The 144,179-nt window shown below is 42.0% G+C and overlaps 3 protein-coding genes and 1 long non-coding RNA gene across 4 annotated transcripts in view; all 4 read right to left on the reverse strand.

Annotated features, from left to right (window-relative positions):
- Positions 1–18,878: 18,878 nt before the first annotated feature.
- On the reverse strand, positions 18,879–34,948 carry pdia3 (protein disulfide isomerase family A, member 3). Its single transcript, XM_034175797.1, has 13 exons — positions 34,696–34,948; positions 32,447–32,525; positions 32,219–32,336; positions 32,017–32,124; positions 31,730–31,859; positions 31,441–31,557; positions 25,085–25,210; positions 24,770–24,952; positions 20,193–20,301; positions 19,891–20,019; positions 19,575–19,654; positions 19,294–19,351; positions 18,879–19,220 (listed from the first exon to the last, which is right to left on the reverse strand). Exons 1-13 carry the CDS (start codon positions 34,827–34,829, stop codon positions 19,110–19,112), a joined length of 1,482 nt encoding a protein of 493 aa, XP_034031688.1. The 5' UTR covers positions 34,830–34,948; the 3' UTR covers positions 18,879–19,109.
- Positions 34,949–58,059: 23,111 nt separating this feature from the next.
- LOC117515038 lies at positions 58,060–65,106 on the reverse strand. Its single transcript, XR_004562009.1, has 3 exons — positions 64,855–65,106; positions 60,982–60,983; positions 58,060–58,070 (listed from the first exon to the last, which is right to left on the reverse strand). It is a non-coding gene; the product is annotated as an uncharacterized LOC117515038 (long non-coding RNA).
- Positions 65,107–65,223: 117 nt separating this feature from the next.
- On the reverse strand, positions 65,224–113,920 carry LOC117515304 (creatine kinase U-type, mitochondrial-like). Its single transcript, XM_034175798.1, has 9 exons — positions 113,714–113,920; positions 99,862–100,060; positions 97,123–97,218; positions 96,002–96,223; positions 93,069–93,154; positions 92,241–92,364; positions 79,240–79,374; positions 78,868–78,993; positions 65,224–65,569 (listed from the first exon to the last, which is right to left on the reverse strand). The coding sequence occupies exons 1-9, from the start codon at positions 113,860–113,862 to the stop codon at positions 65,456–65,458; spliced, it is 1,251 nt and encodes a 416-aa protein (XP_034031689.1). The 5' UTR covers positions 113,863–113,920; the 3' UTR covers positions 65,224–65,455.
- Positions 113,921–127,754: 13,834 nt separating this feature from the next.
- The window catches only part of ticrr (TopBP1-interacting, checkpoint, and replication regulator), a 78,673-nt gene continuing 62,248 nt past the window's right edge, over positions 127,755–144,179 (reverse strand). The window contains 3 exon segments of the mRNA XM_034175799.1: positions 127,755–128,070; positions 138,369–138,497; positions 138,695–140,876. Coding sequence (XP_034031690.1) covers positions 127,961–128,070; positions 138,369–138,497; positions 138,695–140,876 — 2,421 coding nt within the window. The 3' untranslated portion in view covers positions 127,755–127,960.

The raw sequence follows: 144,179 nt of genomic DNA on the forward strand, positions 1-144,179 counted from the left end.
TAATATCAGAGTGTATTTTGTGTGAGAATAGATTTAGATTTAGAAGAGATTTAGAATATTTGAAAAAGTAAACATTCAGTCCCCCCCGTGGATCTGACCCCAAACACAACTTATTTCAATGTTTCACCCACAGCAAAGATAAGATTTTATTCAGCTGAACTACTTAATGAAACTTGATGCAAATTGTGAATTGTTTCTGCTGGTCATTTTTAGAAAAAGAACTGATTTTAGCTAATGTTTCTTTCATTGTTGTCAAGTTAGACTCAGTCTCATTGAATGACACTGTGACTTTCACAGTAAAAGTTGTTTATCTACTTTTTGCATTCACACATTTATTGTGAAATGTTGTTGGAAACATGAACAATCTGAGATCCTCTTTAACGTCGCTAACAGTAACGTCAGTGACCGAACCTTCGAGCTGTAAAAAACAAACATAGAAACAACACGTTTAACTACTGCGGTCCTCAAAACTCACCCTTATGGAGTTCTTATTTTTATTTTGTTGATTTATATATATATATATATATTGTGTGTGTGTGTGTGTGTGTGTGTGTGTTTGTTGGCCTCAAGCATAGTTTCACTTTGTCTCAGCATCAAAGTTGTTGTCATTAAGTTTCTGTACATTTGCTAAAATTTGTGGTCTTTAATTACGGGGCTGAAGACAACGTACACAGTGTGCGTAAAAGGAGATCTGACTTTGCTGCTCAGTTGTTTTTAGAGATTTTACTTATCAGGTGGATCTGAGGGTGTTTAATCTCATAACATCTGAATTTTGCACAGTGAAGTAGTTTTGAAATAATCCTTCAGAGCCTCGACAAAGTGAATTGCCCCATAAATCAGTCATTTCAGAACAAAATTAACAGATAAATTGATTTCAAGTGCTGTGATGTTTCCAAGACAAATTTAAAAATCTTCTATTTTATGGAATACTGAGATGCTATATGCTCTACACAGCTCTTCTATACTGCCGTGGTAATGATGTTGTGATCCAATAGATCAACAGTATTTACCCTGATGGTGGTTATTGATTACTATCAGGGTACGCGGGTGTGGGATCTCATAGAGATTTGTGATTTCTTTACCTCCGATAGTCCAGTTTGTAGATCAAAGGTTCATAGTTTTGACAACTACATGTATTGTGTGACATCTGTGTGTGTGTGTGTGTGTGTGTGTGTGTGTGTGTGTGTGTGTGTGTGTGTGTGTGTGTGTGTGTGTGTGTGTGTGGTGGTGGGGGGGGGGTGTCACTTTGATCAAAGTGCAGATTTTTCATGTTGCATTTAATGTTAAAAATGCTTAAGAGGTTTTTGAGAATTTGATAAAAATGTTTTAAAAAAACCAGAACACACAGTGTTAAAGTTTAAAAAAAAATCAGACTCATTCTAGAGGTCTGCAGTTTTATTTAATTAAAAAAAACATTTAACAGGGTTGAAAATGTTTCCTGAATGGTGTCGATGAAACCAATGTCAGATATCTAACTGTACTGTTCTCCACTGTTCAATTGTTCTCAATTTTCACAGGAGATCATCTTGCAAAAATGATGACCAGCACCGGCAGTTTCCTGTCCAAACTTTCACACCTCGAGGATGTAATTGGGAGAACCTCCACAATGGACAACGACCAGAGTTCTGACTGTTTTTATGACATGTCAAATCTGAGCCTCCTGGAGGTGAGCACACGAACACATCTACATCCTCCAACACACGCAGAGGTCCAGGCAGGGTTGGACACTGTGATCAGGAGGAGATGGATTTGTAACAGATGAACATTTAAATTTGTTTTCAGATGAACCTTAGTGGCTGAAACTGTAATTTACTGAATGTACGTGAACAGACTGCACAGGTACATGAGATGAAGCATGAAGCTAATCTGATTAATGAACATTATTTATCACCCAACCACAGTTCCAAGTAGACATGAGACATGAATAGACAATATTTGAAAGAAATAGGTCTTTTGTGTATGTAGAAAATGTTTTAGATCTTTGAGTTCAGCTCATGAAAAAATGGGAGCAAAAACAAAAGTGTTACATTTATATTTTTGTTCAGTGTAGTTTGTCAATATATCAGCTAGTCAGTGTAACTAATGATAAAAATGACAAGCAACAATATCAATACATCATACAAATACATTGTTGTATTTGCAAATGTTTTCTAGCATCCTCAAGTGTCTTTGATCAAAACGTCAGTGAAGAGTCTCATTCATGCGGGTAAATGATATTTAACAGAGGAGTTCGTTGGTGTAGAAAGAACCTCCTCCAACACAGGCACAGGTACAGACAGGGACGAAAACTATGATAGAATGTAGAGAAGACACCCATCAGAAGACCATGATCAACCATACAAGGTCTATTAGAAAAGTATCCGACCTTATTATTTTTTTCAAAAACCATATGGATTTGAATCACGTGTGATTGCGTCAGACAAGCTTGAACCCTCATGCACATGCGTGAGTTTTTCCACGCCTGTCGGTTGCGTCATTCACTTGTGAGCAGGCTTTGAGTGAGGAGTGATCCACCCCTCGGCGGATTTTCATTGTCAGGAAATGGCTGGCAGCTGGAAACCATTAGAAAATTTATCTGGCTTTCGGTGAAAATGTTACGGGCTTGGTAGAGAATAAGGAGTGTTACTGTCGCTTTAAGGACGGCCCCCAGCGGCTGTGGGGTGCACCGCGCTCCGAAGCCGCCATCGACAGGCTGAGCGACCATTTCATTTCTAAATGGATGGCTGTCTGGATCCGTGACCATCGTGTGCCATTTCTCTGGTTATCACAAGAGCTGGACATCAACCATTTTCCGGCAGATTTCACTTTTAACAAGAGATTTTGTCATGGAAAGCCGAGCGGAGGCTTCGCGCGTCACGATGGATTCGCTACTGGAGCGAGACAAAACCACCTCCATTTTGGTCTCACAGGACGGCTTTGAGATGGCGTTCAGACAGCTGTCGGTGGTTTTTCCATCGAGTGATTATCCGAGAAATTGTGGATGTGCCTGGATATGCCAGAACATGTCCCGTGAGGCTTCATCATGGCGTTGCTGTGCGCCATGCGGCACCGCCGCGATGCGCAGAATTCCTCCGCACGTCTGTCTCCATGTGCAGAAAAAGTGCTGATGTCCACGTCTTTTCACAATTCCTGTGCTAGTCAGACAACGTCCCGGATAAAACACAGCGTCCAGTTTGGAAATGAACGGCACATTACACTGTTACAGGAGTTTTTGTCACGGAAAGAGGAGCGGAGGCTTCGCGCATCGCGGCGGTGCCACATGGCGCACAGCAACGCCATAATGAAGCCTCACGGGACATGTTCTGGCATGTCCAGGCACATCCACAATTTCTCGGATAATCACTCGATGGAAAAACCACCGACAGCTGTCTGAACACCATCTCAAAGCCGTCCTGTGAGACCAAAACGGAGGTGTTCCTTTGTCTCGCTCCATCAGCAAATCGGTCGTGACGCGCGAAGCCTCCGCTCAGCTTTCCATGACAAAATCTCTTGTTTAAAGTGAAATCTGCTGGAAAATGGTTGATGTCCAGCTCTTGTGATAACCAGAGAAAGTGCACATGACGGTCTCGGATCCACAGAGCCATCCGTTTAGAAATGATCCGGTGGTTTGTGGCTCTCGATGGCGGCATGGAGCGCGGCGCGCCGAGCGTCCTTAAAGCCGTCCTTAAAGCTGTAGTAACAGTCCTTATTCTCTGTGAAGCCCGTAAACTTTTCACCAAAAGCCAGATAAAGTTTTCGAATGGTTTCCAGCTGCCAGTCTCTAACAGTTTCTGAAAAAATTCTGATGGAAAAAAAGCCCAAATCATTCCGCCATTTCCTGACAATGAAAATCCGCCGAGGGGGTGGACCACTCCTCACTCAAAGCCTGCTCACAGGCGAATGACGCAACCGACAGGCGTGGAAAAACTCATGCATGCGCACGAGGGTTCAAGCTTGTCTGACGCAATCACACGTGATTCAAATCCATATGGTTTTTGAAAAATATAATAAGGTCGGATACTTTTCTACTAGACCTCGTAGAATAGTTTTAAAGTGGTATTCAGGAGGAGATGGACGACCAATATTTAAACCTGCATTTGAGACGACTTTCAGCCACTTCAACTTATCAGCTGCAACTGTAATTTCCTGAATGTTGATAATCACACTGTGTTCAATGTAAAACACCAGTTTGATAGATGAATGTTTCTTTATTTCCCACTCATCAGCAGGACGACTTCACGCTGCAGATATCTTCCAAACCTGACCCAAAACAAGCCTTGACACAGAGGGAGGAGGAATTTCTATTACTGCTTCCAAACCTTGATGATGTGTACCACCTGAGTCAGGTTAGTCTGTTTGCAACTAGAGGACACACACTGGTATCACTGAGTCTTTGTGGAAAAAGTGAAATGTGACAATGTTTAAACCTGCATTTGAGACGACTTTCAGTCACTTCAACTTATCGGCTGCAACTGTAATTTCTTGAATGTTGATAATCACACTGTGTTCAATGTAAAACACCAGTTTGATTGATGAATGTTTCTTTATTGTCACAGGCGGAGAAGGAATTTCTGTCCCTGCTTCCAGACCTTGATGATGTGTACCATCTGAGCCAGGTTAGTCTGTTTGCAAGTCGAGGACACACACTGGTATCACTGAGACTTTACTGCCCACATTGAACACATAAAACTTGTGACGTGTTAATTTTGGTAAGAACCTGTGAATGACAAATATCAATCATTGGAATTTGGGACAAAGCCACAAAACATTTCCACTTTAGAGAATTTTTCAGTTTTTTTTTCAAAAATGTTTTGTGGAAAAAGTGAAATGTGACAATGTTTAAACCTGCATTTAAGACGACTTTCAGCCACTTCAACTTATCGGCTGCAACTGTAATTTCTTGAATGTTGATAATCACAGTGTTCAATGTAAAACACCAGTTTGATTGATGAATGTTTCTTTACTGACACAGGCGGAGAAGGAATTTCTGTCCCTGCTTCCAGACCTTGATGATGTGTACCATCTGGACCAGGTTAGTCTGTTTGCACGTAGAGGACACACACTGGTATCACTGAGACTTTACTGCCCACATTGAACACATAAAACTTACTAATATCATCTCAGCTACAGTCACTAACTATAACAATCAAGTCTAGTCAGGTCTGGGAGCATGTGCCATCTTAGGTCCTGGATGGCAACCACCTGTGCAGACAACCGGTTCATTCCCACACCTTGAAAATAGCCGTCTATCTGTAGTGTTATGACTGAATTTAGAGCAGTAACACGTTACAGACAAATGTAATGTGATTACAGCAACATGTTACTAATTAATACGTTGCACCTCAGACTAAAAAAAGTAAAGTAAGTCCCTTCGGCTGCTCCCTTGTTTGCACTTGGGGTCGCCACAGCAAATCCAAGGTGGATCTGCATGTTGAATTGGCACAGGTTTTACGCCGGATGCCCTTCCTGACGCAACTCCACATTACATGGAGAAATGTGGCAGGGGTGGGATTTGAACCCAGAGCCTTCTGAACTGAAACCAAGTGCATTAACCACTTGGCCACCTCAGACTGTCGGTGGTGAAACACACAACTCCTGCCCCAACACACCACAACAGGAGCTCAATGAGGCATCGCAGCTGAGAGCGACACAACGAGAACACACAGCAAGCAACTTCAGTTGACCAAACAGTAGGAAGACTAAATGAAGACCGACTGAGAGTCACAAAATGTGACAATACTATTTTATTTATTTATTTTAATAGTTATTCACGGAGCTGGGTTCAATTGGGCAGCGCAGTCTCGTTTGACGGCGGGCGCTAAAGGGGTAATTTCTCTCCAGCGGAAAAAAAACAAAGTATTTTCTGAGTTTTTGAGGAAATTACATGCAAACAAAGTGAAAATGCAAAGAAAAAGTGACGATGTGGTGAGAAAGTACAAGGTCTGTCCATAAATTAACGGTCCTTTTTTAAAAAAAAAAAACTATATGGATTTCATTCATATGTTTTTACATCAGACATGCTTGAACCCTCGTGCGCATGCGTGAGTTTTTCCACGCCTGTCAGTGACGTCATTCACCTGTGAGCACGCCTTGTGGAAGGAGTGGTCCCGCCCCCTCGTCGGATTTTCATTGTCTGGAAATGGCGGAATGAAAAGGACTTTTTTTCCATCAGAATTTTTTCAGAAGCTGTTAGAGACTGGCACCTGGAAACCATTCGAAAAATTTATCTGGCTTTCAGTGAAAATTTTACAGGCTTCACAGAGAATAAGGACTTTAACTACAGGTTTAAGGACCCCTTTAAGGACGGTCGGTGCGCCGCGCTGCGAGCTGCGACGATGCGGCACAAACCACTGGATCATTTCTAAGCTGACGGCTCTGTGGATACGAGACCGTCGTGTGCTCTTTCTCTGGTTATCACAAGACCTGAACATCAGCCATTTTCCGGCAGATTTCACTTTTAACAAGAGATTTTGTCATGGAAAGCCTCGCGGAGGCTTCGCGCGTCACGACCGATTTGCTGATGAAGCGAGACAAAGGAACACCTCCGTTTCGGAGTGTTAGAGGACAAGTTGGGACATGTCTATCTCGGCTTTCAGTGCTTACCAGTCGAGTGAGTATAAAAGAACTTGTGGAGAGCTGGACTCACGCATGCGCACGAGGGTTCAAGCATGTCTGACGTAAAAACATATGAATGAAATCCATATAGTTTTTGAAAAAAATAAAAAGGTACGATATTTTATGGACAGACCTCGTAGATGTGCTGAGGTTTGTTTATGACCCGGAGCACAAACATGTCAACATTTTTGCAGGCGAGAGAACGTAGCTACTCTGATGAGGGCCCTGTCCCACTGGCGTTTAGGAGGATTTGCGGATGGAATGCGCACAAAAGTGGCCCACATCCGCCAAACAACCGCAATAACCGTGTAACATTCCTGTATGAGTCGGCCGCCATCCGAACACATCCGTGATCATCCGCAGAGGCCCGCATGTCCCCAGCCAGGATTTTTGAGCGGCTCAAAACTCCTGCTGAGGATGAAGACATACGCAGGACATACACAACCAACGCGCCGCATATCTCGTCATCCGCTGACATCCACAAGCGACGGGTTGGCACGGCTTGGCGGCGGACCAGAACAGCGTGCAAAACAGATATGACGCATGCCCAGCACGGCCACATCACGGTCGCAAATGGTATGTCGCGCATGCAGACAGAGTGGGCACGGATGAAGCGAGTGCATCACGGCCGCTGTGCCCCTTATGGGGGCACCTCCGCGGTCGCCTTCGCTTTTCTTCCTCATGTATTTGCTGATCCACCCCAGGACATTTGTCATTTCCACCCACCTTTGTTGCGGATGCTCAGCTTTTGTCTCCTCATTTCATGCGCAAATCCTCCTAAACGCCAGTGGGACAGGGCCATTAGCTGTGTAGGCTAGCACTTACTGACACGACGCGTCCCATTCGCCTCATCTTCTCTTCCTCCACTGGGAACCGAAAAGAAACTTTTCGCGTCTACTTCTGTGATTGCAGCCAAAAACAAAACAGCACCATGTGAAGTTCTGCTGTGTATATATTGCACAACGGGGCCGGCGCTCCACGTAAGTGGTCAAATCCCGCGATATCACACAGGGTTCAAATGAGACTGCGGTGCACTATACCTGACTGGAGACTGTCAGCATTCAAAGGGGCAGAGATCATGACTGTCAGTATATTTACCATCTCCAACTCTTTTCCCAAAAGATATGAAATAATAAAAGTAATAATAAAATGGACTATTTTAAACCAAAAAAAGGAATATTAAGATGAACTTTGTCAAGCCTAAATAATCAGTAACATCCATGTTCTACATGCGCGTGTTAATTTTGGTAAGAATCTGTGAAGGACAAAATATCAATCATTGAAATTTGGTACAAAACCAGAAAACATTTCCACTTTAAGGATTTTTCAGATGTTTTCTCAAAATGTTCTTTGTGGAAAAAGTGAAACGTGATACTGACGATCCACTGGACACGACGTCACAGTGGAACCAGAGCCTGTGTTCCAGACTGGACTCGGCCAACCCACAACACCATGTTCCAGACCGGTGTAGGCTGCCGCCGGAAGACGACTACAAAGACATGCATCCACGCACAAGTCCATCCTCCCAGCTTTATGACAAACATGACTTTCTGAAAGTTATTCTGACTAAGTGAGGGGGATTAATGTCACCTGGTTGATAAGCAGCACCGTGGCAGCTGGTAATCATTTACTGTATGTGTGTTTTTCCAGGTTTGTGATGTGCCAGCGGAGCAGCCCACCAAGACGACCCACCTGCAGGCACCAATCAGACCAACAGTGACACCGTATGTCAACTACCGCCAACTCTGACAAATCCATACTTTTATTTTTATAGGATTGGTTTGTATTCTTGGTTTGTCGCCTCCACGTGTTCATTCTAAAGATTCAGTCAGACTTCTGTCCTGACAGCTCGTCATTTCACATTATAATAACTTCTATTTTTAAAAAGCAGACAGAAAAGCCAAAGAGCAGTTTGTAGTATTAAAGCTCTCTTGCTTTTACTCTCCAGTACACAGTAGCCACAATATACATATGCATACAAAATAAATAATAGACAAAATTTTATAACAGCATGAAGAATATGAATATATATTCAGGTGGAATCAAAGTTTTGTATCTAAAGGATTAGATTAATAAAATCAGTTACAGTTTCATAAATAAATAAATAGTGACTCGTTTTGTGAGGATAAATGTCTTAGATTATTTAGTGTATTTGTTTATTTCTGCAACACTCCCTTTTTTGTCATCATGTTGCACAATTGTAAAATGTATTCTGTGTTTCTTCCTGTGTAGAAAACACAAACCCCAGACTAAAGAAAAGCCGTACGTGAAGAAACCACAATCTGCGTTCATGCTGTTTGTGACGGAGCAGACAGAAATCATCATGAACGAGCAGAAGATGTCTCGTGCTGCGGTGCTGAAGATTCTGCCAGAGAAAGTAAGTGTACAGCAGCGACACACTCAGTGTTACACAATGTACAGAACTCATTCCTGCTGCTCAGTGTACATACATGTGCATGTGTGTGTTCATACTAACAGACAGTGTGTTATTTGTCCACAGTGGAAAAAAATGTCAGCGGCGGAAAAAGCCAAATATCAGGAGGAGGAAAACCAACTGAAATGTCTCCACTCAAAGTTATATTCAACCGACTCATTCAAAGACGATCACGTGAGTATTCAACTCACACGTTACATACTAATATTTATACAACAGAATTGAAGGAAAAAAATTTCTTTGCTGACACCACACAGAAATTGTAATGTGTTTGTTTTTTGGTGCAGGTTGCAAAGAGGCAGAGGCACACACACACAGTCTGGAACAGCATCATGCACAGATCTTCCACTAAGATCAAAGGTGAGTGAGTTTTATTGTCAATGACAAAACATTTTTATGTAAAATTTAACATATTATCAGGGTCAGCGAGGGGAGAAAAACATGATAATGCATTTGAAAAACCTGTTGTGTTGTCTGAGTGAACCCAAACTTTGTAAAAGAAGACTTCTGAGCTCAGGCCTTCACAAATCCACTACCCAAGTAACCAACATCTGGACCCAGATCTGAATCGGGTCAGGTCCAGATTTTATTTTGTTGAACTGGGGCACATTTCATTTTATTACTGCTGGATTTTGGTGGTCAGTAGGAAAAGCCAAGTGGATCCAACAGATTTGACTGTCAGCTGTGATCAGATAGAGCCTGATACCAGTATGTTTTGTTTTTTTTTAAGAACAGATGTTTTTGTAATTCTTACTGCTGCCATAGTTTGTAATATAACGAAGGCAAAGCGTTGGACCAAACATCAACATAGGCTGATGTAAATATATTGTGTCGATTGCATGTGACAGCATAGTTCAAAATTGTTTGGGTGTATGAAGGTCTTGAGATGAAGGTACTTTAAACAGACTGACACTATTTGTTAATGATAAACTATTGTAGGCTTTAATGGTACAAACGTGTGGGTTTATTAAAGGTACTCATTAAAATATCATTGCTCAATAGAATATCAAGAACAGAAACGTCTGTATTCTCGAGATCGATAGCTTTATTCAATGATCAGTTTAATTTACAACAGTAAATATTATGTTTATGTTGCTGACATTAATGAGTGAAGCTCCTCATCATGTCATTTAGGTCCTTCAGACTTTTGAACTAAAACCCTTCAGTTTCTGTATTGGAATGGGAGGGGACACCGGCAGGTTTGCCTTTGAAAAAGTAACCAATTAATGATTACTCCTTGAAAAACTAACTTAAGTTACTTTACTGATTACTCAGTTATAAAAGTAACTAAGTCAGATTACTAGTTACTTCATTAGTTACTTTCAGCAGCTGCCAACTCGACATGAAAATAACCCGTTTTACCAGGACTCACTTTATAGTCACCTTTTCTTGACTTCAATGAACATAAACACTTGTTTTATAAAAAATAAAGTCAGTTTTTCTTGAGCTTATATTTAACTGTTGACAGCACTGTGATGGTAAAACGTGGTTCCTGTACTGAGTTTACATGTTGTTCCTGAGACTGCATGGATTTGATCAAATGAAGCATGTTTTGTTTATGACTCTCCAATTCTGAAGACATTCACACAGTTTGAAACCGCATTAGTCAGTGTGGCGCTAAGGTGTCCTGTGGCCACATGCAGCTAACCCAACATGAAGTCGAATGATCAAATCAAGCTGATTGATTGACACGTCTGTTCATGTTGCAGCACCTCAGACTGTGAGCTCTGGAGTTCTGCCCAGACACCAAAGTTTGAAAAGGCAGAGAGCAGCACAGCACATCCGACTTGACTGAGGACAGAAGAGACACGTTCACACTCTTCAGTCACCGTGCACGCTTCACTCCAGGGACGGATTCCTCCGAGGACGATCAGTGGAAACAGGATCCAAAACTTTTAACTTCATGGCAAAAGCTGAATAATGGATGTTTTTTCTTTTAAATAAATTTGCAAAAATCTAAAAAAAAAACAAACAAAAAACTTTTTTCACCTTGTGATGATGTATTGTGTGTAGAAAAAATAAAACAGATAAGATAAAACAGACTGTGGTTCCTACAGACCAGTATCACTTTTAATCATCAAATACAGAATATCTGCAACAGTATTAACTAGAAGGTTTGAATTTCTAATTCCAGAATTGACTGATATACAGTGAGGAAAATAAGTATTTGACCCCCTGTCCGTTTGCAGGTTTTCCCACCTACAAAGAATGGAGAGGTCTGTCATTTTTATCGTAGGTACACTTCAACTGAGAGAGACAGAATCTTAAAAAAAAATCCAGTAAATCACACTGTATGATTTTTAAATAATGACTTTGCATTTTATTGCATAAAATAAGTATTTGATCCCCTAGAAAAACAGAGCTTAACAATTGGTACAGAAACATTTACATTTGTCTGCCATTACAGAGGTCAGACGTTTCCTGTAGTTCTTGATCAAGTTTGCACACACTGCAGGAGGGCTATTGGTCCACTCCTCCATACAGATCTTGGGAAGGAGGTTGTCTCGGCAAACAACCTCCTTCCCTCAGTAAGAGCATTGAAGATGGGTCATGGCTGGGTCTTCCAGCATGACAATGACCCCAAACACACAGCTGGGCTCGACAATAGCACTGGTCCGATGGCCCGGTGGCCTTTTTTTTACATGTTCCGGGCCACCACGGGCCAGTGAAGTTCATATTTCACTGGCCCGTATGGGCCAGTAAGAATTAAAATCGCTTTGGGCAGATTTATTAGTCTAATGCCGCGTTCACACCGGGCGCGATCAGATGCTACAAATTCGCGGGGGTCGCGTGGCAACGGACGCACCTCCTTCGCCCGGTGTGTCGCTCTGCTTTTGCTGCGAAAATTCGCCCCGGTGCGTCATCAAATAGGAGGAGCTTCCATTCAGCTCGCCGGCTCCGGTTGTCAGTCAAGTTAACATGACGGACCATGATCACACGGAGCGAGTTATTGTGGAAAGCTGACAAACATCATGAGACGTTCCCAATTCAGGCAGTATCGTTATTTGCTGCAGGAGCTGCGTCTGGATGACGGCTGCTTTCAGCGGTCCTTCTGCCTCTGCAGGACCCAACTTGAGGACCAACTGTCCCGTTCACGCGCGCACATGTAAACAATTTAAAAAAAAAAAGAAAAAAAAAAGAAAAAGAAACTCCGCTCCCGCTGCTGTGGGGCTGCTGCTCCTCCAAAAACTCTTGTCATAGTTGTGAAATAAAGGACAAAAGAGACATACGTCCTGCTCACAGGCTGCTACCAGAGACAGGACATGTTGCACCACTTCGGTGCAGACAAACTTCGTCTGCAGACGCATCTTCTGATGTGGCGCAAATTTCGCTTCAACATCGACGCGTCATTTTCGCTTAAGCAAGATCGAGCGCAGTGAATATTATGAATTTCTTGAAACCTCCTGCCCCTGGACAGAAACCAGGAAAGCAAAGGAAAGAACAGCTATCACCCTCAAAACAAGCACAGAAGAGGAAGGCTGCTGATGCTGAATATGAGAAGAAAAGGGTGAGGAAAACTTGGCAAACTTCCTGGAAGAAAAGACTGCCATGGCTGGAGCGTGATGAGGAGAGTGAGGTTGTCTTCTGTGGAACTTGTAGGGCCATGCCAGAATATGCTAACAAGTAAGTATAAATATACCAAGTCCTGGTACACAATGTGGTATGATTTCATACGCCAGTTTAAAAGTCTAATCAGTATGCCCTTGTGGAAACCCCACGGTGACAACATTAGCAAGGGAACTTGGTTTATGAAATTTAACATTAATTTTGTAAATGATCAAGAAATAAATTTATTTTTGTATTAATGTCTGAGTGTTGAAAAAATTCCTATCAGTTACCTACCGACATTTTTTTCAAAGTTTACTCACTTTAAGGTTTTTATCATGTAGTATAAGAATTTTGTGTTTGTTTTCAAGTGTTTTTACATTAAGGAAACCCAATTCTAATGTCTGAGTGTTGATTTAAAAAATTCTTATCAGTTACCCCCCCGGTTCGGCACAGGCGTGAAAGTATGGGCCTGTGATATTTTCATCCGGGCCAGTAACTTTCAGATTCTACTGGCCCTGTGGGCCAGTGCATAAATTGCCTTATTGTCAAGCCCTGCACAGCCAGGGCAACTAAGGAGGGGCTCCGTAAGAAGCATTTCAAGGTTCTGGAGTGGCCTGGCCAGTCTCCAGAGCTGAACTCAATAGAAAATCTTTGGAGGGAGCTGAAACTCCAAACCTGAAAGATCTGGAGAAGATCTATATGGAGGAGTGGACCAAAATCCCTCCTGCAGTGTGTGCAAACCTGGTGAAAAACTACAGGAAACATTTGACCTCTGTAATTGCAAACAAAGGCTACTGTACCAAATATTAACACTGATTTTCACAGATGTTCAAATACGTATTTGCAGCAGTAACATACAAAGAAATAATTATAAAATCATATTGTAATTTCTGGATTTTTTTTTTTTTTTAGATTATGTGTCTCACAGTGGACATGCACCTAAGATGAAAATTTCAGACCCCTCCATGATTTGTAAGTGGGAGAACTTGCGAAATCGCAGGGTGTTCAAATACTTCTTTTCCTCACTGTATGTGGCACTGTGCGCGCATCAGAGGCTCAGTGCAGCACCACAACACAGCTGAATGGGATGTCACCACTGTAATGCACGAATTATTACACGTTCACCTCCTAAGTCTGTAGCAGGTATGATGTGGAAATGTTTGTCCAGCACATGACAAACATGTAACTCACCACCCGGTACCTCGCATTGCACAGCGCAGCACAGACAGCTGGTCAAGTCCCGTTCACCTGGCTGCGCTGTGTGCTGGCAACATCCGATAAATGCATAATTCACTTCTTTTATAAATCCCATTTGCGCTCTCTGGATGGACAGCTCCTGTGCTCACAGAGTGGCTGGTACAGTGTTTATGAACACTTATTCATGCAGCTGAGCGAACATTTCAGCCACACACTCGCGCACTGCTTTGATCACCTGTTTTACACACGGAGGCAGACGTGGCTCGTTCAGCCATTGTGAACACACGCATACAGCTGAGTGGACACACTCATCACTCGGATCACCTGTTCTATGTATGTACATGCACACACTCAGTCGTGAGATACACTCTGATGAGAGATCAGTTTAACAGTGGGAATGTGAAGACAAGCGGAGATTTGATTGCGTATCCTCCAGGAGTTAGAATGGAGCAGAGCGTGGCTGTGATCTTATCTCTACACTAGAATCAACCCTGGTTACTTGCTTTGGAGGCCGGGAAAAATGTCACCTCAAACATGAACTCGTGCTTTAATGTTTCTGTTGTATAACAGAGGAAATGCATGCATGTGAACTCGTTCTGTGGAACCTAAAGACTATTGTACGTGTATTTATGGGGCCGGTGTCACAGACTGAACGGTCCCCGCTACAAATTGGTCCGCCCTGCCTTCCCTGTGCATGAGTCATTTAGAACGACAGCAGCACATCTGAGACTGAAGGCCCTCCGACACTTGCACGACTTTGATGTACACATTGTGTCATGCAGGAGAGTAAACTTGTCATTAACGGGTGTAGACTGAACGTGAGGGGCGCCAGAGCGTGCAAATGCGAAGAGAATTTTGAAATGTTCAAAAAAAAAAAAAAAAAAAACATCTCACGCATAAATGGCATGCAACAAATGTGAAGTGGTAGTGAATGTTGCGCGTCTACTCGCTAACATTACGTGCAGCCCGTCAAGAAGTGAAGTGTGATTACATCAGCGCACCACATCAAAACAACTATAACAAGATGTTAAATCTATCAAACATACTTTTACAGCTGCACACAAGAAGAAAAACACATGCAACTATTTTTTTTCAAGCCATGACAATGTAAACATGACAAATACCTTTTTAGACTGCTCCAAATGCGTTCTCCCCCTCGTTTAGCCCATGCGAGAAATGCAGCGGCTGGAGCGCTCCTGTGATTCAGGAAGCGATTTGAGCAGTTTTCAACAGCCAACTCAAAGAGAAAATTATTAATCCGCTATAAAGTTATTTTACAGACGCAACGTCCAGTGCGTGGCAGCCAGTGGGATCGCCACGACGATGTGTGTGCAAGTGCGCGGATCAAAGTCATGCAAGTGTCATGGCACCTCGACTCTACATCCAAAGCGATCAAAGGGAATCAATTTTATTTATATAGCGCCAAATCACAACAGTTGCCCCAAGGCACTTTATATTGTAAGGCAAAGCCATACAATAATTACGTAAAAACCCCAACGGTCAAAACGACCCCCTGTGAGCAAGCACTTGGCGACAGTGGGAAGGAATGTGTTAACCATCAGATGACAAAGTAAAACCTTAAATCATTCTAAAGTCAGTTTTACCAGAAATGAGGCAAATTATGTAAAAAAAAACATGGTTTACCAACTTTTCCTCAAATTTGCTGCTAGAACTCTTTTGTGAAAGTTGTACTAGTCTATTAAATCGCTACCGACGCAGCTGTAGCCCTCTGACCGCCGTCCTTTATTCCAAAATAATGTTGAATTTATGTGGAAATGATTGTTGTACAAAAGCTTCAGATATCTCGCTGAGATGGATGATGACTGGAGCGCAGTTTTAAGCAGAAACGATGTGATAATCAATGAATTGTTGGTGCCGCTCAGAAATGAGTCTGTTGTACAATGCTCACAGTGGCTCAGCAGGTGTTTCTCACAAAGCAAGCAAAGGTCCACATGTGGACTTTGAGCTTTGCCACAAAAGTCTAAAACAAATCATTTCAGGTCTAAGTTCGCTTTTAGCAGATATTTCCACGTGCACATCTTGGGACTGAGGATGTCTGACATGAAATCACAATTCACAGCTGATAAAATAATTATAGTGGGCGATTTTAACATCCACACAGATGCTGAGAATGACAGCCTCAACACTGCATTTAATCTATTATTAGACTCTATCGGCTTTGCTCAAAAAGTAAATGAGTCCACCCACCACTTTAATCATATTTTAGATCTTGTTCTGACTTATGTTATGGAAATAGAAGACTTAACAGTATTCCCTGAAAACTCCCTTCTGTCTGATCATTTTTTAATAACATTTACATTTACCCTGATGGACTACCCTGCAGTGGGGAATAAGTTTCATTACACTAGAAGTCTTTCAGAAAGCGCTGTAACTAGGTTTAAGGATATGATTCCTTCTTTATGTTCTCTACTGTCACATACCAATACAGAGCAGAGTAGCTACCTAAACTCTGTAAGGGAGCTAGAGTATCTCGTCAATAGTTTTACATCCTCATTGAAGACAACTTTCATTGTTACGCGATGATACCCAGCTTTATCTATCCATGAAGCCAGAGGATACACACCAATTAGCTAAACTGCAGGATTGTCTTACAGACATAAAGACATGGATGACCTCTAATTTCCTGCTTTTAAACTCAGATAAAACTGAAGTTATTGTACTTGGCCCCACAAATCTTGGAAGCATGGTGTCTAACCAGATCGTTACTCTGGATGGCATTTCCCTGATCTCTGGTAATACTGTGAGAAATCTTGGAGATATTTTTGATCAGGATATGTCATTCAAAGCGCATATTAAACAAATATGTAGGACTGCCTTTTTTCATTTACGCAATATCTCTAAAATCAGAAAGGTCTTGTCTCAGAGTGATGCTGAAAAACTAATTCATGCATTTATTTCCTCTAGGCTGGACTATTGTAATTCATTATTATCAGGTTGTCCTAAAAGTTCCCTAAAAAGCCTTCAGTTGGTTCAGAATGCTGCAGCTAGAGTACTGACGGGGACTAGCAGGAGAGAGCATATCTCACCCGTGTTGGCCTCTCTTCATTGGCTTCCTGTTAATTCTAGAATAGAATTTAAAATTCTTCTTCTTACTTATAAGGTTTTGAATAATCAGGTCCCATCTTATCTTAGGGACCTCGTAGTACCATATTACCCCATTAGAGCGCTTCGCTCAGACTGCGGGCTTACTTGTAGTTCCTAGGGTTTGTAAGAGTAGAATGGGAGGCAGAGCCTTCAGCTTTCAGGCTCCTCTCCTGTGGAACCAGCTCCCAATTCAGATCAGGGAGACAGATACCCTCTCTACTTTTAAGATTAGGCTTAAAACTTTCCTTTTCGCTAAGGCTTATAGTTAGGGCTGGATCGGGTGACCCTGGACCATCCCTTGGTTATGTTGCTTTAGACGTAGACTGTGGGGGGGTTCCCATGATGCACTGTTTCTTTCTTTTTTTGCTCCGTATGCATCACTCTGCATTTAATCATTAGTGATCGATCTCTGCCCCCCTTCTCGGCATGTCTTTTTCCTGGTTCTTTCCCTCAGCCCCAACCAGTCTCACCAGAAGACTGCCCCTCCCTGAGCCTGGTTCTGCTGGAGGTTTCTTCCTGTTAAAAGGGAGTTTTTCCTTCCCACTGTGGCCAAGTGCTTGCTCATAGGGGGTCGTTTTGACCGTTGGGGTTTTTCATGGTTATTGTATGGCCTTGCCTTGCAATATGGAGCGCCTTGGGGCAACTGTTGTGATTTGGCGCTATATAAGAAAAAAGTTGATTGATTGATAAAAGTAAACCAGCACCTATTTTGCATAATGTTTTAAATACTAGTTTCCTTTATTTTAATTATACACAAAATAGCAATAGTGTTATGGCTGTAAGATACAAATCTTAGTGCTGCAGGGAAGCAGCAGTTCCTCTGCCACAGAATATACAGTGCAATTTCCCAAGCAACATATTTTCTTCTCAGTAACAGACAAGTGTATATTTGTGGTAGTCACAGCAGCTGCTGCTAAAGTTGTGCAGTATAGCTTATTGATTTTTCAGCCCAATCCCAATATTTCTTACTAATTCAAAAAGTCTACTTGCATCCAAAACGGTGCATAACATTAAAATATCTTCAGTGTGGCTATCAAATATGTAACCTTTGAATAAGTCTGTATGAAGTGCCACCGTGCTGCTCTGTGCACACCTGAGCTCAGACATTTGGGGTGTAACGATGCATCTTGAGTTGTGATAATCCTATTAAGTCTGTATTAAATGTTTTTCCCAAAAATTACTATTCTGATACCTTGAAAAATCAACTGCAGCACAGGACAAATAAGACTCTTGCAGAAGAATCATAAATAGCTTAAATATGAAACAAATCAAGGATTGTAATTTATACTTCAAAATAACTTGATTCTTTAAAGTTAAGCCATTCACCACAGATTACTTTCTACATACTGTACTTGGTGTAAATAGTGATGCCAGTATGTATCTCCATGTGAACCTCACAGGTGTAATTAAGTAAGAACTCCAGTCAACTAGCACAACCTGTTAATGCCAAGTTTTTCAAAATTATACATCTTTATGGCTTCTGGTGTGGTTTGAACACTAATTTTGTGCACAGAAGAAATTTTACATCTTTTACTTGGGGGGTTGGTTTATATTAGTCATGTATTAGATGTCCTTTTTGCCACAAATTCAGGTCATTTACAGCATTGTTCTGGCTTCAATTTTGGAGTGTTTCAAACATGCATTTTTAAAACTGAAGTCACACTGTCGATAAACACCAGAAACCACCTCAGTTTGTGGCAAAAGGAGGACATCTGGCCACCCTAACTCCAACATGTACAGCACTGTCACAACTTTCTTCCAGTAAAAGGAAATAACATATTTGGTGTTGTGGGACTTTTATTTCATAATCCTTCCAAATGTACAAAACAGTTTAAAAAAAAAAGTCATCTTATCCAAAACCCCTCAGTTGAAAACAAATCCAGAGAAATAAGTGACCGCTATCAAACCAAAGTGCACCAGCCTGAGGTGTAGTAGACAGAGCATGAAGAAGAAAGAGGGAAAAAAAAAAACAAAAAAAAAAACCCCACCCTCAAACTGTCCCCTCTTCCCGATAAATCTGATTTCAAAAGTAAGACAAGTCCTGGCCGCTACCCCTCCACATTATTCCCAGAGCAGCAAAGGACCTATAGGAGGGCCACGTCTATTAGACTTAGCCTCAGAGCATTCGGTAGTTCACTTAACGAGTGGAAGATAATTTAGTTCTTTCTCTGCGTGGATCGACTAATCCTCCTCCTGATGTGGCGAGAAGTCAAGTCCCAGCTTGGAGCTTTTATAGGTCTATCTTAACATTCTTTTTCTTCTTGGGTTCTTCCTGCATTACCAGTGTGTTGGTGGCCTCCTTCTTCAGGTAAGAGATGAAGTCACTGACCTCACGACCGCCCTGAAACGACAGCAGTGATGTGGTTTCAGCAGCAGCCACAAGACAGTCACAGTTTGACAGAGTCCAGTCTCACCTCGTATTTCTTTGGGCTCATCTTCTGTCCCGCTGGTGAAAAGTAGATTGTGGGGAAGCTAGACAAGAACAAGATTAGAAACAAGTTGAACAATGCAGAATCAGGCAGCCTTTATACAAGTCAAAAATAAAATTCTGCAGAGCACCGATGCTCCCCAAGTGACAGCAGATTAACATGAGGCAGAGAGTGTCTGAATGATCCGGAGTCCTAAACCCTGCTCGATAATCAGGACAGGCTTTAGAACAAAATCGATTGTGCTAAACTGTTGTTCAAGGACTCACCCGCTGACTTCATATGGTGATGGAACATCGTTGGCTGTGGCATCCATCTTTGCAACAACAACGTTGGGGTCACTGGACAACTTTGGGAACAAAACATTAAAGACTGTTAGCTTGAAAGTCATCTTGGCAAAGCCCCATATTTAAGAACAAAAAAGTTGTATCCCAACTGTTGTAACAGTTTAAATACATTTTCTGTACACAGCTAACAGTAAAACTTTGAGCCAATCTTAAATTTACTGCAGTACTTCTCAGAGTGAAGGTGTAAAAGAGTGTGCTGTAAACGGTCTGTGTGAAGACTAGACATCTGTTCCCTTACCTTCTCTCCCAACTCTTTGTATTTGGGCTCCAAGTTCTTGCAGTGACCACACCATGGAGCATAGAACTCGATCAATACATCTTTGGTTTCATCATTGACAACAGAGTCAAAGTTCTCAGCCACAACCACCTGAAGGGAGAGGAGACATGTCACATTTACAGATGTGCAGTACTCATTTTAAAAGCAGTCTACAGAAACCATGCCATGGCAGCAGTAAAGCCCTAAACACGTTTAGTTAACAGCTACTGAATGGACCAATGCCTGCAACTAGGGTGAGTACAGGGTCTTAACAGGTTTCTCACCTTTACAGGTCCAGTGTTGTCCTCTGGGATGGGCTCAGATTTAAGGTATCGCTTCAACTTGCCATCAAAGTAGTCCTGCAGAAAACGCTCCAGGGCCTTTCCATCACGGCTGTTGGAATTATGAGGAAAGAACAGGCAAATTAGGTTTTAGGCTTTAAGCTTCTGGGGTCCAAGGGTTTTTTCTCAGTTTTACCATGCTTTCCATAATTTTTTAGTGTAATGCTCATGTGTTACACATCAAAGTATTTAGAACAAACTTAGTGAATCCATTCACATACATGATTTAGCTTTAAATGTGAAAGTGCGTTTTTAGGAGTTCTTCAAAAGTGTTAGTGAATATACATTTTTATTCATGTGTCTGAACTGTTAAGGTTAGAAATGGGTTGACCAAAGTCTTGAGGTCACAAAAAGCAGTGTAAATAAGAAAAAGTATTTTAAAGATGAGAATTTGTAGTTTCCGGAAGTGGTCAAAATTGTCCCTGTGATGTTCTGTTGCCAATCTATTAATATAAACATGATAAAAAGTAGATTCACTGGTGTGTTCATGGATCCCAGTGGGTTAATGTGCAGTGTGTTTTAAGTCAGCGCCAACAGAAATTAAAGTGAGTAACCCGCATACAGGACATGTTGACCTGTTTTGATGGACAGCAACTAGTTGGCTTTCAAATTGAAATGGACACAAAGAATCATGAGTGCTGATTTTTGATTAGTCCAAAGTAAAATGCCATCTCTGCAAAACTGAGGACTAGCAAGTCTGTGCACCACTGTTCACTGGGTTTATGAAAGACATTTCCTCTGTCCAGAGACCAACACTGTAGTGATATTAGTCTGCATTAAGTGTCAGTCATACTAGAAGGAAAAGTGGACACCAAGGTCCTTGTGATGAGAGAGAAACAGGTCACTACAATGAATAGTGTTATCTCTGGCAACAGATTTGTCAGGAATAGCAATGACCAAGTGCGACTGTAACCAGATTGCCTGGTGGGAGGTGAGGAAGAATTTAATGTTTTGTTTCCAGTGTAGTGAAAGTGAATCCTCCAGAGGGAGGAAGGAAAGCGACTGAGGTGGGGGTGGGCACATTCATCTTCACAGAACACAGCCCACTTTATCCTGCATCCTTCAATGTCTCGGTTAGTTTACGTCTTTTTAAATCTACAAAATGTTTTGTCTATCCCTTTTCTCACAGCAAATGGCCACGACAAATAAAATGTATTATGAACAATATTACTTGCTTGATAAGCCAAAAGAGAAACAGTGTTCCGAGAACCCAATATTCCCCGCCACTGGTAAATGCTGCTTTGGTACATTCGGATAACATTTCAAGGCATGTGATAGTTATTTTAAAACACAGACACAAAGTCATGGAACTGGCAGATTTGCAGTCTAGATTTGCTATTCAAGGGCTGTAACTCTAGGAAATGGGCCCAACTTGAACAATATACCCATTACAAGAAATTGTATCAAGTTTCCTGAAATTCCTCCTAAAAAAAAAAAAAAGTGAGTTTATTTCAGAATGCAGACACCCACTCATGAAACTGAGTCTAGATTTGTTAATCAAGGCCCATAACTCTGGTAAAATGGGCCCAACTCAATGATGTGAGAATATGCATTATCAGCCTCTAACAAGAAATTGTACCAAGTTTCCCAAAATTTCTCCTAAAAGTGTGAGGAGTTGATTTCAGAAAGCTTGTGCCATTTTTTGGACAGATGGAAATTGCCACAACATTATCCCCCTTCAGCCACCGGGGGATAATGAGTCTTGTTAGCTTTTTGTTATAATTTATTTGACCAGTGTCAGCATGATGACCCTCTGAAGCAAAGTAGTTAATATGACCCTTCCAAATAATGAAGCTTTTGTGGCTTGTACACCAAACAAATCTTGAGTTTTAATATCAGAGCCAACATTTTAGTTTGGCCAATTTTAAACATAAGATAATGTGTCATGGTGAGCTATCCCTGATTCAGCACCAACAAAGCAGTGCTTCATAAGAGTCAAAATCTGCAAAATCTCTTCAAGTGTGATTGTACAGATTTCAGGCTACAGCAGAAGCTTCCTGTATGATACTGACCAGGATTGGGGGTGGAGGGGGTACATTTTAAGAATTTAATAGACTTACTAAAGTATTGGTTCTTGTGACATCCTTAGTCAAAACACTGAAGCCTTGGCTTCCAACCACTTGTTATAACAACTTAAAACCTTGACTTGCATCCATATGCACCCTTCTATCCAGCAAAGGAATGGGTCACTTCTGCTTTGGAAGTCCAAGTGCAAGGTTCTCCCCAGACAATGGAACAACGGCGCTGCGCCGTCATACTGCCATCTAGTGCAGTTATAGTGTAGTGTTATGATATTTTAGCGGGAGACTTGGTTGGAATCTAACAGCACACAAACCCGCTTTTGCGGTAAATTTCACATAAACAGCTTCTTTATTTTATGCCGTTTACATCCAGATGACAAAATATGAAAACAATCCTTACACAGAGCCAGATCTCTGCATTTTTTGTTTCATCTTGGTGGGGGCGCAGCGATCGGCGGCACCAAGCGTCACGGAGGCAGGTGCACAGCTGACTCGATCAGCGCTGTCTGCTGCGGGATCGATCAGAGGCTAAGAATGATGATGCAGCCTCTGCGACAGTGAAAAGGGAGGCTTGAAGGAAACGGCAGAATGGAATTCAAATGATTCGGGTACAGAGACACAGAATATACAGCTACAGCAGCATAGCTACATGCATTATTTCCATTCTTTGTTTTCAAAGCACATGTCGCACTGAAATCAGAACATTTCCGAGTGTTTCCAACAGCATTTCTTAGAGGAAACCGCGCACTTGAATGCTGCCAACGTTAACAGAACCACATTAATTACAAAGTTTATCTAAATGTGCTGTGATTTGATGACCAAGTTATAAATGTTCATTTTGATGCAGTCACGGTAAAAGGAGCCGCTTTCCACTGTGCAAAAACTTACTGTGTGCACACTGTGCAAGTGTGGTGCGTGCTGCTCTGTTACAAAACAGTCTCACATGAAAACAGACACCCGAAGTAAAATAAAAATAAACCCTACCAGCTCCACTGAGAAGAAAAACCTGAACAGTCATCCACTCATTTCCAAAGTCTCCTCCAAAGGAGTTCCCACACGGATCGCCAGCCGGTTTTGTGGAGCTCCTCACAAAGTTCTTACGTTAGAGACCCATTATCTTCTGAAAACATTGACTTTTCCCCAATGTAAAAAAAATAAAATAAAAATCTGCATGTTCAGCCTGTAAAGAAACCACGTCATGAAGACATTCCGTGTGCGCGCTCACGGTGGGACTAAAATAGCATCCAGCGACAAACGGCAGTGTCACCACACGTTAGAATCCAAAATATGACAGACTGAAGAAAAGAAAAAAAAAAAAAAAAAAATTAAGAGTTTTTGGGGTAAAGTGTGTCACCTCCTGTCTCTAAATCAGAACCTTTACTTTTGAATGAAAGCTCACAACCTTTGTTATCGGATGAAGTAGTGTTCGTTTCTTCACTGTGTCAGCCTGATGTTTCTGCTTTTCCTAAAATGTACATCACATGCTGAGAATGCCAACAAAATGCAAAGTAAAGATGTTTTCCAGAAATGCACCTGCTGACTCGGGGAGGAAAGCTGGACCTTTTGTTTTTCTATTTTTATTTTTTGACAATATAGAGAAGTGTCAAAATCTGAATCACAAGGACAAGGTGAGATTTTCACACTCTGAAGTGTATGCCCCCAGCCTGGTGAAATTCTGACTTGGGAATTCAAGGTTTTCAAATTGAAAACTATGCAGGGGAAAAGTGTAAAAAAGTCTGGAATTGCCCACATTTTAAATAGTCTTTCTGTACATTTTTTTCTTTCAAATAAGTTAATTGCACATTTGTTACATACATTGTGTCAACAAAAACATTTTAGATTAATTTAACTAAATCAACAATTCAGCACAGAATCAGACCAGAAACCATACTAAAAGATTTTCATTTTTGTCTTTGGGCTTCAGGACACAAGGTCGGATAGGGCGCTGAGTAGAAGCGTTTTGCGCGGTGATAGTTCCCAACAGCACCGCTATAGTAAAAATTTCTGGGGAGAACCCTGAAGTGAGTCCTTACAGGAAAACACTAACCCATTTATGTTCAGTCCTGCTAGCGAGTCTCTTTCCTCTTCCACATCTACAAAAACTTTTCACAGCACACATCACTTTACCCTGCATCCTTCAATGTCTCTTGCGCAGTTTTCTTCAGATACTAATGTTTTCCTGTTCATTTTCTTATACCGAATGGCCAGAAGTCACCATGTGACTGGTACAGCAACGTCTGTGGAATTTGTGCACATGGGTTGAGGAGCACAATTTAAAAGGGGTGACAAGATCGAACATGTGAAGTGTCACAAAATGTGGCCAAGTGCCATTCATGTTAAAACCATGATTTGTGCCATTACACCTTCATAATAAACACCAGACATTACTTTAGAGCAATCTATGGAGGGTATGAGCTAACCAGGGGCACAAAAAGCCATATTATAATTTGTGTAGTGCCAAGTGCACACAGAGCATTGAGAAAATGTGTCTTTACTCACGAGAACTCCTCAGTCATGACATATTTTTCTCCCTTGGTGGTGCGGATAGCCACTAAAGGTAGCTCCCCTGACCCATGATCCATGCCAAACTCAGAAATTTCATGGCCAAACATATTCTTGTTAGCAACAGCAAAGCTCAGCTTCTCGCCCTGGTCCAGAAATCCTTTGGCAACCTTCATCACCCTGTAAAATGAATGACAGTTATTGGGGGGGGAGACCACACATAACCCAAAGATTAACTGCTTCACTGTCCTGAGTATTCAAGATATCAAGCAAAATGTGATCATTGTTCATATGACAGAAGAGACCTCCTACCTGTTCCTCCAGTAGTTTGAACCCTTTGGATTTTTCTCATAGTCAACATCATAGTAAGCCACCAGCAGGTCCTTCCCCTTTATCTGGTCTTTGTTGTCATCTGTCATATGAGGGCAGATTCCAAAACTGAGGGGGTGGGGGGGAAGAGGTTCAAAAACACTAACCAACAATCCTGTTTCAGCTGTTCACATGGACAAAAAAAAAAAAAAGACATTCAAATTTGTTTAAAGGATCATGGCTGCCCACAGGCAGGCAAGAAGGTGTTCTTGAGCCACATGTACATTAACCATCCAAGACCACCCAATCCCCAAGCCTTCAGCAGGTTTCAGTTTGAAATTAAGGAGTGTCACTGACACAGGAGCCTTAATTTTCACTATCAGGGAGACACAAAGGACTCAAGTGTATGTCACTATCTTTTTTGTAAACTGTACAAATGCATCTCAGAAAGTAACAAAATGGTATCTTTAGTGTTTTCCTTCACTTACTCCAGAAAGAAATTTCTAGACTCATTACAGAAAGTAAAATGTTTCATACATTTTTAATAATTACAATTGACAACTAAAACCAAGAAAAAAAAAAAATCTCAAAATACTACAACATTTCATATCAAGTTTGAGTATCGTGATAGTCTGGTTCAGTACACACAACCAACAGTCATGGGGAAGAGACTTCGGGTATGACATCACAGAGGAGCAGCGCCTGAGAGCTCATGATGAATCTTTCCTAACTTTAAAGTTTTAAGATTAAAACTGGTTGCCATCTGATATACAAGAAGTCGCTGTGATTATATAGACATGTCCAGCAGAAAAGGAGCGGAGAGTACTAAAAGGAGGCCCCCCAAAGAACCATCTGAAACCAAGCTAGCACTGAAGCTACCATTGCAGCTAACGAGGAAGGCACCAAGGAAGCTAGCCAAGCTAATCCGGGCTATCCTTTCGCTATTTCGGCTTTAACAGCAGACAAGGACAGTTGTTGCTGTCGTGGAATGGGGGGGCAATTATCACTAACAAACTGGATACAATCCATTGGATGGCCATACAAGATGATTTGGGGAGGCTGAAAACTGCATTTCTGATGCAGAGGACACAATCGCTAATATGGAGATACGAATGATTGAAGCGGAGAGTCAGCTGGCTGAGCTTACAAAACATATGAATGAACAAGAATCAGATGCAGAGGGATCACATCAGAATCTTCGGGGTAAAAGAAGAGATGGAAGGAAAGGATGCAGTCTCTTATTTTGAAACCTGGTTTCCGAGACAACTCAACATGGAAACCAAGATCCAGCTGGACCGCTGCCACAGAAGTTTGGGTCAGGCGAGACCTGGAGTACCAAGGGCCATCATCATGAAGCCTCATTACACAATGAAAGGATGATGGCTCTCAGCAGGAAGGCAAAATTACTTTTTGAAGGAACATCTATTACCTTTCACCAAGATTTGCCACAAAAGGTGCATCAACAGCGAAAGAAGTTCAACCCTGTATGCCAGAAATTGATGACCAAAGGCATCTGGTTCAGAATGCTCTACCCAGCTACACTCCATTTCTCACACAATAAAAATAATTTTATTACTAAAGTTATTTTTTGTTCCCATTATGTTTGTCTGAGCAAATCTGAGTGTTGTCTATTATGCAATTTTCTTTCATTTAATGTGCCTTTACCTGTTCCACTGTACAAAATGATCTACCATAATAACTAAATATACAACTTTGATTTTGTAATGAGTACAAGTATATTTCTTTGAATGCTAAAGGAATAAATAAAGCAGTTAAATGTAAAAAAAAACTAACATGGATTAAGAAGGAGAACATAGCCCTTTTACAAGAAACTTACCTTATTGATGAGTAGCACAAAAAGCTTGAGAGTGGGTTGGACATGTGGACTATTCGTTTTCATCTAGCAAGAGGTGTGGCAATAATTAAAAAAATACTGTTTACTTAGGCCATTTGTAGGGGGAAAGTATTTTGATTGGTTGTATTTATGCTCCAAATATAAAAAAAAAGACTTCTAAGCTTCTCCCTTAATTCTTTAACATGACCAAATTTAGTATTCTGGCAGACAACGTTAATTGTACCATGGATCCTGAGATAGACCAACAACCTCCAGCTAAAAACATCTTCTAGAAGGAGAGAGGCAACTAAAATTATGTTCTGATCTACAATTGCTTAATATAAGAGCTATTCATGTGCTTGAGAAAGATATGATTTATTAAAATTCACACTGCAGTTTCACAAATTTATTAGTTTGTTGCTTCTACATCTGTGCTGGATAGACTGCAAACATGTTGCAATGGCATGCAGGTACTATCTGATCACACAGATGTACATATGCAGGTGATGCTGCCTCAACCATAATTTACACCAGAGGTCTCAAACCGGTTCCAGAAAGGGCCGAGAGGGTGCAGGTTTTCTGTGCAACCACCCACTCCAGCAGGTGATTTCACTGATTAACTGATTTCACCTGCTCAAAGAGATGTTAAATCAGTGAAATCACCTGCTGGAGTGGGTGGTTGCACAGAAAACCTGCACCCTCTCGGCCCTTTCTGGAACCGGTTTGAGACCTCTGATTTACACACAAATCGGCGACTTAATCGATTTTTAAACAGCACTTTGCCACTTACTTTGGTCTTATCAAAGACCAAATTGAACTGTATGTTAACTAATGATAATACAAATCCATCTATTCTTTTGGAGGCACTAAAAGCCTTTTTAAGGGGGTCCATAATATCTTACAGCACAGCTAGGAAAAGAAGGACAACAGAGTTAGAAACCAATTATTAACCCAGAAAGCAGAGGATAGTGTTCTCTATGCTAGACAGACTGTCTGAAATGGGAAACAAACCAGGCCAACTGCTGGCACGGCTAGCAGCTGGTCGACAAGATACTCATGCCATATCTACACTAAGATGAAAAGGGCCACAACCATTACAAAAGCAGAAAGTAACCGTTACTGACTGCCACAATCTTTTTTTTTTTCTTGATTTCTTAAAGCCAGAAAGTTGCCATTTTGAAATGACTTTAGTTTTGTGTCATGTCTGTGATCTGCTTTTTTTTTTTCTACAAAATTAAACTGAATGAACATCCTCCGAGGCCGGTGATTCCATAATTTTTGCCAGGGGTTGTATTAGTTTGCGGTTATGGAGAAGTTTGGTCTTGGCAAAGGCTTTATTGATATGATCTAACTGCTCACCTAAAGCAAGTGTAATGGTGAATGGCATTAGATCACCAGAGTGTAGGCTTGGAAGACCGACACGTCAAAGCGATCCAATTTCCCCACAAATTTTTGCTTTGGTATTTGAGCCACTGGCTGAGGCTATTCGAAGTCACAATTGTATTTCTGGATGTAAAATGGGAGGGCTCGAGCGTTTTAAAATTGACTGAAAAAAACACCATGCAAGAGTAAAAACTTCACTGAGTTTTCAAAATGTGTGTTTCTAATAAGCGAATCTTCAAGTCGCCACTTCAAATTGTGTAATTTGGATAATAGAAACCCTCCTGGTGCTGAGGATCCCGGAAACTGAAACAAGCAGAGGACACACCCATGTTGTATGGTTACTTTGGAAACGGCCCAGTGGTCTGTCTGGGTGGTTGCAGCAGTGTGTGGCATCAGTTCATGCTCACAAACCTGACCACTGAAGCTTTGTCTCCCATATAAAACCATTCTGTCAGAATCATCATGCAAGCCTGCTTAAACACCAGAAGATTTTGAACTGATTTTGAGTAGTAGAGAGCCGACTGTGTCAAAGGGTTTTTACAGGCCGACTCAGAAAATGAAGTCTACTTTACTGTTACCACTTAAAAATGAAATGTAGCAATAGCATATAATTTACATCAAATCAATTTTATTTATATAGCGCCAAATCACAACAACAGTTGCCCCAAGGCGCTTTATATTGCAAGCCAAAAGCCATACAATAATTACCGAAAAACTCCAATGGTCAAAACGACCCCCTATGAGCAAGCACTTGGCGACAGTGGGAAGGATCTCAAAGTTTAAATAGTTCCCTTTTTTTGAGTGAATTTGTGAACTGAGGCACAAAAATGTTGCCTCACAGCAAGGTCGTGGAATCACATGTTCTTCCTGTGTCTGCGTGGGTTTCCTCCCGTCATCAGAAACATGCTTAGTTATGAATATGTATGAATGAAGGCGGTGATCGGAGGGGCCATAGGTGCAGAATGGCAGCTGCACTTCCAGTCTGTCCCAGGGCAGCTGAGGCTACACTATGTGTGATTGTGCAAGTGAATGAATAATAATGCAACTTGTAAACTCTTTGGGTATCTTAGCAATAAGGTACTCTATAAATCCAAGTCTATTACACAACAATAATATAAACACATTGGCATTGTGCTGTGTGATAAAACTGCACCTTTCAGAGTGGCCTTTTATTGTGGGCAGTCTTAAGGCACACCTGTGCACTAATCATGGTGTCTAATCAGCATCTTGATATGGCACACCTGTGAGGTGGGATGGATTATCTCAGCAAAGGAGAAGTGCTCACTATCACAGATTTAGATTGGTTTGTGAACAATATTTGAGGGAAATGGTGATATTGTGTATGTGGAAAAAGTTTTAGATCTTTGAGTTCATCTCATACAAAATGGGAGCAAGACCAAAAGTGTTGCGTTTATATTTTTGTTGAGTGTATTATTAAAGGCCCTATTACACCTTGACAATTTAGCCTGCGTATGCCGTATTAAAAACTCCGGCATATGTATGCTTCCTGATCAGGTCATCACAAACCTGAATAATGAAACGCTGGGATGATTTAAACTTTTAAAGTGCCAGTCGACCACGATCAGGTGTGACCTGAATGATGTGCCGTTTGATCTGTTGTGGTGATCGGCGACAGCCACTCCACTTTAAATGTTGAAACAGAGCATTAATCAGATGTGATCACCCTGATTGATCAACCGATCAGGTCATATGATGATCACACCACAGTGAGGGCTTTAAAAGTTTAATCATCACAGTGCTTCTGTGTGTTCAGAGCGCAGCACCGATTGAGAAACGCACCTGCAGCGGGGGGGGAGTGTCTTCCTTTAAAACGCTGCATTTTCAGCCACGAATTAAGCCATTCATGTCCATCTGTGATGGTGAACTGGACTGAAATGAACAGGTCAGTATTTCTGTATGTGAATGAAAGTTGCTCTGCATACGAAGCACAGCTTTCAGCCAATCAGTGGCCAGCATTAATGGACGGATAAGTTACAATAAAACATCTACCAACAATCACAGAATTTACCTACAACTTCTGTCCAGCATATGCAAGACATGCGAGTCACACTGGCATGCACTGAAAATTTTCAGCATATCCAAAATTTTTGAGGAGCTCAGCTTATCAGGACGTACATCAACAAGCTTCAACTTGCACTTATATTAAAAAAAAAAAGTTACCCTTAACTTATTTATGCTAGTGTTTAATATGGTCTGCATACGCTGGCTAAATCATCATGTATGACAGGGCCTTAACTGTAATCATGTAAATCACATTTATTATTTGAGAGACATCTAGGCTCAAGTCAAATGTTTGATGTTTTGGGTTTGAAATTCAAAGACTGTCATCACTAGAACTGTAATGGTCAATTACATCCAGGAGAGACTGCACTCTTCAATGGGGGGGACACACCCACCCACCAACTCGATGTTTGTTACAATGGTCAAAATCCATCATCTTGTGTCACTAAATTTTTTGTTTTGTTTTTAACTTTCTGACGTAACTGGGAGAAAGAACTTCTGCAATATTTTGAGTTTCACCTGTACATCAAAAAAGGTAATAAAACTAAAACGCATAACAGCCTGCAACAAGAAAAGCAGGCATCCTCTAAACAGAGGCTTCCTGCATCATGTGTACATTTAGTTGGAACCTCATACATGCACAATCTTTCATGGAAGGTGTGACTGGGAAGACAAGTCAACTGCAATTACACAATATATTGATGTGCCAAAGGACTGCTGGTACAAAGATAAAACCTGACAAGTCTAGTAGTCTTACTAGTTTTACTTTCAAGTATAGTCGCCAGTGTTTTTTTTTTTTGTTTTTTGTTTTTTTTTTAAGTGTGTCAAGGCAATGCAACTTCATCACCACTTCTGTCAGCCTACCCTTACTATAACAGGCTGCATATCTGCCAGTGCCTCCACTTGTGTACACCTCCCCCATGATGATATCATGTACTTGATAGTCAGAAGTTCAAAATTAAACTCAGAATGGGATCTGTGTTTGCAGAGTATGCACACGGTCCTGTTGGCACTGGGCGACATCGTCATGCACAGTGATAACTGATACATCAATACCAACAGAGAATTCTAGCAGTGTGTGCAGCAGACATGAATAACAAAACTCAGTCAAATCACTCACATGTTGTCCTGGATGAACTTCTTGATTTTGTTACTGGTGAACTTTCCTTCGCTGTATTTGACAGAACTGTCTTCAAACTTGTTGCTGAGCCGTGGAGGGCGGAACAAGATAATTCCCCTGTTAACAAAGGAGAGGTCACTAATCCGACTTAACAGGACAGAGTTTGTGCAATTGTAGCCAGTTTGTTGATTCAATTAGAATCCAATCACTAATCCAAGAAGATCAGAGATGTTAGTTCTGAGTTATTGGCTTGCATTTAACCAGGCCAAAGCTAGAAAGAGCTACTCACTCTTCATCAATGCCATTACTCTGGAGGAGAGCTTCAGAGTTTGTGTGAGCGAAGCGATAGTTTTCCCTTAAGGCACTGGCAGCCTTCGTGAACTCTGCCTGAGCTGTGCTCTTGTCATCTGCAAAGAATCCTGGGGGAGAAGAAAAAAAAAAATGCACATCAGAAAGGCAATATTTATGTACCATAAAGGAGCAAAAGTTCAAACTAAAAACCAATGTTTAATAACAAGCTACAACAAAGTCTATTGACAAAGACAAACTGGCAGGTACATTGAGGTGGTTTCTCACCAATAACACTGGAATCTTTGTCTGAAATAAACTTCTCAAACTCAGCTTCAGTTTTGATCTCCACAGAAGCTGGGCCAGCCTGCTTCTTCAGGAAGCTGACAATCCCATCTAAAGAGAGAGGATCAGTGCAGCAAAGACTGAAAATGAAGAGATGTCCACAGAACAACTTAAAGTCTCCAGATACAATCTGCAGTCACGTCACCTGCACTTCTGGGTCCATCGTAGGGACCAGATTCCTCTCCATCCCTGAAAATCTTCAGGGTTGGGTAACCACTGACACCATACTTGCCGCAGGTGTTTGTGTTGGCTGTGCAGTCAACCTGTTTGGTTGAGAGTATAAATCCACACACATCCCAAAGAATCAATGAAAGCAACACTAGCACAGAACACAAAACTCAAACAAATGGTTGTGAACAGAGCAATGTGATACCTTAGCAAGAGGTACAGTGCCTTTCAGACGGGTGGCAGCTGCCTCATACTCCGGTGCTAACCTTTTACAGTGACCACACCTACATAGGGGAGAGACCACCACATGACACCCGACCAGTCAGACAACAGCACAAGTAATTTCATTTTGTCGTAAATTTTTAAGAGGGAACTGGTAGAATTCACTAGGCCCTCCTCATCCAGTATATTTATATTTTGTAAGAATAAGCCATTGCAGGTAAATACTTTTCATTTGGTACTTTAATGGTTCAAAGTTTCTTCACGAGATACTTTTCACTACTTTGGTAGCACAGCCACAATTACATTTTTTGAGTCAACAGCACTTATACCCATTTTATCCGTCAATCAACCTTGGGCTCAAGATTGCATAATGCATAGTGTTTGAGACACCTGGTGAAACAGACAAGAGCAGAGCTGAAAAGGTTTGTAAAATGACTGCAAATCAAATCAATTTTATTTATATAGCGCCAAATCACAACAGTTGCCCCAAGGCGCTTCATATTGCAAGGCAAAAGCCATACAATAATTACAGAAAAACCCCAATGGTCAAAACGACCCCCTATGAGCAAGCACTTGGCGACAGTGGGAAGGAAAAACTCCCTTTTAACAGGAAGAAACCTCCAGCAGAACCAGGCTCAGGGAGGGGCAGTCTTCTGCTGGGACTGGTTGGGGCTGAGGGTAGAGAATCAGGAAAAAGACATGCTGTGGAAGACAGCAGAGATCAATCACTAAGGATTAAATGCAGAGTGGTGCATACAGAGCAAAAAGAGAAAGAAGCACTCAGTGCATCATGGGAACCCCCCAGCAGTCTAAGTCTAAAGCAGCATAACTAAGGGATGGTTCAGGGTCACCTGATCCAGCCCTAACGATAAGCTTTAGCAAAAAGTTTTAAGACTGCAGCCACATAAACTGCAATAAGATGTGCACTGATCATAATAAGTGAAAAGTAAGCCACACCTACACCCACACAAAACGTTCGTGTGTAGCATTATACAAACGGAGACAAAATAATTCAACATTTCAGGCATTCACCAAGACATTGATTTCTGTGAAATGGACTGCTGCTAACAGACCAGATATCCAGTCATAAGAGAACACTAGGTGTTGAGTCTACTGATGCAGTGGTTCTTAATCCTGTTCTTTGGAACTCCTGCCCTGCATCTTTTTCCATCTCTCAATACACAGCTGTCAGCTCAGTCAGGTGTGGCTGGCCAACCAAGAGCTAGTAAACACCAGTCTCAACCAATCCAATGTGGGTAGATCAGGGAGGGATAGGAACATCTCTGCTGAAAGTGATGCTAATTACTGAAAGCAGGTGATGGAGACTATGGCTGCTGTGAAAAGATGCAGCAAAAAAAAAAAAAAAAAAAAACTAACAGTTTTGAATCATTTTGAGCACTCTAAACAAAGCATACACTACTAGAGCCAGTGGTTTATTTGTTTTATTTCATTTATATAGTACCAAATCACAACAAAGCTGCCTTAAGGCAGTGGTTAAACTGGTTATGAGCAGGAGGAAAAGCACTGACATACCGAGATAAATTTCCACCAAGTTTGGTGGCATGAACACAAACACACTGAAGATGTCAGTTTATGGTAAAGTTTGACAGGCATCTGAATATTATGTCCATGTGTGGACAAATCAGAAAAAAAAAATACCAAGAATCAGACAGAATACCTGGATTATCCAAAACGCACAAACGTAAATGACGTTCAATAATGGCACAGTCGAACACGTAACAGATTATCTCAGCCAATCACAGGTGGACACCAAAACTTATTGGACCAACCAGAACGTCACACCAACGACCGGACACGCCCCCAACTTCCTCGAGTCCCAGCCTCTCAGAAAAAGGATTCAGTGCTAACTTGATTTCCCCACTAATTGAGAAATTAAGTTGAAAATGTTAATGTCAAACTGGTAGTTTCTCCATTGTTGCTCCAACGAATCTGCCTTTTTTTTTTTGCCTGGCGCTTGCTTACATCATTCTGATACATGCTAACGTTTGGCTACTCAAACACTGTTATTGTACCAATATGCTCGAATTAAGCAAATATTTTCCACCGAGTCAAATGACTATAGACGTCTGAACACACAAGATGAACCTAAAACTGTGGGGAATTCAAAACGTTATAAGCTCTGCTCGAACTATTTCCCGAGTTAGCTAACATTAGCTCATTGTAGGTGTGCCGACTCTTGTCTAACAGCTACACCAGCACAAACAGACTCACCAAGGGGCAAAAAACTCCACCAGAATAAGATCATGATCTCCAATTCTGCTTTCGAAATCGTCGTCGGTGAATTCGAGCACATCACTGGCCCGAGCAAAGGCGGCGAGAGCGGCCACAAAGATCAGACTCCGCATGTTAGCTCTTCTGCTCTGTTACCACAAAAAGAATCTAACAAAAAAAACGAGTTTAAGATCTGTGCACGCCGTCACAAAGTTATAGTGAAAAGGAGCAAAACGCCACCGGAGAAAGAGAAAGAAAGACTGGCTGCTCACGCAGGCAGCGGGACAACCACGAACCACAGTGTGGCAGCCTCTCATTGGTCCTTCAAATGCGTCACTCTGCAACAAGTCGCCAATCAGGAATCGGTAAACCGGACTCCCCTCTCCTCATAACCAATCACGATTCTTCAAAAATCAAAACTCCAGCGTCACTCGCGGAAGAGACACCTTAGTCTGTGATATGCTGATATGTACATCTATATAATTTTCTTTCTTTTTTTAACTAATTTACACTTGAAAGAAGTAAAGCGTTAGTCCTATGGCTAGAATATTGTGCTAGCATTCTTTTTAAATTTTTACTCTTTTAATGTGCTTGTTTTAATCTTTTAATTGTGCTTTTAATTTTTAACTCATTTTGAAGTGTTTCTGAATTGTTTTGTGTAAGGCGCCTTGAGGCGACACTGTCGTGAGTTGGCGCCCTATAAATTGAAATGGAAATCCTGTGTTTTAACAGCATCAGTTCAAAGTAGATGAGTTGCAACTTCAATTGGTTGAAGTATATCAAATTTTTTTCTGTTTAATGATCCAGTTTTGCTGACTTGACTGCTATTAAAAATGTGGAAATTAGCAGGACTTAGTGTGGTAAATTAAGTCCCTTCGGCTGTTCTTTTTCACTCCGAGTTGCCACAGCAGATCCAAGGTGGATCTGCATGCTGATTTGGCACAAGTTTTATGCCGGATGCCCTTTCAGGTGCAACTCCACATAATGGTATATCATTTTTCACTGGTGCATTATGTCAAACTAGCATAAACAGCAATAACATAAATTTACCAAAAGCCAATGTTATTATTATTTTAATCAAGAAAGATATGTGGTTGCTCATGACTGACTGAATGGTCAGTCTTTCAGTCATTAGTCTGTCTGCCTGTCAGTCAGTCTTCAGTCTGTCTACCTATCAGTCAGTCATCAGTCTGTCTGCCTGTCAGTCAGTCTTCAGTCTGTCTACTTATCAGTCAGTCATTAGTCTGTCTGTCTGCCTGTCAGTAGTCATCAGTCTGTCTACCTATCAGTCAGTCATTAGTCTGTCTGCCTGTCAGCCAGTCATCAGTCAGTCTGCAAGTCAGCCATCAGTCTGTCTGCCTGTCTGTCAGTTGTCAATCTTTTAGTCTGTCTACTTATCAGTCAGTCAGTCATCTGTCTGCCTGTCAGTCATCAGTCTGATCAGTCTGTCTACCTATCAGTCAGTCATCAGTCTATCTGCTTGACAGTCAGTCATCAGTCTGTCTGCCTGTCTGTCAGTTGTCAATCTTTCAGTCTGTCTACCTATCATCAGTCTGTCTGCCTGTCAGTCATCAGTCTGATCAGTCTGTCTACCTATCAGTCAGTCATCAGTCTATCTGCTTGACAGTCAGTCATCAGTCTGGTGCCTGTCAGTCAGACATCAGTCTTTCTATCTGTTTGTCAGTCAGTGGTAGACTCAGGCTATTTAAAGGTCAGGGGTGAAAACAATAAAAAGAGCACTTACTGCACCATGTATGAGGAAACACTCTTCCTCCTTGATTAATAGTGTTAATTGTTGGCATTTTTTCCCTGAGTCTATAGGCTACATGTGTAGGTCTGTGAATATTTGTATTGAAAAGTAGCCTAGAAGTTTGTGTCTGTGATTTTGGTCATTCTGTATGTCATTAGTGACTGTCGCAGATCAGAATGTGGCTGTGTGTACGCATGCCCATCAATGTGGCAGAGGTGTAGCAGAGAGCCGTCGTCACACACGAACCATAGCACCTCACAAAAATGCAAAGCTCCCCCATAATACCTGCAGAAAAAGAGAGAGGTCTTAGATGGTCTGTTAGGATGCTTTACCACACAACAAGCCATATTATTCCAGGTTGCTGTTGTCCATTCAGCTGGTTGGTAATTGGCAGATGCTGGCAGATTTTACGCCCGATGCCCTTCCTGATGCAACTCCAGTTTAACTTGGAGAAACACACACAGCCACTGGTGTTCCAAAGAGGTCCCCCATCCAAGTACTAACAAGATCCTGCTCTGCTTAGCTTCTGAGATCTGATGGGATCAGGCTAACACGGAGCAGACCGGCAAACCATATTATTCCAGGTATTTGTCATAAAACACTAAAAATAACAAACACAGCCCTCTACAACAGCTACTTGAGGTTGGCTCCAAAAGCGTACAGGTTCCCATTCACGTCCATGTTAAAATGACCAACGTTAGAGCAGAAATAAACATGTTTAGAGCCTGATACAAAAAAGCTTTGGTCTCTATAGATAGTTTCTTCACCCCGTACAGTTGTCGTGGGGCATTTTAAGTTGGGCATTTTAACATGGACTTGAATGGGAACCTACACGCTTTTGGAACCAGCCTCACGTGGCCAGTCAAGGAACTGCAACTTTTTCTTCTGCTTGACTCCCTCGCAGTGAGAATGTCTCAGGTTCTAACCTGACTTGGTCCTTTTTGTGTGACGTTTGCATGTCCTCCCTCTGTTTGTATGGGTTCCCTCTGGCTGCTTCAACTTCCTAACACAAACAAGACGTGCATGTTAGGTGAACTGGTGGCTTTAAATCAACTGTAGGTGTGTGTGTGTGTGAATTTGTTTGTCTCACATGTGGCCCTGCGATAGACTGGTGGCTTGTCCAGGGTGTACCTTGTGTCTCGTACAATGACTGCTGGGACAGGCTCCAGCACCAAGTGACCCTTGATAGGAGTAAGTGACCTTAGAAAGTCACAGACATAAATTTACATACACGTTGGTCAAAACCTTTCAGTTTTTCTTATTTGCACTATTCCATTTGATCAAACACTGTATGTTAGAGGGAAAGTTTGATATTTTTGATCCCACAAGTTTGAGCCCTACAGAGCACCCAGAGGGATTATCAGCCGATGCTGATTACCACACAGCCGATTATCGGTCTATCCCTATATTTTTCAACCAGGGGCCTCATGCACAAAGTGTGCTTCCGCACAAAAACCTGGCATATATCCATTTCCACACCAACGTTCAGATGCTTTCTGGATGCACTGTAAATATGAGCTAATCCCAAAGTTAGCCTGTTAGCCTTACCTTGCTTGGTAACTACAAGATTGTGGGGAGGATTTTGGAGGGTGTGTTCAGGCTTCGAACCCACTCTCTAGAAAACCCGTGGATGACATCACAGAAGGTTTGTCCAATAAATTGTGGTATGCAACGAGGAACAGCTCTCAGATTCGTGCAGTGAGAACACAGGTTTTGGAATTGAATACGTTTTTTTCTGGTTGTTTTTTATTGGGCACATTTGGAGCAGTCTTTGTGATGGTTTATTAAGTCCTTCAATTTTCCTCGTCAGGAATCACATTAAAAGCAAAAGTTATACCACAAGAAATGGAGAGAATAAGTTCATACAGGACTGTGAGTGATAATCTTTCTCCTCAGAGCCAAATGGTCCCGAGCTATATGGGTGCAGATAGGGCCCTTCTCTGCTTAATTTCTCTTATTACTGAAATTACATTTGAATCAACATGGAGCTGAGGGTTTGGACAAGAGAGGACCATAGAAGTAGTACTGTCTTTACTTGACTCAGATGAGACAAATAAAGTGAAGATAGAGGAACAGACCAGTGTACAGTTTACCAATGTGAGAGCTTTTGTATATTCTTCAAAAAATCAGACTTCCTTTGCTGCAATTGGATTTAAATTCCTCAATGGAATAATTTCACCAGTAATCAGAGAAAACATCACAGTCAGTATGCAGGTCAGGGTCATTGCTAGAGGGTCAAAAGAGAACAGATGAAAAACTGAGGGACAGGATCAGGATAAAGTGGCTTGAATTTTGGGACATGTAGCTGCCAGGCCAAAACAAGACAGGGAAAGTTCAGAACCAGATCAGTGTTGACAGAGTTACAGAAACAAGGTGACACTGACCCGTCAGAGCACTCCTTAAATGCAGAGCACTGATCATCAGAAGGAGCTGCAGCAGTTTGGAACAGCAGGTGCCACAATCAAATAATTAAGTCAAGCTTGCATCAAGGCAGAGGAGACTGCAAGGAACAGAGTTCACAGCAGAGGGAGCCAAAGGACGGCAGATCATGCCTCTGTATACAGAGTATGGTTTGGAACAAGCCATCTTTCACCATAAGCTGTAGCAGGATGAGGTGTCATCTGGAGGAATGAAGTCCTTTGATTCCTCTGTAAGGAGGCTGAGTGTCACTAGACCACTGATTGTAAGTTGATTCCTCTAATGCCTGGTTCACACACCAGGATTGTAAAATTATCTGAAGGTTTCCAAAACCTGAGAGACCACACACGTGGAGATAAAACATCATAGATCTAACAGGTTTGGTCATACAGTGTGTGGTGTTCAGCCACACGGTGAAGTCAACACACCACACACGAGTAGATTTCACATGTGAACATTCCCAGGTCAGACAGGAAATCTTGAAAACTCTCTCGAGATTAAATATGACTTCAGACTAAACAAACGGAGATACTTTGTGGACTATTTATAACAGAGGCAAAAAAAAACAATACAAAAAGAAAAAGAAAAGGTGTTCTTTAAAGGAGTGGAGACAGCGCGACCACCGGACTTCCTGGTAAGTCAGAACAGCTGTTTTATTTTATTTTCCGCTCTGTACATCCATCACCTCACTTTCTGATTGGCTACACGTCACATTCAGCAGGCTGCGTGCTCGTTTGTGGTCGGAGGACACAACACACGCTGCGATATCGGGCCAAAAAAATCCAACGTGTTGAATATCCCCGATTTGCAATCGGCGCGCCCCTGACGTCCTTCCGAGCAGATCAGAGCGCTCTTAACACACCACACACAGCAGGAATATCTCATAAGATTATCTTTAGCATCATCACGATTGTCGGGACGTCCTTAAGATTGTCGGAAGGGGAAGATCGGGTCCGATATCGGCCTAATTATCCTGCTGTGTGAACCAGGCTTAACATTTCCCGCCTATTCTCAAGGTCCTCATGGCTTGCTTTCTCATTTCCCTATACATCCTGCAATTTGTATCAAGCCGTGCACTATGTCTCCTCTGGATAATATTTAGAGTGCAATTTGGAAATACGTCTTCATATGGACACGGGCGACTCTGATATAATCCCCAGTAACTTTTAGGCTCTTGTCATGGAAGAATGGCCACATTCTATTCAGGTCACCATTTGTGTCCATATCTGTAAAAGTCCTCCAGCTAGATTGTTTGTAAATTCCCATGAAACAGTCTGATCTTGAGGTCTTGTAGTCTGCAAAACCTCAGCTGAATCCTGAAGTAAGCCACAAGTCTGAGGTCAGAATTCACAAACTTGGCAGTCCAACAGACACTACAGCTATGCAGATGTCTACAGCATTTTCCCACAAGGACATGTTCAGTCTTGTTAGCAATCCCACTGATATTAGAATACCATGTCCAGTGAAGTAGCTCTGGATATTGAAAGCAGGATACAGCAATTTGTATCCTCAGACATTCTGCTTTTCCCATGTGGGTCAATGCAGACTTCTTAGCCAGTCCTGTTGGTGCTAGAAGTTGCACTGAAATCAACCAAGTCCAATAAAGTGTGACAGCTGGGGCAGTCATTAGGCAATGAGTGAAGCTGCAAATAAAAAGAATCCATTGCTGAGACATTACTCACTGCAGTCAGAGCACAGACTCAGCCAAAAGACAAAACACCCAGTGAGTCCTTGAATCCAAGCCTTATAATATGTCCTTTGCCACTCCGTCAGTACGTCGACCATTGGGGCGACAAGACCAAAATCTGGATCAAGATATAGACCGAGATCTGGTCACTTCAGGGTCATTGCAATGTTTCTTTTCTCCCTCAACAGCAGTGGAAGATAGTCCTCCATGGTCAGGGAAAGGATGCTCCAGTTTTCCACATTGAATGAGCCACCTCAGGTTGGGACCTGGGCACCACAGTGCAGTGGACGATGCCTCAGCAACACACCCCTTGCCACCCTGCAAAGACAAGACCTGTGGTGGTGCTCTCCTGTGGTAGCTTCATTTCCAGGGATGAGGCTCCAAACAGCTTTCCTCGATCCCGTTAATGACTCGCTATCCTCCACAGACATAATGTGGAAACAAGTGGTTCACGGTGGCTGAAGTGCTGATCCTGCCACAGTTGGTGACTGTAAGCTGAAGTACCATCTACTTTCTCTGGATACAAAATAACACCACACCCAGGATGTACGGGTATTTCACAGGGTTTAACAAAAATATTGCATGAACCATTTAGGAATTACAGCCAAAGTTAGAATCAGAATCTGAAAGCTCTTTATTGTCATTGTACCCAGGTACACTGAAATGTTGACATTGTCCGCTAGATGGCGACAAAAGCTGCTGAAAATGTGCAGCAAAGTCTCAACTGTTCAGAACTTTTGGCAAAAATAAGATGGGCTGACAGACAAAAAAAATCAGCTTACATTTATGTCTCTTGCCCATATGGAAAATTTACTTGTTTAAAACTGAAAGCAGAAAATCCTCATTTTCACAAATACCCGTGTAGGTGTGAACTAGGCATCAGATTTCATTAACTCACAACCCGAGCCGAAGCTTACAACGGCGTTTTAGGGCCACATTGAGTTTTTTGGGTTTTTTTGTTTGTTTGTTTTTAGACTTTGAGAATAAAGTCGTAATATTACGAGAATAAAGTCCAGTGGCGGCTCCAGACATTTTTTTCTCCAGGTGCTTGGCATTTTTATGAGGGTGCTATGGGCTCGTTTGTAGCGAGCCCGACAACCGCCTGAATTAGGCCGGATACTGGCCGCCATTTAGGAGTGGGAATTCCCACTCCTAAACAACCGATAGGAGAGCAGCGCTTGTGCCACACCAAGTGAGGCTGATCAGCATCTCTGCCACCAGCCGATCACAGGCTATGCGAGAGTGGCCAGTATCTGGCCTAATTCAGGCCGGTTGTTGGGCTAGTGTGTAGCGAGGGCTCTCTGCTACACCTCTGCGGCATACACAGGCGTGCGTGCACATAGCCACATTCTGATCTGTGACAGTCACTAATGACAAACAGAATGACCAAAATCACACACACAAACCTAGTCTACTGTTCAATACAAATATTCACAGACCTCCACGTGTAGCCTATAGCTTCAGGACAAAAAATGCTAACGGCAGGCAGAGAAAATCTTTCATCTACTATCGATGTCTTCATAACAGTACAATGCACCTGTTGTTGTGGTTAAGAGCAAAAGCATCACTGATTTGGTCGCTGTCCAGAGGCTGTGTTCTCTGAGAAGTAATTGCCAGGAGTCACTGGTTACTGCCGTTCTCCAGGTAGTTCTTTAGGCGACACAGACTTCACTTCTTTAAAGTTCCACTTATGGATATTTGGGCAGCAAAAACCAAACCATTTCAGCAACTTGAAACTACACTCACTACAGTACAACGTCCTTGTTGATGCTGAAAAACCCATCCGTGCATTTGTCTCCCTTGGGCTTGACTACTGTAACTCCCTGCTCTTTGGGATCTCTGAAAAAAAAAAAAAAAACCTTCAAAGGCTCCAATACATTCAAAACAATGCAGCTAGAATTCTGATGGGAGTACGTAAACAGGAGCACATTACACCTATACTCCATAACCTTCACTGGCTCCCCATCATCTACAGAATCCATTTTAAGATTGCTCTCATCACTCACCAATGCATCCATGGCAATGCCCCCACATACCTCAAAGACCTCCTCACTCCCCACACATCCTCCCATTCCCTCTGTGCATACAACACTATTCTTCTCCGTCCCCCTCATACCAAACTTCACACCATGGGAGACAGGGCCTGTTCAGCTCCCCCTCATATTTGGAAGTCCCTCCCTGACCATTTGTGGGCTCCATAGACTGTGGAAGCTTTTTAAAAAAGCCTCAAGACATACCTATTTAGGCAGGCCAACCACAGGTCTCAATAATTTGAATCTGTTGCATCTTCTTTTTATTCTATTTTATTTATTTATTTTTGGTTTTATTCTATTCTGCTAACTGTTTTTATCTTAAGATGTTCTGTTTTTATTCTCTTGTTTATCTTTGGTTTTATTTTATTTGTCACACTTTGATATTATATTAATAGAAGGTGCATTATAAATGAAATTTATTATTATTATTAATATTATCATGACACTGTTGAATGTGATGTCATTGAACATCACGTTACACTCATTTTGTGTAAAGCAATTAGTTCTGTTGATGAATGTATATTTTATTTTTTGAGTGAAATATTTATCTAATCACATAAATCTGAAAACACCAGAAGTGTCTTACTGTGGAAAACTGAAAGGATGATGTCAACACCCTGCCTCTGTAACATTCAAGATTCAAGATTCAAACAACTTTATTGATCCTTAAAAGGGCAATTCATATCACGTTAACATGTTTTAAAACTCTTTAAAAAAAAACAACCCTTAACAAATAACTTCATAACGTCATAAGGAAATCACATCCAGACATCATCTTCCAAATCAAGGGTGTCATGTGGTGAACAGTTTTCATCTGTGATGATGAATTCTGGCAACAGAAAAAAAAAGACTTTATTTAATCTGTGTGCCGGCTTCTAAATTTTTAGCTTTCGTTGCTACATTGATTAGCTCCATGTCTTTTCCATTTTTTGTAGAAGCGTTACAGCACTACATACAGACCTGGCATATTTACTAAAGTATTTTCAAGTGGTTTCACAGGATCTGTGAGAACGGAGATATTTCTTGAATGGAACAATTTTTGAAAATGACAAAGAAAAAGATTGTATAGCAGAAGTTCAGTTTCAGTGTGGACAAGGCCTTAAATCATGGGATGAAATTAAATTAAAATAATAAATGAGGAATTATTTTCTTAGGGGTGCTATGACAAATCCAGGGGGAGCTCTAGTGCCCCCGGCACCTCCCACGATAAAGTCGTATTTTTACGAGAATAACGTCATAATTTTACAAGAAAAAAACTCGTAATATTACATAAAGTCATAATTTTATGAGAAAAAAACTTGTAATATTATGAGAATAAAACTGTATTTATGTGAGAAGCGATAACTGCCCATTCCAGCCATCTCCTCCTCCACGAAAGAGGCGATTTCCAGAGCTACTCGCCAGAACTGCAGGCGAACTTCGTGTGGGTCCTCCTCCGAAACAGACACATTTTCTTGCATTTTTTTTTTTTTTAAGTTATGATACTAATGGTAATGTGGTGCAAATGGGTGCCCTGTTGTAGCCCAGCAACAGGGCACAACCGCCACAAACACTTGTCCACTTATGTGTCCTGTGTGGCAGACAATATCTTTCTGTATGGAGCTCTATAGCCACAAAAGACGATGCTCCAGCAGCATCACCACCTAGCCTTTTTCTTTTTTTTTTGCCTCTCTACTTTTTATCTCTGTTTTTATATATTTTAAGAATGCTAAAACCCATGGTCGATTTGACTGAAGGAGGTCAAAGGAAGAAAACGGGGTAAAAAGACTGCATTCTTATCGGGCTTTCATTACCAATGCGCCTCCCATTCACCCATTCTCACTCACACACACACCGATGTTAGGGAGCTGCCATGCACGGCGCTCACACAACACCAGGAGCATCTTGAGGATTAAGGACCTTGCGCTGAGTGATTTTCCATTCTGATGCAAATTTGAAGAGATGTCTACAATCCATGGGCCAAGCTGGTTTTCAGTACTACATAAAGTGCATATCACTAGTAAATAAAATGTCAAATGAGGTGACGATTCTAAATAAATAAATAATTGTGAAAATATTGATGTATTTTGTTTTATTTTGGTGCTATATGCCAGGTCATAAACATGGGGAAATTAGCCTGATTCCACCTGCCTCTGATAAACGCTCAGAAACCTGAAACTGTGAGAAATATGAATATTGGCAACATCATCTCAGGCCACGCCCCTAAAATGAACGAGGGGAAGATCTAATTTTTTTTACAGTGTGAAATCAGTGTTTTTTGTGGACTTTGACAGTAAGGATGTAGTCACATGACTACTGTTGCTTATTAGGTGGACAGATTTTCCAAAGATGATATTGTGAGGAGGAAAATGAGAGGTTTTTTTTATAGTGTGTCTCACAAAAACACCACAAGTGAAGCTGACTACACTGTGAGAAAGGGCTTCGAAACATGGACCTAACCACTGATTTGATCCGTTTGTGGATTGCGCCTCGGCCTCACGTCATCCTGAGCTAAAGGTGCCTTGAAACTTGGACGAATTTGATCCCCGCACGTTGTTCTGAAAGGTTTAAAGGTCAGAGAATGGATGGTCACCAGTGTGCTGCGATGCATTTCCATCATAGTTTATTTTCTGAGTTTTGTCCCACTCCTGAACTTTTTCTTCTATCCCCTCCCCCATTGGAACTCACATCCCTTCCTATAGAAAACGCAGTTTCCAAGACAACCTGATCTGGGACAAGGGGCGAAAGGAGACGTGCAGCATTGTTTGAGACGCGCTGCACGTATAGCGTGCTGCATACAGAAGACAACAGACAGCAGAAAGCAGCGTGCACACAGAGACAATGGAGGCACACGTCACAAGCATCCTTCTCCAAATTGTTAGAAAGAGAGACAAACATCAAGAGGAGAGAGAGGGAGAGAGAGGGGGATTCCTCTGGCTTTGTAACACCAACACATCTGAGCTGTGACTCTGCAGAACACTGAACGCCTTGTTGTCCCGACGTTCCAGACAATAAAAGCCCTGCTCCATCCCATCAGATGAGACAATAAATGTTCACTCTTTCACAATGGGACAAAGCAATCCTTGCACACGTTCATCACAAAACCCACAATCTCTCCTTTATTTTCAAATGAAATTTGACAACATACACCTGTACAGCTGAAACATCTACAATTAACTCAAGCAGATTAAGTATTTAATGTGAAAAGTTAAAATTGAATTTAACTACGAAGGTAAAAAGCTAATGTTCTGCCTAGAATGATCATTTTATACTTAAAACTCATCTCTGTGCACAGACGGTATTCACTGATAGACCGACAGATGTCTTTCAGCCAGTGCCAGAAGGAGAAAAAGGAGATCATCTCTGCTCATCAACCCTTGTAGCTTGAGCTGCTGTCTATTTGGATTCTTGCATAGGTGAGATAGTCTATTTAACGGCAGTCACCCAGTTTTAATCACATTAACGTGAATAATGTGTTGATATTATAGAGCGGAATTAATCTACAGCCTTACCAAAATTAATGTTGTTATGCTGCCATCAGAGTTAAAATAAGACTGTATCTTTCAATGAAGTAAATTATTGTCCATGTCAGCATTGAATAAGGGCTGCGTCTCACATACGAGTAGTCACCTACACTCTGCCACTGTAGACTAAGTGAATTCTTCTATCAACGTATACGACTGCTTTTCTTTTCTACTTTTAATGTGAATGTAACTTAAATGCAGACATTATCAAGCAGCGCAGAGCGCATCTTCTGTAGCACCCGAGTGTGAGAGGGAGAGGATAAGTAACGATGGAAGTAATCACATCTTAGCCTGTAATATATGAATTACTTATTGGGAACTCTACTTCATCAGTTTTTGACCTTCCTCACCAGCATCCAATGTTTTCTCACCAAGCATACTTGCACCCACCTGAGCCGTGGGTCACCCCGTAACCTGCAAGCACCCACGCATCATTACCTCTAAGTGTTCAAAACTGCAAGGATGGGAGACCTGTTCCTGTCTCACTGCAGAATGCAAATACAGTAGTGTTCAGAATAATAGTGGTGCTATGTGATTAAAAGTATTCAGTAGATTCTCACAAATCCAACAAGACCAAGCATTCATGATATGCACACTCTTAAGGCTATGAAATTGGGCTATTAGTAAAAAAAAAAAGTAGAAAAGGGGGTGTTCACAATAATAGTAGCATCTGCTGTTGATGCTACAAACTCAAAACTATTATGTTCAAACTGCATTTTTAGCAATCCTGTGAATCACTAAACTAGTATTTAGTTGTACAAGTATAACCACAGTTTTTCATGATTTCTTCACATCAGCGAGGCATTAATTTTGTTGGTTTGGAACCAAGATTTTGCTTGTTTACTAGCAGTGGTGTCAAAAGTACACACATTTGTTACTTAAGTAGAAGTATAGATACTGCAGTTTAAAAACACTCTGGTAAAAGTTGAAGTATTAACTTGACCTCTTTACTCAAGTAAAAGTTAAAAAGTATGTGCTCCAAAACCTACTTAAAGTATAAAAGTATAAAGTAACCTTTAAAAAAAAAAAAAAAAAAAAAAAAAAAAAAAAAAAAAAAGGTAGATGCCACTATATGAATTGAAAGCTTAATTTAAAAACTGATTCGTTCTACATGTGGCCCAAGACCCAAAATTACCCCCCAACACCACCTGCACGAACATGTTTCAATTCTAGAAGCTCTGAAATGCAATCTGGGACTATTGCAGACAATAAACTGCAGTGAGTGCAGCATCCATTTAGTGAAGAAAAAAAAACAAAACAACTTTCCTTATTCAAATTCATTCCAGTAGTATTCTGCTCTTACAAGGATGCAGCAGTTTTCTAGTTTGGCAGATAGTTCTGGAGGAAATTACTGAAGAAATTAACACATTGAAAATATGGTTTGACCGAAACAAATTGTCATTAAATAAGACAGGGATGAAGTGGAGGTGTAAGAGTCACTAGGTGTTCACAGGAAACACTTATTTATGTATGTATGTATTTATTTATGTATGTATTTATTTATGTATGTTCATTGTTAGTTGCTTTTATATTTTCTGTTGTGTTTCTAGTCAGGTTCTTTTTGCCTCTTTCTCTAAAACTGTATATAATAATCATTAGATTATTAATATATAAACAAAAATAAATTTAAGAAATATTACAGTTTGAAAACAAATGCACCCGAACGTGATGAGAGCTGCTTAATGGTAACTTTTAACATTGAAAATGCCATAGACATGCTAACGCGTTAGCGTCGCTCCCGTTTTTAAGTTATAAAATACATCTATCAACTGTTTCAGAAGACCATAACAGGTCGGTTTAACATAGAAAAGGTAAATAATACTCACAGAAGTATGCTCTTTAGGGTTTTACCGGGGGAACATTAAGCGAAAGAAAGAAAGAATAAACGAAGCAATAGGTCGAAGCATTGCTTCAATCTGCGAACCACTGCTTGGATTGGTTCACAGCAAAGCCGTGCTGCAGAAAAGTTGATTACAGGCGCACATGACGTGAAATATATATATATATAAACATTAAACTGAAGCCAAGAGTAACGAGGCTGTTTGATTTAAAAATGTAAGGAATAGAAAGTACAGATACATGTGTGAAAATGTAATGAGTAGAAGTCAGAAGTAGGCAGAAAAATAAGTAAAGGAGTAAAGTATAGATACCTAAAAAGTGTACTTAAGTACAGTAACGAAGTATTTGTACTTCGTTACTTGACACCTCTGTTTACTAGTGTGCTTGGGGTCATTGTCTTGTTGAAACACCCATTTCAAGAGCATGTCCTCTTCAGCATAAGGCAACATGACCTCTTCAAGTATTTTGACATATCCAAACTGATCCATGATACCTGGTATGTGATATATAGGCCCAACACCATAGTAGGAGAAACATGCCCATATCATGATGCTTGCACCACCATGCTTCACTGTCTTCACTGTGAACTGTGGCTTGAATTCAGAGTTTGGGGGTCGTCTCACAAACTGTCTGCGGCCCTTGGACCCAAAAAGAACAATTTTACTCTCATCAGTCCACAAAATATTCCTCCATTTTTCTTTAGGCCAGTTGTGTTCTTTGTCAAACTGTAACCTCTTCTGCACGTCTTTTATTTAACAGAGGGACTTTGCGGGGGATTCTTGCAAATAAATTAGCTTCACACAGGCGTCTTCTAACTGTCACAGCACTTACAGGTAACTCCAGACTATCTTTGATCATCCTGGAGCTGATCAATGGGTGAGCCTTTGCCATTCTGGTTATTCCTCTATCCATTTTGATGGCTGTTTTCCGTTTTCTTCCACGCATCTCTTTTTTTTTTTGCCCATTTTACAGCATTGGAGATCATTGTAGATGAACAGCCTAGAATTTTTTGCACATGTGTATATGTTTTCCCCTCTCCAATCAATTTTTTATTCAAACTATGCTGTTCTTCTGAACAATGTCTTGAATGTCCCATTTTCCTCAGGCTTTCAAAGAGAAAAGCATGTTCAACAGGTGCTGGCTTCATCCTTAAATAGGGGACACCTGATTCACACCTGTTTGTTCCACAAAATTGACGAACTCACTGACTGAATGCCACACTACTATTGAAGTAGGTCTTCAATATATTTATAGAAATAACTTGTCCTGTAATGTTAAACAGATTAAGGAAATGTTGTTTGAAAATTACAACCCCTGGCAAAAATTATGGAATCACCGGCCTCAGAGGATGTTCATTCAGTTGTTTAATTTTGTAGAAAAAAAAGCAGATCACAGACATGACACAAAACTAAAGTCATTTCAAATGGCAACTTTCTGGCTTTAAGAAACACTATAAGAAATCAAGAAAAAAAGATTGTGGCAGTCAGTAACGGTTACTTTTTTTAGACCAAGCAGAGGGAAAAAAATATGGGCTCACTCAATTCTGAGGAATAAATTATGGAATCACCCTGTAAATTTTCATCCCCAAAACTAACACCTGCGTCAAATCAGATCTGCTCGTTAGTGTGCATCTAAAAAGGAGTGATCACACCTTGGAGAGCTGTTGCACCAAGTGGACTGACATGAATCATGGCTCCAACACGAGAGACGTCAATTGAAACAAAGGAGAGGATAATCAAACTCTTAAAAGAGGGTAAATCATCACGCAATGTTGCAAAAGATGTTGGTTGTTCACAGTCAGCTGTGTCTAAACTCTGGACCAAATACAAACAACATGGGTTGGTTGTTAAAGGCAAACATACTGGTAGACCAAGGAAGACGTCAAAGTGTCAAGACAGAAAACTTAAAGCAATATGTCTCAAAAATCGAAAATGCACAACAAAACAAATGAGGAACAAATGGGAGGAAACTGGAGTCAACGTCTGTGACCGAACTGTAAGAAACCGCCTAAAGGAAATGGGATTTACATACAGAAAAGCTAAACGAAAGCCATCATTAACACCTAAACAGAAAAAAACAAGGTTACAATGGGCTAAGGAAAAGCAATCGTGGACAGTGGATGACTGGATGAAAGTCATATTCAGTGATCAATCAATCAATCAATCAATTTTTTTATATAGAGCCAAATCACAACAAACAGTTGCCCCAAGGCGCTTTATATTGTAAGGCAAGGCCATACAATAATTATGTAAAACCCCAACGGTCAAAACGACCCCCTGTGAGCAAGCACTTGGCTACAGTGGGAAGGAAAAACTCCCTTTTAACAGGAAGAAACCTCCAGCAGAACCAGGCTCAGGGAGGGGCAGTCTTCTGCTGGGACTGGTTGGGGCTGAGGGAGAGAACCAGGAAAAAGACATGCTGTGGAGGGGAGCAGAGATCGATCCCTAATGATTAAATGCAGAGTGGTGCATACAGAGCAAAAAGAGAAAGAAACAGTGCATCATGGGAACCCCCCAGCAGTCTACGTCTATAGCAGCATAACTAAGGGATGGTTCAGGGTCACCTGATCCAGCCCTAACTATAAGCTTTAGCAAAAAGGAAAGTTTTAAGCCTAATCTTAAAAGTAGAGAGGGTGTCTGTCTCCCTGATCTGAATTGGGAGCTGGTTCCACAGGAGAGGAGCCTGAAAGCTGAAGGCTCTGCTTCCCATTCTACTCTTACAAACCCTAGGAACTACAAGTAAGCCTGCAGTCTGAGAGCGAAGCGCTCTATTGGGGTGATATGGTACTATGAGGTCCCTAAGATAAGATGGGACCTGATTATTCAAAACCTTATAAGTAAGAAGAAGAATTTTAAATTCTATTCTAGAATTAACAGGAAGCCAATGAAGAGAGGCCAATATGGGTGAGATATGCTCTCTCCTTCTAGTCCCCGTCAGTACTCTAGCTGCAGCATTTTGAATTAACTGAAGGCTTTTTAAGGAACTTTTAGGACAACCTGATAATAATGAATTACAATAGTCCAGCCTAGAGGAAATAAATGCATGAATTAGTTTTTCAGCATCACTCTGAGACAAGACCTTTCTGATTTTAGAGATATTGCGTAAATGCAAACAAGCAGTCCTACATATTTGTTTAATATGCGCTTTGAATGACATATCCTGATCAAAAATGACTCCAAGATTTCTCACAGTATTACTAGAGGTCAGGGTAATGCCATCCAGAGTAAGGATCTGGTTAGACACCATGTTTCTAAGATTTGTGGGGCCAAGTACAATAACTTCAGTTTTATCTGAGTTTAAAAGCAGGAAATTAGAGGTCATCCATGTCTTTATGTCTGTAAGACAATCCTGCAGTTTAGCTAATTGGTGTGTGTCCTCTGGCTTCATGGATAGATAAAGCTGGGTATCATCTGCGTAACAATGAAAATTTAAGCAATACCGTCTAATAATACTACCTAAGGGAAGCATGTATAAAGTGAATAAAATTGGTCCTAGCACAGAACCTTGTGGAACTCCATAATTAACTTTAGTCTGTGAAGAAGATTCCCCATTTACATGAACAAATTGTAATCTGTTAGACAAATATGATTCAAACCACCGCAGCGCGGTGCCTTTAATACCTATGGCATGCTCTAATCTCTGTAATAAAATTTTATGGTCAACAGTATCAAAAGCAGCACTGAGGTCTAACAGAACAAGCACAGAGATGAGTCCACTGTCCGAGGCCATAAGAAGATCATTTGTAACCTTCACTAATGCTGTTTCTGTACTATGATGAATTCTAAAAACCTGACTGAAACTCTTCAAATAGACCCTTCCTCTGCAGATGATCAGTTAGCTGTTTTACAACTACCCTTTCAAGAATTTCTGAGAGAAAAGGAAGGTTGGAGATTGGCCTATAATTAGCTAAGATAGCTGGGTCAAGTGATGGCTTTTTAAGTAATGGTTTAATTACTGCCACCTTAAAAGCCTGTGGTACATAGCCAACTAACAAAGATAGATTGATCATATTTAAGATCGAAGCATTAAATAATGGTAGGGCTTCCTTGAGCAGCCTGGTAGGAATGGGGTCTAATAAACATGTTGATGGTTTGGATGAAGTAACTAATGAAAATAACTCAGACAGAACAATCGGAGAGAAAGAGTCTAACCAAATACCGGCATCACTGAAAGCAGCCAAAGATAACGATACGTCTTTGGGATGGTTATGAGTAATTTTTTCTCTAATAGTTAAAATTTTGTTAGCAAAGAAAGTCATGAAGTCATTACTAGTTAAAGTTAATGGAATACTCAGCTCAATAGAGCTCTGACTCTTTGTCAGCCTGGCTACAGTGCTGAAAAGAAACCTGGGGTTGTTCTTATTTTCTTCAATTAGTGATGAGTAGAAAGATGTCCTAGCTTTACGGAGGGCTTTTTTATAGAGCAACAGACTCTTTTTCCAGGCTAAGTGAAGATCTTCTAAATTAGTGAGACGCCATTTCCTCTCCAACTTACGGGTTATCTGCTTTAAGCTACGAGTTTGTGAGTTATACCACGGAGTCAGGCACTTCTGATTTAAAGCTCTCTTTTTAGAGGAGCTACAGCATCCAAAGTTGTCTTCAATGAGGATGTAAAACTATTGACGAGATACTCTATCTCACTTACAGAGTTTAGGTAGCTACTCTGCACTGTGTTGGTATATGGCATTAGAGAACATAAAGAAGGAATCATATCCTTAAACCTAGTTACAGCGCTTTCTGAAAGACTTCTAGTGTAATGAAACTTATTCCCCACTGCTGGGTAGTCCATCAGAGTAAATGTAAATGTTATTAAGAAATGATCAGACAGAAGGGAGTTTTCAGGGAATACTGTTAAGTCTTCTATTTCCATACCATAAGTCAGAACAAGATCTAAGATATGATTAAAGTGGTGGGTGGACTCATTTACTTTTTGAGTCTAATAATAGATTAAATGCAGTGTTGAGGCTGTCATTCTCAGCATCTGTGTGGATGTTAAAATCGCCGACTATAATTATCTTATCTGAGCTAAGCACTAAATCAGACAAAAGGTCTGAAAATTCACAGAGAAACTCACAGTAATGACCAGGTGGACGATAGATAATAACAAATAAAACTGTTTTTTGGGACTTCCAATTTGGATGGACAAGACTAAGAGTCAAGCTTTCAAATGAATTAAAGCTCTGTCTGGGTTTTTGATTAATTAATAAGCTGGAATGGAAGATTGCTGCTAATCCTCCGCCCCGGCCCGTGCTACGAGCATTCTGACAGTTAGTGTGACTCGGGGGTGTTGACTCATTTAAACTAACATATTCATCCTGCTGTAACCAGGTTTCTGTAAGGCAGAATAAATCAATATGTTGATCAATTATTATATCATTTACCAACAGGGACTTAGAAGAGAGAGACCTAATGTTTAATAGACCACATTTAACTGTTTTAGTCTGTGGTGCAGTTGAAGGTGCTATATTATTTTTTCTTTTTGAATTTTTATGCTTAAATAGATTTTTGCTGGTTATTGGTAGTCTGGGAGCAGGCGCCGTCTCTACGGGGATGGGGTAATGAGGGGATGGCAGGGGGAGAGAAGCTGCAGAGAGGTGTGTAAGACTACAACTCTGCTTCCTGGTCCCAACCCTGGGTAGTCACGGTTTGGAGGATTTAAGAAAATTGGCCAGATTTCTAGAAATGAGAGCTGCTCCATCCAAAGTGGGATGGATGCCGTCTCTCCTAACAAGACCAGGTTTTCCCCAGAAGCTTTGCCAATTATCTATGAAGCCCACCTCATTTTTTGTACACCACTCAGACAGCCAGCAATTCAAGGAGAACATGCGGCTAAACATGTCACTCCCGGTCCGATTGGGGAGGGGCCCAGAGAAAACTACAGAGTCCGACATTGTTTTTGCAAAGTTACACACCGATTTAATGTTAATTTTAGTGACCTCCGATTGGCGTAACCGGGTGTCATTACTGCCGACGTGAATTACAATCTTACCAAATTTACGCTTAGCCTTAGCCAGCAGTTTCAAATTTCCTTCAATGTCGCCTGCTCTGGCCCCCGGAATCTCGAATCTGCATTGGGCAAGGTGATGATGCTGGAACTTTTGTTTGGTGCCGTTCCAATGAGATTTATAAAGATGACTGCCTGAAGAGAACATGTAAATGTCCACAGTCATTGATGATATGGGGCTGCATGTCAGGTAAAGGCACTGGGGAGATGGCTGTCATTACATCATCAATAAATGCACAAGTTTACGTTGATATTTTGGACACTTTTCTTATCCCATCAATTGAAAGGATGTTTGGGGATGATGAAATCATTTTTCAAGATGATAATGCATCTTGCCATAGAGCAAAAACTGTGAAAACATTCCTTGCAAAAAGACACATAGGGTCAATGTCATGGCCTGCAAATAGTCCGGATCTTAATCCAATTGAAAATCTTTGGTGGAAGTTGAAGAAAATGGTCCATGACAAGGCTCCAACCTGCAAAGCTGATCTGGCAACAGCAATCAGAGAAAGTTGGAGCCAGATTGATGAAGAGTACTGTTTGTCACTCATTAAGTCCATGCCTCAGAGACTGCAAGCTGTTATAAAAGCTAGAGGTGGTGCAACAAAATACTAGTGATGTTTTGGAGCGTTCTTTTGTTTTTCATGATTCCATAATTTTTTCCTCAGAATTGAGTGATTCCATATTTTTTCCCTCTGCTTGGTCTAAAAAATAACCGTTACTGACTGCCACAATTTTTTTTTCCTGATTTCTTATAGTGTTTCTTAAAGCCAGAAAGTTGCCATTTGAAATGACTTTAGTTTTGTGTCATGTCTGTGATCTGCTTTTTTTCTACAAAATTAAACAACTGAATGAACATCCTCCGAGGCCGGTGATTCCATAATTTTTGCCAGGGGTTGTATTATTCTGAACACTACTGTATGTCTTTAGCCTTTACCTCTCTGCTGAACAAGATGCTGCCAGAATTGTAGTCATTATCTCGGCTACTGTGAAGAAATGATCTATAATTCTTTGCCCTCAACACTGCGTCAAGTATTTCACAATTTTAGTAGGGTTTTCAGCTTGCTGTCAAAGCCAAGATTTTGATAAAGATCTGTTTCTGTCTTTAAACTCATTTCCACAAGAGATACTTGTTCACAAAGAAAAAGTGTCACAGTTTCAAAAATACCAATAGCTTTGCCAAAAAAAGAAAAGAAAAATAGAGTTGTCTTGTAATCACAGACTAAACTTTTTCCATGTCATACATCCATGGCAGTAAGTGGTGCCAAGTACCCATGAAACCAGTGTGCCACCCTGCTTCTCTTGAGCTGTTTTCGACCGGGCCGTCTCTGTGCCGCACCTTTAAGCTACACTCACGTTTGCACAGCGGACAAAGCGCTACACTCAGCATGACCAGCTGAATGGAATTGGGTTCCCAATGTAGCACGGGCTTGCATCATCATCATCACGTGATCTTGCTGTGGCAATCCCTTTGTGGTGAGGAAGATCGCCTCTCAATCGATTCCTGGACTGGTTGGTGTACGTGGAGATGACCGAGCAGGCCCAGTCTTGATATGCACAGCTTCTGACAGATGCTGTACATGGTGCCAGTAGATCCTCCTCAATATTGCCCAGTGAAAAGTCATTTGGCTCTGATTTATTTCTGATTTGGGGTGACTATTTAGTATTACTAATTTACCATAATGGAGAGAGTGACAGCACACCTCAGGTGATTTTCCAACGCAGCTCTCACTTGGCTGCATTTGGAGAACCCAAGTCATCATGACCTTTCAACAAAAGTCAGAGATAGCCCTTTTTTCCCAGCATTGGCACAGTCTTCCCGCTGGCGCGTCTTCAAGCAGTGGAACACTTCTTGATATCTCGGATTAATTTTTCTGTGTGCGCCATTATAAGTGGACAAAGTATTGTGTGCCACTGTGGCCACTCAGGCTGGCAGCAGCAGTTTTTCCCTCAAGACACTCTGCTCTGTCCGCCTTGTTTCAGCCCGTGCAGCTCGACACACAATGCTGCGTTCACACATAATGGAGACAAGTCACAAATGCCACGAAGTATACATTCTTGGCCACTGATCACGAATGCGATGATTTGGGGCGGAGGTGTCAGCAGTTACAAATACAGACAGTTCACAGAAGACATTTTCCATTGATGTATCAATGGGAATTGTTGTCCACACGGACTGTTTTGTGTGTTGCACCAGTGACTGAGCCAGAGAAGTCACATGTCTTATAGCTCCAGTGATGAGTTAAATAAAACTATAGCCCCGTTGGGCTAGAAAGATATATTATGTAGTCCGTTTTAGTTAATAAGAGGCAGAAAATAACATGGTGGCAGCGGTCACGGATTTTGACCAGTTTTACGTTTTGTAAGCTTAGTTTTTTGGTTCGCTCCCTTCGCCGCGGGAAGGAGGATACACCTGCTAGTCAGCTAATCAACACACGGCGTGGATTATTAGCATACGGACGCCTGAGCATGGAAGGATTAAAACCTCCACAGCGTCTGTGCATGGACTCAGGCAATCTCGCAAAGACTTGGAAGGTATGGAAAGAAGAGTTTTTGCTTTATGTGGACCTTGCGGTGGCAGATGACGATGAAACCACCAAGGTCAAACTGTTCGGCTATCTCGTGGGTGAGAGCGGGAGAGAGCTACTGGACACACTGATGGGTGACACGCCTAAAGCAGCATGGAAGATAGATATCATTAAGAAATTTGATGAACACTGCATGCCTAGCGTGAATGAAACTGTGGAACGTTTCCGTTTCTTTTCGAGAAACCAAGGCCTTAGTGAAACCATAGACTGCTATGTGACCGAATTAAAAGTGTTGGCGAAAACATGCAACTTTGAGACGCTACGTGACTCATTGATTCGTGACAGAATCGTGTGTGGTAGCAAAATGCTACCATGAGGGAGCGGCTGCTACGAGAGGACAAACTGACACTCGAGTCCTGCATCCAGTTGTGCCGTGCAGTGGAGTTGTCGCAGGAAAATGTCAAAACAATCTCCGGACCCAAAGTGGAAGAAGTGCATGCAGTGAAAGAGCCTGCGCGGAACAGACAGCTGGGGAACATCGTTGACTGTAAATTCTGTGGAAAATCGCATGAGAGAAATAAACAGAAATGCCCCGCGTACGGGAAGAAATGCAAAAAATGTGGCAAAGACAACCATTTTGCTGCTATGTGTAAAGCAAGTCAGCAGACGAGAAAAAACAAAACAGGTCCATGTAGCTGTATCTGACAGTGATGATTTTGAAGAAGTACTCAGTGTTACTGCACAGAAAGTCGACAGTGTGAATGTAGTGAATAAACAGCACAGTACACAGCTTTTTGCTGGCATGCTTCTTGGGAACAAGACTGTGAAATTCCAGATAGACAGTGGTGCTATGTGTAACATTATCCCAATTGACCTGATTGATCCAAACACAAAGTTGGAAGACACAAAGACTGTGTTAGTCATGTACAACAAGAGCAAACTGAAGCCACTGGGGAAATGCAAACTGAAACTGAGAAATCCAAGAAACCAGAAACTGTACAGGCTAGAATTCCAAGTGGTAGGGGAAGGTGCCACTGGACCACTACTGGGCAAAAAGCAAGCGAAGGCATGCAGCTGATCAAAGTGCAGTATGAAAACATCATGGCAATCGACAGCATCGTTACTACATCGCCAGATACAAGGGGCCAGTGGACCATGGACCAGATAAAAGCGGAGTATGCAGATGTGTTCAACGGTGATGGCTGCCTTGAAGGAGAGTATCGCCTGGAAATCAAAAGCTCAGTGAAACCGGTGCAGTTGCCAAGGCGCCAGGTGCCAGTTGCCATGATGAAGCCATTGAAGGCTGAACTGCTCGACCTACAGAAAAGAGGAATCATTGCACCCGTGGAGTGCAACACAGATTGGATTAATGGTATGGTGGTAGTGCAGAAGCAGAATGGGAGGTTGCAAGTGTGTATCGATCCAAGACCCTTGAACAAGGCGCTGAAGCGCAACCACTTTCCCTTGCAAACCATTGACGACATTCTTCCAGATTTGTCCAAAGCCAAGGTGTTTTAGGTATGTGATGTCAAAAGCGGCTTCTGGCATGTTAAGCTAGATGAGGAGTCAAGCTTTTTGACTACCTTTGCGACACCGTTTGGACGTTACAGGTGACTGAGACTCCCAATGGGAATCAGCCCAGCGCCAGAGGTCTTCCAGCGAAAGCTGACACAAGCACTGGATGATCTGCCCGGTCTGTACATCATCGCAGATGACGTCCTGATCACCGGACAAGGTGAGACACAAGAAATGGCACAGAGTGATCATGATGAGAAATTGAGACTGTTTCTGAACAGGTGCAGACAAAAGAACATCAAACTGAATGCAGAGAAGTTCAAACTGAAACAAAAGGAAGCGACATACATTGGACATCTCCTGACAGCGAATGGGCTGAAAGTTGACCCAGAAAAGGTGCGTGCCATTGAACAAATGCCAAGCCCAACTGATGTGAAAGCCGTGCAGAGACTGTTAGGCATGGTGAATTATTTAGCAAAGTTCTGCCCTCACCTCTCTGACCACTGTCAGCCGCTGAGAGAACTGACACACAAAGACTGTGAATGGAGGTGGTCACAGCAACATGAGCAGACGTTTGTCAAACTGAAAAAAATGATTGCAAACACACCGGTGCTCAAATACTACAGTCCAGAAGAGGAGCTGACTGTGCAGTGTGATGCGTCAGACACAGGCCTAGGAGCAGCACTGGTCCAGAGGGGTAAGCCCATAGCTTTTGCAAGCAGAGCACTCACACAGACAGAAAGGGGCTGTGCCCAAATAGAGAAAGAATTCTTAGCGATGATTTTTAGTTTGGAGAAGTTCCATCAGTACACTTATGGCCGTAAAGTTACTGTACAGAGTGATCACAAACCCTTAGAAAACATTGTGAGGAAGCCTTTACTAAGTGCTCCCAAACGACTGCAGCGAATGATGATGCGCATTCAGAAGTATGATGTGGATGTAGTGTACTTACCAGGAAGAGATATGGTGTTGGCAGACACCTTGAGCCGAGCTTACCTTCCAGAATGTTCGTCCTATGGCTCAGTGGAAGCTAAAATAGAGACTATAAATATGTTACAGCATGTGCCCATATCTGCAGACAGCCTTAGATCAATTCGTTCTGCCACAAAGGAGGATGCAACACTGCAGATTCTCACTGAAACCATACAGAAAGGCTGGCCAAATGACAAAGCAAAGACAGCTAGTGACATTAGGCCATACTTCTCTTTTCAAGATGAATTGAGTCATCAAGGTGGAATAGTGTTCAGAGGCGAACGTGTCGTCATCCCCTATGCACTCAGGAGAGACATTACGTGCCGTTTACACTCCTCTCATCTGGGTGTAGAAGGATGCCTACGGAGGGCCAGAGAGTGCGTATACTGGCCAGGGATTCATGACCAAATCAGAACATATGTAAGCAAGTGTGACATCTGCAGGTCAGTGGATTACAAGCAGCAAAAAAGAAACACTGATCTCACATGAAATGCCAAACCGTCCATGGGCTAAAGTGGGCACTGATCTGTTTACTTTTGACAACAAGGACTATGTAGTCACAGTAGATTATCACTCCAACTTCTGGGAAATTGACTACCTATCAGACACGAAATCTACATCAGTGATAAAGAAATTGAAAGCGCACTTTGCCAGACAAGGAATCCCTGATGTTGTCATTTCAGATAATGGACCACAATACTCCTCGCAAGAATTCAAAAGATTCAGCGAACGATGGGAATTCCTGCACAAGACTTCGTTGCCTGGGCACACTCAAAGCAATGGCAAAGCTGAATCGGCGGTCAAAACAGCCAAGAGACTGTTGCTCAAAGCAAAAATGGCTGGACAAGTTCCTTACCTCGCACTGTTGGATCACCGCAACACACCATCACAAGGCCTAGACAGCAGTCCAGCACAAAGACTTCTCAGCCGCCGCACCAGAACACTGCTGCCCACTAAAGCGAGCCTTCTGCAGCCAAAAGTGCAACAAGTGGAGCAGAGTCTGAAAAGGAAACAAGAACGCCAGTGTGCCTATTACAATCAATCAGCCAGAGATCTGGAAACGCTGAAACCAGGTGACTGTGTGCGAATACAACCATTCGAGCCGCACACATTGTGGAGACTAGGCAAGGTACTGAGGATCGTGGATGCAAGATCATACGACATCCAACTGCAGTCGGGTGGTGTTCTTAGGAGGAACCGCAAACACCTCCGGCGTGCCGACGCACAGGCTTTCAGTGAGCCTATGGACATGGACACTGATGTACCATCACCAGCTGTTCCTGACACACACACACCACAACATCTGACCAGGACAGTGCTGGTCAGAGTGACCTACCTGTGACCACTAGATCTGGTCGCATAGTGGTGAAACCACAAAGATTCAAAGACTTTGTGAGTCACTAGTGGTGAACCACCTATGGCCTTTGGGGGGGGGGGGGGGGGGAAAGAAAAAAAAAAAGAAGAAAAATATGTTGTAAATGGGAAGAAAAAAAATCCATTGTTATTACAAACATGTCTGTGTACGGAACGTACTAAGCTGGTAATGAGTTGATGAGGACAATCGTCTATAACTTTGATCTTGAATTTATTTAAAGTAAGAATATTACAATGGATGTCAATTTGAACCATCATTTAATTTTAATGATAACTACAACTATTTTTAAGTTCATCTTGCCTAGGATGTGATTAATATCTGAACAGTTGTGATTTATACTTTACAGATTAGATTTCCAGTAACAGTTATGAGTTATACCTTGTGGACAAGATTTTCAGTAACACTTGACCTCTTACCTTGACAGAATTTTGAATGTGTACATTGTTTACAAGTTAAGAGTGTAATCAAAAAAAAAAAAAGAGAAAGGATGTATCAATGGGAATTGTTGTCCACACGGACTGTTTTGTGTGTTGCACCAGTGACTGAGGCAGAGAAGTCACACGTCTTATAGCTCCAGTGATGAGTTAAATAAAACTATAGCCCCGTTGGGCTAGAAAGATATATTCTGTAGTCCGTTTTAGTTAATAAGAGGCAGAAAATAACAACTGATACCAATCAAAATTAGAAACAGTCCAGCAGGTAACAATATTCATCATGTCCATGACTAAATATACTAAAACAAATACATCACAATTGTACACATATCACATGTGATGTATTTGTTTTCAGTATATTTAGATTTTGTTGTGATTTGGCACTTTATAAGCCAATTAATTTGACATTTTATTGAGTCTTAAAGTAAATAAATATGAAATTGGTCACTAGATCCTTAAACTGGGCAAAATAAACTCTACATGGTGGATCCTTGATCGCTGGACATAAATAGGAATAAACAAAATCTGTAGTTTTGACATATCCAAACTGATCCATGATACCTGGTATGCGATATATAGGCCCAACACCATAGTAGGAGAAACATGCCCATATCATGATGCTTACACCACCATGCTTCACTGTCAACTGTGGCTTGAATTCAGAGTTTGGGGGTCGTCTCACAAACTGTCTGCGGCCCTTGGACCCAAAAAGAACAATTTTACTCTCATCAGTCCACAAAATATTCCTCCAGTTCTCTTGAGGCCAGTTGATGTGTTTGGCAAATTGTAACCTCTTCTGCACGTCTTTAATTTAACAGAGGGACTTTGCGAGGGATTCTTGCAAATAAATCAGCTTCACACAGGCGTTTTCTAACTGTCACAGCACTTACAGGTAACTCCAGACTGTCTTTGATCATCCTGGAGCTGATCAATGGGTGAGCCTTTGCCATTCTGGTTATTCTTCTATCCATTTTGATGGTTGTTTTCCATTTTCTTCACGTTTTTTTTTGTTGTCCATTTTAAAGCATTGGAGATCATTGTAGATGAACAGCCTATAATGTTTTGCACCTGCATATAAGTTTTCCCTTCTCCAATCAACTTTTTAATCAAAGTACGCTGTTCTGCTGAACAATGTCTTGAACGTCCCATTTTCCTCAGGCTTTCAAAGAGAAAAGCATGTTCAACAAGTGCTGGCTTCATCCTTGAATAGGGGACACCTGACTCACACCTGTTTGTTCCACAAAACTGACGAACTCACTGACTGAATGCCACACTACTATTATTGTGAACACCCCCTTTTCTACTTTTTTTTTTTTTACTAATAGCCCAATTTCATAGCCTTAAGAGTGTGCATATCATGAATGCTTGGTCTTGTTGGCTTTGTGAGAATCTACTGGTACCTTGATTCCCATGTAACAATAATATACTCAAAACCTGATTAATCTTTTTAGTCACATAGCACTACTATTATTCTGAACACTACTATATGCGATAGGCAAATGCATTGGGTTGGGTTGGGAACAGGCTAGAGGCTGGCATGGTGCATGGTGGATGGCTGCTTGGTCAGCAACTTTGTGCAGTTGTTCTGAATGAAAACCAGCGCAGGCACATTTGGGTATGTGTGCATTCAAATATGTTTTATTATTATGTTTTTGTTGTTGATGGTGAAACTAGAGCTGCAGAGCTTCTTAACAGGCCCCCTATTGTCTCCATGTGTTCAGCATTTTCCAATAAATGCATGTGTAAAGTTGTGGATGTCACACACACAATTCAGGGATGAGATTGGCAAATTCGATTTTCAGAGGAAAATAAGCCAGGGTCCAGGGCGGAGCCCTGGCCAGGGGGTCTGAAGCCAAAGCATTTTTGCTGTTTTAAAACATGTAAATTGCACTAAAATGATATTAAAAACTACTATAAATGCCAGGTGTTTATATCTATAATTCAAACTGTAAACCCTTACTAAGACCATCTACTGTACATGTGTATTTTTGTGACCAAAATATTTTTTCATAACTAGAACTTGATTTTCAGCATTCTCCACTTTCACCATGGCACACTTGTCAACAAACATACATGTATATCCTCAAATACATGTACATGTATAATCTAATGTTCTATGTCCATTGAACTGTCAGACCATATAAGGTTTATATTTAGTCGATGTGATCTCCACCTATAACACTGTCATCACGTGTATACATGTATATAATATACACACACATACATGTATATATAATTACAATGTTCTAGCACACTACAATAACGTCAAAATGTCTGTTTACATAATCCACTGACTGTGTGTGTGTGTGCGCGCGCAACACCGAAGAAAGGGTGGGAGAAACGCTTATATAACCTTTGCGCTGATTGGTCATAAGCTTTGTAATAACCAAAGAAAACGTGCGTAAGTAATAGCTTCGACTGCGCTTCGATACCGTCTCAGTTTTTATGATTTGTTGGTGGGAAAACTACCGAATATTGGAAGTTGAAAGACTACACAGTTGCCTCCCTTACACTACATGCTCATTGTGTACCTACTTCATACTGGTCACTGATCAGCACAGCATTACTTCCGCGTTCGGCTGACTGACAGACTGATCGAACTTGCTGCGTCGGCGATAACAAAGACCACTCAGTGTTCTGAATAGACAATTTTATTAAACAAAAGGGCCTGTCACAGTGGCGTATTCTATCAGACTCCTTAAAATAAAATAAAATAAACCCGCTCTCTCTCCTCTATCAGACTCTTAAGATAAAACCGCTCTCGCGTGCACACGCTCTCCCTCCCTCCCTCTCTCTCTGTGTCTCTCTCTAATCAGAGCTGCGACTCTTTAAAATAAACGCGTACTCGCTGCATGTCGATGTGCTCATCAAACACCCTGAGTGATCAGTCTGATCAAAGCTGAAAAGCGGTGTGACTCCAAAATAAACGCACACTCGCTGCATAAAAAAAATAAATAATAATAATGTTAAATGACTGTTTTTGAGCCGCACCACACCATACTTCCACAGAGGCAGAAAATAGCACTGAAACTTGTGCAGCATGGCACACGCGACTGTGTGCACATTAAAACGCGAACACACGCAGCTGCAAGTATGAACGAACACTGTTAAAGGCTGAGTACGCGCGTATTTTGGCCGTATTTAAATGAAACAACGCTGTAATGAGCAGCTCTACGAATACGTCACAGTGAAAGCCCCTAAAGGTACTCCTGGCATTAATTGTTTTTGCATTCTTACCCCCCCCCCCCCCCCCTAAAATTTTCTCAACGGATTTTGGACGTTTCACAAAATTGGTTGCAGCGCACCTTTTTTTTTTTTTTTTTACTTCAGTGTGTGTGCTTTGCTCTGAGGTCACAGCATTTATGGCCTCACAGATGCTCCCACTAACTTTTTTCCGTTTCATGTTTATTCCGTTTGACAAGTTATCAAATAAACTATCCCTGTGTGTCTCCACTTCATTTCCATTATCTGTACCTTGCACTCTGTATAATTTTGACTGACATGACACTATGGGGAATCCAAGCTCCCACGGTCTAATTACATGAATTCGTATTTTTAAATGGGGATGTAGAAAGGGAGGAGTTTGGCACATCTGCATGTGTGTTCAATTCCACGCTGATCGGGATGTACAAATGGAACATGCTTGGATCCATGCGTATGCACACTTTGATACATCTGGATACTTTTCTGCGTATGCCAGTTTCTGGGTTTTAACGTACGCCATGTTTCAGTAGAAAATCTTTGCACATGAGGCCCCGGGTCATTTGGAGACAAACTTCATTTTTTTTTTACTCAACAAATGAGAAACAGAAAGGAGTACTGTTAAACAGATGATGTATTTATTAAAGCACATTTCATGTGACATTCACCAATGAGCTAGAATGACATTGCTTCAGTAGAATACAGTACAGAACCAGCTAGTGTGCGCCGTAACCAGAACCTACCAACAGTCTGTCATCAGAACTTTAACAGACTTGCAGAGAGAACCCAGAGCTCTCACAGAACATTCACTGTCAGGTGCAGAAATACTTCAACACTGTGTTAGACAACGAAAACCAATATGCTCAAAGTGCAGCTTGAAGTTCAGCTGTTTTTTGTTTACGTCTACACTTTGAGGTTATAATTAGCATTTGTGTTCAATATGCTGCAGTGCACAGCTGAAAGAACAATAAATCTGTCAATGCCTAAATATTTACGGATCTACACCATCCACCATTAAGACCTTCGAACAATCAGATGCACTAAAAGCACCAGAAAACCGGCCAAGCAACCAATCAACACACAGGCACAAGGTTAAGATAAGTGCAGGACATGCAGGAGGGAACCACAAAGGCAGGTACAGAGGGATGAGGAGGAGGAGTGCTTTAGGGCAGAGCCAGAGATACTGCCGGTCCATGCTTCAGCTTCTGCATCAGTTACTAGTAAGTTATGTCATTTTGGAGTTGGGCTCAAATTATCTGCTAAAATTGAAAGCTGAAGCCAAGCTTTGAAATGCAATAATTTAACTCGATGCAGTATTTTAGAACTGATTTGGTTTGAGGTGACAGCCGTGTTTAATTTATCTAGAATATGCTATAGAGAAGCAAACAGCATTTGGGGGAGTGACATAGGTTAAACTGTGAGTGAAACAAAGACAAAGATATCATCCACACAATGGGTGAGTGTGCCTGTTGGGGTTAATGGCTCAGATCAGGGATCAGTGTCTATCTGTTCTGCTTGATGGGAGGGGGCACCTTGATGTCCTGTCCACGCTCCAGTTTTTTCTCACACTCGATTAAGTAGTTGACGCCGTCGATCACTGTCTGCACGAGCTGGACCTGAGTAAGGGATGTGTCACATTTTAGCATGTTTAAAAATGACCAAATAGACAACATAACAGTACAAAAACTGTCACATGTAGGTATTTACAGTATCATTTGTTAGGTGTACATATACAGTGCATCCGGAAAGTATTCACTGCTTCACGTTTCCACATTTTGTTATCCTACAGGCTTATTCCAAAATGGAGTAAATTCATTTTTCTCCTCAAAATTCTACTCACAACACCCCATAATGACACTGAGTTTTTTGGAAATCCATCCATCCATCCATTTTCTTCTGCTTTATCCGGAGTCGGGTCACGGGGGAAGCAGCTCAAGCAAAGCCGCCCAGACCTCCCAATCCACACACACCTCCCCAAGCTCCTCCGGGGGAACCCCGAGGCGTTCCCAAGCCAGCCAAGAAATGTATTCCCTCCAGCGTGTCATGGGTCTTCCCCAGGGCCTCCTCCCAATGGGACGTGGCCGGAACACCTCTCCAGTGAGGCGTCCAGGGGGCATCCGGAAAAGATGCCTGAGCCACCTCAGCTCGCTCCTTTCGATGTGGAGGAGCAGCGGCTCAACTCAGAGCTCCTCCCGAGTGACCGAGCTCCTCACCCTATCTCTAGGGGAATGCCCAGCCACCCTGCGGAGGAAACTCATCTCGGCCGCTTGTACTCGCAATCTCGTTCTTTCGGTCATGAGCCAAATCTCATGACCATAGGTGAGGGTCGTGACGTACATCCATCAGTAAATCGAGAGCTTTGCCCCCCTGCTCAGCTCTCTCTTCACTACGGCTGTCCGATACAGTGACCGCATCACTGCAGACGCTGCACCGATCCGTCTTTCAATCTCACCCCACATCGGTCCCTCGCTTGTGAACAAGACCCCGAGATACTTAAACACCTCCACTTGAGGCAAGGATGCTCGACCGACCTGAAGAGGGCAAGGCACCTTTTTCTGGTCGAGAACTATGGCCTCGGATATGGAGGTGCTGATTTTCATCCCGGATGCTTCACACTCGGCAGCAAACCGCCCCAGTGCACGCTGAAGGTCCTGATTTGACAAAACCAACAGAACCACATCATCCGCAAACAGCAGAGATGAGATTCTGTGGTTCCCAAACCGGACCCCCTCTACACTCTGGCTGCGCCTAGAAAGTCTGTCCATAAAGGTAATGAACAGAACTGGTGACAAAGGGCAGCCCTGGCAGAGGCCAACGTGCACTGGAAAAAGGTTTAACTTACTACCGGCAATGCAAACCAAGCTCCTGCTGCGGTCATACGGGGACCGGATAGCCCTTAGCAAAAGACCCCGGACCCCGTACTCCCGGAGCACCCCCCACAGGGTGCCCTGAGGGACACGGTCGAACACCTTCTCCAGATCCACAAAACACATGTGGAGTTGGGCGAACTCCCATGAACCCTCGAGCACCCGATGGAGGGTGTAGAGCTGGTCCAGTGTGCCATGACCAGGACGAAAACCACATCCATCCTCCTGAATCCGAGGTTCAACTATGGGTCGAATTCTCCTCTCCAGTACTCTGGAATAGACTTTACCGGGGAGGCTGAAGAGTGTGATCCCCCTATAGTTGGAACACACCCTCCGGTCCCCCTTCTTAAATAGAGGGACCACCACCCCGGTCTGCCAGTCCAGAGGCACTGTCCCCGACCGCCACGCGATGTCGCAGAGGCGTGTCAACCAAGACAGTCCCACAACATCCAGAGACTTAAGGTACTCAGGACGGATTTCATCTGCCCCAGGAGCCTTGCCACCAAGGAGCTTTCTGACCACCTCGGTGACTTCGGCCTGGGTGATGGATGAGTCCGCTTCTGAGTCCCAGTCTCTGCTTCCTCTTCGGAAGACATGACAATGGGATTGAGGAGATCCTCGAAGTATTCCTTCCACCGCCCGACAACATCCCCCATCAGGGTCAACAGCTCCTCACCCGCACCGTAGACAGTGCTGGTGGAGAGCTGCTTCCGCCTCCTGAGGCGTTGGACAGTTTGCCAGAATTTCTTCGAGGCCGACCAATAGTCCTCCTCCATAGCCTCCCCGAACTCCTCCCAGACCCGAGTTTTTGCCTCTGCGACCGCATGGGCTGCAGCACGCTTGGCCTGCCGGTACTTGTCAGCTCCCTCCGGGGTCCCACTTACCAACAAAGACAAGTAGGACTCCTTCAGCTTGACGGCATCCCTTACTTCCGGCGTCCACCACCGGGTTCGGGGACTGCCGCCGCAACAAGCACCAGAGGCCTTGCAATGACAGCTACGAGCGGCCGCATCGACAGCTACGAGCGGCCGCATCGACAATGGAGGTGGAGAACATGGTCCACTCGGACTCCATGTCTCCAACCTCCCCCGGGATCTGGGAAAAGGTGTCCCGGAGGTGGGAGTTGAAGACCTCGCTGACACAGGGTTCCGCCAGTCGTTCCCAGCAGACCCTCACGATACGTCTGAGCGGCTTCCTCCCCTCCCAGCAGATCCATCTCACCACCAGGTAGTGATCGGTCGACAGCTCAGCCCCTCTCTTCATCCAAGTGTCCGAGACACGTGGCTGAAGGTCAGATGATACAACTACAAAGTCGATCATCGACCTCCGGCTCAGGGTGTCCTGGTGCCATGTGCATTTATGGACACGCTTGTGCTCGAACATGGTGTTCGTGATGAACAAACTGTGACTAGCACAGAAGTCCAACCACCACTCGGGTTCAGATCGGGGAGGCTGTGCTTCCCGATCACCCCTCCAGGTCTCACTGTCGCTGCCCACGTGGGCGTTGAAATCCTCCAGGAGAACAATGGAAATTCTTTTTGGAAATTAATTTAAAAAATAATAATATAAAAAAAACTAAAAAACGACATGTGCATAATATTCACATCCTTTGCTCAGTACTTTGTGTCATGATCTGCAGCTGCTATGATTCTGGACTTTTTTCCACTTTTTGTGTTTTGAGCCTTTTGCGTCTTTTAGTCATGTCATATATTATATATATAAATTATTTTGTTGCTTTATTATGCTTTAGTCACTAATTGGTTATTTTAGTATTTATCTTCAGTGTTTTCATCCATTTGTGTTCCTTTTAGTTTTTATTGCATTTTCTGTTTGCCATTTATTTTGTGCTGTGTGGTCACTGATTTGAGTTTATTCTTATTTTCTGCTCATCAGTTGTTGCATTTATTCTTATACTTTGATATGGGTTGGTCCAGTTCTAGTTTCTATTATAATCTTTGATCCTCTTGTTTCCCGCTATGTTGATTAGTCACGTCATTTCCCAGTTTTCCCCTTCTGTTTTGTTCATGTTAATTATTGTCTGTTGAGCATGTCACATTTCTTCACCATTGTTTTTTTCTGTCTTATTATTTTGCCCGTTTGCTTTGTTTTTGTTCTCACTGCACTCTCCTTTGTCTACCCTGGCCACGCCCCCTTCTAGAACCTTAACTGACACCTGCGTCTTGTTCCACTAATTACACCACCAGTTACTTCAGCCCTCACAGTCTCTCAGTCCCCTGCCAGATTGTTGAATGTATTTCATTTTCCAGCCCTCACGTTGTCTTGATCACCCTGCCCGGTATTTGACCTTATTTTGCCCTCGACCTCGTACTTGTCTTCACCTCTTAATGCCACCACGCCGTGTTTTTTGACCTCAGCCTGTTTTCTGGACCAAGCCTCAGCCTCACATCTGTCTGTACCTTTGCCACCTGTGTACCGAATCCCTGCCTGTTTCTACAATTAAACCTAATTCTAATCGCACCTGCTGTGAGAGTTTGCATTTGTGTTCACCTGGTTTGTGCGACTCCATGAGACTTTGTTGATGCACTTTTGGCAGCAATTACAGCCTCAAGTCTTCTTGAATATGATGCCACAATCTTGGTGCACCTAAGTTTGGGCAGTTTTGTCCATTCCTCTTTGCAGCACCTCTCAAGCTCCATCAGGTTGGATGGGGAGTGTCGGTGCACAGCCATTTTCAGATCTCTCCAGAGATGTTCAATCGGATTCAGGTCTGGGCTTTGGCTGGGCCACTCAAGGACATTCACAGAGTTGTCCTGAAGCCACTCCTTTGATATCTTGGCTGTGTGCTTAGGGTCATTGTCCTGCTGAAAGATGAACCGTCACCCCAGTCTGAGGTCAAGAGCACTCTGGCGTACAGGGCTGCATTGGGATTGGGTTGGACGTGACCCAGTGTAAATCTTGAGGGAGTACGCAGTTAGAGCTTCACTGCGGGTGGAAGCGGGCGGCTAAGAGAAAAACACTGCGGGTTTGGAAGCGACAGGATAACACAGTCAACAAAGGAGAATTGTGTAGAAGTGTCCACATGCTACTTTCAGCTTAAATAGAACGTCTTTAATTTAACAGGAGCATGGACGGGAAGAGCGCCAGAACAGGTACACCAACACAGATGCAGCCACTGCATTGTTTCATTTAAGAAATGAAACAACCCCATGAATCTCTTCATTAGTAGTCTAAATGATGCGTTTTCTCCCATGGGGTGGGAGGAGACACCAAATCAATGCACGTCTATTACTGTGTGGGCATAAATTCTCCGAGTTTCACGGTGCACGTGGGACTGAAAATACACATTGCGGCAATGGGTCGAGTGTAACACACACGTTGCAGTTTTGGGCGGTTTAGACGGGCGGCCAGCTCTAGGAAGAGTCCTAGTGGATCTGAATATATTCCATTTATGAATGATGGAGGCCACTGTGCTCACTGGGACCTTCAAAGCAGTAGAAGTACTAACCAGTACCATCCAAGTACTAACCAGATCCTGCTCTGCTTAGCTTCTGAGATCTGACGGGATCAGGCTGACACAGCGGGTGGTGTTAGGGGATAATTTTGGGTTACAGTTTTTTTTTTTTCCTCAGGTAAATATGTTTAGTAATATATAATAATATATATTACTAAACATATTTACCTGAAAAAAAAGAAGCTGTAACCCAAAATTACCCCCAACACCACCCGCACAAAAATTTTTGAATTCTATAAGCTCTGAAATTTAATCTGGGACTATTCCAGACAATAAACTGCAGTGCAGCATCAATTTTAGTGAGGAAAAAAGACAACTTTCCTTATTCAAATTCACTCCAGTAATATTCTGCCCTTACTAAGAAGCAGCAGTTTTCAAGCTTGGCAGATAGTTCTGGAGGAAATCACTGAAGAAATTAACAAATTGAAAATATGGTTTGACAAATTGTCATTAAACTTAACTAAAACAGGGATGGGATGAAGTGGAGGTGTAAGAGTCACTAGGTGTTCACAGAAAACATTTCTATATTTATTTATGTTCCTTGTTAGTTGGTTTTATATTTTCTGTTGTGTTTTTTAATCAGGCTCCTTTTGTCTCTTTCTCTAAAATTGTATTGTAGCATTATTAGTTATTATTACTATTATTGTTACTGCTATTATTATTAATATCTAAACAAAAATAAATTTAAAACAATACAATTTGTAATACATTTGACTCTTCGATGACAAACGCTGAGCCATTAATTATACAGAAAACAAATGCACATAAACGTGCTGAAATGCGAACAACTTAATGCTAACTTTAACATTGAAAATGCTATAGACACACTAATGCGTTAGCATCTGTCCCATTTTTAAGTTATAACATACATCTATCAACTGTTTCAGAAGACCATAACAGGTCAGTTTAACATAAAAAGGTAAATATTACTCACAGACATGTGCTCTTTGTGGTTTTAGCAGGGAAAAATTAAGATAAAGCGAAATAAAACCAAAGAAGCAGCAGGCAGGATCAATGCTTCATTGCTTCAAGCTTCAAAGAAGAGCCACACTGCATAAACAGTTGATTACAGAACCTGCAGGGGTTCTGTAATCAACGTAGAGACATGATCATTTTCCCGACAAACACCCCCAAAAACAACGGCCACTCTGAAGGACCGATATGGAAACCGTTAAGCAAAAAGCCTATTGATGTCGGTGGATCGAATCATTTCTTAACAATACCCGAAGAGAACCAGGTTTCGATACTCAACCTTACTAAGCATTACATTTATCATACAATACCAAAATATCACAGAATTTACTTGTTTAAATGATATCAGCATTAAATTATTGCCATACCTGTATTTATCTTGTGTAATATTGGAAATAACAATGAGAAATTGAAGAGGTAGAAAATTTGAATGATGCTGAGATGTGGCGCGGGAAGCAGGCAGTGTAAACACCCACAAAATCCAAATATGCTCATATTCTGGTTTTTAAAAACCTGAATATAACCCCTGGGTTACTCCATTTCTAACCTGAATATCAGGTTATATAAACACCCATTGGGATATATATATATATATATATATATATATATATATATAGATATTCTAAAGCTTGCTCAAATACGGTGTGAGTGAAGAGTCTCTCGTTCCCTCACAGAGAGAGTAAGAGACAGGCAGAGAGAGAGAGAGAGAGAGAGAGAGAGAGAGAGAGAGAGAGAGGGAAGGAGGAGCAAAAAGTGTCATTAGATGTAAAAAAGCAGCGAAACAATTTTAATAAACGATCATCTTCACCACACAGCCCCAGTGAAACAGTAAAGTGTGAAAAACTGATTCAGAAAGTTTTTTCATCCAGGATTCATCTTTAAAAGAGCAGATTTACTCCTTTACTTCTTCTAGAAGTATTTTTTTCATTTTCTTTTTATTGTTGTTTTTTATGCACCAATGACACCAGATCAAATTACTTGTATGTGAGAACTTACTTGGCAATAAATTTGATTCTGATTTGACAATCAAATCAGTCCAGATTTAGCTCTTGTTCAAACAAGAGCATTAGGGGTTTATATATATATATATATATATATATATATATATATATATATATATATATATATATATATATATATATATATATTTTTTTTTTTTTTTTTTTTTAAATACGTATGCAATTCCACTCAAAAATGTTGAGAAAAAAAAACTAAACTGTCAACATGACAGAAAAAACTCTGCCTGGACTCTTACTGGACTAAAGGTACAGTGTCATTTTTAAAGAAGAGAGCAAATGTTATGTCCATCGAATATTAATGTGTTTTTAAACTTTTCAATGTCATTTATTTTCTTAACAGACAGAAAAATACAAAAAAGAACTTTGATATTACAACATAAGTGTAATTTTTTGTCTATTATTCTTGCTGTCAATGCATCTAAAACCAGTCAAAATGACTTGCAACGAGCGCCGCCTCGGACGATATTTGCCAACAGCACCGCTATGCTAAAAATTTCTGGAGAGAACCCTGTATCATGTGTGCACGAGACCACTGTATGGAGTGTGCGTTTGTTGCATCTTCTTACAAGATTCTGTGGCGGGAAACATTAGATAACGAACATCACATCGATTAACACGCCTTTTGAAGAATATATTGAACAGAATGTCTTTTCTCAAACCTCAGAAACCAGGCCAGATACCAGGGAAAACACCAGTCAAACGCAAAGCATCAACCTCTGCAAGTGCAGACGCTTCAAAGAAGAGAAAGGAAGAGAGAGAAAGTTTGTGAGTAGCTGGACACAGGATTATCAGTGGCTGGGGCACAATGAAGAGGACAACACAATATACTGCCATGTCTGCCGGGATTTTCCTTCAATTGCAGACCAGTAAGTCATTTTTAAATGTTGAAATAAAAGAATTTGATTTGCTTTATCAAAAAACATACTGGCAAATGATCATGCATTGAACAGTGATGAATTCAGAAAACACACAGGAGAGAAGCAGATGCATATTGGCATTTACCAATTATTTTAATTTTTTCACCATTTATGAACAATTGCACAAGAGAAACATTATAAGCTATGTCTTGGTTAACTGATTAAAAGGCTAGAGGCTATGCACGCAATATGTAATAAAATTTATTTTTTGGAAATTCAATTTTACCACCCACACAGGAAAGAAGCAATTTATGAAAAAGTGTAATTTCAGGACTTCCACAGGAGCATGCCCCCAGACACCCCTAGGTGACAAGCACCATTGGCGTATGTATTGCGTGCCTTCAGCACGCTTCATGCAGCTCGTGCCTGCGGCACTCGCTTGTCCGGACAACCAGCTTTTCCTATAGGACAAGTAAACCGCCAGGGTTGCTTGTCCTATGGACAAGTACACTAAAAAGCTTAATGTCAATGCCTGCAGGAGTAACTGTCTGCTTAAGCATGCAAACGGGTTATTCCTAATGATTCAGAAACCGGAATATTGACCTTATCCCGAATATTAACAGCATGTAAACGTAGCCACTGTCATCTGTGTGCTTGCTCTTGGGGTTGGTAAGGTTAGACCTTACTTGTGTGAAGCGCCTTGAGGCAACTTGGTTGTGATTTAGCACTCTACAAATGAAATGAAATGAAATGCACTGTCAACTGTGGGACTTTATATACAGACAGGTGTGTCTCCTTTCCAAATCATGTCCAATCAACTGAATTCCCAGTTGGACTCCAATTAAGCTGTAGAAACATCTTGAGATTGATCAGTGGAATCAGAATACACCTGAGTTCAATTTTGGGCTTTATTGCAAAGGCCGTGAATACTTAAGTACTAGAGGATGACATTTTTCGGGAATTCCCATGGGTCACGTGATTCCTGTGGGATTCCCGCGGGATGGGAGTCAAAATTTTATCAATCCCGTGATTGGGATGGGACGGGAATAAAAATGAACGGGAGCGGGCAGGAGCAGGAATGCCAAAAATAGATGATGATTTTCATCTATTTAAAACAACCAAAACGCATTCACACTGGGCGCGATCAGACGCTACTAATTCGCGGGGGTCCCGTGGCGATGGATGCGTCTCCTTCGCCCGGTGTGTCGCTCTGCTTTTGCTGCGAAAATTCGCCCCGGTGCGTCATCAAATAGGAGGAGCTTCCATTCCGCTCACCGGCTCCGTTTGTCAGTCAAGTTAACATGACGGACCTTGATCACATGGAGCGAGTTGTTGTGGAAAGCTCCCAATACAGAGAGTATCATTATTTGCTGCAGGAGCTGAGTCTGGATGATGGCTGCTTTCAGCGGTCCTTCCACCTCTGCAGGCCCCAACTTGAGGACCAACTGTCCCGTTCACGCGCGCACAAAAAAAAAAAAAAACCTTGCTGCAGCTCGCTCTTCCACCAAAAAACTGTCATAATTGTGTTTAGAAACTAGTCACCATTTGTTTTATTATACATATGTGTAGTTAATAAAATATTCTCCACAGACGATTCACTCGCACGTGCACGTAAGAAAAAAGAAAGAAACTCCACTGCTTGCTGCAGGGCTGCTCCTCGCTCTTTCCCCCCCCAAAAAAAACTCTGTGATAACTGTGTTTAGAAACCAGTCACCATTTGCTTTATTATACATCTGTGTAGTTAATTAATAAAATAATCTCCACAGACGATTCGCTCGTGCGCGCACGTAAAATAAAAAGAGAAAGAAACTCCGCTGCTTACTGTGGTGCTGCTGCTTGCTCCAAAAACTCTGTCATAACTGTGAAATAAAGGACAAAAGAGACATAATTCCTGCTCACAGGCTGCTACGAGATACAGGACATGTTCACATCTTCAGTCAAACAGACATCTCCACGTCACTACATATTCAGTCCCTGATTGATCATCACGGTGCGAGACATACGGGAGTGGGATGGGAGTGGGAGCCATCTTTACAGGAGTGGGACGGGATGGGATTTATGTTTTTACTCCAGTCCAGGATTGGGACAGGATGGGATTTTTTTTCTGGGAGCAGGATGGGACGGGAGTGAAAATCCACTCCCGTGTCATGCTCTATTAAGTACATATGATATTAGCTTTTATTTTTTTAATATATTTGCAAAAATCTAAGAAAAAAAAATCATTTTTCCACATTGTCATTATGGATTATTGTGTGTAGAATTTTTTCTAGAAAAAAAGAGAACTTCATTCATTTTGGAATAAGACCAACATAAAATGTGGGAAAAGTGCAGTTCTGTGAATACTTTCTGGATGCACTGTACCATTCCCATTTACATATTGGACAGTTATTAGTGAATATAGTTACAATTTTCTCAGGCACCTCTGAAACACCACAGGCAAAATACCTACAGTACACAAGCTAGACTGCCAAATGTAAATATAAGTAATGTACACTCCTGCACAGCAGTAGTGCTCTTGCATCCCAATAAGAAGGATCATAAATGAAGGTCATCTGTGTCCCAATCCGCATGTACACAGTACATCTGGAGGATTTGTTATGATGACCCTGAGCAAAAGCATTGCTTAGTTGGATCTGGTTGAAATGAGAATGCATAGAAGGACAAAGCTGGACAGATACAAGGCGACACAAGATCTGTCTTCTTCAGGCTGATTGACCAAGGTCAGCCTGCTGTGTGTTTGAGTGGAGATATCTCACACAGGTGTAATGACAGTGAGCATAATTTTTTAAAAAGTTTCTTTTCTTTCAAAGTCTGCTCTGAGTCTCTGTGGGTGTCCTTGCTGTGGTTAAACTGAAAACCAAGTTAGACCCACGACACATTAACAACAAACGCTTACGCCCCCAAACACAAACATGCCTAAAATGTCTTTCTGAGGATGGCAAGACATAAAATATGCTCATAAAACCTTATTACCTCACAATCAGATTGCGCTTTCCACATAAATACACAACTTCTTGATTGTTCCTACTCAGAGACTGCAAACCAGGGACAAATCCAGAAGGAAAGAGGGTGTTGTGGATGGGTGCCCTCTACAACACCCCTTGATTAAAGGCCCACTTTTTAAGACATTATTCATACTACTACTAATAATAATAATAATTAGTTCTTGTATACATCTGATGCTCTTGAACACATAGTCAGTGATGTAACATGGTGTCCTCAGGTATTTCGGGTCTTTCAACAATAATACACCCTATTCCAGGTGACCCCACCATGGTTGATCAGATCACTGTGTTCAGGTGGCATTCACTTGTCTGTATGGACCTTCTCTCCAGATCCAGAGCCATCTTGAGGTTTTTTTCTGCTGCTTCGGTGATGTTCTTGATAGCTCTGTTCCTTGCTCCTCCTGTGATGCCCAGTATGCTGAGGGCTCTATGGAGTGACTGACCCACAAATCCTCTACAGCCCATTTCAATGGGCAAACACCTCCCCTTCCAGCCCTGCTCTTGACAGCCGATGACCAGATGTTCACATTTGGTCATTTTCCTTTTGTGAGCCTCCCACAAACGGTCTTCCCTTGGCATCGCCAGCTCCATGATAACGATGTTCATCGTAGCTTCTGAGACCAGAAGTATATCTGACCTCAAGGTGGTGCTGATGATGTGTTGCGGGAATCTCAGCTGTTACTCAAAGTCCATAAGGAGCTGCCAGTCCCGGTGTTGCAGATCAAATGGTCCCCCCTAAAAATGGGTCCACCCTGCCTTCACTGCGCATGCATCATTTGGGACCACAGCAGCACGTCTGAGACAGAGTCTCTTCACCCGAAGTGATCAAATGGATTATTAACCATCAGATGACAAAGTAAAACCTCTTAAATCATTCTAAAAGTCAGTTTAAGCAGAAACGAGGAAATAATCAGTGAGTCGCTGATGACATTTTGAAATGACGGAGGTGCAGTGAACGCAGCAGCTAGCAGCTTGTGCTGCTACTGAGCTCTGATCATTTCCTCCGTCTATTATTATGAAATAATTCTGCATTTATGTGGAAATGATCGTTGTACAAAAGCTTCAGATATCTGTTGCCGAGTTAGATGACTGGAGTGCAGTTTGAAGCAGAAACAAGGTGATAATTGGTGAACCACGGCTGACGCACAGAAATGACGCATGCGCAGTGAAGGCAGGGCGGACCCGTTTTTAGGTGGGACTGTTTGGTTGGCCACACCAGGCTGTTGACAGGATCCATGCTGACACTCCTGTGTCCTGACTTTGGCTGTACTCCTGCACTGACAAATTCTAGTGTGCTGCGATCTCAAAAGGTTTCTATAAAAAGATAGATAGTGAACAGCTTATGATTTGGCTCTGACAAAAATTTCAGAAAGATTTTTAGATTTTTTTTGCTTTAATCCCTGTACATATCATTGACGCCAGGAAATAGCAAGCCTGTTCATAATAAACAGCATTTTTTTTTTTTTCAAAAATACTAAAAACGTGGAAAAATGACAATGCACAAGAATGTGTCAGCATGTCCCATTTCACACAGCTCCCACACTCTGTAGTAGTTGTTCCGATCTATCTTGCTATTTCCCGCCGCCATTTTGATTGTGAAACACGTACTACATTGTTCTGTTAATGTTCTATATCGGTGATAACTTGCCCAACTGAGTTACTTGCCCTTACTTACTGAATCACTACACTGGTCCTTCAAGAAGCCTCAGAATGCCCCATTTTAACCTCAAATTTTCAGAAGCACCTCGCACCCCCCCCAGCTCCGCTCCCTCACATCTGGTGTCACCTGATTGCTAAATCTTTCCAGAAAAACCCCTGGAATGGTGTCCAGCTTGGCGCAGAAGATTTCCTTCTCTTCATGGTCCCTGTCAAGTCTTGGAGCATAAGCAGTGATGATGGTGGCATTCATGCTGCTGAGTCTTTGGACTGTGAAATCGAGGGACACCTGGAAAGAGCTTATTGACTCTTGGATTTCATCTTGGAATTCATTAATTTTATATCCCCACTTACTCCAGCTAAGGATCATAGGATAACTGGAGCCTATCCCAGTGGTCACTGGGTGAGAGGCAGGGTACACCCAGGACGGGCTACTAGTCCACTGCAGGGCCACATATAGACAGACAAACAGTCAGATTTAGGGTCAATTCACAGTGTCCAATTCATCTAACATGCATGTTTTTGGAAGTGGGAGGAACCGGGGAGATCCCTGAGCGAACCCACGGAAACACACAGAAAGGAAACGACCAGGTGAGAAGCGATCCCAGGACCTTCTTGCCTTGAGGCAACAGTGCTATGCCACCATGTCACTTACAGTTGGAATTCTGTAAGAAAAACCACATTAACACGTGGAGCCCAGGCCAAACCTGTAGAAGCCCCGAGAAAAACAGAAGCAGCAAAACAAAATCACTGAATGGGATCCAATGTACAATAAGTAATAAGTGCATTTAAATTCTACAAGAAATAAACACTTTAAAAACAGCATGATAATATTAATTTAACAAAAACAAAATAAAATGGTCTTGGATTTACTGGTTTAACATGTAACTGGTTTTTGTAAATTACAACGGCTTTATACCATACAATTTACAGGTTCTTATATAAGTTTTTTTTCCTACAAAATTATTCTGTCAACCGCAGGGAACAGTTTTTTTTCCCCTGTAAAAACTATGGAATGTTCATTGCAGTGTAACTACTCAATTAATAAAAACCCAGAGATCTGTACCTCAGAAAGGCCCAGGCGGTCGAGATTGGAGATGTCAAACACGCCACCCACAGCAGCCGTGTCCACCCCACCTGTCCCTCGTTTCTGCAGGCGCAGGTTTTCCAAGATCTTACTGAAGCGTGGATCCTGATGTTTGAGAGAGATGGTTATTGTACACATAATAAGAATAAATTACATTTAAATAATATTAACCATTTTATTGTTCAGCAGGTAATTATAAATTTAATTTGTGGTTCTATCTATTTGTTTCAGAGCCAAAATATAGACACATTGAATTCACAAATTGTTCAAACACCAAAGTTGATGGATTATTTGAAGAATATGATGTTAAAATACAACTGGATAACTTGGCTGTGATGTGATGAGATTCACCTTGCTTAGCCGGGGCAGTTTGACGTGGACACCGGCCCGAAGCCCCGTCCCCAGATTGGAGGGGCAGGTCAGGATGTAACCAAGTCTATTGTTCCACATGAACTCCCAGCCCTTCTCCTGGATCAGGTGCTCCACCTTCCAAAGACACCCAGACAAACAAGTGTTTGACAACAGCACAAAAACTCAAACTTTTTTCAATGTAAGAGATGGCAATTTATTAATGCTAACACACACGCGCACGCACACAGTTTATCAAATAGATAAAGCAAAGCTCAGTAGTTTGGTAACACTTGTGCTTTACATAAATAAAATGATTTGCAAAAATATAGCCACTGTTCAATAAAACCTGTCTTTATTAGTATTATAAAATGTACTTTTTATTTTAAAACGTTTCCAAGTCATCCCTTTACATCAAGAATAGCTTCATGCAGAAGGTGGAGCCTGACCTCACAAGTTTAACCCTTTTTTTTGCTCTGTGGATGAACGCCATTGTAAAGTCATTGTGAGATATGTAGAACATAATCATAACTGGATCTGGTGGAAAGTGCATCACTGGATACTGCAGCAAAAAAAAAAAACCTGCAGAAGACATGACGACATTTATTAAATTGCAAACAAGTAAATTAATTTATTAAATTGCAAACAAATATATTAATTGGGAAATAACCCTGTTGTTTCTGATGATTTGCGGACTTTACGGTGGCAAATTTGAGTTTTACTGCTGACATGTTAGCGGAGCCGGTAAAATGGAGCTTCTCCTGTGTCAGTGCAAACAGATAAAGTAAAAAAAAGAAAAAAAAAAGAAGAAAAAGTATAATAAAGTATAAATAGTTATAAATATAAATCCTACAGGACAGTCCAATGAAAATTCCACTGGTTGATATTTATTTTTAAATGGATTAATGTTAGTAAATCCAGAATATTTAAAACTATTTGATTCCTTTCGGTTCTTCTTATAGTTTGAGACATGCATCTCAATCTTTTTTTTGTTGTCCCACGAATTAATAAGGAAAATGGAAAATTTTCATTTACACATAAAGCTCCCTATGATTGGAACAGCCTTCCTTCCTCTATCCGCTCTATAACCTCTTTGTCTGTATTTAAAAGTGCCCCTGTACAACACCTTAAGAACATATGTAACTGTTTTTGATTCCATTTGTCCATAATTAATTTTATTCATTTTGTATGGTAGTATTAATGGGAGAGTGTTTGTGAGAGCTTTGTGTGTTTGTGGGTGTGGTGTGATTGATTGTTGGTGTGTGCGTGTAGATATGCTGGTGTGTAATTAATTGTTTGTAGTTATACTGTTGTCTTTGTTTGTATATTTTGTTATATATGTACTGTTGCATGTCTTGCCCATTGGATGTTTTGTTGTTATTATTGAGGACCCCCTTGAAAACGACAAATCTCAAGGGGTTTATCCTTTCAAGTTAAAATAAATAAAATCTCTATGTACAAATATAAATATATATATATACATACACACACACAGTGAGGAAAATAAGTATTTGAACATCTGTGGTTTTGCAAGTTGTCCCACTTAGAAATTATGGAGGGGTCTGAAATTTTCATCTTAGGTGCATGTCCACTGTGAGAGACATAATCCTAATAAAAATAAAAAAAAAAAAATCCAGAAATCACAATGTATGATTTTTTAATAATTTATTTGTATGTTACTGCTGCAAATTAAGTATTTGAACACCTACCAACCAGCAAGAATTCTGGCTCACACAGACCTGTTAATTTTTCTTTAAGAAGCCCTCTTATTCTGCACTCTTTACCTGTATTAATTGCACCTGTTTGAACTTGTTACCTGTATAAAAGACACCTGTTCACACACTCAGTCACACTCCAACCTGTCCTGTTGGGGTCTGCATTGTCGCATTTTGGGTGGTTTAGGTACTGTTCCTCATGTCCTGTGTGAGAATACACATGCTTCTTACGCTTGGGTCCTGTTGTATGCGTAGGTGTGTGTGTTTGCATGACCTTTATATACATGCATGCTATGGGAGTATTAATGTGCGTGTTGTGAGTGAGTGTGCAAGAATGCACGTTTGTCTGGCATGGACGTGCTTCTTCTTCCCATACCCTGTGTGTGTGTGTGTGTGTTTGGAATGAGAAGTTTAGATCGTCGTGCGTGGGGGTAATGGTGCTGTTGTAGTGTTTACCATTTCCTATAGCTCCTGGTTTAGAGCTGCGCCCGAATGTTGTATTGGTTACACTTGGTATCGGATTGCAGCATTTTGTCTGCTGCGAGGGTCCCGCCTCCTTCGCATACTTATGTTTTCTTCTGTTTTTTATTTCCTCATGTTCTTGGTATTTCTTGGTATTTTCATATCTGAATTATTTGAAGTAGTGTTTTCTTCTGATGTTTTTTGCCTAGAATGTTTCCTTGTGTGTTCTTACAGGAATGACACTTTATTCTTAATTTATTCATGACCTGGGTTTATTTTCTATGGTGATCAGTTTTCTTTTGAGACTACTGTGAGCCTGGGTTTATTTTGTTTCCTTTGTTCCTCACATGCTTTGGTTCTTCCTGATTACTCACACCTGAGTTCAATTAACCCAAATGTATTTAATCACATTTGTTTGCTCTCTCTTTGCAGGCTGTTTGTTTCTGTGAAGCTCAGTTTTGCTTTGACACGTTTGCTAGTCACCTCATCTCCAACGGTTTAAGTGTTCTTGCTGTCTCTTTTGCACAGTAGTTTTATGTTCTGGAATTTTTGCACTCTGTTTAATTTTGTTTTTGGTCACTTGGCTGTTTTTAGTTTTTGTCTTTGAAGACACTTGTTTTTGGTGCTGAGATTTTGGAGCCTCTGTTTGTTACCTCTTTTTGAGAAGAAATAAAGTTTTGTTTTTCACTTACCTTTTGTGTCTCAGCTACACTGCATTTTGAGGTCCAACTCAGTTCCTGGGGTTTAATACCATAACTTGTGCACCATAGCCAAGAACAAAGAACTGTCTAAGGACACCAAGGACAAAACTGTAGACCTGCACAAGGCTGGGATGGACTACAGGACAACAGGCAAGCAGCTTGGTAGAAGACAACAACTGTTATGATTATTTATTAGAAAGTGGAAGAAACACAAGATGACTGTCAATCTCCCTCGGTCTGGGATTCCATGCAAGAACTCACTTTGTGGGGTAAGGATGATTCTGAGAAAGCTCAGAACTACTCAGAAGGACCTGGTCAATGACCTGAAGAGAGCTGGGACCACAGTCACAAAGATTACATTAGTAACACATGATGCTGTTATGGTTTAAAATCCTGCAGGGCAGCAAGGTCCCCCTGCTCAAGCCAGCACATGTCCAGGCCCGTTTGAAGTTCACCAGTGACCATCTGAATGATCCAGAGCAGGCATGGGAGAAGGTCATGTGGTCAGATGAGAAGAGAATAGAGCTTTTTGGAATCAACTCCACTTACCATGTTTAGAGGATGAGAACAACCCCAACAAAACCATCCAACCATGGCGCATGGGGGTGGAAATATCATACTCCGGGGGTGCCTCTTCTGCAAATGGGACAGGACGACTGCACCGTATTGAAGGGAGGATGGATGGGGTCATGTATTGCGAGATTTTGGCAAACAACCTCCTTCCCTCAGTAAGAGCATTGAAGATGGGTCATGGCTGGGTCTTCCAGCATGACAATGACCCCAAACACACAGCCAGGGCAACTAAGGAGGGGCTCCGTAAGATGCATTTCAAGGTCCTGGAGTGGCCTGGCCAGTCTCCAGACCTGAACTCAATAGAAAATTTTTGGAGGGAGCTGAAACGCCAAACCTGAAAGATCTAGAGAACATCTGTATGGAGGAGTGGACCAAAATCCCTGCTGCAGTGTGTGAAAACCTGTAACCTGTTTGACCTCTGTAACTGCAAAAAAAAGGCTACTGTACCAAATATTAACATTTATTTTCACAGGTGTTCAAATACTTATTTGCAGCAGTAACATACAAATAAATTATAAAAAAAAAAATAATAAAAAAAATCATACATTGTGATTTCCAGATTTATTTTTTTTTTAGATTATATCTCTCACAGTGGACATGCACCGAAGATGAAAATTTCAGACCCCTCCATGACTTCTAAGTGGGAGAACTTGCAAAATCGCAGGGTGTTCAAATACTTATTTTCCTCACTGTATATAGACATGCAATTTACATTTTTCCTGTAGCTAAGTATTGCAATGTTGTGATGACCTTAATCTCAGGCGTTACTACGTTACTATGCTGGGTGGGAAAAGTAAGCTCATTCCTGATGAGGTCAACCACAAACATTATCCCTGCACCATCAAGCCGGTAGCGTGTTACTGAAGCACTGCCATTCAACATACAGAGAAGGGCTCTCGTTCCGTTCCGTCTTTCTGTCGTCTTGTCTGTTTAAGACACTCTTCGGCTTCTTAAAAGTCCTCCTCCCTCCTCTTAACAGTTTTGCACCTTAGGAGCTCTCTTAAGGCCTAAGATCCTTTGTTAATAACTTTTATCTTACCAAGGGAAAATTCTAAGAATTTGAGGAATTCTAAGATTTTTCTTAGAATGACATCAGTAAGAGCTACTTTTACCTTTAGGATGCTTTGTGAATATGGACCTTGGTCCGTTGCTCTCCTGCAAAGATATTATGATCACGAAACACCTCTGTCCAGTGACCTCATGACTCCATAAGGTCTTCCCTGGTATCTCACCAATGTAAACACCAAGGGCCCAGAGACATGAATGTCACTGCCAAGATATTTTATTTTAAAGTGCTATTCAAACCTAAACTGTAAAAAACACCGCCTGTAGTCTGTGCTCTCTCTAAAGGAGAACTTGGATTAATGATGAACACAATGTTTGCACTGCTTTGTTTGAACAGTGTGGGTGTAGACTGCAGGCTATAGAGTGCGATAGCGGTCATTCTGGGGATCTGCAAACCAAATTGTATCCGCCTGACCAAGCAAGGTGGGCGGGAAGAGAAGCTGTGTAATATAGGGACTACATCTATGACTTATCAGCTGCTGTGTGCTGTCAATGTGGAGTTCCTCATCATATACACATGTCCCAAAAACATGGGTACTTTTTTAAAAATAAAATTACTGATTGGGCAACAGCCATCTTGATGATAACATCTTGTCAGGATCTAAACATGCTTGACATACTTAGCTTAACCACAGTAGTAGCTTGGACCGGCTAGCTGCATTTGGAAGACACAGTTAACAGTTATGTAATTCAACTGAATACTGCAATTTGTTTTAGCCACTTTAATCTTACAGTTGTGGTTTGAGGTTTACATACACTCTTCATGGGCATGAATGTCATGATCATTTTGGGCTTTTAATGGTTTCTTTAAAATTGTTCTTTTGCCAGGATGTAGTGAATGTACAGCATGTGTCACCAATGACTGTAAAAGAACAAGAACTGGGTAAAAAAGTTTGAATTTATTTTATTTCTCTTCTCTAGTCAATACAGGATCAAAATTATACATACAGGCTCATATATATATACATAAATTCACTTAAATATTTTAATAAGTGGTGCTGAATCTTAATGTATTTTAACACAAAAAGGCCAAAGCCTAGTAACTCCTCATTAGTGATCATGATTAACTACACCTGGTAGTTTCTCTTTGGCAGCACAAAAAGGATCTGTTTGACAGGACTCATTGGACTGACCAATACTCAGAACAATGGGAAAGTCCCAAGAACTCAGGGAGGTCTAAGAAGGGGAATTGTAGATTTAGACAAGTTGGGAAGGTAACAACTACAGATTCCCAGATCTTCATTTCAAACAACTGTACACAAGTACATGTCAGTCAGATGTGTCACCACTTTGACAAGGTCTGGAAGAAGACCCAAACTCAGAAGAAATTGGTTAGGATGTTCAAGAACGACCCAGGAACCAAGGCTCAGGACTGCCATGAACTGCGAACTGCTGGAACACCAGTGTCACTATCCACAGTGAAGTGAGTTTCGAGTTGCCACAGCCTGAGAAGGTGCCAATCAAGAAATAAGACTATGCACCAAAATCGAAACTTTCAAGAGAGACTTAAATTTGCAGCTGCCCACATGGACAAGCCAAATGTCTTCTGGAGAAAGGTTTTAGGCGAGACAAACATTGAGCTATTCAGCCACAATGACAAGATGCATGTTTGGAGAAGTAAAAGATGGGGCTATCAAACCTCAGAACACTGTACAAACTGTCATAGTGGTGGTAGCATCATGCTCTGGGCTGTTTTGCTGCCAGTGGTACTGGTGCTTTGCACAAAGTGGATGGAATAATGAAGACGTACGATTACCTCCACATTCTTCAACACCACCTCATATCAACAGCTAGACCATTGAAATATGGCCACAATTGGTTGTTCAAACATGACAATGATCCCAAACAGACATCAAAACTAGTAGTGGGTTGGATAAAGCAGACTGATGGCCCAGTCACACGGCACACGACGATTCCTGAACGAAGGGAAAAAAGTCACAAATCGTCGAGAAAAGGTGGACGAATGAGCGTTTGACTTTTCCCATCACCAAATAGCCTGCGAATGAAGAGGAACGAAACAAAAGAAACGAAAGATAAACAAAATTAAACCAAAGCTAACGATCTGGACACTTTAAACGAAATGCGCCTGGAGCCACTGCTGGAGCAGTGTGTGTCTGCATCCTGCTCTGCATTCCAGCTCGGCGCTGGGACGGAGCTCGGAAGCACCCGAGTCCTGGAGAAGCTACAAAGAGAAGCGTGTGATCCGACCCAATGTGGAGATCTGTGCGCACGTCGGTGGATCCACCTGCTCTGGTTGCTCTTCCAAAACAAAAGAGAGATCATCTCCTTCATCATCAGAATCCTCACTGTCTAGTTCAGACTGACGACACGCTGCGCGCTCGGTCTGGGAAAAAAAACAAAAAAAAAAAACAACCAAAAAACTGAAGCACTTTGCTTTCAATGTATGCATACTGTCGTGTGTAGCCCTTGCTGCACACCTGCCTTCGTTTTTTGCGTTGTAGAAATGCGCTCCATTCTCAAAACAGTAAAAGCAAACGGCACTCAGGTTTGAAGATGCACAGCAGGATGCACTGCTTCCTTGTCCGGGCTGGAAACATCAGATCGCAAAGTTCAGAGTCCTTCTGTATCGTCCCCCCACCAAAAAAGTAGAAAATATTGCCATTTAAAGTCACTAGCAAGCTTAAAACTTCCCGTCTCGTTTCAGCATTGAGAGCCGTTTCTGATCACTGATCAAACCTGTTCAAACGCAAATATCCGCTTCTGTTGGAACTTTTTCACACTGATGCTCAAAGTCACGGTTCTGTAAACTGCCACCTGGTTTGCACAAACCGAAGCACAGTTAACTCAGAGATCACCACAGACGACATGAAATATTACGTCGTGTTGGCCCTCAGCAGCACCATGGCAACAAGCTGAAACTTTTTCCACACTTGATGCTCAACGTCATGCTTCTGTAAACTGCTGTCTGGTTTGCACAAACCGAGTTGCAGTTCGCTCTAATGCCGGGTTCACAATATCGCGCGTTTGTGGCGTTGCCCTCCTCCCCAAGTTAAAAAAATCTGAACTTTTTCATCTCGTCATGCCGCGATGACCAATCAGGGACTGAATATGTTGTGACGTGGAGATGTCTGGAGTTTGACTGAAGATGTGAACATGTCCTGTCTCTGGTAGCAGCCTGTGAGCAGGACTTATGTCTGTTTTGTCCTTTATTTCACAATTATGACAAGAGTTTTTGGAGCGAGCAGCAGCCCCACAGCAGCAGGAGCGAAGTTTCTTTTTATTTTTATTTTATGTGTGCGTGCGAGCGAATCGTCTGTGGAGAATATTTTACTTATTAACTACACAGATGTATACTCAACAAAAATATAAACGCAACACTTTTGGTTTTGCTCCAATTTTGTATGAGATGAACTCAAAGATCTAAATCTGTGATAGTGAGCACTTCTCCTTTGCTGAGATAATCCATCCCACCTCACAGGTGTGCCATATCAAGATGCTGATTAGACACCATGATTAATGCACAGGTGTGCCTTAGACTGTCCACAATAAAAGGCCACTCTGAAAGGTGCAGTTTTGTTTTATTGGGGGGGGGATATCAGTCAGTATCTGGTGTGACCACCATTTGCCTCATGCAGTGCAACACATCTCCTTCGCATAGAGTTGATCAGGTTGTCAATTGCGGCCTGTGGAATGTTGGTCCACTCCTCTTCAATGGCTGTGCGAAGTTGCGACGACAAACTGGAGTCAGGTCGAGACCCCGATGAGGACGAATAGCATGCAGATGAGCTTCCCTGAGACGGTTTCTGACAGTTTGTGCAGAAATTCTTTGGTTATGCAAACCGATTGTTTCAGCAGCTGTCCGAGTGGCTGGTCTCAGACGATCTTGGAGGTGAACATGCTGGATGTGGAGGTCCTGGGCTGGTGTGTTTACACGTGGTCTGCGGTTGTGAGGCTGGTTGGATGTACTGCCAAATTCTCTGAAATGCCTTTGGAGATGGCTCATGGTAGAGAAATGAACATTCAATACACGAGCAACAGCTCTGGTTGACATTCCTGCTGTCAGCATGCCAATTGCACGCTCCCTCAAATCTTGCGACATCTGTGGCATTGTGCTGTGATAAAACTGCACCTTTCAGAGTGGCCTTTTATTGTGGGCAGTCTAAGGCACACCTGTGCACTAATCATGGTGTCTAATCAGCATCTTGGTATGGCACACCTGTGAGGTGGGATGGATTATCTCAGCAAAGGAGAAGTGCTCACTATCACAGATTTAGACTGGTTTGTGAACAATATTTGAGGGAAATGGTGATATTGTGTGTATGGAAAAAGTTTTAGATCTTTGAGTTCATCTCATACAAAATGGGAGCAAAACCAAAAGTGTTGCGTTTATATTTTTGTTGAGTGTATAATAAAACAAATGGTGACTGGTTTCTAAACACAATTATGACAGAGTTTTTGAGGAAAGAGCGAGGAGCAGCCCCGCAGCAAGCAGCGGAGTTTTTTTTTTTTTCTCTCTTTACGTGCGCGCAAGCGAATCGTCCGTGGAGATTATTTTACTTATTAACTACACAGATGTATAATAAAGCAAATGGTGACTGGTTTTTAAACACAATTAGAGTTTTTGGAGCGAGCAGCAGCCCTACAGCAGGCAGCAGAGTTTCTTTCCTTTTTTTTTTACGTGCGCGCGCGAATCGCCTGTGGAGAATATTTTATTAACTAACTACACAGATGTATAATAAAACAAATGGTGACTGGTTTCTAAACACAATTATGACAGAGGTTTTGGAGCAAGCAGCAGCCCTACAACAGGCAGCTGAGTTTCTTTTCTTTTCTTTTTTTAATTGTTTACATGTGCGCGCGTGAACGGGACAGGAGGTCCTCAAACTGGGTATCGCAGGGGTGGAAGGACTGCTGAAAGCAGCCGTCATCCAGACACAGCTCCTGCAGCAAATAATGATACTCCCTGTATTGGGAGCTTTCCACAACAACTCGCTCCGTATGATCAAGGTCCGTCATGTTAATCTGACTGACAACCGGAGCCGGCGAGCGGAACGGAAGCTCCTCCTATTTGATGATGCACCGGGGCGAATTTTCACAGCAAAAGCAGAGCGACACACTGGGCGACGGAGGCGCGTCCGTCGCCACGCAACCCCCGCGAATTTGTAGCGTCTGATCGCACCCGGTGTGAATGCAGCATAAGAGATCACCGCAGACACAAAATATTACATCATGTTGGCCCTCAGCAGCACCATGGCAACAAGCTGAAAGTTTTTCCACACTTGATGCTCAAAGGTATGCTTCTGTAAACAAACCAAGGTACAGTTCGCTCACTGCAAATCACTGCAAATGACACAAAATATTACGTGAGGGGCTGATCGCACTCCTGCAAAGCACCCTCGCTGTGAACAAGTACGCAGCGATCAAGGATAACTTCCTCAAAACTTCTGAATTGTCAGACTGAAAGGGCCAACAGGCTCTTCTCTCTGCACGGGCTGGAGGACAGCAAGCCCTTCAGAGTTCATGGACAGAATGCTGCAGCTCTTGAGAGGACACTGGCTGGACTTTTTGTTCATCAACTCTCTCCTCAGGTGTGCGTAGCGGTGTAACAACACCACAAACACGGACTGCCGTGCGCTGGCAGAAGAGGCCGAAAATTCTTCCTGGCGAGCCAGCACCATGGCATAACCGCAGCAGCACTCACCCCATCACACACAGCGGCAGAAGCCCCCACACCATACACCAGCTCCACCGCGGAGGAGCTGCATCTCTCCTCCACAGCAGCGCTCACAAACTGGCTTCTGTACTGTGTGAAAACATTCAGCTGGTGGAAACAAGTCAAACTAAATGTTAGTTACAAAAACTAAGCAAACAATAAAAAAAACCCATCAAGAACGACAGCAAAACTAAATACGGATGAATTGAGGTTTTCGACACCATTTGTTCAAATTTTAAACAGTTTAAAAATCATGATGAAGCGCCAGCTGCAGGAACGAAGCGGTGCGAAGGTTAAACGATGCTAACGAAAGTCCAGATTTCTTGTTTTGTTTAGGCTTCGTGCCGTGTGACCGGGCCATAACATTAAGCTATTAAGCTTCTGGAATGGCCTTTCCAAAGCTCTGACCGCAATCCTTTAAAAAGGTTTGTGGACTACACTTAAGAGCTGAGTCTGTGCCAGAAAACCAACCAATAGGGCACAGCAGACTCATTTGAACCCTGCGTGATATCGCAGGATTTTACCACTTATGGGGAGCACCAGTCCCATTGTGCAATATATACACAGTATAACTTCACAGAAAAATGGTGTACTGTTTTGTTTTTGGCTGCAATCACTGAAGCAGTCACGAAAAGTGTTTTTTGTTTTTTCCCCTCGGTTCCTAATGAAGAAGGGAAGACGTGGCAAACGGGAGCGGTCGTGTCGGTAAGTGTTAGCCTACACAGCTAACCAGAGTAGCTGCATTGTTTTCACCTGCAAAACTGTCTCAACACATTTGTGCTCCAGGTCATAAACAAACTGCAACACATGCTCACTTTCCACCACATCGTCACTTTTTCTTTGCATTTTCACTTTGTTTGCATGTAATTTTCCCAAAAACTCAGAGAAAATACCATGGGGTTTTTTTTCCACAAGTAGAGAAATTACGTTATATGCGTCAGATTTTACTCCTTTAGCGCCCGACCTCAAACAAGACTGCTGTGCCCAGGGGCGGTCCTGGAGGCAGGCCGACCGGGGCGGCAAAAAAAAAAAAAAAACACCCAGGGTGGGGGGGTTGTCCTGACAGGGGGGTTCGTGGTTACAACGCTCTCAACTTTTGTTCAGAATCAGCTTCTTATCACTGGTAACGACGCGGCTTTCCCCTCACTCATTCCCGCAGCTTCACAGTGCTTTAAACGGTCCACAGAGTTCAATAGCGACACAAAGCATGCAGCGAAACGAGACGGGTCATTGGATAAATACTGGGCTTTGTCCCGCCCATCGGACGCTCAGCGTCTCTGGGGGTCTATGGGGCAGTGGGCTGGCCTCGGCTGGCCCGGACGCTCAGCTTCTGCATGATGATTGGATGATCTGTTTGAGGCTGAATCCCTTTTTGATTGACAGCGAAATGAGCGAATCAGCGATCTTTTGGTGTAAACATCCGTGTGAGCATTTTCATTCTTTTCCGAGTTGAACCGGAGACTTTCCTAATCCTCTTAGCGGCATTTTCTTTGTTAAAAACAACTAGCGACAAATCGAGCTTCTATTTCTGGTGGGGGTTTTTTGTAGCTGCTTGTGTTTGGAGACTGACTTCTATCGCAGTTTCTGTCCCTACTGAGCAGCGGGTGCTGCTGAGCTCCTCCACCGTCACAAAGCACTCACAGGCGCACAAACTTCACACTAGCCTCGCGCCAGTCCCAGCTAGCGAGCTAGCTAGGTAGCAAGCTGCACATAATGGCAGACAATTTGAATGTTGTGGACCGGATTTTGGCGAAGCCATTTGATAGTCTTCCTTACGAAGAAGCCATGGCTGCTGTCATGGCTTCAGCTCTCAATGGTTTGCAGGCCAAAGTTAAAGCAATAGCCCCCAGTGCAATGTTTGTGCATTGCTATGCACACAGACTGAATCTGGTTCTGTCTCAGGGGGCCAAATGCTTATCTGAGGATAGTGAGCACTGGGGCAAACAATTATGATGCCCTCCTGCAAACTTTTGAGATGATTATTGCAGATAAGTCCATGGATGATGACACATTAGACTGTGCCAATTTCTTTGTGTTTGTTATTGCAGTAGTCATTAAAACCGGAAATTTGTTCTTGAAAATAGCTGTTGTGAGTTAATTTGTGGGATTGTGGGTGTTCTGGACGAAGTTAGTGTTTTCATGGGTGGTGGGGCGGAGGTGGTGGCCATGTTAGTGTGCGCCGGAGGGGGCACGCAGGGGGTTTCGCCCGGGGAGTAAATCACTCTAGGACCGCCACTGGCTGTGCCCAATTGAAATCAACTCTCATAATTCTGCCACGAAGACACATGCAGGTTAGGTGAATTGGAAACTTTATAATTGCCCAGGTCTCTTTTGCACAAGAGATCTTGATCTCAATGGGACTAACCTGGTTAAATAAAGGATAAATTAAAATAAAGAGTGGTCAAATATCAGCCAGAATTGAGAGAACATGATAGCTACCAAAAACATATGGTGAACCTCCCTTAGGGGCATTTAACCAAATACGAGGTCTGTTAGAAAAGTATCGGACCTTATTTTTTGCAATAACCTTATGGATTTGAATCATGTGTGATTGCATCAGCCAAGCTTGAACCTTCGTGCACATGCGTGAGTTTTTTCACGCCTGTCGGATGCGTCATTCGCCTGTGAGCACGCTTTGTGGGAGGAGTAGTCCAGCCCCCTCGGCGGATTTTCATTGTCAGGAAAATGGCCGAGCGACTGCCACTTTGCTGCATCAAAATTTTTTCAGAAACTGTGGAATTGGAAATGACATATTTGGGCATTGGTAGCAAAGGCAGCGCTGACTCTGGCTATGTCACAGAAGGACAAGTGTACCTCATTGAGGCCTTTGCAAAATCTCTCAAAGACTCTCTTCATGTTGCCTCCTTTCTCCATGGAGATGACCCTGGTGTGATCCTCCTCATTGATCCAAATCAGGAATGTCTTCTCATTGTTGTGCCTGAAGAGAGAGAGAAAGGACGGTCAGTTTGTGTGTAATAATCTTTGTGTCTAAAGCCATACTTATTTGAAGGATATCATGTTTGTTTACTGGTGGTCTGTATTATCATTATTATATTAACAGACAGAAAAGAGGGGATTATGAAAGGATTCTGTGAGGATTATGAAATAAAATCATGCAAAAGGGCATAGTTATGCCCATAAACATGAGAGAGCTGCAGCGGGAAAGAAAGTGTTAAAAAGAGAGACGATGGAGAAAGAAAGTGAAAATGAATAACAGAGGAGCGGCTGCCTGATAAGGTTGGCCGAGGGAGGTCGGACAACCTGGTGATCGATGTTCACTGCCTGACAGATTGCATCAGGCTTTTCCTGGGTACGTGCTGAAAGTCAGCACTTATCAACAAACCACCACCATGAGATATGACACACCGCAGGTTTCACAACCGATACGATCCTGGAAAAATCTACACAGAAGGAGTGTCACTTTTTGAATTTACCCACATCATATTGTATTTTTGATATGCTAAATATTTACTGATAAATGTTGCGAGCAAGCACTGATCAAGTCAAGGACAATCAAATGTAGCTGAGATCTGAAAACTCCTGATGAGCCAACAGCGATTAATACAAACCAGACATGGCAACAAATCACACAGGACTTAGGATGGTAGAAAGGTTTTTTTTTATTATTATTTTTAAACTTACCAAATACCACGGGCATCTGGCCAATCACGAGCCATGCCTGCACATGTTAGGAGGGGTGACACTGGCTTGTCAAAGAGGAAGTGGTCCTAGTGTCAACACATATGACAAACATTTTACTTGAAGTGCAAGTAATGGACGTGGCTGACAGTTTACAGACTTGAAAGGAAATTCCTATACATGACCATCAAGTGGCACATCATTTCACCTTTAACCACTAATACGTGTGGTTGACATATGCAATGAACTTTGGACTACAACTTAGTCCTGGAACTCCTCCCCTCAGTCCTCCTTATTAGGGGAGATGATGGTCTAGTGGTTAAGGCATTGGGCTTAAGACCAGAAGATCCTCGGTTCAAATCCCAGCCTGACTAGAAAATCACTAAGGGCCCCTGGGCAAGGTCTTTAATCCCCTATTGCTCCCGGTGTGTAGTGAGTGCGTTGCATGGCAGCACCCTGACATCGGGGTGAACGTGAGGTATTATTCGTAAAGCACTTTGAGCATCTGATGCAGATGGAAAAGCGCTATATAAATGCAGTCCATTTACCTTTCATTGGATTCAGGTGTGTTGGAGCAGGGAGACAACTAAGAGTGTCAGGTAGATCTCGAGGACTGAAGGGGACTCGTTGGCAAGCTTTTAATGAGCCTTTCTTCAGCACCTCTTATGGCCGTCTGACAGCAGTGCATGTCATCCATCTGTTGTCTACATATGCTTTGGATGCAATCGTGCAGGTGTGGACAGGGTAATCTGGATGCGTTCTGACACTGCTGACCACGCCTCTTTCCCTCCCGACTGCATCTGATTATGGCAATATTTGCCGTGTTGGGCATGGTTCCTGCACATTCTTGCTATGTGTGACGGGGGCTTTACTGATGAGCTAGTATGGATGCCTAACACCACAACAGCATGAAAGTTGGGAATGTGGGAAAGGGCCACAAGCATGGTTTCACCATAAAAAAGCAAGACTGTATGGCTGCAGACCTTCAGACTCCAGTAGCCAGCTGAGCTCAGCTCAGATGTATGGAGTGACACCCATGCGGTTAATGTCTGAAGGGAAACGCTTTTGACAAAAACTACAGATTTTTTTTCAATCTATGTCCAGAGATCAAGGATACAGTGACCAATTTCATATTTATTTGCTTTAAGACTCAATAAAATGTTGTTGATATAGACAACCTGTAAAGCCTACTTGGAGCACACAGAAAATTTAGGGATCAAAATGATATGCGGAATCGATAATGGTATTGATAGATAAGTTGCGATAAGCTGCAATTTACCTATGATCCAACTAGTCAACTAATCACAAAAATAATTGCTGATAAGTCGAATATCAAAACAGTCATTGCGGACTAGTCGTTATCTGGGTTCTAAAAAGGAATAGTTTGCACTGTCATGCTTAGTTATGTTACAGGGTAAAATATGTCATGTCATAGAATTCAATGGATGTTGACCTTGTTTGACCTTTACTTTGGAGACAAAGCATTCAACACAGTCAAAACTATTCCATTTATTGATCCTTTTATTTCAACCAATAATTTGAATCATTGTTTGCTGAAATTGGAGCAACTTTAACTTTTGACCCCTGTACAAACTGAAATTGACCTTTGTCACCATTTTTGTTGTTTTTACCCCAAAACTCCAGAACATTCCATCATAGATAGTCCAAACTATACCTTTTTGGAATTGTTATGATCAGACAAACAATGTGATACAGTTTTCAACATGATTGGAGCATTTTTAAGTTTGACCTCTGTAATTCTTCATTGACCCCTACCTGGCTACAGCATTCTTTTTTCCTTCTTATTGCTTATTTCATTTGCACTTTTTATTACTGTGCTTCATTCAGTGTTTAGTGTATATTTATAGATGCCGTACAGAGTGTAGCTCAAACCAAAGTCAAATTCTTTGTTTTCTGTGGATACTTGGCGAATAACACAGCCTTTGAAAAATGGCTGTGGATTGCAGCATTTCCACAAAAGCTGCATGTCAATAAAAACTTTTACCAAATCTGAATTAAAGCTTTTTCTAATCATTAAACATGACTCATTTAAAGTCTGTGTCCTTTCGCTTCATCTGTGGAGGCAGAGAACGGCCAGTGGAGCAAAACGTGTTTTTTTTAAATATATACAAACACACTGCTTCACTTTAAATGCGCAATAAGTCCTTTTCAGACGATCTGCACAGACCCTTTGTCTTAAAAGACTTTATTTTACTCAGCGTGTGGCTTTGCAAACTTGGAGCATCAACTGCTACACTGATTAGCGCTATGGTCTTCTGTGTTTTTTGTGGGAGCGTTACAGCGCCACATAAAGGCCTGGTGTATGTACAGCTTTAAATGAAACCAAAAAATGTTCGAGCCAAATTCTTTGCCTCACACATTTTTTGTAATCGAATTACTCGAATCGTTTCAGCACAAGACCTAACCTACACATTTTCCATCTCTCCTTCCTCTGCTGCAACCTGATTAGTCATTCAGGTGTGCAAACAATCAAGTACTAAGAATGAATGATTAATGCAAAGAATCAAATCTGTCCTGCAGAAACAGTGGTAGTACTACATTCACCAGGATGTCTGGATTACATTTTCAGACAAGAACATACAGCAATTGGATCCTGCTGATGATTGGAGGAGGCTATTTAGAATAACATGATAAGGGGGTGGTGGGGGCTCAGTAAGGTTGGACTTTACCCGTGTGAAACGACCTTTTTTGGCTTGTGTGCTTCAGAGCGTCTCACATTTTTCTGCGTCATGCACCTCACGATTTGAGGGTTTAGGGTTTTTGTTTCGTTTTTCCCGGTAGAATACCACCAGGTGTACAAAAAAAAAAAAAAATCCTCTGTGGGAAACATTACAGTATAATCCATTTAGACACACCATGACACAAACACATTCTATTAGCGTAGCAAATCTATAGGGACACCCCATGCTACTCACATCAATGAGCTGTTGCTGTTCCTTTTCTGTCATTTGAGTGAGGCTGTAGTATTTTCCAGCCAGATCACCCTTCAGGCCCGCCAGGGCATCAACCACCACTCGCTCCACCTCCCTACGTTCTGCACGGGTGCAGGCGGGGGGCAGGCTCAGCCCACGGATACTGCGGCCTGTCCTCACCCTGGATGACAGCACGTAGCGTTCATCAAATTGCCCGGACTGGATCTGATTGGAAACAAGCACAAACATCATCAATATGCCCATTTTAAATCAGAGTCCTACATGGACGTCCCTGCTGTGAGTCTGAGCATGCTGTATCGTCAGAAGCTGTTTAAATGATCTTTTAGTTCCTGTCTGTTACGTGTTTTTCAGCAGTCAGGCAGCTGCGAGGAGCTGAGCTCAACCCTACCTCAGCAGAAAGGGCCTGGCTGCCAAGCTACCACACACACACACACACACACACACACACACAAAAAAAGTCATTTACATTGAATATACAGTGCCCAGACGTGCGACAGAAGACATCAAAAGCAAGGCAGTTTTCACTCATGGTTTGATTTATAAACAAATCTAATTCCGGACAGTTTATCGACATTAACAGCAACTGTGTCATTTTTACAAAGTGAAAATATTGCACATATTTTTTTATTTTACAGCAATACGCCAATTCTGAAGGTTTGAGCATTAACACACACAGATTCCAAAAGGCATTGGTTGGTTGGTTTATTTATTTGTAAAAACAAACACACAAGTTACTGTAACATGTGTGTGTGTTTTTTTTTCACAAATAAATGTGTATTTGTAAATATGTTATTTTTTCATTTGTAAAAAAGGCATTTGCAAAACTGAAAATTCTGTTTTTACTTCATGCATATATTCATATGGTAACACAAAATTGTCTAATTAAGAAAGAGCCAGGAGTTTCACTTATTCAGTTGTAGCAGATAAAGCTTAAACAAGTTTACTTTTACCGAGAAGCAGACATCATAACATTATAACCATTTGACTGCTCTTAAGTACTACATATTACCACTTCTTTAACTAGAGCAGCTCATTTCCAGCCTACACACTGAAACAATATATGTGGTCAGCTGAAGCTCTGTGCTGTCCAGTATGACCAATACCTTATGGGCGTCCAGGTCGGTTGGATGGGTCATGGTCTTGGGATCATAGCCATTGTGCCTCTCTTTGATGACAGGATCCAACAGGTCTGCAAACACCTGAAACCACACACAAGGTGCTCATTAGTACATTACATTAGTCTGCTATAGATACAAACAGAACTACAGGTTTGCCACGATGGAGCCGCTGATGGAGTGAGACAAAGAACACCTCCGTTTTGGAGTGTCAGAGGACAAGATGGGACATGCCTATCTCGGCTTTCAGTGGCTTATCAGTCGAGTGAGTATAAGAGAAATTGTGGAGAGCTGGGCATGTCCCAACTTGTCCTCTGACACTCCAAAACGGAGGTGTTCTTTGTCTCGCTCCATCAACGGCTCCGTCGTGACGCGCGAAGCCTCCGCGCGGCTTTCCATGACAAAATCTCTTGTTAAAAATGAAATCTGCCGGAAAATGGCTGATGTCCAGCTCTTGTGATAACCAGAGAAACTGCACACGACGGTCCCGGATCGACACAGCCATCCGTTTAGAAATGAAATGGTGGTTTCTGCCTGTCGATCGCGGCTCGGAGCGTGGCGCGCCGTGCGCCATCCTTAAAGCGGTAGTAACACTCGTTAATCTCTGAAGACCATAAAATTTTCACCGAAAGCCATGTGAATTTTCCGAATGGTTTCCAGCTGCCTGTCTCTAACAGTTTCTGAAAAATGTCTGATGGAACAAAGCCCAAATCATTCCGCCATTTCCTCGCAATGAAAAAACGACGAGAGGGGTGGACCAGTGCTCACTCAAAGCCTGCCCACAGGCGAATGACGCAACCGACAGGCGTGAAAAAACTCACACATGCGCACAAAGGTTCAAGCTTGGCTGACGTAAAAACATATGAATCAAATCCATATATTTTTTGCATAAAACAAAAAGGTCGGATACTTTTCTCACAGACCTTGTAATGCTGAATTTATGTAAAAATGATTGTTATGCTAAAGCTTCAGATATATGTAACGGAGATAGATGATGACTGGAGTGCAGTTTTAAGCAGAAACGAGGTGATAATTGGTGAATTGCTGCTGACTCTCCAAAATTATGCATGTGCAGTGAAGGCAGGGGGGACCGAGTTTAGGAAGGACCATTCAGTCGGTTACACCGGCTCTTGACAAATTAGATTAAGTTTTTGGATCAGAAAAAACACCCACAAAAATATTACTTTACTTTCCATTTTTAGAAAGAACTGAATGAGGAAATAAAACAATATTTGCCCGTGCTCCTGACTGAAAAACAAGGTGTCCAATGTTTTACATAATATTTCAAAATAAAAATACTTCACCGTTATATTCAATTGCAATATGAGCAGTAACTAATGAATAAAAATAAGAAGGAAAGGGGCAAAGCTGATGTAAGTTTGTAACTTCACATTATTTTTCAAAATTGTGAGGATGTCTACATTTATGGTGGGAAGGAAGCAATAACATTATTTATAATCCTTTCATGACACTTTTGTCCTACCACCAGTGGTAAGCATTCATTCAGATCAGTCGATCTGCCAAGCAGATGCTTGGAAAATGTTGGGAATACGGTACTTATTCTGTCATTTTCCAGAGCTACGGACTTTCTGCTATGACTTCTGAGCGTGAAACTCGAGTCAGCAAGTTCAAGACCGGACAGAGAAGAGACAATGGACACTTAGCCTTCAACTTCCTTAACTTTTTGAGAGAGTCTGTCAGATGTTGGATTTAGATGTGTGCAGAGCCTGCTGTCAAGGAGCAGGAGGCTGTTGGCCAAGTTTTAATGGACTAAGAACGTGCAGCTGGAACTCCCCACGAGGCTGTAATTACAGGCTGCCTGAACATCTAGCAGTATTTCTTCCACTCAAATGTTTCAACCTTACAGCATAGACAACGGACACTTATGAGCATGTACCAAGTTGTCTCTCTAGTGGAGCATGAGGATGTTTTTAACAGACCATGGATCAACTGTGATCCGTTACAGCACTAGTGGAAACCAGTTCTATTTTGGCAAAACTGAGCAAATTTAGTAACAAAATGTCAGAAACATGCTGACAGCAGTCACTCCATTATTTGTTGAGCTAACAGGATTAATAAATGGAACAGTTTTGACAGTGTTGAATGCTTGGTCTCCAAAGTAAAGGTCAAAGAAGCTCAATGTCCATTGGATTCTATGACATGTCACATACGTCAACTCGTAACATGATAACTAAGCATGACACATGGTACAAACTATTACTTTTTCAAACTCTGTTAACTCAACTAATAATTTGCATCACTATTTACCAAAATTGGGGCAACTTTAACTTTTGACCCCTGTACAAACTGAAACTGATCTTTGTCACCTTTCTTGCTGTTTTTACCTCATAACTCCATAACATTCAGTCACAGATAGTCCAACCTATACCTTTTTGGAATCATTATGATCAAGCGAATAATGTGGTGTAGTTTTCAATATGATTAGAGCATCTTTTAATTATGACCCCTGTGTAATTCTTCAACTGACCCCTACCTGGCTGCCTATTGAAAATTCAGGTGGCTAATCGGTTATTTCAAAAGAGTAATGTCTAAGGAGTGTTTGTGCTGAATTTGATGCCTGTATCACCATTTGCAGGATTCCGCTCTAAATATTCACTTATCTGCTGCACTAAAAATACAGAAATAAGCGATACATGTAGAGTCGGGTGGATGGGGAGCTTGTGTGCATGTTAAAAAAAAACAAAAAAAAAACTGCAGCAGTCTGACCTCATAGGACTCCTCGTCTCCTGCCACCATGCCAACAGTCTTGATGAAGGGGTGACCAGGGTTGTCCACGCCTGTCTGGATGGCCTGGTCCAGTGTGAATCCGTTTGGAGTGGTCTTATCACTGAGCTTGTTGTAGATGGCAGGTGTCAGGTTAGAGGCCATGCAGTTATTGTGTTTGCGTAGGTCAGGGTACTCCGCACTGCACAAAGACAAGAGGAAGACTTGCTACACTGATCTTTGACAGAAAAAAAAATGTTTTTTGTTGTTTTTTTTTTTTTGTTTTTTTTTAGTGAAATAAGTACAGGTTCCTTCTCCATTCAGATTTTCCTGTTTAGTCGAGGACTGAACCTGTGACCCTGTTTTATATTACACAATTAGCAGTGTTCCCAGGTATCAACACCTGGTTGTGAGATTACACAGACATTAGTGATATACATCAAGCCCCAACCTCTGCCAGTCAAAAAGAAAATGTAAACACTGTTAAATGCACATTAAAACATTTTAAATACACCGACACAGAGCCCAGAGACCCAAGCCATCAGCACAACACATTTGGTGTGAATAGGATCATGACTGCAGATTTTATGAGCATCTCTCTCTCTCTCACACTCACGCAGTCTATACATAAAACATCTGACAATGTTTCACTCTCAGTCCACAGATGGTTGTTGGTTCACACAGCAGCATGTCTGACACTTCTTTTAAGAATAGGTGTGGTCATCGCCTCGTTATCGTTTTCAAGACGAATTTATCTTCATCAGGAAAAGTTCTATCGTTGTTAAATGCAGAAGGTAAAATAATTAATGAAGTTGCTAGATTCTGTCATTTACGTTTTGAAAAAGAATCCAAGTTTTACAGTCACAGCACTGCCCCAAGGTTCAGTCATTTAGGGCCCTGTCACACCATGGCGATTTAGCCTGCGTACGCCGACCGTAGTAAAAACACTGGAATGTGCGGACGAACATCGAATAAATTATACAGCTGTCACACCTTGACGATTTAGCCAGCATATGTTGACAACCGCATTTCCAAAGAGTGGCTCAGGTCGGTACCGCACGGTATGATACTTGTTGAAACAGTTAAGTCCGCCTTGGTTTGTATTTTCACCACTGGCAGAACCCTTTTCTTTGGCAGGTGGAACATTTAAATATTGATGAGCACGTCATTGAGTGCACATACGCTGTCGTGTAGCGTCTCTTCTCCACACGGAGGCAAAACAGAGTAATTTAACATTATTTTATTTTTGTCTTGGTGGACCGTGGGATTTATTTTCATCGTATGCAGAATGCTGAAGAACAGAGTGATGTCTCTGATAAATGCTGACATAAATGAATGAGGTGCTGTGACTCTTAATTTTGAAAATAAGCTAATTGCCTTGTTGTGGCACAAAGAACCGACATCCTCTGATTCAGGCTGAGAAACACATCTGGAGCAGAAAAATCAGAGGGACTTCTTTTAAAACACTACGTTTCTTCAGCCACGACAAGGAACTAAAGTATTTTCAGACGTTTTCCAAAATCAAGGCGCTTTATGTGGATAGGTTTTCGTCATGCTGTGATGATGAATCCGACTGAAATGAACAGGTAAGATAGAGGAAGATTTACTCCCTGTGTGAATGGTTTTAATATTTGAAACAGTCTGAACTGTTTGCATGACTGCAGGTTTTAGTTTTTCAGCCAGTCAATGGACAGCATCAATGGCTGTATTTCAACTTATGAGTAACCTACAAGAAATGTGTCAACAATCGCATAACTTACCTACAAATTATGACCCCCATATGAGGAACATATGAGACATATAACCCCAATTCCAATGAAGTTGAGATGTTCTGTAAAATGAATAAAAACAGAATACAATGATTTGCAAATCCTCTTCAACCTATATTCAATTGAATACACCACAAGACAAGATATTTAATGTTCAAACTGATAAACTTAATTGTTTTTGTGCAATATTTGCTCATTTTGAAATGGATGCCTGCAATATGTTTCAAAAATTGTTGTAGCTTTGTAGGTGGAATTCTTTCCAATTCTTGCTTAATGTATGACTTCAGTTGTTCAACAGTCCAGGGTCTCCATTGTCATATTTTGCGCTTCATAATGCGCCACACATTTTCAATGGGCGACATGTCTGGACTGCAGGCAGGCCAGTCTAGTACCCGCACTCTTTTACTACGAAGCCACGCTGTTGTAAAATGTGCAGAATGTGGTTTGGCATTGTCTTGCTGAAATAAGCAGGGACGTCCCTGAAAAAGACGTTGCTTGGATGGCAGCATGTGTTGGTCCAAAACCTGGAAGTATCTTTCAGCATTGATGGCACCATCACAGATGTGCAAGTTGCCCATGCCATGGGACTAACACACCCCCATACCATCACAGATGTTGGCTTTTGAACTTTGCGCTGGTGACAGTCTGGGTGGTCTTTTTCCTCTTTTGTCCAGAGCACACAACGTCCACGATTTCCAAAAACAATTTGAAATGTGGACTCATCAGACCACAGCACACTTGTCCACTTTGCGTCAGTCCATTTCAAATGAGCTCGGGCCCAGAGAAGGCGGCGGGCCCTGTTTCTAGATGTTGTTGATGTATGGCTTTCGCTTTGCATAGTAGAGTTTTACCTTGCACTTAGATGTAGTGACAAACTGTGTTAACTGAGAATGGTTTTCTGAATTGTTCTTGAGCTCACGCGGTAATATCCTTTACACAATGATGCTGGTTTTTAATGCAGTGCCACCTGAGGGACCGAAGGTCACGGGCATTCAATGTTGGTTTTCGGCCTTGCCACTTAAGTGTCGAAAGTTCTCCCGATTCTCTGAATCTTCTGGAATGGAATCCCTAAATTCCTTGCGACTGAACGTTGAGAAGCATTGTTCTTAAACTGCTGGACTATTTTTTTCATGCAGTTGTTCACAAAGTAATGATCCTCGCCCCATCTTTGCTTGTGAACGGCTGAGCCTTTTGGGGATGCTCCTTTTATACCCAATCATGACTCACAATTAGTGTCCTCAGTTCCCAAACACTTATTTGAGTGATGTTAGAAGGAAAGGTGATGTAACACAGTGGTAAACATACCACTGACCCAGGTTTTTTTGAAACGTGTTGCAGGCATCCATTTCAAAATGAGTAAATATTTGCACAAAAACAATAAAGTCTATCAGTTTGAACATTAAATATCTTGTCCTTGTGGTGTATTCAACTGAATATAGGTTGAAGAGGATTTGCAAATCATTGTATTCTGTTTTTATTTACATTTTACACAACATCTAACTTCATTGGAATTGGGGTTGTACGCTGGCATACACTGAAAATATTGTGCGTGCCCAAACTTTTGACGTACTCGGCATATTACAACATATATCAGTGTGCTTCAACGTGCTCTTAACTCATACAAAACTTACCCATAACTTGTTAGACATACACCCGCATAAGCCAGTGTATGCCACCATTTTCAATACGGTCGGCAAACGCTGGCTAAATTGTCAAGGTGTGACAGTTTGTTAGTTTCTTTATAGTGTTAAGATGTTATTTTAATAGGTTTTGCTTTTTTTTTCATATTATTATTATTTCACGCTCAGGATTGTACTGACCTATTTATCAGAATTCAAAACATTTTCTCTCTTGTTTTAAGAGGGAGGTGTACAGAGGGACAAACTGCACTGTGATTCACCAGGGAACCGCAAATGCATTATGGGAAATGGGTTTTAGTGCATTTAACCCCCAGAGATAAGATTAAGTGTCTTTTCAGACTGCAGCTACCGACATGATAGAGGGAATCCTTATTAAAGCAGTGAAGTATGACTTGTGTTGTAAGTTGCCGTAACTGATCATCTAAGAAGTGTGTGCTCCAGTATTTCTGTCAAGTAAAATTTTCATGTTATTTATCCATCCATTTTCTTCCGCTTTATCCGGAGTCGGGTCGAGGGGGCAGCAGCTCAAGCAAAGCCGCCCAGACCTCCCGATCCACACACACCTCCCCCAGCTCCTCCGGGGGAACCCCAAGGCGTTCCCAAGCCAGCCGAGAGATGTAGTCCCTCCAGTGTGTCCTGGGTCTTCCCCGGGGCCTCCTCCCGAGGGGACGTACCCGGAATACCTCTCCAGCGAGGCGTCCAGGGGGCATCCGGAAAAGATGCCCGAGCCACCTCAACTGGCTCCTTTTGACGTGGAGGAGCAGCAGCTCGACTCCGAGCTCCTCACCCTATCTCTAAGGGAGCGCCCAGCCATCTTGCGGAGGAAACTCATCTCGGCCGCTTGTACTCGCGATCTCGTTCTTTCAGTCATGAGCCAAATCTCATGACCATAGGTGAGGATCGGAACGTAGGTCGATTGGTAAATCGAGAGCTTTGCCCCCCTACTCAGCTCTCTCTTCACCACGACGGTCCGATACGATCCATACGTCTCCTCTCCAGTACTCCGGAATAGACCTTACCGGGGAGGCTGAGGAGTGTGATCCCCCTGTAGTTGGAACACACCCTACGGTCCCCCTTCTTAAACAGAGAGACCACCACCCCGGTCTGCCAATCCAGAGGCACTGTCCCCGACCACCACGCAATGTTGCAGAGGCGTGTCAACCAAGACAGTCCCACAACATCCAGAGACTTAAGGTACTCAGGACGGATTTCATCCACCCCAGGAGCCTTGCCACCGAGGAGCTTTCTAACCACCTCGGTGACTTCGGCCTGGGTAATGGATGAGTCTGCCTCCGAGTCCCCAGTCTCTGCTTCCTCTTCGGAATACGTGACAATGGGACTGAGGAGATCCTCAAAGTATTCCTTCCACCCCCTGACAACATCCCAAGTCAGGGTCAACAGCTCCCCACCAGCACCGTAGACAGTGCTGGTGGAGAGCTGCTTCCGCCTCCTGAGGCGTCAGACGGTTTGCCAGAATTTCTTCGAGGCCGACCAATAGTCCTCCTCCATGGCCTCCCCGAACTCCTCCCAGACCCGGGTTTTTGCCTCTGCGACCGCACGGGCTGCAGCACACTTGGCCTGCCGGTACCTGTCAGCTGCCTCCGGGGTCCCACCTACCAACAAGGACAAGTATGACTCCTTCTTCAGCTTGACGGCATCCCTTACTTCCGGCATCCACCACTGGGTTCTGGGATTGCCGCCGCGACAGGCACCAGAGACCTTGTGACCACAGCTACGAGCGGCCGCATCGACAATGGAGGTGGAGAACATGGTCCACTCGGACTCCATGTCTCCAACCTTCCCCGGGATCTGGGGGAAGCTCTCCCGGAGGTGGGCATTGAAGACCTCGCTGACAGAGGGTTCCGCCAGTCGTTCCCAGCAGACCCTCACAATACGTTTGGGCCTGCCAGGTCTGACCGGCTTCCTCCCCTCCCAGCGGATCCAACTCACCACCAGGTGGTGATCGGTTGACAGCTCAGCCCCTCTCTTCACTCGAGTGTCCAAGACACGTGGTCGAAGGTCAGATGATACGATTACAAAGTCGATCATCGACCTCCGCATCAGGGTGTCCTGGTGCCACATGCACTTATGGACACTCTTGTGCTCGAACATGGTGTTCGTGATGGACAAACTGTGACTAGCACAGAAGTGTGCTAGTCATGTTATTTAATTTGCTATTTTATCAGCATAACAGGTATCATAGTTTGTTAACTCCACTCCACGCTAACCCCAACATGGTTATTAAAGCAATAATCCAGTCATCCACTGCCCAGACCACAAAAATATGCTTTAATAAAACCCCCAGAACCAACATTAGTCTCTTAGCTTTGTTTGGTAATTCTGAGATGAGAGTCCGTTTGTCCCTCCTTGGTTACACGGGGTCTTTTCACAGACATTTAAAAAAATTCATTACAAGCTTTGTGATTAATTAACCTAGATTAATCATATTTAAGCACATGTATAATTTACTGAAAATAACACCCCTCAAATTGCAAGGCACGTACAGCATACAAATATTAGGCTCTCAAAAATGAAAAAAAATTTCACTCTTATGAAAAACAATTACAGAAATCTTTTGATGTATAAAAAAAAATAAACTGTGCAGTCTAAGAGCTCTGCAAAAATGCTGCATCATGAAAAGGATTTATTGCTGCACTACAATGCATTTTCATTTTTTTGTCATGGTAAATGGACTGCATTTATGTAGCACTTTTTCATCTGCAATTGAAGCTGAAAGCCCTTTACAATGATGCATCACATTCACCCATTCACACACAGATGTCAGGGTACTCAACTGCACACTGGGAGCAACTGATGTAATAATACTACTACTACTGCTAATAATAATAATAATAATAATAATAGGGCTGAAGCGATTAGTTGAGTAACTCGAATAATCCGATTACAAAAAATGTTCAAGGCAAATTCTGTGCCTCGAAGCTCCATTTAACGTTGTAGTACATATGCTAGGCCTGTGTGTGGGGCTGTAATGTCCCCCCCCCCCCAAAAAAAAGAAGACTAGAGCATGTGCATAAGCCATGTAGGAACTTATCAATACAGCACCAGAAGCTACAACTTTCCAATGCGGCACAGAGTAAAATAAAGCTTTTTAAGAGAAAGAGGGTCCATCTGAAATAGACTGACTGCGCATTTAAAGCGAAGCTGTGCGTTTGTGTATTAAAAAAAAAAAACAAGACAACAACAACAACAAAAAAAAAAACACAACAACACACAGTTTGGTCCACTAGCTGCTCTCTGCTCTACATGCACTTTAGGTTGATCAAGTTTATTCAAAACCTGCCTTTATTCAGATTTGATCAGTTCCAAAACTTGTAAAGACATGAAAAAATAATTACCCAGGAAAACAGAAAGGGATACCCTAAATTTGACAATCTGCGTGATGGCGCAGCGACATTGTTCCATTGCTTAGGGAGAGCACTGGACTATTGATGTTATTTAAAAACGCAAAAGTACTTTTTATCCGATTACTTGATTAATCAATTAAATAACTGCTAGAGTACTCTATTTCAAAAATATGCTATAGCTGCAGCCATAAATAATAATATCCTCTGTTTTGTGCACAGCCATTTGCAAGACCACAGCTCAGGGGCCAAGGAGTTAAATTTGTTCCATTAATACCTGAAAGGAAATGCTTTTCCCATAAACTACAGATTTTGTTCATTTCTATTTATGTCCAGAGATCAAGGAACCAGTGACCAATTTCATATTTATTTACTTTAAGATTCAATAAAATGTTGTTGAAATAGAAAACCTGTAAAGCCTACTTTTAGAATACAGAAAATTCACAGGAGGCATCGATAAGGGACTCAAAGAATCAGCTCGATAAGCGGAATCGACAGATAAAATCTTAATACCCATTCCCTAATGCCAAGCGTCATGTCTGACGCAAACCAGGCACCATCCCTACAGTGAAGCACGGTGGTGACAGCATCATGCTGTGTTTTCAGCAGCAGGTAATGGGAGAGGAGTCAGGATTGAGGGAAAGATTAATGCAGCAATATAAGGAGACATCTTAGATGAAAACCTGCTCCAGAGCGCTCTTGACCTCAGATTGGGGCAACTGTTCAACTTTCAGCAGATCAATAACCCTAATGACACAGCCAAGATATCAAATAAGTGCCTTCAGAACAACTCTGTGAATGTCCTTGAGTGGCCCAGCCAGAGCCCATGCCTGAATCTGATTGAACATCTCTGGAGAGATCTGAAAATGGCTGTGCACCAACACTTCCCATCCAACCTGATGGAGCTTGAGAGGTGCTGCAAAGAGTAATGGGCAAAACTCTTTTGCACCACACAACATTTCAGAGTATTCGGCCTTCTTGTAGTCCGTGACTGGAGTCCTGTATGGGGCTCCAGTGGGGACTCCACCGCACATGTGGGCAATGACAGAGACAGCTGGAGAGGTGTGATTGGAAGAAACGGCCTGTTTGTTACTGAACTTCTATGGACTTCTGTGGACAGTCCTGTCCATAACGAACATCATGTTCAAACATAAGGATGCTCATAAGTGTACATGGTACCAGAGCACCCTAGGCTGAAGGTTGATGATATCATCTGATCTGAGCCGCATGTTCTCGCCACTCGGGTGAATAGAAGGGCAGAGCTGTCAACTAATCACCATCTGGTGGTGAATTGGATCAAAGGGTGGGGGAGGACTTTGAACAGACCTGGCAAGCCTAAATGGATAGTGCAGGTGAACTGGGAATGTCTGGAGGAGCCCACTGCCACTGCCTGACAGACCTTCAACTCACACCTCCGGCGGAGCTTTTCTGACATCCCTGTGGAGGTTTGAGGCATTAAACCATAAAGGGCAATGTTCAAAGCTTCCATTCCTGAAGCTGTGCCCTGAAGGTCTTAGTTGCCTAAAGGGGTGGCAACCCTCAAGCACAAGGGTAGGCACCAGTGGTCAGGAAACCATCCGACTGAAGGAGAAGTCTTTCCAGAATATGTTATCTCGGAGGACTCCAGAGGCACTTGCAAGGTACCAACAGGCCCGAAAGACAGCAGCCTCACCTGTGAGAGAGACGAAGCAGCAGGTGTGGGAGGAGTTCAGAGCAACCATGGAGAAGGACCTTCGGACAGGACCAAGGTACCTCTGGAGAACCGTGAGGCACCTCAGGAGAGGAAAACGGGGAACAATCCAAGCTGTCTACATTAAGGATGGGACTCTGTTGACCTCAACTGAGGAGGTAATCAAGCACTGGAAGGAACACTTTGAGGGACTCCTACATCAGACTGGAGTGTCCTCTGGAGTAGGGGCAAAGCTGGAAGCTGATGGGTGATTATCAATTTTCCTTGAGGAAGTCACTGAGGTAGTCAAACAAGTCTACAGTGGCAAAGCCCCAGGGGTTGATGAGATCCATCCAGAAATGCTGAAGGCTCTGGGTGTGGAAGGACTGTATTGAATGAGGACTCTTCAACATTGCATGGAGGTCTGGGATAGTGCCTAAGAAGTGGCTAACTTCACAGGCACTTCTCTCTGGTCCCCATATTTAAAAAGGGGGACCATGTTGTGGTTAGAGGTCCGGACGCGACCGGACCGTTACTTGGGAGTGACTCAAACGCTGGAAGCAAGAACCAGAACAGGTTGTGAACGAAACGAGCCTTAATTACAAAAACAAATAACTGAGGTGCTGAGCTGGAGGAAGCCTGCCTCGTCATCTCCTCGCACCTGACTCACGTGTGCTCTTGATCATGAGCCAGCTCCTTAAGTCGCGGTTCTGAGCTCAGTCTTTGCCAGAGTCTTTCTTCTGTGACCTTGACCGACCGGATTCGGCTCTTCCGTGAGCCTTCCATGAGGAATCCGTGTCCTAGACCATGCCAGATTCTACATGTAGCCATTCCTGCTGCTTCCATGTGCGCTGACGTCTGAGCTTCCCGTAGTTCATCTCCAGGTAACCTGGCCATCTCTAATTCCCGTATTAGAGCTCGTTGATCCTTTTCTGTTTCCAGACACTTTCCTGTGCGGCTCCCACGCTGCTCTCTGCACGACGTCTCTTTGGAACTCATTCTGCTCTCTGCCTCAAAACGCGTAGCTCTGCCACGCTTTAGTTCACTTCCTGCATGTCTGTGAGATCCTGTTCTCATGCTGCTCCTGTGTTGTGACTGTGCATGACTAAGAACTGTTTCTAAGAACTGTATTAACAGTGACAGAGTTCATACAGTTCTTTGGAAAACAAACTAAAAACTTTCCAAGTCATTCTGAAACCAAGTCCTCCTTAATTGGAACTGAGTCACAAGATGCGCAGTATCTGTACATTTCTGCCTTAAGTCTTCAGTGAACTGTTTGTGGTTAAAGGTTTCCAGTGTTACGAGGACAATCAATCACTCACCTCTGTTCTCCTCTGTCCTCTTAGTTCCTCATCCTCGGCTCTCTGCGTCCCACCTGGCCCCAGCTCCAGTTTCATATACCCCAGGACTTGTTCTCAGACTCCCAAGTCTGGCCCTGTGTGCTCTGCAGCTCCCAAACATCCACCACTATATGTGGGCCCGGTCTTGGCTCAGCAGGCTTCCTCCAGCTCAGCACAGTACTTTAAATTATTTAGTGTTGTAAATAAAGCTGTTTTCATTCACAACCTGTTCTGGTTCTTGCTCCCAGCATTTGGGTCCAGCATCTTGTAATGGTCCAGTTCTATCCGGACCTTTAACCACAACAGACCAGAGAGTATGTGCCAACTACAGGGGCATCACACTACTTAGCCTCCCTGGTAAAGTCTACTCCAGGGTACTGCAAAGGCGGGTTCAGCCGACTGTCAAACCTTAGATTGAAGAGGAACTATGCAGGTTTCATCCTGGCTGTGGAACAACCGACCAGCTCTTCACTCCCACAAGAATTCTGGAGTGACATCCAGTCTACATGTGTTTTGTGGACTTGAAGAAGGCGTATTATCGAGTACCCCGAGAGATACTGTGGGAGGTGATGTGGGAGTATAGAGTAAGGGAGTCCCTTCTCAGGGCCATCCAATCTCTGTACTCACAAAGCGAGAGCAGTAACTCTGAATTGTTTCCAATGGGGGTTGGCCTCCACCAGGGCTATGCCTTGTCACCAACCCTGTTTGTGATATTCATGGACAAGACAGAGGTGTAGTCGGGGGAAGAGGGTCTTCAGTTTGGTGGGCTCAAGGTGGTCCTGTTGCCGTCATCGGCCTGTGACCTCCAACAATCACTGGATCGGTTCGCAGCTGAGTGTGAAGCTGCTGGAATGAGGCTCAGCACCTCTAAATCTGAGGCCATGGTTCTCAGCAGGAAACCGATGGATTGCCTTCTCCGGGTATGGAATGCGGTCTTGCTCACAAGAGAGGGACAATGGGCATGAGATTGGCTGGAAATTCGGGGCAGCAGGCGCAGTATTGCATTTGCTCTGCTGTACTGTTGTGACAAAAAGGGAGCAGAGCCAAAAGTTGAAGCTCTCGTTCTACTGGTCAATCTTCGTTCCTACTCTTGCCTATGGTCATGAGGGTTGGGTCATGAGCGAAAGAACTAGATCACGAGTACAAGTAGCCCAAATGGGTTTCCTCAGGAGCGTGGCTGGAGTCTCACTTAAGCCTGGTTCACACGACAGGATTTTAAAATTATTTTTAGGTTTCCAAAACTGGAGAGACCACACACGTGAAGATAAAAAAAAAAAAAATCATAGCTCTAACAGGTTTGGTCGTACAGTGTGTGGTGTTCAGCCAGACGGTAAGGACAACACCACCACACACGAACAGATTTCACGCACGGACATTCACAGCTCAGACAGGAAATCTCGTAAAATCTCTCGAGATTAAACATGACCTCAGAGTAAACAAACGGAGATACTTTGTGGACTATTTAAAAGAGAGGGAAAAAACTATACAAAAAGAAAAGGCGTTCTTTAAAGGAGTGGAGAAAACGCGCCCACTGGACTTTCTGGTAAGTCAGAACAGCTGTTTTGATTTTATTTTCCGCTCCATGTGTGCATCACATCGCTTTCTGATTGGCTGAACGTCACATTCAGCAGGCTGCCTGCTCGTTTTGGTCGGAGGACACAACACACACAGCGATATCGGGCCAAAAAAATCCAACATGTTGAATATCCCTGATTCGCGATCGGAGCGCTCCTGACGTCCTTCCGAGCAGATCAGAGTCCTCTTAACACACCACACATGGCAGGAATATCTGATAAGATTATCTTTAGCGTTATCACGACTGTCGGGGCATCCTTAAGATTGTCGGAAGGGGAAGATCGGGTCCAATATCGGCCTAATTATCCTGCCGTGTAAACCCGGCCTTAGAGATAAGGTGCAAAGCTCAGTCATTTGTGATGAGCTCGGAGTAGAACCACTGCTCCTTCTTGTTGAAAGGAGCCAGCTGAGGTGGTTCAGGCATCTGGTAAGGATGCCTCTTGGGCCCCTCCCTAGAGAGGTGTTCCAGGTGGAAAGATTGTATCTCCACATTGGCCTGGGAACGCCTCGGGATCTCCCAGTCAGAGGTAGTTAATGTGGCCGAGGAAAGGGAAGTTTGGAGTCCCCTCCCCTGCTGGAGCTGTTGCCCCCGTGACCCAATCCCGGACAAGTGGATGAAGATGTATGTATGCAAGTGGGAAAAAAAAAGAACCCATCTTGGACTCTATTTTGCCAATCCATGTCATATAATCTATGGTGTATCATGCAAGTGCATGAGGGATGTCCAATTATACTTTTCTATTTAGAGGGAGTAAAATCTGGGTGCACAATGGGGCACAGAAGGGTTGGCGTGTGTATTCTGGGTAAAACATGAAATAAAACACAGTATTGCCACCGTACCTTTATGCCATTACAGCTTTACACAGAAAGTCATTGCGGGCTACAACATCAGTGCATCGAGAAACGTGCCAGGTGTGGGGTTTGAACCGGGAACATTCTGCACTGAAATCAAGCGCACGAACCACTTGGCCACCACCCCTACATTCAATAAAGAAAATATTCATTGGTGTGTTTTATTCATTATTGACAAGTCTGTTGATTGCTTTTGTTTTTTTCTTTTTGATTAATCATTTTAATTTATTAGACATCCAGGCATAACACAAATTCACTCATATACAAACAACCAAACTCATAACAGAAAAGTCAAAGGTGAAAAGAAATACGAGGTCTGTCAATAAAGTATAGGTCCTTTTTATTTTTTTCAAAAACTATATGGATTTCATTCATATGTTTTTACGTCAGACATGCTTGAACCCTCGTGCGCATGCGTGAGTTTTTCCACGCCTGTCGGTGACGTCATTCGCCTGTGAGCACTCCTTGTGGGAGGAGTCGTCCAGCCCCTCGTCGGAATTCCTTTGTCTGAAAAGTTGCTGAGAGACTGGCGCTTTGTATTATCAAAATTTTTTCTAAACCTGTGAGACACATCAAACCGACTTCTTCTGAAACTTCTCTGTTCTCTCACATCCTGGATCAATAGAGCCTGAAATGTGGAGGTTTTCAGCTTGAAACAGGCCGACGACGGCGCCTGAGAGCGCTGCGCGACGTCTCGCACCGTGGGAAGTCCTTAAAGCGACAGTATCACCTCAAAATCTCTCATCAGCCGTTAAAATTTTCACTGAAAACCAGCTTAATTTTTCGAACCGTGTCCACTTCGATGTGTCTCACAGGTTTAGAAAAAATTTTGATCAAACAAAGCGCCAGTCTCTCAGCAACTTCTCAGACAAAGGAATTCCAACGAGGGGCTGGACGACTCCTCCCACAAGGAGTGCTCACAGGCGAATGACGTCACCGACAGGCGCAGAAAAACTCAGGCATGCGCACGAGGGTTCAAGCATGTCTGACGTAAAAACATATGAATGAAATCCATATAGTTTTTGAAAAAATAAAAAGGACCTATACTTTATTGACAGACCTTGTATAAAAAAGAAATATAATAATCAAAAAATTTCATTTACAGACTAGTCAGTTTTTTATTAATCAAAATTTTTTTTTTATCAGACTAGTCAAAGTTCTTTAATTAATCAAAAACATTAAGCAACGCTGCTGTTGATGAATTGTATTAGGTTAATTAATCATTCAGTTCAAACATTCTAGAAACTTAAGCGCTTAAAAAAAGTAAAAACCCATTTTCAAACATTCGCTGAAACATCAGTGAATTTACCAACTTCAGAAAGGAAACGATTAATTAAACATTTTGATTCCAAATTAATACAAAAATAGTAAAGCAGATTCAGATTTTCCCGCTCTTAAAAATGTGACAGGATTTTGTGCTGATTGAAGTCATTACAAAAAAAACTATAGTTTAGCGTTGCTGTATAGACCATTTAATTAAATAAAGGTTCTTCAACAATGAAACAAATAATGCTGAGTGATGTTAAGAAGTTTTTGTGGTTTGTCTGAGAGCGTCCCTATTAGCATGTTTAAAGCTAATCGGAGAGTTCCCATATTAGCATGTTTAATGATGTAGGTGAGGCCGAGCAGGCCGGTGGGTGGTCAATACCTGGCCGGGTACCTCCGGCGGACCGGCACACCGGCGGAGACACGGTCCCGGTGCAGCAGGAATCCAGCCGTGACCGACGAGGCTCCGATCACCGACAGGATGCCCAGGTTCCGTTTGGAGGACAGGATTCTGGAGAAGATGCTCGCCATCGTTCCTCTTCGGAGGTGCTGCCGCGATGAAGTGAATCTGATGGAACGACTGGAAGAACAGCGCCTCATCAAGTTAGACAAAAAAGAACAAGGGAGAAAACCAACCCCCCGCGAACAGACCGGAAATGTGTCCCTGATAACCGCTGAGTTACGTGCGAGCACGAACAATTAAATTATCTGAAATAATATTAGTAATTTATTAAATGCAGCATTTCTAGATTTTGTTTCTTAAATATTTTGGAATTTCTCGGGGGTGGTGGATAAATGTAAACATTTAAAAGCTAACATAAAAGAAAAAAATCAAATTTATTGAAAGCACTATTTTTTTTCTTAAACACCCCGAATTTCTCTGCAGCGGGTACACACAAGTTAGTGTTAACATTCAAGCCATCAATGAACCCATATACTTGAAATATAAAAATAAAGAAAATGTTTTCAATTTATTTCATACTAAATGTATTTAATTATTGTCTTAAATATTTGGAATTTCAAAATAAATAAATAAATAAAACCAAGCAAATACTGAATGAACCTTTAAGGAAACATTGTGTGATCTTATAAAAATACCTAAATTTATTGAATCCCAATTTATAGAAATGTTGTCTTAAATATTCATACTTTCTAAGACAAATTTACAAAATTGTGACTCCATTTCACAAATGTCTTCACTGTCCTGAATTTAAAAACCATACAAACTGAGAATCTTTGTAAACTGCAAACATGATCTGTGTGTGTGCACGTGCGTGTGTGCATGTGCACAGATAACTGCCAAGAGAAAGCTCCACATGAAGACAGTTAAGATTGTATCGGGGTGAATGTGAGGCATTATTGTAAAGCACTTTGAGCATCTGATGCAGATGGAAAAGTGCTATATATAAATGCAGTCCATTTACCATTTGCATTCACCATCAGACTTTTGTAGTGTCATAAAGTAAGTAATTCCCTTCAGCTGCTCCCTGATTTTACTTGGGGTTTGCCACAGCAGATCCAAGGTAGATCTGCATGTTGATTTGGCAAGTTTTATGCCAGATGCTGTTCCTGACCCAATTCCACGTTACATGGAGAAATCCACAGGCAGCCTTCTGGGGTCCTGAACTCAAACACCTGGCATTCCCTCACAATGGCAGTGATACCCCTCATCTGAGTCATCCTAAGTAAGTAAGTCATTCCAGTGGTATCAAAGGATCATCTGAAGAGACCTAGTGCCAAAAACATCTGGTTGTCATCTTTGGTGACGGGGTAGAATCCAGGTCTCTTACCATATTAGGCAGGAGGTACCGTAGCAGGACCCAAAATACTTGTACCTGCATTTCTGTAAAGACATTGGCATCACCAAACCTCTCTGTACAGCAACCTCATGATCCCATAAGCTTTTCCCAGGCATGTGTCGATTAGAGGTGGGCAGATCGATCCTAAGGAGATTTTGTTTTAAGGTGTGTTGAGTGATATTTTTTAAACAAAAATGTTGATTGTGATAATAAAGTATTTTGTTGTCACTTACAATGCGACAACAAAGCGAAATTCTATCCTAGGTCTTTTGGATCCTTTGGATCTATGAAGCTTAAATATGAAAAAGTATCTGTATCGGTATCGATATCAGCGATACTGGGCCTGTATTTACTTGGTATCGGATCAATACCAAAATTCCCAGTATCGCCCACCTCTAGTGTCGATCTCAAAGGCTGAGGACCCAGAGGGACTTTTCCACTGCAGGGAAAAGTGAACGTCGCTCCAAGTTTGAAATTTTCACCACACACACACACATAGTTCTGAAAGTAAATGAAAGCCTGGATCTTAGTCTTGATCAAGGATAACCACAGACCGAGGCACTGTGATTCCTCACTCATCAAATACAATTATGGCATACATCTGGCATATGGCTCTGCAAACATCACAGCATTATCCATGAAATCAAGGTTAATAATTCCTTCCTTATGCATGTATAGCTGCTGATTTCCACAAATGACTTCCAAGCTTCAGTGACTGCAGAGATACAACTTTTGCTTGCTTTTTAACCAGTCACATCTTTATGACAGTGACACAAAGACTGTTAAGAAAACTTCTGAAATGGAAACTTTTCTGCTACGTTCTGCACTGAACCCTCAGTCAGAAGACCCTTCTGGCGTGCATCTCCTCCTTTTCTTGACTAACTACTGTCAGTGGACTGTTAATTACATATACAAGTTTTTTATTGTGTGATTTTTCATTCACATTTCATGAAACGTTCGAAAGATCAGGAATGGTGTTTATTGTGAAAGTGAACCGGAAGTTGTCTTATTTTCGCTGCCTTGACAGTGGTAGTGCGCAGCGTGGTGTGAATACTGGAGCCGCAGCACTGCAGACTTTCTTATTAACCAACTTTGGAAAGATTACTGACAAGAAATTAACAACTCATTGTTCTCACGTGTTCATCACAAAACAAGGTTTACACATTGTTTCCAAAATGCAAGTCATTCTTTAACACTTTTTTGCAGCAGCGCCAAGGGGGGAGCTTGGGGGGGGGGGGGGGGCTTAAGCTCCCCCAATAATGAGCAAAGCTCCCCTCAGCCCCCCCCAATAATTCTGCCAATAATGTGAATTGCGACTGACACATTTGTGGATCTCAACTGCAGTTTTGCGCTTGGGCTAGATTGTATACAAACTTCATAAAGAATCACTTTTTTTGTATATTGTTTACAAGTAAGTTTCTCAGGCTATATCTTTTACTTACTTTTACTGAATGGTTATAACCTCGGTGTTAAATTGGCAATAAGTCTTTGATATAGACGATCTGTGTAAGGTTGATTCCATGCATTGTCTTGAGCACCATTTCAATGAATTCAGTTTGTATACCCATGTGCAAGTTTACTGAACTTGCAATCATTCTAAGTGATGTGTGTGTGCATTGATACCACATTTTAGAGGATCACGGGTGACTAAAACATATACCTTGGTATTTATAAAGCAATTTACTATATATTGTTTATTTCAACGACATTTTGTGGAGCCCCTCCAACTTTTACCCCAGGTCCCCCAACAAAAATTTACTGGTACTGCCACTGATTTCTTTTAATATCGTGCCAAATCACAACACCTCTGTCTGCTTCATAAGAGACCAGTCCAGTAATGGCGGACCAGCTCAGTTGGATGGCCACCAGCTGATCACGACAATAATTATAAAAAATTACACCAATTAACATAAACAATAGAAGGTACAAAGATTAAATATAAAATATTGCAGTCTAAAATCATTTGGCATAAGAGTATTTACATATGTGACATAAAATGGCAGCCTGTGACCCCTACAATTCTGTCAAGGTCATGACAACAACGGGTGCACAAGTACAGCAGCAAGTGGACATTACTGCAAGATTTCATTTAAATTCACCACACAGGCGGTGAGACAAACTCAAGATGGAAAAAAAAAAAAAAAGTTTTTCAGTTAAACATTGTGGCTTTCTGTGTGAACATGAGCTTTATTCACCTTAACAGCACTAGAATGTTGTGATTTCACCACAGTCCATCTTCAAGGTCACATGTCACACCAAATTCCTTCAGTAATCACACAAGTGCTTTTTTAATATTAAGAGCCTGAGCTCCTTATATTACGCAAACTGGATTACAGAAGAAAATGTATACAGATCAAAGTTCACAATTATTCTGAGCTTTGAACACACTGCAACAAGTACATATTTCAAATTGACTATTTAGGTAATTTGTTAAATACTTTTTGAAAAGTGCTCTTGCAGAGAAAGTTTCTTAAAGGGGTCAAAACCTTTTAAAGAAACATGACTGCATTGTTTTTGCAGCAAGACATCCTCAAACTGTTACAGCTCTGTATCTCATACGCAAAAGTTACACCTGAACTGGTTGCAGTCATGGCATGTGACAGAGGTGGTCCTGATGGAGATCTCTGCTGGCCCAGTGGGTCAGTGAAGGCTGATCCTCCTGCCCGGATGTTTAACATCTGTTGAACATCAGGGCCCGTATCCGTGAAGCAACTAAAAGCAGTACAGTGGATTAGTGGTTAGCATTGTTTCCTCACAGCAAAAAGGTCATGGGTTTGATTCCCACATGTGGCCTTTCTGTGTAGAGTTTGCATGTTCTCCCCATGTTTACGTGGGCTTCCTCCGGGTGAGCCGGTTTTCTTCCACATTTGAAGACATGCAGGTCAAGTGAATTGGAAACTTTGTAATTGTCCAGGTCTCTCTTGCAAAAGAGATGTCGATCTCAGCGAGATTAACCTGGTTAAATAAAGGTTAAATTAAATTAAAATTAAAAGCCCTCTCAAATAGCTCCTAACTTAGCCTAAAATTTCCTGGCAAGGAATCTTAGCTCAAGAGAGACCCAAGAGGAGTTTGAGAGCAAGTCTCAGCAAGGAGGGGACAGAAACCTTTATCTTTGTGAGGAGGCAGGGTTGACCCCCATTGCTAGGTATGATGCAGTCATCTAAGAGCTGTGATTGGTTGTCACAAAATGGGAAGGAGAAATAAAAAACAAATACAATCCGTCCTCGTAGTTATGAATGGACAGTGAAATCAACTGATCATATAACCTGAACTGCATTAAGACATGTAATCGTGAAAATAATTTAATGCCATGATGATGAAACTCAGCAAAACTAAATGATTTGTTACACAGCTTGAAAATGTTTGAATGTACCTCATTCACATGCCGATTATCTATATATTAAAAGCGTGCGTGTGTGGTTTGTCTAGCAAGTTCAATGTCAGTACATAATATAATTGTAAATATGTTACAAATACACGCATGACATAAAGTGAAAACACTTATTTCCATTGTAGTCCATTTAAAAATCAAATGAGAAAACAGAATAATAAAATAAAACAACATTAATAATACCGACAATAATAATAAAAATGACAATATTAATAGTGTGTATATGATAACAATAACCTAAAAAGTTTATAAATACATTAAGACAGTAAATTAACATAAAAAAGATAATGTAATTAACAGGGGGGGAAAAAGGGATAAGCTTCTAAAAACTGTTGAGGTCGAAGGTCAAAGGTTCTAAAAAACATTCTGGACTCACACGCCATTCCAACTCATTAGAAGCTCATAGAAACTTTGCATAATATATACCTTGGAAAATGTCAGCTACCTATTTTATAAACATTACCCAATGCAGAGCCCGTGCATCCCCGTGGGCAACACGCTAGTTATTTACTATCTTATTGTTATGTTTACTCTCCATGCTGGTAGTTGCGTACAAGTGGTGAGTGTGCCAACCACTGGTACGTGCTGCAATCCAAAGCAAAAGCAGAGATTGAAGTACACAAGCCAAGTTCTCCTCAAACCGGTGTGTTTAGGCTATGGCTGCTGACATCACTTACTTTGATATTAATACTTGTATGAATGTTATAGAACAGAATGCCCTTTACTGTCATTATACAAAATGAAGTGACATTGGAGAGAGCTTCTCGTCTCAGTGCAAACAGATAAAGTAAAAAACAAAAGGTATAAGTATGAAATCCTACAGGACAGTGCAAGAAAAATCTATGTACAAATACGAGGGCTGTCCGTAAAGTATAGGTACTTTTTATTTTTTTCAAAAACTATATGGATTTCATTCATATGTTTTTACGTCAGACATGCTTGAACCCTCGTGCGCATGCGTGAGTTTTTCCACGCCTGTCAGTGACGTCATTCGCCTGTGAGCACTCCTTGTGGGAGGAGTCGTCCAGCCCCTCGTCGGAATTCCTTTGTCTGAGAAGTTGTTGAGAGACTGGCGCTTTGTTTGATCAAAATTTTTTCTAAACCTGTGAGACACATCGAAGTGGACATGGTTCGAAAAATTAAGCTGGTCTTCAGTGAAAATTTTAACAGCTGATGAGAGATTTTGAGGTGATTCTGTCGCTTTAAGGACTTTTCACGGTGCGAGACGTCGCGCAGCGCTCTCAGGCAGCGTCATCAGCCTGTTTCAAGCTTAAAACCTCCACATTTCAGGCTTTATTGATCCAGGACGTCATGAGAGAACAGAGAAGTTTCAGAAGAAGTCGGTTTCAGCATTTTATCCGGATATTCCACTGTTAAAGGAGATTTTTTTAATGAAAGACGTGCGGGCGGATTGCAGCGTCGGCTCGCAGCCGCCGCGACGCTCCGCCACAGGAAAAACACCTCTGTTGGAAGCCTTGAGGACAAGTTGGAACATCTCCAGCTGATAAACAATTTCTCATATACTCACTCCACTGAAAGCCATCAAAAGCCGCCTGGATTTTACAAATGGTTATCAACACGGAGGTGTTTTTCCTGTGCCGCCGCGCCGCGTCGGCTGCGTCCCGACGCGCGGACCCGTCCGCACGTCTTTCATTAAAAAAATCTCCTTTAACAGTGGAATATCCGGATAAAATACTGAAACCGACTTCTTCTGAAACTTCTCTGTTCTCTGCCTCTTCTTCCTCTCTGTCTTATCCACCATCTTGTCTGCTTAAAACACACTTAGGCCTCTTAAAAGTCCTCCTCCCTACTCTTTAACATTTGGCACCTTAGGAGCTCTCTTAAGACCTAAGGTACTTTGTGAACATGTATCTTACCAAGGGAAAATTCTAAGAAATGTCCCATGTCCTTGCTTCCATTTGGGTCATAACTATCCCAAAGGATTGGGGAAAGCCATGATTTGCATCTTTCTGGAAAGGGTGATTCCCTGGATTATAGCGACTACAACGGTGTTACACTACTCTCAGCGTTGGAAAGGTACCGGTACTTAGGACGCCTTCACACATAACATGATTGAAGTCGACTATAGTGCACGAAGGACGAAATGCATGTCATTCGTGAAAAACCGGAGCTGCCTACAACAATTCCTGCACACTAGTGGCTGAAGGACAGAGTGAGCAATGTGAGAGCCCATTCGATCCCTCTGACGGCAGGTGTCGGCCGAATTCCAGGTGACACACACGAACAGCTAACACTGTTCGCTGACACTCGTCAGCGCGAAAACAGTCAGCAGACAATCACTTTCGAGCTGGATGCGAAATTTGTCTAAGTGCTCCCACGAGTGTGGCATTGCAAAAAGCAACACACGTGGTGCATGTGTCTCGCACGTGTGCATTGCGCCTCCCCCTGCGAAACACGTGTAGTATGTGTGTTGCGCTCCCACCTACATGTGGCGTGTGCGGGGGTGGGGGGGGGCATACTTGCATAAAATGCTTATATGTATGTACAGACATGATCACATGCGGGCGGCCAGTCACCTCAGAGCAAATGCAGCACAGCAAGCCGCCTCCAAGCTGCCGACCGGAGATACAAATGAGGTTCAGTGCACATGACGTGTCACATTAAAAACACAGAGACCACAACCAGGACAGATAAATTAATACATACTACACTCCTTACATACATAATTACATAAAAAAAAAAAAAAAAATCACATAACACAAAAACAGAGTGACACGAGTACTCTGTGTCTGATTTTCATCAGTTTCTCTGGTGGAAGTCACTGAGGTAGTCAAACAACTCCGCAGTGGCAAGGCCCCGGGGGTTGATGAGATCCGTCCAGAAATGCTGAAGGTTCTGGGTGTGGAGGAATTGTCTTGGATGAGACGTCTCTTCAACATTGCATTGAGGTCTGGGACAGTGTCTAAGGAGTGGTAAACTGGGGTGGTGGTCTCCATATTTAAAAAGGGGGACCAGAGAGTGTGTGCCAACTACAGGGGCATCACACTGCTCAGCCTCTCCGGTAAAGTCTACTCCAGGGTGCTGGAAAGGATGGTTTGGTTGATAGTTGAACCTCTGAAGAGGAACAATGCACATTCCGTCCTGGTCGTGGAACAACCGACCAGCTCTTTACTCTCACACGGATCCTGGAGGGTGCCTGGGAGTATGCCCACCCAGTCTACATGTGTTTTGCGGACTTGGAGAAGGCGTATGATCGGGTACCCTGGGAGATACTGTGGGAGATGCTGCGGGAGTATGGAGTAAGGGGGTCCCTTCTCAGGGCCATCTAATCTCTGTACTCGCAAAGTGAGAGCTGTGTTCAGGTGCTCGGCAGTAAGTTGGACTCGTTTCCGGTGGAGGTTGGCCTCCGCCAGGGCTGCGCCTTGTCACCAATCCTGTTTGTGATATTCATGGACAGGATATTGAGGCATAGTCGGGGGGAGGAGGGTTTGTTTGGTGGGCTCAGGGTCTCATCACTGCTTTTTGCAAATGATGTGGTCCTGTTGGCTTCATCGGCCGGTGACCTCCAACACTCACTGGATCAGTTCTCACCCGAGTGTGAAGCTTCTGGGATGAGTATCAGCACCTCTAAATCTGAGGCCATGGCTCTCAGCAGGAAACCAATGGATTGCCTACTCTATTTATGGAATGCGGCCTTGCCCCAAGTAAAGGAGTACCTCGGGGTCTTGTTCACAAGTGAGGGGATAACGGAGCATGAGTTTGGCCAGAGAACTGGTGCAGAGCGAATGCAATATGGCCCCTGTACTGTTGTGACGAAAAAGGAGCTGACCCAAAAGGTGAAGCTCTCGATCTACCAGTCAATCTTCGTTCCTACTCTCACCTATGGTCATGAGTGTTAGGTCATGACTGAAAGAACTAGATCGTGGGTACAAGTGGCCGAAATGGGCTTCCTCAGGAGGGTGGCTGGTATCTCCCTTCGAGATACGGTGAGAAGTTCGGTCATCTGTGGGGAGCTCGGAGTAGAGTCACTGCTCCGTGTTGAAAGGCGCTAGCTGAGTTGGTTCGACCATCTGGTAAGGATGCCTCATGGGCACCTCCCAAGGGAGGCACATCCATCTGGGAGGAGACCCTGGGGAAGAGCCAGGATGAGGTGGAGAGATTGTTCACACTGGCCTGGGAACACCTCGGGATCCCCCAGTCAGAAGTGGTCAATGTAGCATGGGAAAGGGAAGTCTGGGGTCCCCTGCTGGAGCTGTTGCTCCCGCGACCCAAACCCAGAAAAGCGGTTGAAGATGAGTGAGTGATGAGTGTCTGGGTCACACTCCTGCTGAAATTGGCTGCATAGAATGTGATCACAAACGCAACTGCTCAATTTAACACATTCATTCATTTTCTGGAATTTTTCAATCATTTGTAACAGACAGATGAAAATGTGAAAATAACCATCAGAATAATTGACAAGATGTTGTGACACCCTGTGAATTGTTTTTGTGATAGCAAACCACACCAACCCCGGTGTGGTTGGCTCTCACTGCGGTATTGTATCACTTCCTGTTCCGGAGCACAGCGGTGTTTTGCTGTATCTGTTAGCTGTTTAATCTGCGCAGTTAGATTGATCTAGTTATCTAGATTACGATTTGTTTCCCAGTGTAATCTTTACGTGCCTTAACTAAGGCACTCCTTCTGCTGAATCACCTCTAAATTATTTACACATTATTCACTTTGCGTGTTTTTAGGAATCCGCTAGCTTAGCGTAGCTACTAGCTCTTAGCCGATTTAGCATGGCGGCTTCTCCTGTCTCTCCCGCACTTTTCTGCTCTGGGTGTGAAATGTTTAGTTATTCCTCGGCCTCCTTTAGCAGTAACAGTACTTGTAATAAGTGTAGCTTATTCGTAGCTTTGGAGGCCAGGCTGGGCGAATTGGAGACTCGGCTCCGCACCGTGGAAAATTCTACAGCTAGCCAGGCCCCTGTAGTCGGTGCGGACCAAGGCAGCTTAGCCGCCGTTAGTTCCCTTCCAGCAGATCCCGGGCAGCCGGGAAAGCAGGCCGACTGGGTGACTGTGAGGAGGAAGCGTAGCCCTAAACAGAAGCCCCGTGTACACCGCCAACCCGTTCACATCTCTAACCGTTTTTCCCCACTCGACGACACACCCGCCGAGGATCAAACTCTGGTTATTGGCGACTCTGTTTTGAGAAATGTGAAGTTAGCGACACCAGCAACCATAATCAATTGTCTTCCGGGGGCCAGAGCAGGCGACATTGAAGGAAATTTGAAACTGCTGGCTAAGGCTAAGCGTAAATTTGGTAAGATTGTAATTCACGTCGGCAGTAATGACACCCGGTTACGCCAATCGGAGGTCACTAAAATTAACATTAAATCGGTGTGTAACTTTGCAAAAACAATGTCGGACTCTGTAGTTTTCTCTGGGCCCCTCCCCAATCAGACCGGGAGTGACATGTTTAGCCGCATGTTCTCCTTGAATTGCTGGCTGTCTGAGTGGTGTCCAAAAAATTAGGTGGGCTTCATAGATAATTGGCAAAGCTTCTGGGGAAAACCTGGTCGTTAGGAGAGACGGCATCCATCCCACTTTGGATGGAGCAGCTCTCATTTCTAGAAATCTGGCCAATTTTCTTAAATCCTCCAAACCGTGACTATCCAGGGTTGGGACCAGGAAGCAGAGTTGTAGTCTTACACACCTCTCTGCAGCTTCTCTCCCCCTGCCATCCCCTCATTACCCCATCCCCGTAGAGACGGTGCCTGCTCCCAGACTACCAATAACCAGCAAAAATCTATTTAAGCATAAAAATTCAAAAAGAAAAAATAATATAGCACCTTCAACTGCACCACAGACTTAAACAGTTAAATGTGGTCTATTAAACATTAGGTCTCTCTCTTCTAAGTCCCTGTTGGTAAATGATATAATAATTGATCAACATATTGATTTATTCTGCCTTACAGAAACCTGGTTACAGCAGGATGAATATGTTAGTTTAAATGAGTCAACACCCCCGAGTCACACTAACTGTCAGAATGCTCGTAGCAGGGGCCGGGGCGGAGGATTAGCAGCAATCTTCCATTCCAGCTTATTAATTAATCAAAAACCCAGACAGAGCTTTAATTCATTTGAAAGCTTGACTCTTAGTCTTGTCCATCCAAATTGGAAGTCCCAAAAAACAGTTTTGTTATTATCTATCGTCCACCTGGTCGTTACTGTGAGTTTCTCTGTGAATTTTCAGACCTTTTGTCTGACTTAGTGCTTAGCTCAGATAATTATAGTGGGCGATTTTAACATCCACACAGATGCTGAGAATGACAGCCTCAACACTGCATTTAATCTATTATTAGACTCTATTGGCTTTGCTCAAAAAGTAAATGAGTCCACCCACCACTTTAATCATATCTTAGATCTTGTTCTGACTTATGGTATGGAAATAGAAGACTTAACAGTATTCCCTGAAAACTCCCTTCTGTCTGATCATTTCTTAATAACATTTACATTTACTCTGATGGACTACCCAGCAGTGGGGAATAAGTTTCATTACACTAGAAGTCTTTCAGAAAGCGCTGTAACTAGGTTTAAGGATATGATTCCTTCTTTATGTTCTCTAATGCCATATACCAACACAGTGCAGAGTAGCTACCTAAACTCTGTAAGTGAGATAGAGTATCTCGTCAATAGTTTTACATCCTCATTGAAGACAACTTTGGATGCTGTAGCTCCTCTGAAAAAGAGAGCTTTAAATTAGAAGTGCCTGACTCCGTGGTATAACTCACAAACTCGTAGCTTAAAGCAGATAACCCATAAGTTGGAGAGGAAATGGCGTCTCACTAATTTAGAAGATCTTCACTTAGCCTGGAAAAAGTCTGTTGCTCTATAAAAAAGCCCTCCGTAAAGCTAGGACATCTTTCTACTCATCACTAATTGAAGAAAATAAGAACAACCCCAGGTTTCTTTTCAGCACTGTAGCCAGGCTGACAAAGAGTCAGAGCTCTATTGAGCTGAGTATTCCATTAACTTTAACTAGTAATGACTTCATGACTTTCTTTGCTAATAAAATTTTAACTATTAGAGAAAAAATTACTCATAACCATCCCAAAGACGTATCGTTATCTTTGGCTGCTTTCAGTGATGCCGGTATTTGGTTAAACTCTTTCTCTCCGATTGTTCTGTCTGAGTTATTTTCATTAGTTACTTCATCCAAACCATCAACATGTTTATTAGACCCCATTCCTACCAGGCTGCTCAAGGAAGCCCTACCATTATTTAATGCTTCAATCTTAAATATGATCAATCTATCTTTGTTAGTTGGCTATGTACCACAGGCTTTTAAGGTGGCAGTAATTAAACCATTACTTAAAAAGCCATCACTTGACCCAGCTATCTTAGATAATTATAGGCCAATCTCCAACCTTCCTTTTCTCTCAAAAATTCTTGAAAGGGTAGTTGTAAAACAGCTAACTGATCATCTGCAGAGGAATGGTCTATTTGAAGAGTTTCAGTCAGGTTTTAGAATTCATCATAGTACAGAAACAGCATTAGTGAAGGTTACAAATGATCTTCTTATGGCCTCGGACAGTGGACTCATCTCTGTGCTTGTTCTGTTAGACCTCAGTGCTGCTTTTGATACTGTTGACCATAAAATTTTATTACAGAGATTAGAGCATGCCATAGGTATTAAAGGCACTGCGCTGCGGTGGTTTGAATCATATTTGTCTAATAGATTACAATTTGTTCATGTAAATGGGGAATCTTCTTCACAGACTAAAGTTAATTATGGAGTTCCACAAGGTTCTGTGCTAGGACCAATTTTATTCACTTTATACATGCTTCCCTTAAGCAGTATTATTAGACGGTATTGCTTAAATTTTCATTGTTACGCAGATGATACCCAGCTTTATCTATCCATGAAGCCAGAGGACACACACCAATTAGCTAAACTGCAGGATTGTCTTACAGACATAAAGACATGGATGACCTCTAATTTCCTGCTTTTAAACTCAGATAAAACTGAAGTTATTGTACTTGGCCCCACAAATCTTAGAAACATGGTGTCTAACCAGATCCTTACTCTGGATGGCATTACCCTGAGCTCTAGTAATACTGTGAGAAATCTTGGAGTCATTTTTGATCAGGATATGTCATTCAAAGCGCAAGGAGACAGACATCCTCTCTACTTTTAAGATTAGGCTTAAAACTTTCCTTTTTGCTAAAGCTTATAGTTAGGGCTGGATCAGGTGACCCTGAACCATCCCTTAGTTATGCTGCTATAGACGTAGACTGCTGGGGGGTTCCCATGATGCATTGTTTCTTTCTCTTTTTGCTCTGTATGCACCACTCTGCATTTAATCATTAGTGATCGATCTCTGCTCCCCTCCACAGCATGTCTTTTTCCTGGTTCTCTCCCTCAGCCCCAGCAGAAGACTGCCCCTCCCTGAGCCTGGTTCTGCTGGAGGTTTCTTCCTGTTAAAAGGGAGTTTTTCCTTCCCACTGTAGCCAAGTGCTTGCTCACAGGGGGTCGTTTTGACCGTTGGGGTTTTACATAATTATTGTATGGCCTTGCCTTACAATATAAAGCGCCTTGGGGCAACTGTTTGTTGTGATTTGGCGCTATATAAAAAATTGATTGATTGATCACATACCATGATTTGTTCTTAAAGGATTTTGCAGTATTAACACCGATCTGACTCTTCCACACCAAAATACTACAGAGAACTCGGCCCTGTGGCTCCATCTGAAAGAACACAATGTGTCATCTTATCTTTTAGCAAACTGACCTCATAATCAACAGTTATGTCCAGAGTTCATGGGCAGGATCACGGACTCATGATCTGTTGTGCAACTGGCAGGTCCTGGAATACAACTGCCTTCGGCAAGAATAGTAACTATTTCACAGACTGAAGGCATATAAAAGCTTTTATACTTCTAGAGCAGTGACCTTTGAAGACTCAAATGATCCCAGGATCACTCTGTCTTTAACCTGCAGCAGTTATAAAAGTCACACCAACAGGATAAATAAAGATGCACGTGATTAAGAGAAAAAAAAAAAGCTCAGTAAATGCTTAGGAAAAATCATTTATTTACAAAGACTTTGACAAAATAGAACTTATTTACAATGTCTTTATCAGATTTATAACATAGCAACTGATAAATAAACAAATTGAGGCTTTGATTTGACTGAAAATGAGTGAAAAACAATTTATAAAAAATTTTAGCTCTAAAATGGAGCATTTTAAAAACAGCATGTTTAATAAAATCAAAATCACATGAAAATAAATTTTAAATGTGTGCAGAACAGAACTCCGAACTCTTCATGGGTGGAAACTCCATTTAGAAGCACTTAAAACAGAACACAGTCAGCGGAGGACACAGTCTACAAGTGTTTAAAAGACATCTGTCAGGTCTTCCAGACTTCTCATTTTCTTGACAAAAATCCAAGCAGAACCAGCAGCAGCATGGCGGCGGTGTGACGGTGCGGCTCAGTGCAGCAGCCTCTTCCTGCTGTTGGCTTTTCCTGTGTGTGAACGTCTGACCGGCTGACTGACAGGCGACGGCTCAAACTCCAGCCTCCTCTCATACACAGTCTCATCTACAACACCAGAGTTAACACGGAGTTATCAAAAATGCTTCACGTTTATCTAAACCGAACATTTAATCCAAGCTCCACCCACAGACGTGGAGCTTCCTAAACTCCCTCAACGGCAACAGAGACTGTCGTCCTTACTGACAGACAGGACGTTACCAGATTTGAACCTGGGCGTTGCCATGGAGAGGACCACTCGCCACTCTCCACAGACAAGAGCCTTGTGCCTTTTTGTTGTTTTCTTTATACCATCCCAATGCCGCTACCCCACATTTTCATTCGTTATGTGTGCCATCCTCCAAGGGAAGGCAGCAGCTATTATTCCCTGAACAAAAGACTTACCTGCAGGCTGTAGCACCACCTACTGGCTACAATCCAGTTCAACATTGTACAGAGAATGTGTTTTATGTCATAATAAACAAGAAAACAGTTTCATTCAGTTATTCCTGAAGTGAAAGCAAATTACTTACGTAAGTAATAAATATGCAATTTTATGTTATATAAATCACAAGTGAATTATGAAGCAGGTACCAGCTGAATGATAAAACATTTTAAACGTATTAAAGCACAATAATAACCAGCTGTCTGTAGAACATGATAGCAATTTGCTGGAAGATAAACCATTATAGTGACATTTTTAAAAATGAAGCCAACAGTAATTTAAAGGCCATAAAATCTTTTTTTTTTGGGGGGGGCTTATACATGGGTATGTAACATTCAGCTAGTAACTGTGACTGTACACATATGAAGGGCCATGTGTGGCACCGCAGAACTTAAATGTGCACCAAAAAGTCTGAATTTATTTGGCATAAATGCAAAAATGGCAGCATGGTGGCTTCTTAGCTAAAAAAATAAAGTTCCCAAGAACATTTGTCAAATGTTATCAGAACATTACCTGTAAAATTTTCGGTATGTTTCAGAGGAAAGCTTTTTTTCTTGGTTCCCAGAACGTTTGATAGTTAGCACAAAGGTTTTGAGAACATTAGGCCTAACATCCTGGGAACATTTTTAAGGAAAGTGTCTTTTTTGGTTACCAAAACATTTTGGTAACGTTACCTAAAATCATAGTCTAGTCATTGAAAGAAATTTGGAGTAAGACAAGTGGTGAGACTAGAATGAATATATTTGTCAATTTTCCCTCAAGGATTACTCACTTGTCAAAATATAAAAGGAAGTAATAACATTAGGAAAACATTCTATAAATGTTTCTGATAATCATAACCTAAATATAATGTTACCAAAACGTTATGTGCTAACTGGCTTAGTGGTTAGCACTGTTCCTTCACAAGAAAAAGGTCCCAGGCTCAAAGGGGACCTGGTCCTTTCTGTATGGAGTTTGACTGTTCTCCCTGTGTTTGTTTGTCTGTCTGCATCAGTTCTGTGACAGAGTGGCATCCTGTCCAGGTTGTACCCCACCTTTTGCCCAGCAACTGCTGGGACAGGCTCCAACTCCCCCGAGACCCTTAACTGGAATAGATGAATGGCTAACACAAATAACTGCAATGACAGGTCAGAATCCCCACTCTTTGTGATAATTATTGTATGTACGTGAACTCACTGGTCATTAATTTGGGGGATGGTGGATGTTTCAGGGGTTACAGTCTGGGGTAAAGCAAAAAAAACTAAACAAAAACAAAAACAACAACAAAAAAAACAAACAAACTCAATACATCAACAAAAATTAGTAACATCGTTTCATCCAGAATAATATAGAATGTGGACGTCGGGTCTCAGGGGAGTTGAGATGTTGTGATGTAATTGTTTGACGGTCACAATCTCATGATTCCAAAATATTGAAGTAAAACACTGATTACTTCACAATTCAATTCAACTAATTAATTATTTTATTTTTTCACATGCACACCGACCTGTGAGGGGCAGCCCGTAGGGATCACGGATCAACTATGATCCGTTACACCGCTAACGCAAAGCTGCTGTCTCCAAAACCAGTCTTTAAACACTTCCATTCTTAGCAGTAAATTTAGAAAACCTTTTCTGGTAGCACATAGTGTGAGTGCAGTGGCTGGTGTCTCAGTGCGTATTATGAAGATTCACCCCATGCCATGTGGATAACACACTTTTTGTGGATAACACTTTTGGTGTCAGTCAAGCAAATGTGTCTAAAATGGACTTTACAACTGTGCAGCTTAAGGAGATGTCTGCCAATTAGCACATGCGGAAAAATCAAGCTTTAAAAATGCTCACAGTTCAGAAAATGTAGTTAGAAATTTACACATTAATTATCCCCCCCGTGAGGTCACCAGGCTCATTTGTGTGCTGGCAGGTATTCATCTACATCACAATGATGTTGCAATAGGCAGAGTTATTGCATCGATTTTGGAAATGCTCATAAAACGTTGATAAACCCCAAATTATTCACATCATAACTGCTGTGCTTTATTGCTGTGTATTTGTAAATATAGTTGGAGCATATTCATAATATCAGTGGTGTCATATTCATCATGAGGCATGTAACAAAGTGTTATACACATTATTATACACAGGCAGACACACACGTGTGCCACACATCTGCTGCACTTTATGACACAGACCTGCACACACCCCTCACCAAATAACAAAATAATAAAAACAGAACTGTAGCATTTGATAGAAACAAACGTAAGCGTCTACTTGGCCTTTTTCAGCCAAGGGCTCGTCCACTGCACGTCAGCTCCCAGGCCCAAACCTCAGACTACTCATGTAGGTGAACAGTAGGGAGTGAGCACTGGGGATACAACTTTTTGCAACCCCATACAGTCCTGTATCATATTCTGATGAGCATTTGCTAGAAAACAATGAAAATCAATGTTTTCTAGCAAAAGCTCAGTGGTGGTTTTAGGTTTCTTTTTCATTTAGTGAGAAAAACATGCACATGTTATCGCCATAGTTAACATCTCCATGCAACCACACACTTGTAATGACATTTCGGCCTGTTCTCTGAAGACAAACAAGTAGTTTACTGAGTGCATTTTTTCCTTCCCCCATGTCATTACTTCATCTAGTCACTCATCTTAAGAATGTAAATGATAAATGGACTGCATTTATATAGCACTCTCATAGTCAAATCGCTTTACAAGGACGCCTCACACTCACACACACCAATGTCAGGCTGCTATCATACAAGCCACTCACTACACACCGAGAGCAACTTGGACCTTTCAGTCTGAGGGAGATTTGAACAGAGATCCTTTGGTCACAAATCCACTGTTTTAACAACTTGATCATCGCTGCCCCTTATGTATGTTTGTGTTTTAAATAACTACTGTGCAGATTAAATTAATTTTTGTCCTGAGTGCAATGATGGATCCCACAACTTCTGAAAGAGAGCCCTGGTTTTTGCTTTTGCCAAAACATTTTTACCACAATGGAGCACAATCAAACACATTTCAAGCTGTACTCATCAGGACTACCTGTTTAAACTTCTTTGAACATGATTGAAGCTGTTAAGACCACAAACACCTGGAAATTCCCGAGCATTGGCGACAATTTGATCAATCAGGATGAAAGTTTTGAACAGCTTGAAAATTATTATTATTATTATTATTATTTCAAAACTGGTGCCGATGATGGCCATAACTACTGCGTATACTAAGTTTGTTCAACCTTGAAAAAAGATGGCTCAAGAAGTTACTGTGATGATTCAAAACACATCCCAAATTTGCTATTTGGGATGGAACGACACTCTATGGAACAGCCCCATAACAATCTTACTATAATAATCTTAGGAAGGTTGCAAAAAACAGACCTTGTTCTTTAACGGGTGTATTTTTTTGTCACAGTGAGGTGAGAGGGTCTTAAATATTCAACGAGAGAGATGTTGCACAACTGAGAGGAACTGAGCCAGCACACAAACAGAACTGAATCTGTCCATCTGTACAGGCACAGATGAGAAGTACAGGATTTATGTTTATTACTGGATGGAATAAATGGTAGTATGTCTTGTCTCATGTGCGACTGTACCTGAGACATGAACTAGATCCCACTGGACTACTGACCCACTTTGGGCAAGAAAAGAATATTCAGAATATTAAGATTTCTCCTGATTTTCTTTACGGGAACACTGACAACACCACCAAAATGGATTTTGCTTCTCCATTATTTTCAACTGGAATCACTGTGAGTTGCAAACGATTCCTGTTTGTTTTATAACGTCCTGCTTATTGTCCTACACAATGTCTGAAATTCGGTTTGCGTTTACTAAATTCCACGCTGATTAAACATAGCACACAGATTATTTGGAATATTTGTTTTGGCAAGTTTTCACAGTCTCTACTGCCATCTACTGGCCAGCAGTGTTCATGGCAGTATTTGCACTAAGTATTGAGATATCCAATAACCCTTTGCACGTCAGAGTTGTTGCAGCCTCTTGCAGCAGCTAAAAAAAAAAAAAAAAAAAAAATATGTAAATACCAACACACACGTCACATCACATTAATGTGTTGGTTTTTACATAGAATGAATGAGTCAACCAATCAGTGTTAACGGAGGCTCATTTACCCATAATCCCTTTGGCATCCGTCTGTGTTTGTTACAAAACTTCAGAATTAGTGCATTATTTAAAAGGCAAAGATATGTGTTGTATTTTAACTTTGTACAAATGACAGAATCGACATTAATGGAGTTATTCTATCCAGATTAATTTTTTAAATTAAAACCATAAGTCAAAACTGCTTTATTTTCCAAGACGTATGCCTCGCGGGCAATTCTGTTAAGGAATAACATTTTTCTGTGTGAATAGTTGAGCTTCGCTGCTCCTCTCAGGTGGTTCATTGTTGCAAGCTATGTAGTAAACAGTAGGGGTGCCAGAAAAAAATTGATTCACGTCCGAATCGCGATTCTTTTTTATTAAGATTCTGAATCGATCCAAAATGTCCAAGAATCGATTTTTAAAAAGCATTTTTTAAAACATTTTCTTGCTTACTCGCTGCGTCTACTGTTTGTCAGGCAACGGCCACCGTACTTACAGCATCCCCGCGAGGGGAGGGTCCAGCGTGCTTCAAACATTCGTGAGCTGCAGCTTAGCATGGTGGACGAAGAGCTAATTCAGCCAGCACCGTCGCTGCTGAAGGCAAATGTTTGGGCGCATTTTGGATTTTATTATTTGCTGCGTAAGAAGGAGCTTGACATGACTTGTGCAGTGTGCAAAATCTGCAAAATGAAAGTCAAGTACTTCGGAAAGCCCACATGCTACGCCATCACACGGAGATAAAAGAAGCAGAGCAGCGGTATCTGCTGACAACTGACCAGCTCTTCGCTAAACTGCCAGCCAACTCTGAATGAGCAAAGCAGATAAGTAAATTTACATCTTTAGAATCACTCGATTAACCTTTTAAAGCTGCATTTTCTTAAACAAACATTTTTTAAGTAATATAACTATTTCTCAGAGCTCTTTCAATCGAAAATCGATTCTGAATCAAATGGTCACCTCAAGAATCGGAATCGAATTGAATCGTGAGTTGCTGGAAGATTCACATCCCTAGTAAACAGGAGCTTCCAGGCATGGCGCACAAAGACAGAAGTGCTGACTCGTTGTTTGTGTCTGTGTTCGACTTTAGTGCTACCAGAAGCGATCATGGTGTTAAAACTCAAAATCAGCTTGTTAGTAGTTGTTGCAAGTGTACCAGAGACAACACTGAAAGTTATCGGTTAGCTGTAGGTTCTGATACATTTCTGGGTGGTTTATCGGTTTAGCTCTATAAAAGATAACTTTTCAGTTAGCTATTAGCTGTTCTCAAAGCTAACTTTGTGGTTAGCTGTGCCCACCACTGGAGAATGGCAGCCATAAAAATAGAACAAAAGGATCGACATCATTTATATTTAAAAATAAAATGGATATAGGTCACCAGGACAAAAGTAAACTCATTTGTAAACCGTGTGAAACCACGATCATCCTGTGGAACCATCTGAGGAGACATCAAGTCCTAGAATTATGAGACCTTGGGTCCCATATTCCACCCAGTGCACAGCAGCGCAAAGTGAACTGCAAGTGTCGCTGTTAATTTCCACATTGTAGTTCTCATTTTCCCACCGAGCAACCATGTCTTCTAAATCTGTATCTCAACCAGTGGGGTAGCGCAGCGCCATCTGGTGGGCTGCAATTTTTCCCCTCCAAGTTGAAGTAAATTTTTAGAAGGGGACAATATTATTAATATTATACTAATCTAATCCATGATGGAAATTAGACATTTTACACACCATAAAACTAATAAATAACCATTAAAGTAATAAATGGGCACAGTTCAGCAAGACTCTGCCACGACCGCATGTAGTATGATTACAAACAACGCAGGGGCACCAACCTCACATCACTGACACTGACTGTTCTGGGTCTGTTAGTAAAGCTTAGGGCTAGCAGCCGGCGATCACCTTAGTATTCTCTCTGCTTCCCTGTTGATTTATTGCTGGTGAACTCGTACCTTAGGTGCAGTTTTTCTGGCCGACTGATTGTGCTTTTTCCCCTCTGTCCGAGGTTCTGATGACGCCTCACAAGGCTGACAGTTGCACATCACAGGGTGCTGGATTGACCACGGGATACCATGGCTGAAGCTGAGACAGCACACTGCAGTCTGCTTTTGGAATATACTAAACCACAAGGACGGCCCACTGATGGCGTGAGGGCTGGAAGCTGGCCCTACATCCCAGGGCACTGGATGATCCGCTGCCTGGAGATTGCTTGCGTGGTCATCTCAATAATGGACTGTGTTTTTGATGTTATTCTGGTTTTTGGTTTCTTCAGCTTGTAAAATCTTTGTAAAAATCTCATAATTGTTACAATGGCCTAAGCATTGGGCCTGGTCTGCTTGAGGTTTCTTCCTCAACATCATCAGAGGGAGTTTTTCCTCACCACTGTCACAGTAAGGTTTGACCGTACTCATGTGAAGCAGTACTTGAGGCAGCGTTGTGATTTGGCATTATATAAATGAAATAAATTGAATTAACTTGAACTGAAATTGAATTGTTCAATTGAATTATTATTACTAATGTTATTGCTACTTGGATTTGCCAGTTTTCAATTCATTCCACATTTGGTTTAAAAACGCATCTGGTTTCTTACTTTATGAAGAACATAAATCGTGTTCAGTGTGCAGACCTGTAAAATATTTCCCCTTATCCGTAAAAAGGGCTTTTCATGCTTGCAGTATGACTGATAAATCCCGGCATCATTCAATGGGATGTGACAGGCTTTATATGGGGAAATGAGGTGAAGTAATCATATTAAAAAAATCCTTCGTATTTTGCCACATTGGCGTGTCCGCCACACAGACAGCGTACATCCATGCAACTGAAAGCAGGAAGCGTTGATGTTCTCAGATGAAGCTCTACTGGAAGAAGAAAAAGTTCCAGTCTGGCTCCAAAACAGAGCACATCCCCACAGACGTCAGAGCACAAATAAACATGTTTACAGTCTGTTACAAAAACAGTTTTGGTCGATAGCGATTAGAGTGCCTTGATTAGAGAGAGCGGCGACATGACGAGTGGAAAAAAATTGGTCACATGACTCATGGTGCAATCTTGTGTTCAACATAGCGTTCGCTGTTAATCTGTCTGTGTGTAAATCCAGCTATTTTATTTATTTATTTGCTGAAAATGACGGGTTGTTGTGCGTTTGGAAGCACAAATAGACAAAGCAAGGGCTTCAAGATGTACAGATTCACTTCAGATTTGAACAGAAGAAAAATTTGGGAAAATAAAGTCAGCCGTGTGGCATGGCAGTGACTTCACTGTCAAAGGTTTGAGAGGTAAATTTATTGTTCAGTTCCATCTACAGTAAAACTCACCTAAACCGCTGTCATATAAACCAGATATTTGCAGTTACCGGACAAAAAAGTCACAGTTTTTGTATTATTGGAGATGCGACCGCCCTCGCCAGAGTCCCAAGTTATATTTTGCCACCTTTTACCTTCTCCAAAAAGAGCCACAGAAAGTCTTTCCCTTTTATATCTCAACAATGGAGGTACCCAAAGGCACATTTGTAAAATATGTGTTCAGATCACCCGGATGGGACATGCCCACGTCTGTGTGCGCCTCTACAGAATGCATAAATGTAAAAAAAAACAAAACAAACAAACAAAAAAAACAAAACACAAAACAAAACGCAGAGGCCTGGTAACCCCCCCCCCCTCCTCTCGTTTTTTAAAGGCTGCATGTCTGGCCCATTTATTAAGCAGCCACGCCCATCTCTCATTTATATTGTGCTATTTGTTCATAATAAATAATATAACAGTCACCTCCTTATATAAAACTAATCTCATCAACTCAGTTGGAACACGGAGTGCAGTTTAATGTAATTGCTGGGCTCCCATCTGTAACAGTGATATGTTGCATTCCATTAATACATTTTACAAAAAATTATTAGATTAGAATAGACAAAATAATTGGGATCTTTTTGAATAAGTTCAAGCTCATTATGAGTCTGAATCGGTGCACTGAAAGTAGAAAAGGCTGAGAATCCCTGCTCTAAATCACAAGACTGCTTGTGTTCATGTGGGTGTAATGGTCTAAAAATTAAGTGCTGATAGTTACAGAGGTGCCATGTTGATATAGTGTGTCACAAGAAACCACCAAAACCCTGCTGTAAATGGAAGCACAGTGTATTTCTTGATTTAAAATGCACAACTCGGGCACGCCTGACATAAGCGGGTTCAGAAAACACAAACTCTGTTTGCCTGCACATACTGGTGGCAGTCCCATGCAACAGTGCATTAATGTGATGGTGTATTACTGCCACCGTAGGGAGGACAGGGTTAGAGAAATATTTTTTGAGCCTACTGGTCAGGACCAGTAGCAACAATTTTGTTGCTGGTCCTCCTGGTCCAAGGTAGAGGCCTGAGGTATTTGGAAGTGAGAGCCTCCGACGGTGAGCCTCAGCATAGCATTAATCATCACATCATGCACATGTATTCAACCAACAGTTATTGTGAATCTATAGCATGATAGAACGTTTTCATTTTGTGTTGAATGTATGTAAAGTTCTAAACATTTTTTTTTTTTTTTTACATGATCCTCTGCTTTCATGTGAATGTACCTTATATGTACCTTATACTTTGCTTTTCTGTAATTCTGGCTTTGTGCTTGTTTTACGCAATCCAAACATAACCTTTAGCTTTTAGCTCTATAATGTATTAGGGGTTAAGCGTTGGGCTTGAGACCAGAGGATCCTCGGTTCAAACCCCAGCCTGATCAGAAAACCACTAAGGACCCTTGGGCAAGGTCCTTAATCACCTAGTTGCTCCCTGTGTGTAGTGAGCGCTTTACATGGCAGCACCCTGACATTGGTGTGTGAGTGTGTTTGGGTGAATGTGAGGCATAACTGTAAAAGTACCTTGAGTGTTTGATGCAGATAGAAAAGCGCTGTAGAAATGCAGTCCATTTATGATCAAAATTTTGATTGTTGAAGAAAATCATGATATAGTTTCACATCCCATTCAAATTTTGTATAGCAAAATGCAACAGTTGATCTAAGTTAATTTTTTATTTTGTTTGACCAATTAAATGATTTATTTATTTATTTATTTCAGTTCCAACCACACAACCAAAAATCATTCCAAAAGAAAACATAACAAACGTAACAATACTCCTGAATGAAAGGGGGTAGAAAGAAGCGAACTTATATTTTATTATTAAAACATCACAAAGAACAAAGACACCATACGTATTTTGGAGATGCTTTCTCTCTCTTTTACCTTTATCTGGGGAGAATTCCATGGCGAATGTGGTCTGTTCCTTCAAATACTGTCTACAAGAGGATGCACGTGCATGAGGTTTAGTGATTACCTCACGTGATGCGTGCTCCCGGGGTGTGCACGCTAACATCCATAAGGTGTCTTGTTGTCAGAGGCTTTATCTGGGTTCAGATTTAGAAGTGTTTATTTCTTGCTAACTTTTATAAAATATATGAGAAACAGATTTATCCAGAACTAAGTTATTTCAGCGCGTTTTCTGCCATCTTGGTTTATTTGGTTCTAACGAGCAGCCAAGCTAACATGCCGCCTCGTGCTAGTCAGGGAAAGCCCCCACATGATCTATAACATCGCTACGGTTGCTATAGAATGTAGTTCATTGGCCGTCTGTTCAGTAGGATATTTTCCCTTCACTGGAAATTAATTATTAACTTTTTACAGACAATGCAAATTTTGATAATATTGGCAATGTCATATTATGAATCTCTTATTTAAAAGCTAAAACTGTAGTGGTGCCAAAATGACTTAAATCTTAAAAATCCAACAGCGCTACACCTTTAATGACGGTAATAAAAAATAATAATGATAAAAAAAAAATCTGTAGACCACAGTCACACATCTTACCTTTAAATTGAGTGCTTTTCTTAATAGTGGAGCCTGTTTTGCCTTTGAACAACAATGGAGAGCAAGTGAGTGCCAAAATTCCACTTGCTGTGACTGGCTTCCTCACCTTTGTGCTTGGTGGAGTCACCGCTGCTGAGAAAGAGAGACACAGAAGGGAGAAAAAACTATGTTGAAATAACTGCAATAACTGTCAAACAAGATGAATTTCAAATAGATGGTTTAACTCTATACATACAAATACTCTTGTTAACACACACAGTTTATGGTTATTTTTAACCCTTATTAAAAACTATGATCAGCTATAGAACAAGTCAGTTGTGCCTTACTTGACTTGGCTTCAGGTCCTGTGGCCCAGATCATGTTGCTTTCAGCTGTTTGAAGATCCCGACAGTCCTCCTGCTGAGCCAGTTTCTCCATCCACTTCAAGTCATTCAGTGGTGAGAGAGGGGAAGCATCAGCTCCAACACAAAGAGGCTGTTTCGAGGTTGAAGCTGCAGATTTGTTACTTGGGGGCTCATCGGTATCATCATTGTCCTGTAATCTACAGACTCCAAGCTCAGCTTCCTCCAGCAACTCCTCCAGCTGTGGCTCTCCCCTCAGAATGCGGTCTTTAGCTCCAACCACTCCCACCTGGGCTTTCTTCCTTCGAGGCCAGTTATTGAGGTTGTCTGGGGTCACCTTCCCGACACTTTGCGGTGAAGGTGTGAGTGGAACGAATTCCGCAACCACCACTGGAGACACAGTTCCTGCATTATGTTGTGTAGAGGTGTAGGACTGGCAGATATAGGTTTGCAGGCTTCCAGTTTTTGCAGGCGTATTTTTGGCTGGTGTGACATGAGTACAGATTGATGGTGAAACACATCCAGGATCTCTGTGTTTAGACAATAAAGCCACAGGGCTCTCTAGCTGAGACAGTTTCATATTAGCTACAGGGCTCTGAGCTGCTGAGCAAGAACCAGCATAAGGAGCCACACTGCCTGGATTCAAGGAGGCTGTACGTTTGATTTTGAGTTTTGGAAGTCCTGATGATTGCATCTCCATTTCTACTTCGTATGTCACCGGGTTTGGGATTACAGTACCCTTTTGTTGAGCAGATCTTGCAGAGCCCCTAGGGGTTGAAAATCGAGGGGAATCATTTGAATATCCCAAACGAGCAGCAGCCTCCCTCTGCTGCCGGTCAGGAGTCTGCCTGAAGCCATAGTTTGTCCGTGGCACAAGTGACTTTGGAGAAGTTCCATGGTGCAGAAACTTGTCGGTTGACTGTGAAGGTTTCCTGGAGAAACTAATGCTCATCTTGAGATCACTAGAAAATTCAGTCTTTATAATTGCTGCATCAACAATATTAATACTGCCGTCCTCTGTGGTGGGAGTACTAACATGGGAGGAATCAAACTGTGGTGATTCTCTATGTAAACTGGAGTCAGTTCCAGAGGTTTGGGAAGACTCAGTTTGGCTCCCTTCTTCAGCATCTGAATGCAAGTGCTTTTCTGCATGGTCAGAGGTGTCCCCAAAACGAGATTTAGTTTTTATCCCGGAGGTAACATTCACACTAGTCCGAGACCTTAAGTTACATCTGGTCCTACTTACAGCTGCTTTGCCAGACTTTATTTCATCCACAGATGTAGTTGAAGTTTGCTGCAAAATATCTGAAGTTTCTGAAACTGCAGTGCCACAGTCTGGTGTAAATAAAGATGCACATGGGGACACAATGTTTGAACTTTTGCTTGGAGTTCGCCCAGATCTAGTAACCATTTGGTAAGTAGGACTAAGGCTTTTGACTTGACATTCAGTATTTGGTTTTGATGATAGGTGGTGGTCTATTGGTGGTATGACTTGTGAAGGAGTACCCAGGTGACTCATGTCACTTTTTTCTTCATTTTCAAGTGGTTTCTTTTTGTTATGAATCCTTTCAGAGAGCATTTGATGTTTTTCTTCTGAAAACATATCTGCATTTTCCAGCCTTGCTTCTGTAGATTTCTTATCCGGGGTCTTGAAGATGTCTGTTCTGCTGTTTGAATTTCTGAAAGTACTGTTGGGTGTTCTCGTAAATCTTGGAGAACTTTGTGGTACAATCCGAGGTGATTCTGGCACCTTGAAAGGTAAAGGATTGTCTACTGCATGCTTCTGTGGTGATGGAGACCATGAGACACTCTTCTTTGGAGTCACGGAGGTTGGACCTTTGTGCAAACATAATCCAGAACTGCTTTCAACTAAGGCCTTGACTGGAGTCCTGAGAATACTCTTGAGTGGGCTGATGAATGGCCTTTCCTTCACAGGAGTCTCTGCTACAGGACTCTTTATGGCTGGAGGTCTAAAAGGACTACTACTGGGTGTTCCAGAAGTGTCCTGACAACTTTCTGATACAGTATTCTCAGGTACAGAGGACACACTCATCTTTGTTGAAAGGGGGGTGTTGGGGGTTCTTTGTGTCCTGGAGGTCCGAGGTGTCCTGCTCCCATGGCTGATCTTCCAGTGTCCGCCAGGTGACTCTGGAGTTTTACGTGGACTCTTATAAAAAAAAAAAAATAAAGATATCAATTAGAATCCACTGACTTTAAAATTTCTAATGTTACTTGACATCAAACCGCTACATATAAACATTAAGTGAAATCATTGTATTTTTTTAAACCACTGTGATGACGGACACTTGTAGGAATAATCTTTCAAATCAATTCAATGATCACAATCAGAACCATTACCATGATCAGGGTCTCTCCAACCATTGGCTGAGCAAGCCCTCGCCAAAACAACATTCCAAAATGATTCCTTTGGTGCTTTAAATAGGAGTGTGCCAGAGTTTGTTATAAATTTCAGTATGCATCATAAAAAGTACAGAACTAAGAAATGATGAAGTCAAATAACAGTGTTTTAATTGTAACTGGAGAGTGACACGTATGAAACTTGAAAATGGATAGATGATATTTAAAATTTGTGAGAACAGCTTTACTACAAATAATGTGAATACATTATTACACAAAAACAAATCATGTTTGTAGTGTGTAATGGAGTACTAATCTAAGTTTATATCTGCTTTTACACAAATGACAGTTTCAAAGCATCAGCTGTCTGAACTGAGTTGAGAAGTGTTAGTGTACTGTATCTTGTTTCATTATACACAGTGATTTCATTTTAATGTTTGTACAGTTCTCAATTTTCATAGTGACCAATTTGTTGACATAAAAACCTTCACCTGCCAGAGAGAGAGGGGCCTTTACAATAAATAAATGAATAGTGCAGTTACACGTGAAATTGCTGGTTGCTTGTTTCTTTCTTTTTTAATAAGCTATTTAAAATAATTTGTTGAAACAAAGTTAAGATGATTGTCAAAGGTAATAAACAGGCACTCTACAGAGCCGTTGCAGTTGAAATGTTTAGATGGTAATGTACTCTTCTTCCTGTGCATTCATGCTTCAGAAAATGCTGACTTGTGCACTGCTGTACGTGACACTGTCCATGAAAATGGTATAAAAAATGTGCTTGATTAATTAAACCTGCACAATCTATGGAAAATCGGTTGAATTTAAATATCCCATAATGTCGACTTTGACCAAGGAAAAAACATTTGAAACGTCAAGTGCCATGCACACATTTTGTTGTTTAACCTAATCAGCATATGCACTTAAATGTCCCAAAATAAGTAATCCGCCACCGGGATTGGAGATTCAGAATTGTGCTCTGTCTATTTACGCATGTCTGTCTGTTACATTTTAACACTACAATTTCTGAACACATTACCCAGTTTAGTTGAAAATAGATATTCATAAGCATATGCTATGCATTCTCACCGGTGAACTTTTGACTTATCTGTCACACAGGAGGTTTTGCAACAGAGCCACTTCAAACACAGTGTACTCACAATGTCAATAACGTCTGTCTGACTGATTCCAAAATAGACATGTGTAATAATACTAGGTTTTCCCACCCTATGAACATTTGGGCTATATGGCATCACACTCTACGTGCTTCCTTTTCTGGATGATGACTGAATTATACACGAATCCTTCAGTTACTCCTGGTGGGGGGGATCCTTGGGGACAAATTGTCTTGCTGGTTGAACTAAAAGTCAGAATTCCATTCCAGCAATATAGCAACCTATCTAATGAGCCGTAACATTTTAAGTGGACTGTCTGTAAGAACAAGAAACATCCTTCATATTTTGTTATTATGTCTGCCAAAAATGAAATAAAATCATCAGCGTTTATTTATTTGTCTGTCTGTTGGCAAGATTACATCAAAACCACTGTACGGATTTTGATGAAATTTTCATCACAGATAATCATTAGGCCAAGGAAGACTCCATTATATTTTGGAGGTGATCCGGATCAAGTTTCACTTTATATAGGTTTTGAAGGATTACTGTTAGCAGGATTGTGGCAAAAGTACTTCACAGATTCTCACCAAATTTACAACACAGATGCAGATTAGGCCATAGAAGACTCCAGAATTTTGGAGGTGATCTGGATCCGGATTTTAAATCAAGATTCACTTAAGGACTACGTCAAAACTACTTCACGGATTCTCACCAGATTTACAACACAGATAAATATTAGGCCATAGAGGACGCCATTAAATTTCGGAGGTGATTCGGATCTGGACTGGTGGATGTCAGAAATCTGTGATTGCTCTTGTGTTCATTATATAGATTCATAATAATCCTCTTCAGGTCAATAGGGCTGGAGCCTATCCCAGAGCACATTGTATGAAAGGCACATTTGACAGACAGTATATCAGCCAACCAGAGAGGGAATTTAGTCACTAGTGTCGAGGCCTAGAATAATATATTATTTATTACATCCACCAAGGATGTAATAAAATCACCTGAGTTTATTCATTTATTTATTTGTCTGTCTGTTAGCAAGATTACATCAAAACTACTGCTCAGAGTTTGACGAAATATTCACTACAGATAGATATTAAGCCATGGAAGACTCCCTTAAATTTTGGAGGGGATCCAGATATGGATCGGGATTCTGGATCAAGTTTCACTTTATATAGGCTTTGAAGGATTACAGTTAGTAGGATTACATCAAAACTACTGCATGGATTTTGACAAAACTTTAAACACAGACACATATTAGGCCATGGAAGACTCCATTACATTTTGGAGGTGATCAGATCCGGATTCTGGATCAAGATTACTTCACAGAGTCTCACAAAATTTTCACCATGGGCATATATTAGGCCATGGAACACTCCAATAAATTTTGGAGGTGATCTGGATATGGATTCTGGATCATGCTTTTCCTTCATATAGGCTTTGAAGGATTACATCAAAACTACTTCATGGATTCTCACCACATTTTCACCACAGATAGATATTAGGGCATAGAAGACTCCACTGCATTTTGGAGGTGATCCGGATCTGATGTCGCAGACCGAACAGTTCCCCCCAAAAATTGGTCTGCCTTGCCTTCACTGCGCATGCGTCATCTGGGGCCACAGCAGCTCATCTGAGACACAGTCTCTCCACCCAAAGCGATCAAAGGGAGTAATGTAGCTATTACCCATCAGATGGCAAAGTAAAACCTCTTAAATCACTCTAAAGTTAGTTTTAAGCAGAAACAAGGTGATAATCAGTGACGCTTTGAAATGATGGAGGTGCAGTGAATGCAGCACCAGCAGCTTGTGCTGCTGTTGCGCTCTGATCATTTCCTCCATCTTTTATGATGAAATAACGCTGAATTTATGTGGAAATGATGACTGGAGTGCAGCTTTAAGCAGAAACGAGGTGATAATCGGTGAACCGCGAGAAATGACGCATGCACAGTGAAGGCAGGGTGGATTGATTTCTAGAGGAGACTGGTCTGCAAC

This window comes from Thalassophryne amazonica, chromosome 8 (assembly GCF_902500255.1).
Source record: "Thalassophryne amazonica chromosome 8, fThaAma1.1, whole genome shotgun sequence".
Classification (NCBI taxonomy): Eukaryota; Metazoa; Chordata; class Actinopteri; order Batrachoidiformes; family Batrachoididae; genus Thalassophryne; species Thalassophryne amazonica.

Bases quoted from the DNA above. Each gene is read 5' to 3' on its own strand.
- pdia3 (XM_034175797.1), bottom strand. From the start codon at position 34,829: ATGCGGAGTCTGATCTTTGTGGCCGCTCTCGCCGCCTTTGCTCGGGCC. The intron at 20,020-20,192 runs GTGAGAAACCTG...CTCTCCCTTCAG, and splicing joins ACAACACTGGACCTGTAAAG to GTGGTTGTGGCTGAGAACTT. The intron at 19,352-19,574 runs GTGAGTCCTTGA...GTTCTTGTCTAG, and splicing joins TCACCATATGAAGTCAGCGG to CTTCCCCACAATCTACTTTT.
- LOC117515304 (XM_034175798.1), bottom strand. From the start codon at position 113,862: ATGGCGAGCATCTTCTCCAGAATCCTGTCCTCCAAACGGAACCTGGGC. The intron at 78,994-79,239 runs GTGAATCTCATC...CTCAAACATCAG, and splicing joins AACTGCCCCGGCTAAGCAAG to GATCCACGCTTCAGTAAGAT. The intron at 65,570-78,867 runs GTACAGATCTCT...TCCCTTACTCAG, and splicing joins ACCGCCTGGGCCTTTCTGAG to GTCCAGCTCGTGCAGACAGT.